General features: G+C 43.6%; 1 protein-coding gene across 3 annotated transcripts; it reads right to left on the reverse strand.

Annotated features, from left to right (window-relative positions):
- Window positions 1-8,171: 8,171 nt before the first annotated feature.
- USP3 (ubiquitin specific peptidase 3) lies at window positions 8,172-60,773 on the reverse strand. Of its 3 annotated transcripts, XR_005775562.1 has the most exons (16): window positions 60,626-60,773; window positions 57,529-57,589; window positions 54,830-54,967; window positions 51,166-51,249; window positions 49,878-49,959; window positions 38,705-38,787; window positions 36,063-36,176; window positions 35,638-35,751; window positions 34,898-35,044; window positions 34,440-34,546; window positions 32,845-32,922; window positions 29,291-29,409; window positions 15,236-15,349; window positions 13,892-13,959; window positions 10,536-11,578; window positions 8,172-8,185 (listed from the first exon to the last, which is right to left on the reverse strand). XR_005775562.1 is itself a non-coding variant. In XM_040413656.1 (15 exons), exons 1-15 carry the CDS (start codon window positions 60,714-60,716, stop codon window positions 11,413-11,415), a joined length of 1,566 nt encoding a protein of 521 aa, XP_040269590.1. In that variant the 5' UTR covers window positions 60,717-60,773; the 3' UTR covers window positions 10,266-11,412. The 3 variants fall into 3 exon arrangements, 2 of the variants coding, with proteins under 2 accessions (XP_040269590.1, XP_040269591.1); XM_040413656.1 differs by lacking the exon at window positions 8,172-8,185 and having other exon boundaries at window positions 10,266-11,578; XM_040413657.1 differs by lacking the exons at window positions 8,172-8,185; window positions 60,626-60,773 and adding an exon at window positions 57,911-58,107 and having other exon boundaries at window positions 10,266-11,578.
- Between the last annotated feature and the right edge of the window lie 83,406 nt (window positions 60,774-144,179).

The following is a 144,179-nucleotide window of genomic DNA, read 5'->3' on the forward strand; positions in this document are numbered from 1 at the left end:
TTGGTGTCTCATTATATATTTTTGTTTCTGTTGGGTCAAACAGTAACCTTTGTTTAAATTCCCTGGAGACTCCTAGTCTTTTTTCAGGATCACTCCATTCGTCTAAGATCATATCTCTAATGTTCTCGTCCACAGGGAAAACTTTAGATCTTTTTGCTCTGAGCCCCTCCGAACATTTCGTCCTGAACAGATTTAGGTTTCTGGACGTCCTCTATGCCCATAGTAGACCGTACAGCTGCCAAAAGGTCGTCAATTTCCGCGGATGAGAAGAAAAATTTTCTATCATCCTCAACAATTTCACCTTCCGACAGACTGTCATCACCATCAATTGGTCTAGGTTCGGAAGGGCCCAAGTCCATGTCCTCGACATCAGAGGAGGATGGAATTGAAATTTTTGGTTTTTTTGGGCGGAGGTACGGAAACAGATTTAAGAGAGGCTAGCGAAGATTTGATTTCACTTTGTATCATCGATTTAACCTCCGTTAGGATGGACGGCTGTTCCTCTTTCACTAGGGCATTAATACATGGCTGGCAGAGTTTTTTTTTGTATAACCTTCCTGCAGCCTTTTAGCACAAGTACCACATCTTGTGTTTCTGGCTTTGATCTTTGCTCCCTATAAAAGAGGAGCAGCTATACTTTAGCCCAATATTTGCATATAAAAGATAGGATACATTTGTTTCATGTCCCCCACAGGGTAACTCACAGTTGGAGTGGCCGAGGGGGGGTTCCGCCTGAACCATGGTGCTTGCTGGGGTGTCCGGTGTAGACATGTTCTCCAACAGGCAGGACTCACAGTGGAGGCCGCATAATTTTAAAGTGCCGCTTTCTATCAGGCCAAGCAGCGTCTGACGTAATCCATGCGCGCGCTCCACTGTCATCTAGCTCCGTCCCCACCCGGAAGTATCCAAGCGCACGGCCAGCAGCAATAGTGAAGCCGGCGTGCAGCGCTGGATTTGCGGTCAGCTTCCTCATATGGAAGAGAAGGAAGACCCCGGGTTCTCTGTGGAGTGAAAGCAGGCCTCCAAGCCGAGGACGAGTTCCCTCCCGTTGCTCCACCTCTGCCCAGCATTGGAATGAACCGCAGGAGGGCAGAGGGAGTTCAGGATGATTTCTTCAGGTGTATACAGGTACCCATAACCATCCTAACGATACCTCCTGATGGAGGTGCTCTGTGTAGGTGCTCCATAGGGACAGGAAAAACACTGGAGGGTGAGAGTGGGTGGTGGCCTTTTAAACTCTGTGTCCCTGCCCCTATAGAGGTCAAGGGTCATCTCTCCATGGTAGCCGTCGTGGTGGATAAGGAAATATGAAACACAGGACACGCAAGTATTTTTTGCCACTAGTGTTTTATTTTTATTTTGTGCTATTTTTTTGTCTTTTCCAAAGCGCAGCATGCTGGAGCCCTTGGCATTTTTTTCAGGCATTTTCACATCGCCTTCTCTATAGGGAAACACTCCATTAAAAAAATGCTAGTGGTAAGACATTATATGCAAAAACACCAGAACAACTGCCACAAAAAATGTGGCAAAACCACAGGTGGCCACAAAAAACAAACAAACAAACCCCAAGCAGTTATTCTGGTGTTTTTTAGATTATAAAAATGCCAGTGCTATATTCATGTGTGGGGACCGGCAGGGTGCTTTCAAATGTTGTTTTGAAGCAGTTTTTGAAGCCAACGTCAAGAGTGGATCACAAAGTGAGGGGAAGTTACTTTCTCTTTTTTTCCTCCATTATTGTTTTCAGCATCAAAGACTGCATCAGTAGAATATTTTATTGACCTGACAACCCAATTTTATATTAGGTGAAGAAAGTTTAAGTGAACACAACATTTGATAGTTACAGCCCAGTGTAACAACTTAAAGGGGTTGTCTCACTTCAGCATTTATCATGTAGACAAAGTTAATACAAGGCACTTACTAATGCATTGTTATTTCCTCCTTTGCTGGCTTGATTCATTTTTCCATTGCATTATATACTGCTTGTTTCCATGGTTACGACCACCCTGTCCAGCAGTGGTGGCCGTTCTTGCACACTATAGGAAAAAGCTCCTGTGCACACTCCCACGTTCACAGCCGCCAAACAGTCCAGAACTTTTTCCTATACTGTTTTTCTACATAATAAATGCCATTTGCTGAAGTGAAACAATCCCTTTAAGTTCACCTTCTGGTACTCCCTCTGTTCCAGTGCAACCACTCTTTCCTATTCCCTGGGCTGCCGCCAATCACTGTCCTCAGTGGTCGCATGCCATACACTGCTAAAACCAGTGATTGGCTGCACAATATACAAGAGGTCCATACTGCAGCCGGACTGAGAGGACAGAGTGGTGGTGCTGGATTGGAGGAGGCTCAGGAAGGAAAATTTAAATGGGTTGCCCTAATTTTGATAATGATGGCCTATCCTCAAGATAGGTCATCAACATCACATCGTTGCGGATCTGACTCGTGGCCACTCTGACCATCAGCTATTTAAAGAGACTGTAGTGCTCCACCCTCTTCCTAGGCCAGTGACGTCACATAACATAGGCGCAGCTCAGTTCTATTCAGGTGAATGGGCCTGGGCTGCAATACCAAATACAGCTGCTATCAGATGGATTTTGCTTTGTTTAGTAACCTGTGAGGAGGTGCCGTGGCCTCATCAAACAGTTGACCAGTGGGGGTGTCGGAGTCCACCGATCTGATATTGATGATTGATCATCAGCATAGGTTGTCAATATTAAAATCTCAGAAAACCCCTTTAAAGAGGACCTTTCATGGGTCCAGACATTATAAACTAAGTATCAGGCTACGTAGGGGATAGTGCAGGGATCTAACTGCACTTACTATTTTTCTGGGCTCCGCTCCGTTCGCCCGCTGTGGCCCTCATTGTATTCTCCCGCCTAGTATGCTAATTAATAGCATTGGGGCAATGGGGAGGAGACTGAGTCTTTCTCCGTAGGTATCTCCTTCTCCCTGGCTGTAGAGCTGTCCAATCGCAGCGGAGAGAGAGTCACAGCCAGGGAGAAGGTGAGCTTTTTTTTCTCCCTGGCTGTGACAGTCAGGGAGAAGGAGACACCCATAGAGAAAGACTGCCTCTCCTTCCCATTGCTCAGATGCTATTAATTAGCATACCAGACAGGAGAATACAATGGGGGCCAAAGTGGGCGAACGGAGCGGCACCCAGAAAAATAGTAAGTGCAGTTAGATCCTTGCACTCTTCTATGTAGCCGGATACTTCGTTTATAATGCCTGGACCCATGAAAGGTACTCTAAGTTGTTTTAGGAGCCTGCCTGCAGTTTACCTATAAAACCTTTCAACTCAGCCACCCCTTTTATTCATACCTGTAACATGCAGCAGGACTTTGTCTTGTAAAATGATGTACACCAATATATAGTGTGACATCAGCACTGCCATCATTTGTGTACAACTGTAATGATTAACAGTACACATGTACATAGAATGCTTCCAGTATGTATGGTATTAACAGACTTAAAAAATAAAATACCAACAAATCATCTAGACCAGTCATTGCTAACCTCCGGCACTCCAGCTGTGGTGAAACTACGACTCCCAGCATGCTCCATTCATTTTTATGGAGTTCTCAGAACAGCCAAACAAGGGGGCATCTTGGGAGTTGTAGTTTTACCACAGCTGGAGTGCCGGAGGTTAGCCATCACAGATCAAGACTGTAGAAGGGTGATAAATAGTTTGTAGTGGATAACCCCTTTAAAGGGTTTCTGTCATGAGAAATACTGTTATGTAGCTGGCTGACAGCGATGTGCTAATATCAGCCGTACATAACCGTATGCTTTATAACTCCCCGCCTGCCGCCGTTCTCTTAAAATAAAGACTTGTATAATATGCTAATGAGCTTCTAGACGCTAGTGGGGCGTTGCTTCAGCACATAGAGGCTTGGTGTACACACCCTTTGGCACGCCCAGGTCCAATTGATTGACTTTCGACTTCTCCTCAGTGTCCTGTAAATCCCGCGTCTGCGCCGTACCTTTTAGTATTCAGCACAGGCGCAGTGAGTGAAGGACGCGTTCCAGCTGCCGGATTCCTTCCTTCAGCGCAGTGAGGAAGCCGACAGCTACATAACGTTATTTCTGATGACAGAAACCCTTTAAATCTATATGGATACATTTTTCTCAGTTTAGGATACTTTCACACTTGCAGCAAGACGGATCCGACAGGCTGTTCACCATGTCGGATCCGTCCTTCCGCTATTTCGCCGTGCCGCCGCTCCATCCCCATTGACTATAATGGGGACGGGGGCGGAGCTCCGGCGCAGCACGGCGACAGCCGCCGGACTAAAAAGTCGGACATGCAGGACTTTTAGTCCGGCGGCCTTTCGCTGTGCACCGCCGTGCTGCGCCAGAGCTCCGCCCCCGTCCCCATTTTAGTCAATGGGGACGGAGCGGCGGCATGGCGAAATAGCGGAAGGACGGATCCGACATGGTGAACAGCCTGTCGGATCCGTCCTGCCACAAGTGTGAAAGTAGCCTAAATCTAAAATCAAGATCAATCATCTGATTCAAGCGAGATCTGAGCTGCAGTACACCAGCACGGCCACTACACAGTGGACAGAGCCTTCTTCCTGCTCCCTCCAGTGCTTGGTTTTTGGCGCCTGCTTAAAAATAAAAACGGATATTGATAACTGGTACTGATAGGCCATCAGTACTGAGAGACTGGAGAACCCTTTTAAAGCTACATGACTTGTGCATTTGTTAATGCAGGACCATTATTAGCTTGGGCAGATTAAAATTAGGGATGAGCGAATGGACTTCAGATGAAACATCCGAAGTTGATTCGCATAAAACTTTGTTTCAATACTGTACGGAGTAAGCGCTCCGTACAGTATTAGAATGTATTGGCTCCTATGAGCCGAAGTTATTACTTCGCAAAGTCTCGCGAGACTTCATAAATTGATTTCTACTGTAAAAAAAAACATTTCCCGAACTCTGGTTCGGTTGTAAGTGGTACCTAGGAGCCGAACCAGAGTTCGGGAAATGTTTTTTTACAGTAGAAATCAATTTATGAAATTACGCAAAGTCTCGCGAGACTTCGAAGTAATAACTTCGGCTCATAGGAGCCAATACATTCTTGAATCAAATCATTTTTATTAATCAAGTATAATAAACTTTCCTGACAGTACATTGTCTCTTCTATAATTATATTGAATGTAAAAAGATACATTATCAGAAGACAACATCAAATGACAAAGCAATCTTAGCAGTATACAATGTACGCAATCAAGAGCAGATACTACAAATTGTAGACACAAAACATATGCCTAACCCCCCCTCCCCCCCTATTAACAGGAGCACGAATACCTCTGTCCTATCCTATATCACAATATGGGTATGCGACAACCATTCATTCCACAATTTCTCAAATTTCTGAGGACAATCTCTCTTCACAAACACACTTCTTTCCATAGGTCAACATGTCATTCACTTTCCGCACGAATTCACCCACTGTTGGCGGACTCCCCTGGATCCACCGCTGTGCCACCAATTTCCTGGCCACATATAGCAGCCTTCCCACCGCCACCTTAACCATCTCACTCCCACCAATCTCTGACACATAGCCCAACACACATAACTTGGGGTCCTTTTGCAATCCCAACGCCAAGTTATTATTAATCAGGGTCAGCACTTCCTCCCAGTATCTACCTATCACCGGACAAGACCAAAGCATATGCAACAGGTCCGCTCCCTCCTCTAAACACTTGTCATCGTGTCTAACACCAACCCTCCGTAAGAATACCAGCGTTTTGTATACTCTGTGGATGATGAAGAGTTGTGACAATTTACCCTGCTCACTTAAGGACACTTTGGGAACTGCCTCCAATATATCCTCCCACTGTTCTTTAGAAATGGCCCCCAAATCGCCCTCCCATTTCATCATCCACGTCAGAGGGAACCCAGCTAAAAACTTGTCCAGTAACAGAGTATACACCTGCGATATCAATCCTCTCTTCCCCCCTTTCTGCAGAATAAGTTTATGTACCACATCCATCCTGGCTATGACACATCCTTTCCTCACCGTGACTTCATAGCCGTGCCTCAATTGTAGATACTGATAGAACTAAACCTTGGGGACCTTAAATTCTTGCTGCAGCCCCTGAAACGATTTGAACACGTCACCCTCCAGCAGTTGACCTATCCTCATCACCTCATGAGATTCCCAGTTCCGAAGTCCTGACAGGGACGTGAACTCTGGCAATAAGTTGTTGTTCCATATTGGGGACAGCTCTCCAACTCCACCCACACCTCTAAGCTGCTTAACTTTCGCCCATACCTTCTTCATAAGCTCAATAAGCAGGACCTTCTCCCTCCCCACATGCATGCCCGCTCCCTCCAGTATACACATAAGGTCCCGACTGCCCAACCAATGCTGCAGTATCCTACCGGTCATATCCGGCAACTGAAAATCTATCCAGCCCTTAAAGTGCTGACACAGAGAGGGCATCAAATACAGTCTTAATACTGTACGGAGCGTTCACTTCGAACAGTATTGAAACAAAGTTTTATGCAAAAAGACTTCGGACGTTGGGATAGACACAGAAATATCTGCAACTGGTGCAGCTAAATAGGAAGAGAGAAATAAGTTGCTTCCAGCCATTTATGTAGCTTCTAGCTACTTCTAGAAGTGCTCATCTCCTGGAGGTACCTTTAGGCCCCTTTCACACGGGCGAGTATTCCGCGCGGGTGCAATGTGGGAGGTGAACGCATTGCACCCGCACTGAATCTGGACCCATTCATTTCTATGGGGCTGTGCACATGAGCTGTGATTTTCACGCATCACTTATGCGTTGTGTGAAAATCGCAGCATGCTCTATATTGTGCGTTTATCACGCAACGCAGGCCCCATTGAAGTGAATGGGGCTGCGTGAAAATCGCAAGCATCCGCAAGCAAGTGCAGATGCGGTACAGATTGGATTGGCAGCTGATTCCAGATGTTCTAATGTACAGAGTAAAGTTTACTCAATGGGTGCTCCTGTACACAACAAGCAATGTAAATGTGTGTAATAACTAGAGATGAGCGAATTTCATGTTATGAAATTCGTTCACGCTTTGTTTGGTGGTAAAAGCAGAATTGCGTAATGGATTCCGTTACCACGGACCATAACGCAATTCTAGGACGGAATGCATAACAGAATGCCTTTAGAGGTATTCCGTTATTCATTCAGTCATAATAAAAGTCTAAGGGTTGCAAAACGGATCCGTTCCGTTTCTGTTATGCAGGGGAGTCCTCTCCTACATAACGGAAACTGGACGGATCCGTTATGGAGGCCATAGTCTTCTATTATGACGGAATGAATATACCTCTAAAGGCATTCTGTTATGCATTCCGTCCTAGAATTGCATTATGGTCCGTGGTAACAGAATCCATAACGCAATTCTGCTTTTACCACCAAACATGGTAACATAGTACAAAAGCGTGAACGAATTTCATAACATGAAATTCGCTCACTTCCAGTACTAACCTCTTTCTAGATACCATACAGCTCAGTTATGTGGGACACTCTTGAAAATTAGCTAATATAGTATATATGTAATAACCTATGCATGACTAGGATTTTCAGGTGCGGATAAACCACTATCACAAAAGGACGCAAAAAAAAAATAATAATAATAATATAGCAAAAGATAAGACCAGAGATAGAAATGTTGCTGTATGAAGTTTTATATCGACTGCTGAACAAAACAGCATGATTCTTCAATTAACAATCTACCATCTAGAATTGAAAAGCTCAATAACAGGAATGTGATGGTAGTTTTCAAATAGAATGAAATGGACGCCATTTTAAAGTAAAAAAATCATTCAAATGAATGTGAATAAAGACATTTACAGGGCAAGGTAAATGAAGATCAGACCTATGGTTCAGGCACCTTAAGGCTACATTTACACGAGTGAAAACAAAATGTGACTTTTTTTTTTGTAACAGACATCACAATGGTAGTCTATGGGGTCATTCTCACAGCAGTTTTTTTTTTGGATGGCCAGTGAATAACTGATGTAAAAAAAATAGAACACGTTCTATTGTGTCCGTTTCCAATGACCGACGGCCCTATACAATTGCAGGGGACTGTTTTAAAATGTCTGTTTCTCAGAAAGGCATCAGTGGAAAAAATGTCCATTAAAAACAGACTATTTCGCCTTTTTAACAGCAGTTTTTTTTCACGGTCGTGTGAATGTAGCCTAAAGGAAAGGCACCTCCGGAATCGTTAGTTAAACCCCTGATAAGCAGATAGACTAACCTAATCTGCAGCAGAAGCTGACAGATAGAATCATCATAAAAGTAGGTAGGACTGTGTTCTATACAACCAACTAGTAAGTTACAGATCTGAAGATCTGACGACCATCAAGGGAACACTGTATACGTAAAGTGTATAACCTTGGGTTGGTGAGGACGCCTACAAATCATGCTAGCTTAACATTATTACAATATTTTCTATTGCAGATTCCATTCTGTCCAACCTGAAATCAGTAATACACTTTCATTACTTTGAGCTTTTCTTTCCTGCAGTCTGATCTTCTACAGATTGTAATTGGTTGCTGTGGAGCAGTCAGGCTTTGTAGTTTGGACTGCCCCTCACAGTAGCCATTAGGATGCATACGGGTGAGGGGTCCAAACTACAAAGCCAGACTGCTCTTGATTATTTAAGGCTAAGTTCACACGGCAAAATCTGAGGCAGAAATATCAGTAACAGGTAATTTTTGCTGGCAGATACAGTCCTGATCAAAAGTTTAAGACCACTTGAAAAATGGCAAAAAATCATATTTAGCATAGCTGGATCTTAACAAGGTTCGAAGTAGAGCTTCAACATGCAACAAGAAGAAATGGGAGCGAGACAAAACATTTTTTGAGCATTCAATTTAATAAAAACAACGAATAAACTGAAAAATGCTGTTTTACAGCTGATCAAAAGTTTAGGACCACACCTCCAAAAAAACAAAACTAAACCCCCAAAACAGAAATCCAACTTCCAAACATGAACTCAGTAATGAGTAGCTCTGCCGTTATTGTTGATCACTTCAAAAATTAGTTTCGGCATGCTTGATGCAAGCGTTTCCATGAGGTGATTGGGAACATTTCTCCAAGTGGTAAAGACGGCCGCACGAAGGCCATCTACTGTCTGGAACTGTTGTCTATTTTTGTAAACTTCCCTTGCCATCTATCCCCAAAGGTTCTCAATTGGATTTAGATCAGGGGAACACGCAGGATGGGCCAAAAGAGTGATGTTATTCTCCTAGAAGAAGTCCCTTGTCCTGCGGGCATTGTGTACTGTAGCGTTGTCCTGTTGAAAAACCCAGTCATTACCACACAGACGAGGGCCCTCAGTCATGAGGAATGCTCTCTGCAACATCTGGACATAGCCAGCGGCCGTTTGACGCCCCTGCACTTCCTGAAGCTCCATTGTTCCACTGAAGGAAAAAGCACCCCAGACCATTATGGCACCCCCTCCACTGTGGCGGGTAGAAAACATCTCAGGTGGGATCTGCTTGTCATGCCAGTAACATTGGAAACCATCAGGACCATCAAGGTTAAATTTTTTCACATCAGAGAATAAAACTTTCTTCCACCTTTGAAAGTCCCATGTTTGGTGCTCTCTTGCAAAGTCCAAACGAGCAGTTCTGTGGCGTTCAAGGAGACGAGGTCTTTGAAGACGTTTTTTGTTTTTGAAGCCCTTTAGTCTCAGATGCCGTCTGATGGTTATGGGGCTGCAGTCAGCACCAGTAAGGGCCTTAATTTGGGTCGAGGATCGTCCAGTGTCTTGACGGACAGCCAATTGGATCCTCCGGCTTAGTGCTGGTGAAATTTTTTGGGGTCTTCCACTTGACTTTTTTGTTCCATAACCCTCAGGATCATTTAAGAAATTCCAAATGACTGTCTTACTGCGTCCCACCTCAGCAGCGATGGCGCGCTGTGAGAGACCCTGCTTATGCAGTTCAACAACCCGACCACGTTCAAAAAGGGAGAGTTTTTTTGCCTTTGCCATCGCAACGCGTGACTACCTGATAGAAAATGACAATGAATCCACATCTTTGCACAGATTTGGCCTTTTAAAAGGCATGTGGTCCTAAACTTTTGATCAGCTGAAAAACAGCCTGTTTCAGTTTAATCGTTGTTTTCATTAAATTGAATGCTCAAAAAATGTTTTGTCTCACTCTCATTTCTTCTTGTTGCATGTTGAAGCTCTACTTGGAACCTTGTTAAGATCCAACAATGTAAAATATGATTTTTTTGCCATTTTTCAAGTGGTCTTGACTGTATATAATTTGGTGGAGGTTTTAGAGGAGTTTTTACAGGAGTATTAGAAGAGTAATTGGTTGAGGTTTCCCTGCTTTCCCATTGACTTCTATGAAATTTTCCAAGCAGTAACATGTCGCTTCTCAAATCAGCTACTGAAAGATCCTCTACCATTTTACACTGTGCACAAGGTGGTGATTCTAACTTTAAAGTGAAAAGGAAAACTGTTGGTGAAGTTTTGGTTGTGGGTGTTTTCCACTGCTGAATCAGTGGCAGATTTTAGCCGTGTGAACATACCCTAAGAGTTCGAGTCAGCAGGAGAAAAGCTCACAAGCTAATCATATAGTACGTCGTATATACAAGTATTTATTTCAGTAAATACTTGTATATCTCATGAAAGAAGAAGTCTGGAGCACCTAATTCTTGTGCTGTTCCTATTATTCGTCGCAAATACATAAAAAATTGCCAGCTGGGTATTACAATTTCTCGTCAAAGGAGTGTGTCCCTGCACAATCTCACACTGTCAGCACGGATGGGACAATGTCAGACTGATAAAGACACCTCCAGATGGTAACACCTAGTTGTCAATTCAGTCATAAATTTCTAGAACGGCACAATAAAAAGTTCTTAGAAAAGATGCTTCAAATTTATATTTCATGGATATCCAATTATTACCTAAGACAGCCATATAGGAGAGGTGACAAGTCCTCTGTAAACTTTAAATGTAGGGTTACTAGCTATTTATTAAAAGTCATTTTAAAAAGTTTATGTATCTATGTAATTTTTTTCCCCAAAGAAGAAACTTCTGGGGCCTTGCTAAGGACCAGCAAGGACAGCTAAGATTTGGAACAAATTTACTACTCAAACATCTACAAGATTTTATGTGATTACAAAAGAACGTTTTTTTTTTTTACCTAACTGAAATGTCGGTGCATATAGTGATTGCATCTTACATCACTGTTTTTGAGGACATCTACATTGTAATGCGAGAACTGCAGGCCTCTTTGGCAGCATAGGGGGCGATCAAGTTCTGTCAGTACAACTTATTCCATCAATGACAGCCAGACAAAGAGCTGTGAAAGTGCATGAATGAAAACACATTTTTTTTTTTCCGAAATCAAGTATTAGTGGAGGGATGGGCATATGTGAAGTTTCAGGGAATGAAAAGAGGTATTCAAAGTTTTTCTGGAGAGGCCGGGACTGGACGCTCCACATAGAACAAAATGTAGGCTTTTGCTTTCATCACAGTCTCCTCTTCAGTTAGGATCACTGTACCGTCGTTGAAATGAAACCAGCGTCCTTCATGGGTTGCATAGGCTGTGTAGTGACCAGAGCCAACACTGCCCAAGAACAAAGAAAGACAAAATGGTGAATACATGTTCCTTTAAATTGTATTATTTAAAATACAAATAACACAACAGTCACAAAGATTCATCCAATATTTAGACAAAAGCAATATTACTTCAATTATTATTTTTTTTTTAAATAGCATAAAATCTAGAAGAAAAAGTAGCATAAGAATGTAAAGAAGAGTATATTGACAGAAAAGTGTAGTGCTTACTTCAAAATACAGTGTAAGAAGGTTAGATTAGTAAGCCCTAACATCATCATTTATAGTATAAAATTGGCATAATGCTATAAATACTTGAAAGCGTTATTAGTAAAGATGCTATGCCACTCGTAAGGTATGAAATGTATTAAGAGGTGCATATTGTGCTGTCCATGCACCTGAAACTGAAATGTATGCCAGCCTATAGCTAGTTTAGTAATGTGCCAGGCAGTGGAGGCCCTGCCCCCTTTTGCCAAGCCCCCCCCTCACATTTTCTTTAAAACAATAATCTAAAGTGTGACACTTCAGTGAATGCTTTGACCTGTCAAATTCCCAGTAGCAGTCATATTACAGGTCAATCAGCTGTCAGCATGTAGAGGCAGTTAATAAAGGATTTATATATTATAAGGGTACAGCCACACGGTCAGGTTTCTGCATGCAGTTTTAGAAGCCAAAACCAGTAGAAGCTGCATCTGTTCTTTTTACTTTCTCTCCTTTTATGAGCCACTCCTGATTTTGGCTTCCAAAACTGTGTGCAGAAACCTACTAAGCTATTACCTTCTGTTCAATAGACTTTGAATAGGAAAAAGGGTCCCCCATTATTGTGATCAGTAGGGGTCCCAATGGCCTTACTCTCACAGACCAGACACTTCTCCGCTATACAATGGATTGGTTATAAGTGTCAATCGTGGGAGAACCCTTTTTAGGGTACATCCTCATCTTCAGGTTTCTTGGTGCAGTTTTGAAAGCCAAAACCAGGAGTAAATTTTAAAAAAAAGAGAAGAAGTCCATTCTGTCATTTACACTCTCTCTCCTTTTGTGATTCGCTCCCAATTTTGACTTCCAAAACTACATCAGGAAACCTGACCATGTGGCTGTACCCTTAAGATGCACAAATGAAAGAAGTTTTCCATGCTCTTGATAGGTCATTAAAAAGTGGTTGTGCAGCCAGTACATATTGATGACCTATCAGTATCTGAATGGTGGAGGTCCAATTCCCTGCACCCCGGCCGTTCAGCTGTTTGAATGAGAGGCGGCGCTCGTGCTAGTGCCACATCCTCTTAAAGATTACACTGCGCGTCATCTCAGAGGTGAGGTGTTATTACAAGCGCTTGTTCCAATCACTTGAATGGGCCGAGCACTTGTAACGACACTCTGCCGCCGAGACTTCAGAGACGACGCGCAGTGTAATCTGGAAGAGGAAGCTGTACTTGCACGAGTGCCGCCTCCTCTTCAAACAGCTGATAGGTGGGGGTGCTGGGAGTTAGACCCACACCAATCAGATATTGATGACCTATTGTGAGGTCAGGTCATCAGTATATGCTGATTGCACAAGCCCTTTAATATCCAATTGATGGGGATCAGACACCCCTCAAACCCACCTATCCCTACACCCTCTGACACTGGCTCTTAAATGGAGCAGGAAGAACAGATCCATTCAAAGTTTAGTGGCCGTGCTGGTTTACTGCAGCTCAGCTCCCTCTGAAGTGAATGGGAGCTGAGCTGCAGTAACTTGGCACGGCCGCTAAACTTTGAATGGAACAGGAAGTACAGCTCTATTCAAACGGCTAATTCCAGCGCCAGAGGCTGTTGGGACAAGCTGATCAAAGGGGTACAACGTGTCAGACCGATTGGATATTAATGACCTACCCTAAAGACAGGTCATCAATATCAAGAGCCTGCAAAGTAATTTAAAATCATTCTAAAACAGACTAGTCAAAACTCAGAAATAAAGTATTTTGGAATCAAAGGCAGTCACAAAGACAATTGTTTAGGTCATCTTACATGCTACCTAATGACATGTATTAGTTGTGCTGAGAATAAAACAGCTGCCTGAATCTGTTCTGACTGGAGTCTCGTATTCCGTTACCACCTTCTGGTCCTTAGAGCCAGGGAAATGAAGAAACAACCAGAACACTTCATGTTCATGTGCTTGAATTTTTTAAAGCTATGAAATAGTACAATATACTGTAGAACAGAAGGCCTAAGACATGCTGGAAGAAACAGCTGTCAGACAACCTCAACGTAAACCCGAAACAACAAATGTGCTCTGTCTCTGCACTGACAACTGAAGACACAAGGACGAACAACTCAGTGTACTCACCCTGAACCATGATGAACAACAACAGCTGCTAGATCATAAAGGCAACTTTCTGGGCCCATATTTTCTGGCTGAGAAAAGACGACAAAAACATCTTTTAGGATGGTTACACACAGCGTCTGCAACTGGTGTTTTTATGGCAAAAATATGCTGCAGACCTTTGTCTGCTGCAAGTCAAAATAGTGTTGTTTTTTTTCAAAACACTGCATGCTTAAAGGGGCTGTCTCACTTCAGTAAGTGGCATTTATCATGTAGAGAAACTTAATACAAGCCACTTACTAATATATTATTATCCATATTGCCTCCTTTGCTGGCTGGATTCATTTTTCCATCACATTTTACACTGCTCGTTTCCATGGTTACAGACCACCCTGCAATCCATCAGTGGTGGCCGTGCTTGCACAATATAGGAAAAAAACACTAGCCTATGTGCGCTCCCATGGTCCCGGCCACCAGAGAGGCTGATGCTGTTTCCTATGGTGTGCAAGCACGGCCACCACTGATGGACTGAAGGGTGGCCTGTAACCTTGGAAATGAGCAGTGTATAATGTGATGGAAAAATGAATCCAGCCAGCAAAGGAAGCAATATGGATACTGAAGTGAAACAACCCCTTTAAGGTTTTTTTCAGAAGCCCAATAAAAGGTTTGAAGGAAGCCTTACATTGTAAACATGAGTGTTACAATGGCGGTTCATGGCCGCCACTGTCCCGTTTATGTGAATTAGCGCTATTGTTCAATGTATCTCTCCTCAGTTGCAGTACTGCAAGGGTTAACCTTCTCTTGCTCTGTGAGCTGCTGCCAGGCTGTTTCCAAGTGCTCATCAGCTGCTCCTATATATACTGGGCTGTTTCTTAGCAACAGATATCTATAGATCTTTCTAGGCCTCTCTAGCTTGCTGGAGCCTGTAATAGAGCTCTATTCCGTTTGTCTGTCTGTGTACCAACTTTTATCTGTTCCCTGGATCCTGACTCTCTGATGTCTGACCTTATTGTGTCTTCTTCACCGTACTGACCCCGAGTTGCCTGCCCTGCCCTCTGAACTGTTTCGTGGATTTGCATGTACTCTCGTTGCCCTGAACTATTTCCCGACGACGTGTATTGCCTGATCCCTCAGTAGGTCAGCAGCCAACCACACCAGGACTATTCCAAGAGGTATCAGCCTAGTGACTCCCCTGCAGTGAAGGCCAGAGGCCTGAATCCCTCAGGACTAGCCTAGTTGGTTGGGTCCACACTCACTGCCCATAACAATGACCCTCTGCATGTTTATCTACATTATCAGTTATTAATATAATTGTCTCATACGGATAGAAGGAGCCAGTAGGAGATGATTAAACATGACATGCATTACCTCCAATAAAAAGCACTTCATGTCCAATCCTTGTAGTGGAAACTCTACGTATGTGTCCACCTTGTTTCTAAGGTATGCAGTCCAATGAAATCTTTTCAAATGCAAGCAAAGCACCTGCAGATACAGGAAGCAACGTGAGTCACGTGGTCACAAACAATGTAAAGGGGTTGCCTAGTTATAAAAAGCTATTGTTAAATACCCTAGTAGAGCAATTGGTGTTAATCAAGGGGGGTTGTAGTTCGTGGCCATTTTCTTTGGCCAATTCATGAAGGTCTCAAAGAGCATTGTCTCTCTCTCTTTCTCTCAGGATCTGGCACATTCATGAATTACATAAAAGACTCATTGGTTTCAATGGCCATGTAATGCTCTGTTTCCCCTTTTGTGACATAGGGAAGACTGTCAATCAGTGATAGGACCGTCTCCTTGTATGAGCAGGAATTTAAATGAATGAAGTAAAAGTTTTACAGAATCTTTTCTTATAAAGTGCTAGATCAGTCTGCTCAGCAACATGCTGCCTGTAACTTGCATTGCTTTTCATGGTGACAGATTCCCTTTGACCCCTCTGCACTTCCGCCATGAATGTAAGGCAGAAGTCTGGTCTTTGACATGGTGCCGACTCATGAGCTGATCTGTGTCTGGGATCAGAGTCTGTCACCAGGAAATTCTTTTTAAATCAGTTTATTTTTTATTGAAATAAACATTATGACATGAATATCATCAAGGAGTCCGTAGTTTTTTTGTATAGTCGGTCATAAGTATATCAACTTACAAAAACATTGGTGTACGCAGACACCCATGACAATTTATGGTAAATCAAAATCTATATGAATATTGCAGCATTTAGGTAGTTGAACGTTGAACCTTGTATAAAATAACACAATAACATCAACTTGAGCAGAGAGACATCCGTACCAGTATGTGTAAGAGTAGTTATACAATTGGACGCCAAGACAGTTCCGTCCATCTACAATAGGCCAGCCTTTTGAACATTATACAGTAACTGTACGTTTCCCCTGGAGAGGGAGTGTAAGGAGGACATTTGTCCCTGTATACATTCTTGAACTAATGCCTGGAACGCTAGCTGTGCTGACTCAACCCACCCCTGCCATAACGATAGAAACTTATTTGGACATTTTTCGTTTAGGCCTCTTTCACACTTGCGCTGTCCGGATCCGGCGTGTACTCCACTTGCCGGAATTACACGCCGGATGCGGAAAAACGCAAGTGTACTGAAAGCATTTGAAGACGGATCCGTCTTCAAAATGCTTTCAGTGTTACTATGGCAGCCAGGACGCTATTAAAGTCCTGGTTGCCATAGTAGGAGCGGGGAGCGGTATACTTACAGTCCGTGCGGCTCCACGGGCGCTCCAGAATGACGTCAGAGCGCCCCATGCGCATGGATGACGTGTCCATGCGATCACGTGATCCATGCGCTTGGGGCGCCCTGACGTCACTCTGAAGCGCCCCGGGAGCCGCACGGACGGTAAGTATGCTGCTCCCCCGCTCCCCGCTACACTTTACCATGGCTGACAGGACTTTAGCGTCCCGGCAGCCATGGTAACCATTCAGAAAAAGCTAAACGTCGGATGCGGCAATGCGCCGAAACGACGTTTAGCTTAAGGCCGGATCCGGATCAATGCCTTTCAATGGGCATTAATTCCGGATCCGGCCTTGCGGCAAGTCTTCAGGATTTTTGGCCGGAGCAAAAAGCGCAGCATGCTGCGGTATTTTCTCCGGCCAAAAAACGTTCCGTTCCGGAACTGAAGACATCCTGATGCATCCTGAACGGATTTCACTCCATTCAGAATGCATTAGGATAAAACTGATCAGGATTCTTCTTGCATAGAGCCCCGACGACAGAACTCTATGCCGGAAGACAAGAACGCAGGTGTGAAAGAGCCCTTAGCGTATACTCCCTTTTCTAATCTCAAAATTATATTCATCCTATTAATGAACTCTTGTTTTGTGGGAGGGGTCTCTCGTATCCAGTGTTTAGCTATTAGTACCCTAGCTTGGAACAGGAGTGTATAAATACAAAGGGAGTTCCTGTCTCCCAGTCCTGGAGAGTCCAGTATCCCCAGTATACAAACCCTGGGGTCAATAGGTAGACGTATCTGAGTTGCCATTGTTATATGTCCAACATCCTCCCAGTAGGATCGCAATCGTGCACAGTCCCAAATCATATGGAGCAATGTCGCGTCCTCATCCCCACATCTGGGACATTTTGAGTCTGAACGCACTCCAATTCTGAAGAGAAATTGTGGAGTTCTATATACTCGATGTATGAGATATAATTGTGATAGTCGCTGAGATTCACTAACCGTCAGAGAGGGAGTGAGGGCCAAAATATCTGTCCATTGTTCCTGGGACAATGCACCAAGATCCCTCTCCCATTGGACCCTTGCCTTAATGGTAGTAGAAGAGGAGGAGAGATCTATAATATGCCTATATAGCTAAGATATAAGGCCCTTAGTAGTGTCACCAGGAAATTCACTGGTACACCAGGCTTGTAGAGCTAGCTCAGCTAAATGTAAGGATATCTTTCACTTATCGATCCATTACTTAAAACCCGTCATCAACTTTATGCTGACCTCATTGAGGGCAGCATAAAATAGTGACAGAAATGCTGATGTCAGCGGTGTGTCACTCATGAGCTAATAGTAAGTGGTTGCCGAGAACCAGCATCATAAACATTAGAGCTCAGGCCTTAAAAAAAAAAAAAAAAAAGAGTCAAATCTACCTGAGAAGAGTCATGGTTATTCCTAATCTCCTGCTCTCTCACCCGTCTGCTGATGATTGGCAGTTCTCTCCTAGAGAGAAAGGGAGAAAACTAGGTAGAAGCCTGTCAGTCATCAGCAGGTGGGCAGGAGAGCAGGAATTCATGGATAACCAGGACTCTTCTCAGGTAGATTGGACTCTTTTCAAGGCCTGAGCTGCAATGATTATGATGCTGGTTCTCAGCAACCACTTACTATTAGCTCATAAATGACACACCACTGACATCAGCATTTCTGTCACTATTTTATACTGCCCTCAGTGAGGTCAGCATAAAGTTGATGACAGGTTCCCTTTAAAGGGGTTGGCCACTCTGTTAGCACTTATTAAAACTGAACAGAAAGTAGGGAGATACTACACTTACTAATATCTTCTTAAGGGTACTTTCACACTGGCGTTTCTGGGTCCGCTTGTGAGATCCGTTTCAGGGCTCTCACAAGCGGCCCAAAACGGATCAGTTCAGCCCCAATGCATTATGAATGGATAAGGGTCCGTTCAGAATGTATCAGTTTGGCTGCGTTTGGTCTCCGTTCCGCTTTTGAGGCAGTCACCAAAACGCAGCTTGCAGCGTTTGGTGTCCGCCTGACGATGCGGAGCCAAACTGATCAGTCCTGACTTACAATGTAAGTCAATGGGGAAGGATCCGTTTTCACTGACACAATATGGTGCAATTAAAAACGGATTTGTCCCCCATTGACTTTCAATGTAAGTCAGGACAGATCCGTTTTGACTTAGACTTTTTTTTTTTTTAAAGAGTAATGCAAACGGATCAATTCTGAACAGATACAAGCGTTAGCATTATCGGTGTGGATCCGTCTGTGCAGATACAAGACTGATCCGCACTAAACATAGGTTCGAAAGTAGCCTTAAATGGGTTGTCCGGGTTCAGCTCTGAACATACCCTTATTTTCATCCAGGCAGCACCCCTGAGGCCATTATCGGAGCATCTCATGCAGGGCACGGGCTCTTTTGTTTATCATAACACACTGCTGGGCGGAAGCTTCCGCCCGGCAGTGTGTTCGGTGACGTCACCGGCTCTGATGGGCGGGCTTTAGCACTGCCCTAGCCGTTTTACTGGTTAGGGCATCGCTAAATGCCGCCCATCAGTGCCAGTGAAGTCACCGGGCTTCCTGGCAGCCCCATGGAGAGCCCCGGTACGTCACCAGATCTCCTAAAAATGCCTTTGCCCTGCGCAATTTAGCGCAGGGCAAAGGAGAGCATCGGAACATGAACTGCTCCGATGCTCAAGTCAGGGGGGCTGCCGGGGTAAAAATTGAGGTATGTCCGGGTTCAGCTCTGAACCCGGACAACTGCTTTAAGCAGATGTGCCTGGTTTTCCTGCTATTGGCAGCCACGACCCCTCCTGTACTGCGCTCACAGCTGCCTGGAGGAGCTACTTCGTCCATGCCTGAAGGAGTGTGCTGCTGTCTAGGTCCTAAAAGCACCCTGCTTGTATCAGAGGTGCTTTCTGCCTCTCCTGGCTCTGCAGAGCTAAAATAAAGGAAATCTGCAGGAGGAAGGGAGACTGAGGAGAAGCTGTGATGGCTGATCTGACTGCAGGCTCTGCCCCCTCCGTTTCCCCTGTACTGAGAGGATCCTGCTGTATGTAGGGATGTAGCAGAGCCAGGGAAGCGCCGTGGACCACAAACTGTGAGCAATCCCAGTGTCTGTCTGGTTTATGGCCCCTCTGCTCTGTGTTCTTATCACAGACAGCATACTGTATGAAAAGATGTGTGACCCCCTGTATACAGTGATATATGGAGACCCCTTATACTGTATACAGAGATGTGAGAATGCCTTAGGGTCCATTCACACGTCCGTAGTGTATTGCGAAACCGCAATACACCAGGCCGGCACCCCCCTATAGAAGTGCCTATTCTTGTCCAGACAAGAATAGAACATGTTCTATTTTTTTTCAGGAGCCGCGGACCAGAAATGCGGATGCAGACAGCACACTGTGTGACACCCCCCAATCACTGTATATAGAGATACATGACCCCCCTCCCCCCCATATACTGTATACAGAGATGTGAGACCCCCTTATACTGTATATAGCAGGGATGCTCAACCTGCGGCCCTCCAGCTGTTGCAAAACTACAACTCCCAGCATGCCCGGACTGCCTATAGCTATCAGCTTACAGCCGAGCATAATGGGAGTTGTAGTTTTAACAGCTGGAGGGCTGCAGGTTGAGCATCCCTGCTATATAGTGATGTGTGACCCCCTGTACATTGTATATAGCGATGTTTGACTACACTAGTTTCCACTTTTTTCCCATGGTGAAGGGTATTCATATATTCATAGATGCAGAGATGATTGATAGGCCGTCAGCTGGGAGTTAGTTATGTGATGATAGACAGGAGGTTCCTACCTATGTGAGCAGATCGATTAGTACAAATTTATTCATCAGAGTTCTTGTTCAACAAAGGTCTGTCCACCGCTCAACAGGCCCTCCCTCCTCCGACAATCCGTGCCCCAAACCTGGCAAAAATGAACATAAATTTGTTGGGGCGACTGGCCACGCCCCCTTCCTGCCATTGTCACGCGCCCCCCCCCCCTTTTTTTTTTAAGGGTGTAGTTAAAAAGGCACAAACACATAGTTTGAAGAAAAAGGTGCAAGATCCGGCTCCATATAACAAGTAGTCCTTTATTTCATGCGGTATAAAAATCCAAACAGATGCAAGGTAAACGGTCCACACGTTTCGGACCACGTTTTTCCAGTCCTTACTCATGTCATGAGTAAGGACCGGCATAACATGGTCCAAAACACGTAGAACGTTTACCTTGCATCCATTTGGATTTTTATACCACATGAAATAAAGGACTACTTGTTATATGGAGCCGGATCTTGCACCTTTTTCTTCAGTCTATCCACGGCCGTGTCCAGGCTATACCCGTGCTCCTAACAAGTGAAGCAGGTGAGAGCTGCCTTTCTTCTAAGCCTTTAAAGGCAGTCTCACCTCCATATGGCCATATACAGCGCTTACATTGCCCTACAGCACATCTATACATGAATGTTATGGTGTCTTTGTCTTTACACTTGCAGAAGCTGGAAAAACGAACTTTGATTGATATGCAAATGAGCACTCGCAAGTGCCCAGGGGCGGCGTTCACGGTGTTGGTGCCCAGGCTGCCCTGCCTTTTTTCATTGTTCCCCCGCCCCAGCCTCTGCATACGCCCGCCCTCCTATTCCCTTGCATCATCCTAAGGTCCGGCCGAGATCCCGCGCCTGCGCACTGCCTCGCCGGGCTGGAGCATGCGCACTGCGATGCCCATTGTTGGCACGGCATCGCTTTAACTACTGCGCATGCTCCGGCGAACGGGGCAAAACCATTACATTCATGTATAGGTGTGCTATAGGGCAATGTAAGCGCTGTATATGGCCATATGGAGGTGACAGACTCCCTTTAAACACATAGTTTGCAACTTTCTAATACCACTTTTCAGGAACAAGGGAAATGATAAATCTCCCTCTCTATTCATTCTGTTCATGGCTTCTATCCGGTGGCGCATCTAGAAATGACTGGGTCCCACAGCAAATTTATGAACAGGGTACCCCCTTCCCCCCAGCAACATATGTGTGATACATTAGTATCACATTCCTGTGTGTGTTGGGTAGTGACCTCTCTTTACTGCTTGGGACTGGGGCATTCTTTCTATTGCTATGTCTGTACAGCAGTTATTGATATTATCTGAGGGGCTCTTGTCTCTATGGAAACAGAGGTGGGCGAGGATGTCATGTGACTGCTCCTCTGAAGATGCTTGCTGCAATGCATGCTGGGATTTTTACTTTCACTTTGCACACAGCGGGTCTGAGGAGCTCCTCCAGGGAGGCATGTCATGGTGAACAGGTTAGAAGAATGATATATAGCCAGTACATGTCACATGATAGAAATACTTCATGGTTTTGGCTATTGTCTGGGGCACTTTGGATTTATGATACTTAGGGTGGCCAACCCCTTTAATTCTGGGGGGGGGGGGGGGGGGGGGGAGTACTGCTTATGCAAATAAGCAGTTACATGTACTGAGGGTGGGACCAAGCCATTCTGTGCACCATTGCTCCTCCTGCTTCCAAGCGTCTTTCTCTCCTTTTTGATTGAGGTGAGATGACAATATATAGCCCTGTCAATCAAGAATATATATTTGGAATCACTGTTAGCTTTGGTTCTTGGAAAGGCAAGTAGGAAAAAACAAAAAAATAAAAATTGTTTTTGACAACCAGCCCAGATCACATGTAGTTTTATAATTGGCGTCATTAAATATTTTGACTGCCTTGAGCCTATATTTGGCATGACAAATAAATGGGATTGCAGAGCACAGAATGGATTTAAAGAGCCTCTGTCAACATGATCAACCCTATTAAAATCAACCATACTGCCAGTTGGGTTCATCATGCTGATTAGAACAATGCCTTTCTTTTGTCTGTATGTTAAACAGCTGCAGAGATCTCTACATTTTTAATCACATGCTAATGAGCACATTGGAGCACCAGGGGGTAGGGATGAATCCTTAAAGCACTGCTTTTGTAACACGTGTTACAGAAGGAAAAGAAAAATCACCATGATCAACCCTACCAGGCTGTATGTTTGGTTTAATAGGGTTGATCCTGCCGACAGAGGCTCTTTACCCACTTCATTACCAGAGTGTTTATCCCCCTTCCTTACCAGGCCAGTTTTCAGTTGTAGCAATGGGTCGGTCTAACGGCAAATAATTGGTTCATTTCTGAGCCCGCCTACATGTATAGGATATTATTTTTCACGGGACACCTTAGACCTCTCTTTTGTGCCATTAGATGATGGATATAATATTTAAAAATATATATTTAAGGAAAAACACATGGAGTACTGTGTACAGGTCTGGGTTCCTGTGAACAAGGCAGACATAGCAGAGCTGGAGAGGGTTCAGAGGAGGGCAACTAAAGTAATAACTGGAATGGGGGACGGGACTACAGTACCCTGAAAGATAATCAACATTAGGGTTATTCTTTAGAAAAAAAGACAACTGAGGGGAGATCTAATTACTATGTATAAATATATCAGGGCTCAGTACAGAGATCTCTCCCATCATCTATTTATCCCCAGGACTGTGAATGTGACGAGGGGACATCCTCTGCGTCTGGAGGAAAGCAGGTTTGTACACAAACATAGAAGAGGATTCTTTACGGTAAGAGCAGTGAGACTATGGAACTCTCTGCCTGAGGAGGTGGTGATGGTGAATTCACAAAAAAAATAAGTTGAATAGGGGCCTGGATGTATTTCTGGAGTGTAATAATATTACAGATTATAGCTACTAGAGATGGGTCATTGATCCAGGGAGTTATTCTGATTGCCTGAATGGAGTCGGAAGCAATTTTTTCCCCCTTAACGACATAGGGCGTACAGGTACGCCCTTGTGCCCTGGTACTTAAGGACACAGGGCGTACATGTACGCCCTGCGTATTTCTGATCACTGCCGCCCGGCCGGCTGTGATCGGAACAAGGTGCCTGCTCAAATCATTGAGCAGGCACCTCGGCTACATGCCCGGGGGGGTCCCATGACCCCCCCATGTCGGCGATCGCAACAAACCGCAGGTCAATTCAGACCTGCGGTTTGCTGCGCTTTTTGCAGTTTCTGATCCCCGCGGTCCCTGAATGAGTGTGCCTAAACTAATATATGTTTCACCCCCCCTGCACCCCTGAATGATTTTATCCTGGTGGGAGGTGCAGGGGGGGGTGTTGCGGGCGGTGCGGCAGGCGGGATCGCGATCCCCCGCCCGCCTCCGCTTGAATAATAGTTGGCGTCTAGTTGGTATACCAGGGTGTCAGCACATTGCTGACACCCTGGTATAAACGGCTGACATCTGTGATACGATGTCAGCCGTTTAACCCTTTCCATACCGCGGTCCATACGGACAGCTGTATGGAAAAGGTTAACAGCTCAGGGAGCTCCCTCCCTCTCCCATCGGGGGGCTGCTGTGCCTTTGCAGCCCCCCGATGGAGAGGGAGAGAGCCCCCCTCCTTACCCTTCCCCGTCTGCGCAGTTCTGGCCACTACTGAGCAGACAGGGAAGGTTCCCATGGCAACAGGACGCCGTCTCAGGCATCCTGCTGTCCATGGTGCTGAACAGATCTGTGCTAAAGGCAGAGATCTGTTCAGACAAAGTGTAAAATACAGTACAAAACACTATATAGTGTACTGTACTGTATTATACAGACATCAGACCCACTGGATCTTCAAGAACCAAGTGGGTCTGGGTCAAAAAAAAAGTGAAAAAAAAAAGTTAAAAAAAAAACATTTTTTCACAGATTAAAAATGAAAAAATAAAATTCCCTACACATGTTTGGTATCGCTGCGTCCGCAACAACCGGATCTATAAAACGGTCATGTTACTTTACCCGAACGGTGAACGCTATAAAAATAAAGAAAAACTATGATGAAATTGAAATTTTGCCCACCTTACTTCCCAAAAAAGGTAATAAAAGTGATCAAAAAGGTTGCATGTAAGCCAAAATAGTGCCAAACAGTCATCTCATCCCGCAAAAATCATACCCTACCCAAGATAATCGCCAAAAACTGAAAAAACTATGGCTCTTAGACTATGGAAACACTAAAACATGTTTTTTTGGTTTCAAAAATTAAATCATTGTGTAAAACTTACATAAATAAAAAATAAGTATACATATTAGGTATCGCCGCGTCCGTATCGACTGGCTCTATAAAAATATCACATGATCAAACCCCTCAGGTGACCACCGTAAAAAATGCAATTTTTTGTCATCTTACGTCACAAAAAGTGTAATAGCAAGCGATCAAAAAGTCATATGCACCCCAAAATAGTGCCAATCAAACCATCATCTCATCCCGCAAAAAATGAGACCCTACTTAAGACAAAAACCGAAAAAACTATGGCTCTTAGACTATGGAGACAAACTTTTTTTGGTTTTTAAAATGGAATCATTGTGTAAAACTTACAGAAATAAAAAAAATTGTATACATATTAGGTATCGCCGCATCTGTGACAACCTGCTCTAAAAAATTACCACATGATCTAACCTGTCAGATGAATGTTGTAAATAACAAAAAAAAAAAAACGGTGCCAAAAAAGCTATTTCTTGTTGTCTTGCCTTACATAAAGTGTAATATAGAGCAACCAAAAATCATATGTACCCTAAACTAGTACCAACAAAACTGCCACCCTATCCCGTAGTTTCTAAAATGGGGTCACTTTTATGGAGTTTCTACTCTAGGGGTGCATCAGGGGGGCTTCAAATGGGACATGGTGTCAAAAAAAAAAACAGTCCAGCAAAATCTGCCTTCCAAAAACCGTATGGCATTCCTTTCCTTCTGCGCCCTGCCGTGTGCCCGTACAGCAGTTTACGACCACATATGGGGTGTTTCTGTAAACTACAGAATCAGGGCCATAAATAATGAGTTTTGTTTGGCTGTTAACCCTTGCTTTGTAACTGGAAAAAAAAAAAAATTAAAATGGAAAATCTGCCAAAAAAGTGAAATTTTGAAATTGTATCTCTATTTTCCATTAAATCCTGTGCAACACCTAAAGGGTTAACAAAGTTTGTAAAATCAGTTTTGAATACCTTGAGGGGTGTAGTTTCTTAGATGGGGTCATTTTTGGGTGGTTTCTATTATGTAAGCCTCGCAAAGTGACTTCAGACCTGAACTGGTCCCTAAAAATTGAGTTTTTGTAAATTTCTGAAAAATTTCAAGATTTGCTTCTAAACTTCTAAGCCTTATAACATCCCCAAAATAATTCAAACATGAAGTAGACATATGGGGAATGTAGAGTCATCACAATTTTTGGGGGTATTACTATGTATTACAGAAGTAGAGAAACTGAAACTTTGAAATCAGCAAATTTTTCTAAATTTTTGGTAAATTAGGTATTTTTTTGTGCAAAAAATATAATTTTTTTTACTTCATTTTACCAGTGTCATGAAGTACAATATGTGACGAAAAAAATAATCTCAGAATGGCCTGGATAAGTCAAAGCGTTTTAAAGTTATCAGCACTTAAAGGTGACACTGGTCAGATTTGCAAAAAATGGCCTGGTCCTAAGGTGAAATAAGGCTGTGTCCTTAAGGGGTTAAGTAGGGAAAATTGTCTTGTGCCTCAGTTTTTTTTTTTGCCTTCCTCTGGATCAACTTGCAGGATAACAGGCCGAACTGGATGGACAGATGTCTTTTATCAGTCTTATAAACTGTTACTGTGAAAATTAGGAAAGAAAATATATTTTATTAGCAATTTTTTTTTCTAACTATTACAAAAGGTTTATAAGGGGTATTCCAGTTACCATAAATATAACTTATGTTTTAGACTAATTCATCAATCATTACCTAATATAATGTAAATTTCACATATTTACCGTTCAGTAGTTTTTCTCCTCTGTTACCCACTGCGTTTTCTCATAAATTACCATGGTACCGACCTGTAGTTCTGAGCCTTTGTTAGGTCGGGCATGCTCAGTGTGTTGCTATCAATTCTATAGCTAAAGGTCTTGTGAAACAAAGGTCATGTTAGTGTGCTGGTGATTACTGAGTAGAGGGGGCGTGGCCGGACTGTATATCAGACAGCCAATCAGTAAACATCAACACTCACAGCAGGAAAGATAGCGATTGTGGGGATTGTAGTCTTTGTGAGGGAGGTTCAGGCGCCATGATACTCTAACCCTGGGTTCAGACCTGAGCGTTCGCGATGGAGTGCTCTGTATGCGCGTTTGTACCAGCGTTTACAATCGCACATACAGAGACAAGCGAACGCCCATTGTCGCGCGTTCCCGAAAGTCTATGTACGGGAACGCGCGACAAAACGCCCCAAAGAAGCTCAAGAACTTTTTTGAGCGTCGGGCGTTTTACAGCGCGATCGTACGCATAGTAAAACGCCCAGGTGAGAACCATTCCCATAGGGAAGCATTGGTTTCTCCTTGTTGAGCGTTTTACAGCGCATAGGAACGCAAAACGCGCAAGTGTGAACTTAGGGTTAGTGTATTACAGGCTCACACATGAGCTAGACAAATGGATTGTAAGGTAAATTGAAGCTCTGGTTATACTGTATGTATAGGTATGGTTCTGGTTGGGTCACAGCCTGCAGCCTTAATGCAGTTTTTCAAAAATGTAAATTTACTTTACCGGAATACCCCTTTAAAGTCAAAACACTTAAAAAATGATTCCTATACACTTGTACCCTGAAAATGGACGGTATTTATCTACTGGCTGGGCCCGCCGCGACTGGAGCGCATTTTGGCGGCATATTTTTCTATTGCTGGTTCTATGGCACCGTACTGCCAGAAAACTGTTATGCAGCGCCAAAATGTTACAAGCTCTTTCAAAGTGACTTTTTTTAATGTTATTCCCCTAAGGTATTCATCTTATACTACCGAAGGTTTTTTCGTTTTCATTTTCATCTTCCTTGAGACATAACTTTTTTATACTTCCGTTCACATAGCTGTTTGAGGGCTTATTTTTTGTGAGACAAGTTTTACTTTCTAATGCCACCATTAATTATGGCATACAATGTAGTGGGAAGCGGTAAAAAAATAAAAAATAAAAAATAAAAAAAATAAAGGGGCGAAATTGGGGGAAAAAAAAATTCAATTCCTCCACAGTTTTACGGGTTTTGTTACCACGGCGTTTTGGTTGCGACAAAACGTACCCATGACCATATTTTTGGGTCAGTACGATTACAACGATACCCCATATGTATAGGTTTTGTATGTCTAAATAGTGTAAAAATAAATGTAAACTTTGGAAAAAAGATTTTTTTACATCACCATATTCTGACCCCATAACTTTTTTATACTTCTGTCTACTGAGCTGTATAGGGGCTCTGTAGTTTTTTTGTTTGTTTTTTTATACCATTTTGGCGTGTGTGCGACTTTTTGATTACATTTTATTACAGTTTTTGGGTAAGAGAAGCAATGAAAATATGGCAAATCGGCCATTTTGACCCTTTTTTAAGTTATGGCATTTGCCGAATTGGAATTTTTTAAATTTATTTACATTTTTTGTAATGATTTTGAAGCCCATATATGAGCCTATAAATTCAGTTTTTTTATTTTGTACAAATCAGGGATTTTTAAAATGAGTTTATGACTGTCAATTACTAATTTCTCATGTTGGCCTGCCATCTGGTGGCCAAAATAAGAATTGCAGCATGAATATTATAAGCCTCATTAGCGAGGCTCATAGTATTCAGAGCAACTACAGACAGTTTGAAACAGCAGAGACCTGCCGGCCATGACGCCCACTGCACGTGCGAGTGGGCGCCATGTTTACATATCGCTCCAGCACCGAACATGTACGGCGCTAGTAGCAAAGGGGGTTAAGGTGTTTTTTTTTTTTGTTTTTTTTTGTATGCGTGTGTATTATACTTTTTTTAAGTGAATTAACCCCTTTCTGCCACAGTCAAGCCAGGAAGAGGTTAATTCCCAGTCTGCAGGCTGACATTTCATTTAAAGCCAGCAGGTGGCGCTCTTACATAAGAAAAAGCGCTCCCTGATGGCTTTCAGTTTCTTCAATGTAATACACGCTTGTAGCAGAGTGCTACAAGCGTGTATTACAACCAGACCGCTCCAGCTGGCCATGGCACATCTCCCTGAGACCGCAGCTGTCTAATGACAGCGCGGTCACAGCGATCTGCGGCGGCACGGGCCGCCGTCGGATCGCGATGTAACCCGACACTTTCATACGTCTGTTTACAGATAAGAGCCTACCGCCGCAACGTACAAAGTTGTGCGGTGGTAAGCAAGTGGTTAAATAGCAATGCAGTATGAATTAGTTCAGTTTCTATAAAATGTACCTGCAAGGTAGGGTTGGCACATCGCTAGTATGTGGAGCAGTCTTGTAAATATCGTAATGGTATATTCACATGTGGCAGATGTGTGTCAGTGTGCTGTGAATATACCCACCATTGATCCATCGTTCTAGGCAACAATAAAGGTCCTAGTTTACACCAATACTGCATCGGTATAATGGCAAAAATTACTAAATATAGCATGCTTTTCAAAATTGAACACCTCCATTTCATTGTGACAGTTTACCATTATCTTCACCCTTATTCCAAACCCCATGGCACCAGGAACAAGGCATGGTCTACACCAGATTTTACCTGTGTACACTGTTACACTTTCACTGGTGGACTTTCACTTTGTGGTTTTGCTACATTCTAATGGGATGGCATGAATTCAAACCCAGTTTGATTGCCTAGATCACATGTTTTGCTTGATTTAGCAGAACTTTAACATAGCAGTCAGTAATAGGTCTAACACCATACTAATGTCCACACTCTAACCTTTGGTAGTTTCTGGATCCAAAATTTTTTGGTGGATTTCTGTTTCTTTTTACATTTTAGGCACATGTAGAGCTCAGTCTCATCCAATTCTTCAAGGTCTGTGAAGCTGCGAAGGCAGTCTTAAATGAAAGAGATAGGATGATGTAAATATCTGCAAGCCAAAAATCAGCATGATGTACAAGTCACAAAAAAGTAAGGGTAGAGTCACACCTCCTGTGAATTAATCTGGCAGGCTGTTCTAGCAGAGGACAGCCTGCCAAAGTTTACTGGATCCAGCCAGATACTGCCATTCATCTCAGGACCCCATTGAGATCCAGCGGCTTTCTGGTATGCCTGTTTTCAGCAGGACAAAAACATTTTGTATGCAACGTTTCTTTTGTCCGGCAGAAAGTAGGCATTTTGCCGTTTAGCAGCCGGATCCCATTATTGTCAATGGGGTCCGGCAGTGAACATCGGTTTCTGGCTAGGCCACTCTGGCAGGTTGATCTCTGCCAGAACAGCCAGCTGAATTAGATAAAATGGAGGTGCGAACCTACCCTAAAATGTCACATTTCCCATTCCCAACAATTGTCCAAATGCAGCCAAAATAAAAAATTCTTTATCCTTGCAAAGAGTCTTTATTTTAAAACGCCTGTATATTGTCTCTACAGCTCATTCGCAGATCTATAGTACTATAAAAAACTTTTAGGCAGGTGTGGAGAGAATGGTGCAAGGTAAGAATGCTTTCAAAAATATAAATGTTTATAGTTTAAGTTTATTCTACAGCAGGACAACAAACCCAGACATAGAGCCAGTGTCATTAGGAACTATCTTCAGTGTAAGGCCTCATGCACACGACCGTATTTTTTTGCGGTCCGCAAACGGGGTTCCGTTTTTCCGTGATCCGTGACCGTTTTTTCGTCCGTGGGTCTTCCTTGATTTTTGGAGGATCCACGGACATGAAAAAAAAAGTCGTTTTGGTGTCCGCCTGGCCGTGCGGAGTCAAACGGATCCGTCCTGAATTACAATGCAAGTCAATGGGGACGGATCCGTTTGACGTTGACACAATATGGTGCAATTTCAAATGGATCCGTCCCCCATTGACTTTCAATGTAAAAAGTCAGGAGTTAATATACCATCGGATCGGAGTTTTCTCCAATTCGATGGTATATTTTAACTTGAAGCGTCCCCATCACCATGGGAACGCCTCTATGTTAGAATATACCGTCGGATTTGAGTTACATCGTGAAACTCAAATCCGACAGTACATTCTAACACAGAGGCGTTCCCATGGTGATGGAGACGCTTCAGGTTAGAATATACTAAAAGAACTGTGTACATGACTGCCCCCTGCTGCCTGGCAGGTGCTGCCAGGCAGCAGGGGGCAGCCCCCCCCACCCCTGTAGTTAACACATAGGTGGCCAGTGCGGCCGGCCCCCCCCTCCCCTGTAGTTAACTCGTTGGTGGCCAGTGGGCCTTCTCCCCTCCCTCCCCCTCCTAATTAAAATCTCCCCCCTATCATTGGTGGCAGCGGAGTGTACCGATCGGAGTCCCAGTTTAATCGCTGGGGCTCCGATCGGTAACCATGGCAACCAGGACGCTACTGCAGTCCCGGTTGCCATGGTTACTTAGCAATTTGTTGAACCATTATACTTACCTGTGAGCTGCGATGTCTGTGTCCGGTCGGGAGCTCCTCCTACTGGTAAGTGACAGGTCCGGCCGGGAGCTCCTCCTACTGGTAAGTGACAGGTCGCACTGGCCACCAATGAGTTAACTACAGGGGAGGGGGGGCCCACTGGCGACCAACGAGTTAACTACAGGGGAGGGGGGCCGGCCGCACTGGCCACCAATGTGTTAACTACAGGGGGGGGGGGGGCTGCCCCCTGCTGCCTGGCAGCACCTGCCAGGCAGCAGGGGGCAGTCATGTACACAGTTCTTTTAGTATATTCTAACCTGAAGCGTCCCCATCACCATGGGAACGCCTCTGTGTCAGAATATACTGTCGGTTCTGAGTTTTCACGAAGTGAAAACTCAGCTAAGAAAAAGCTTTTATGCAGACGGATCTTCGGATCAGTCTGTATAAAAACTAACCTACGGCCACGGATCACGGACACGGATGCCAAACTTGTGTGCATCCGTGTTCTTTCACGGACCCATTGACTTGAATGGGTCCGTGAACCGTTGTCCGTCAAAAAAATAGGACACGGATCACGGTCTCGGCTGCAAAACGGTGCATTTTCCGATTTTTCCACGGACCCATTGAAAGTCAATGGGTCCGCGAAAAAAAACGGAAAAACGGCACAACGGCCACGGATGCACACAACGGTCGTGTGCATGAGGCCTAAAGGAGAACAAGGAGTCCTGGAAGTGATGAGATGGCCCTCACAGAGCCATAGAGTCTGTCTGGGATTACAAGAACAGACAGAAGGATTTGAGCAAGCCTACATTCCAAGATCTGTGGTTAGTTCTCCAAGATGTTTCGACCAACCTCCCTGCTAAGTTCCTTCAAAAACTGTACCTAGAAGAACTGAAGCAAAGTGTGTCCATACCAAATATTGATTTGATTTCACTCACCTTATATTTTGTTAATTGATTATAATAAAACTATTAACACTTCTGTTTTTGAAACCATTCTTACTTTGTAACATTTTCTCCAAAGCTACCGTAGTACTGTATGAGCTCCCTTCCATCTGTCCCCTACTTTTTGCTACCATACATTTGGTAGGTTAGCACGAACTAGGGAAAAATTGGAAGATAGTATGGCCTCAAGATAAGACTTCACAGGGATGGTCTGTCTGTTACCATTAAGATGTATTGGAGCTGTAGAACCAGTAGAACTTTCTAAACTAAATAGCGACAACATGAAAAACAACAAAACATTTCTTCATTACTTCTACAGACTAAGGCCCTGATTTATCAAGACCGCCATGCTGATATCAAAGGGCCCTAATAAATGTGCCATGGCCGATGGCCCCACTCACACCATGTCCTCTTTTCGGAAACTGGCGAGGGCAATATAAAATGCCAGTTGGCACTAAATCTAGCCGCAATGGCATTTTAAAATTAGCGAAACTGGGTTTTGCAACTTTTTAATGCCAAAAGTAAGGCTTAGGGGGATGATAAATTTCCCCTTAGTGTCTGTTCTCACTGCCGTCATGGTTTCCATCAACACTGGACAGCGATGACTGACTAACCCCCCCTGAACTTATTACGGAATCCATGGGATTCCTGTGTGGTCGTGTTCACAGGGAGAATAGCACTACTTGCTGCACTATTCTTTCCATCAAATGTGGATGGAATCTGCGATGGAGGGTTTGACTAAAGTGTGAACACAGCTAAAATTAAGTATATGAGAGAGTTCCTTGAATAATACATAACACCAATGCTTGCAGGATTTTCAAACCTCTTTACAGTAAACGATGAAATCTTATAAATGTCATCCATGCAGCTCAACACACTAAATTCTGATTACATGCAAATGGCAAACAAACTAGTGGTCAGAAACGTGAAGAGAGCTAGTACTTGGTTTGCCACTAACAGCCTGGAACATTGATACAAATAATAGAAACGTATACCTTTGAGACTGCAGGTTGGTCCATTTTCTTGGTTCTTACGTTTGTTACGGAATTGACTGGGAATGTCTAAGGAGAGATCTGCAAAGGGACGTAGTAATCAGGAAGACGCATACTCTGTATACGAAGTGAAATGTTCTATACTATTAAACACAATGCCTGGGGTTTAGAGGGGGTGCCACTGTAATACAGATGGGAACGTTGTGTGGACATCTTGTTTAAAGATGACCGGTCACCCCTTCGCACATAGAAAGTAGATTTTTTTTACTAATTTATGGTATAAGAATTCTAGAGCATCTCCAGCTAGAGCTGTGCATTGCGCCAGCCCTCTTTAATTCATCCTAGAATAAATAAACTGACAACTGGGTGTTACAAGTTATCTTGTCAAACCGTTATGTGTCTACACAGTCTGGTTGTTCCATCACTGACTTAACGGTGTCAGAATATGTAGGGACACAGCCCCAACTAGTAGCACTCACTTGTCAATTTCTGCAAAACAGAAGAATGGCTCGGGATAAGAAAATAGGCACCAGAATAGATTTTTTTTTATAAAGAATACAATTCTTTAGTAAAACAGTCATGTCAGGAGTGGTGACAGGTCCTATATAATCTACATAATAAACAAATCTCAATGGCCAGGGTTGTGCACCTTTATTTTTTTACAAACCCCAGAGTGGCCGGACCCGCAGTGATGATCATACTTACCCGATTCCCGCTGCTGGGTTCTGGCTTCATCACTGCCCCACTGGCTCTCAAGGTCCTGGGCCTCCCCGCGTCAACATCTGGTTTGATGCGGGGTATATGACTGCTGTAGCCAATCACTGGCTGCAGTGGAGACGTGTCCCCCATGTTGCACATCACTAGGTCATGTGCCTCTTAGCACACTACCTGCTAGAGCTGACATTGTATACTATGTCCATGTATACCTACTCACAGCACTGAGCCCTAAAAGCCCCATTCTCCTCTCCTCCATGCTCTAAGTCAGTGTTTCCCAACCAATGTGCCTCCAGCTGTTGCAAAACTACAACTCCCAGCATGCCCGGACAGCCTTTGGCTGTGCGGGCATGCTGGGAGTTGTAGTTTTGCAACAGCTGGAGGCACACTGGTTGGGAAACACTGCTCTAAGTAACAGAAAAGCGAAAAATTAACAAGGTATATAGGGACATAGAACACAATGTCAGCAATAAGCTTTGGCAATCTCTCTGCACTTCATGATCGCATCGGAGAAAGGGGGTGAACAGGCAATGGGGTAAGAGATAGAGTTCCTGCACTCTCTTTAACCAGTTAAATGCCTCAGTCAGCATTAAAAGCAGCATCTAAGGGGTTCAACTGCCAGAATCGGTTTCAAAGCCAAGCCCAGCAGTAAAAGCCAGGTGCTAGATGTATAAAACATTTGGCACCCGAGACGGGCGGCGCGGGCAAAGCACTGTACTATTATGGAGTTGAGTATTAACTTGCTATTCGCAGCAACGTTAGTAGTAAAGTGTTGAGCATGAAGGGGTTAAAGATAATTTAACTAACACAACTTATAAACAGATATACAGTATGTCATTTAAATTGGGCCTTTCAAATTTATAGTATACAGGAAAGAACCGTACCTAGAAATGGGTCAAATTTCCTAGATTCTGTTCCACAAATTAGGCAGTTGACTTCATTCTGCAGAACGCCCCCAAATACAGAGGTTACCACTGTGTTTGCTCCATTGCTGCAATATACAATATAAAAACAAGGTAGCAACCTTCCCATAACAACCATAACTTAAAAAAATACATTTTCTAAAGGAATGCCATTACAGACAAGTAGGGCAACAAGTGACAAAAAAAAAAACAAGCATATTGCAGAAAACCTCTAGTTTGGAGGGTGGGCCAAAAGATCTGCTGAAATACAAGTCTCTAAAGTACTCAATACTCAAGGATGTACTCAGGGCCCAAGTACAAGGCCAAAACTATAGCCAAAAAACATGCAGAATAGGCACAATCTAAACTGGCTTTGCCATGCATCTACCAGGAAAACTTGGAAAAATGTGATGTTCTACAATTACGTGGAAGACACCTACATACAACACTTGCTGCTTGAGGATCGGTTGGAGGTTTCCTGTGACATGATTGATTGACTAGAGCCATCAGAGTCTCCCTGAAGTTCTAGATGCAAATGGTCCAATAAATACCGCATGAACTCATGGGCATCTTGCTGCTGGTAGCCCCTGAAAAAAAATTAAAAAAAAAATGTTACAGACGATGTTGCCTGGCTGCAAGAACAATAGTGACGCCCTCATTGCACCAAAGACCTAATTTGCATATTAAGAAAAAGTATCATAGCTCGGGGACGGAGCCTTGGATCAACAAAAGAAAAGCTGTGTTTGAATCAGGTGAACCACAGCTATGTGTCTATGCAGATTGACAGTTGGATACGGAGGTCTCTAGCATCATAATGGAGATATCAGGGGCACTATGGATAGTTGAAGGTTCGCTGATAGACACAATTGCCTATTTAGTGCTCAGAGGAGAAGGGGACAATCCACTTCTTTGTTATGCTCCTGGTTTGGAAGAAGCCTAGAACTGTTGATTATTGGCAAGAAACAGCTACCATGTTTTCTTACTTTGTTTATTTTTTTTCGCTCATGTTCCACCATTTTGTTTACCTGAATGTTAACTTTGAGTCAAGTCCATCCGTACCGTATGTATACTTATGTGAGCTGTACCATACTTGATATGTACGCACAATGCTTTATCTTTGATCAATCTCAATGAAATGTCATACCCAAAATGTTAATAAAAAAAATATATATAAAATTACCTGAAGCTTGGCATGATTTTCCATACTACATAGAATAAGGATTCTGGACTGAATGCTGTTTGAGTACCCAGCCACAATGCACACAAAGTCTTTCTAAACTCTTCAACCAATGACCTACAAAACAAATAGGTATTGTTTGTTATCATAAGACTCTAATATTTTCACTTTACACTGAAAACACCTAGGACATCAAGCAATCATATAGGAGTAAGTGTATGTGAACCATATAAAGGCCAAGGACTCCTACAACACGGGTATTTCTCTGTGTCCCCAATAACATGGAAACAGACATGTTATAGTAGGGGGGCTTGGCCATGAAATGCAGGGCAATTTTGTAATTTATTTAATTAAACCGCTATTCATCAAAGTGATTGGGAAGGCTCCCCAGCTTACTGATGATTTTATATTTTCAAAAAAGAACTCACACATTAACTTCCCCTTGACTCCTTGTGTGGTAAATCCGGCGACCAGCTGTTTTCCCGTTACGAAGTTCTACTGCTGGCAATTCTTTGAAATAGCAGCTAAACTGTTGAATGTTGCTGCACAAAGAGAAAGCATTCCACATATAAATCACATATACACAGGCAAAGAGATAAAGGGGAAAACAATGGAATGAAAGATAACAGAAGAAAAAAAAAAGGAAATTCCTTTAAATGGGTATTCTGGCTGGTTGACGTTATCCCTTATCCACAGGATAGGGGTAACCATCAAATCCGGGGCTCCATATTCCTTGCAGCCCCCCCTGAAATGACCAGAGTGGCCGGTTGCACATGCACGTGGCAGCTCCATTCATTTCTATGGACTTCATCATCTATAGATATGAATCGAGCGGCCGCACCCATGTGCGACCGGCAGCACCATTCATTTCAGGGGGGCTGCAAGGAATATGGGGCCTCCGTTCTCGTGATCGACCACCGATCTGTGGATAGGGGATAACTTCTAACAACCGAAATACCCCTTTAATGACTCAAATGGACTCCTCATGAAGACTACCCCTTTCTATATGCCCTATTAGGGTATATGGGCTTAAGGGGAATCTGTTTTGTGATGTCCTAACGACAACATAAACTAGTGACAGATCCCCTTAGCAAAAGTTAGTTTTGTTAAAATCTTGTACTGATGTGTCCTGATATTTATGAGCTCCCGTCCCCCACTTCCCGCTGCTGATATCAGTTGGAAAAAACTGTCAATCGGCAGCAAGAGGCAGGAAGAGTCAGGAGCTCATGAATATCATCAACATTCGCTGGTGAGTTTTATGCTTCTAGGTTCAAACACGTGACAGATTCCTTTTAAGGCCCTATTCCCACCACCATGCCCATGTTATGGACCACAAGCTGTGGGTCTTGAAAACACAGGCAATGGCCATGTGAACTCCGCATCGCGGTGCAGACCCACTAAAGGCATGTCCTATCTTTTACGGAGCGGAGCGGTTCCACAAAAGATAGAACATGTCCTAACTTTTGCTGTATCTTGCACCGTGATGCGGAGTTCACACGGCCGGTGCCATGGTTTGCGGTCCACAACACAGGCACAGTAGCACTACAGCCATGTGAATGGGGCCTTATAGAGGGGATCTATCTGGAAGTAAAACAAAAAATGGCTACTACTGTGACAGGCCTGGTTCACCCATGTATTACCTAGTCAGCAATTCAATTAACTGGCCAGCATGTAATACTACATCTTGGGAAAATGTATGGCCAACTACAGCTTCCTCCCTGCAATAACACATTGCATCCAGACTTTCACCCAGAGGCATCAGCTGATCACTGGGCTGCTTTCAATTTAACGCTTTCGCTACCAGCGCCGTACATGTATTGCGCTGGAGCGAAAGGCAAACATGGCGCCCGCTGGCAAGTGCAGCAGGCCTCAGGCATCAAAAGGGTAAAAAATGGCCTGTTACCGGCATCCTGTGGCCAATGAGGATGCCAGTAATTGATTTCAATGGTCTCAGCCTTGCTGAAGAGGCCGAGAGCATTGAAGCTGCGATTCTTAAGAAATGAGCAATAGTTAGTACAAAATGCATTTTAAAAACCCATGATTGTTAAAAAAAAAAAAAAATGCATTTTGTACGCTCATATACAAGCTTCAAAATCATTACAAAAAAATGAAATAAAACATTAAACATTTTTAAAATATATAAAAGTTTAAATCACCCCCCTTTCCATATAATAAATAAAAAAATATAAACATCATGGGTATCACAGCGACCGAAACTGCCCGTACTATTAAAATATAAAAATATTTTTCCAATACAGAGAATGGCGTAACAGAAAAAAAGGGTCAAAATGGCCGATTTGCCATTTTTTTCATTGCTTCTCTTACCCCAAAAAAATGCAATAAAAAAGGTCATCAAAATGTCACACACACTCCAAAATGGTATCAATAAAAACTACAGATTGTCCCGCAAAAAAATAAGTCCCAAACCAGCTCAGTAGATATAACTATAAAAACTTTTCTGGGGGAAGGGGGGGGGGGAGAATAAAAGAATATGTTGATGTAAACATTTTTTTCAAAGTTTAAATGTATTTTTACACTATTTAGACATAAAAAAAACTATACACATGAGGTATCGTTGTAATCAGTACGACCCAGAGAATGAAGGGCATGGATCAGTTTTGCCGCAAACAGAACGCTGTGGGAGCAAAACCCATAAAACTGTGGAGCAATTGCTTTTTTTCCCCACCAATTCCACCCTATTTGGAATTTACCGCTGTATGCCATAATTAATGGTGGCATTAGAAATTACAACTTGTCCCGCAAAAAATAAGCCATCATACAGCTATGTGAATGGAAATATAAAAAAAGTTATGGATCAAGGAAGATAGAGAAGAAAATTGAAAACGCAAAAACAAAAAAGCCTCCGGTATCCCAAGTGTTAAAAAAGGGGTTGTGGTGATGAAACCCCTTTAATGTAATTTAATGTCATTTAGTACAAAGGTTTGGGAGCCCAGATAAAATGACCTATGTGGATCCCATAAGGAGCACTTCGTCCAGTATTTATAGGACATGTAAATTATTTTGAGATAATCTTTAAAGCCCTAATCAGTTATCCAAAAAGTCTGCGTACCTGAGTGACTGAAGTATTGCATTCATGAAACAGGTATTCCCCAGATTTCGTAATCCAGTGGCACAAATTGCAGAGGTACTTCCCTTGTGAATAAAAGAAAATCATGTAGAAATTCAGACAGTTTACATACATACAGTGACATTTACATATGTGAATGTTGGCCCAGTAAACGCCTTCAATAGAAATCAAGTGGTTAAACCAAACCTGTTTGTAGTTTTACCCCACTGAACTGCAGCACTCGATTTTACTTCAGCCCTTCCGCTTTCTAAAGACGTCCAGTGGAGTAAAGCTGGGAATACTTGTACTGGTAATTCTCTTCTGACAGGCTGGCAGCTTCCAGCACATGTACAGTGCACATACTGGTGCAAGTACATTCAGTTTCACTGTGCATGCGCCAAAAGTAGAAGACGAGGCCCCCCTTCCCGCCAAGGGGAGTGAGCTTCACTCATCTGAAGCTGTCCAACCAGCATCACCTGAGACCAACCTTGTATTCTTTACGAAATTAAGCTTAGGGTCCATTCACACGTCTGTGCGTGTTTTGCGGCTCCACGGTTCCGTGGAGCCGCAAAAAACTGACATTGGCAATGTCCGTTCCACATTTTGCGGACCTCACATCGCCGGCATTCTCATAGAAAATGCCTTTTCTTGTCCGCAATTGCAATCAGTGCTAACATTGCCATAGTTTGTAAGGACACACCCCTTTGACAAGGTTAATGGTAACACCCTGTTGTCAATTTTTTCATAACTGTTTAGGAGGAATAATAGAGGAACACAATGGAGATGTACACAAAAGGGAAAACCTGTCTGCAATATATTTAAGGAAACAACATCTGTACTATGACGGTGTCCCCTTGTTTCCAAAATGCCATGGCAATATGATGTCATGGTGACATCACAAGCATGCAGTCAATTATTAGAGATGAGCAAATTTCATATTTTGAAATTAGTTTGCACTTCGCTTGGTGGTAAAAGCAGAATCGCGTTATGGATTCTGTTACCACGGACCATAACAATTCTACGACGGAATGCCTTTAGAGGTATTCTGTTATTCATTGTGTCATAATCAGGGTGGATTTGATTTAAATCAAAATGATTTAAATCACGATTTAAATCACTAGTCAGTAAGGCTCGATTTAAATCATAGTTTTCTACATAAAGACTAATTCTTGCTGGTATAACTTATAATATGCAAGTAGATGAAGATTTAAACTTTTCATATTAGTTTGATTAGGTTGATTCTGCATTCATAGGTTTGTAGAAGTTAGGATTAAGGTATTTTTGTCAACTCTGTTCATGTTATAACATTTTTGCTGTGAAGAAGAGGCATGTGATCTCTGCTGAGTCAAATTCAGTTTTGAGAACTGCAAAAGTAAACCAAGCATCTGTGATAATATCTTGTAGGCAGAGAAACTGCCCAATAATCTTACAAAAACCTCTGGAAGAGCATGACATTGTGAATGGATTAATGGAATTTATTTACCAAAAAAATTACACATATAGAAACATAGAATGTGTCGGCAGATAAGAACCATTTGGCCCATCTAGTCTGCCCAATATACTGAATACTATGGATAGCCCCTGGCCCTATCTTATATGAAGGATGGCCTTATGCCTATCCCATGCATGCTTAAACTCCTTCACTGTATTTGCAGCTACCACTTCTGCAGGAAGGCTATTCCATGCATCCACTACTCTCTCAGTAAAGTAATACTTCCTGATATTACTTTTAAACCTTTGCCCCTCTAATTTAAAACTATGTCCTCTTGTAGCAGTTTTTCTTCTTTTAAATATTCTCTCCTCTTACCTTGTCGATTCCCTTTATGTATTTAAAAGTTTCTATCATATCCCCTCTGTCTCGTCTTTCTTCCAAGCTATACATGTTAAGGTCCTTTAATCTTTCCAGGTAAGTTTTATCCTGCAATCCATGTACTAGTTTAGTAGCTCTTCTCTGAACTCTCTCCAAAGTATCAATATCCTTCTGAAGATATGGTCTCCAATACTGAGCACAATACTCCAAATGAGGTCTCACTAGTGCTCTGTAGTGCGGCATGAGCACCTCCCTCTTTCTACTGGTAATGCCTCTCCCTATACACCCAAGCATTCTGCTAGCATTTCCTGCTGCTCTATGACATTGTCTGCCTACCTTTAAGTCTTCTGAAATAATGACCCCTTAATCCCTTTCCTCAGATACTGAGGTTAGGACTGTATCACCGATTTTATATTCTGCTCTTGGGTTTTTACGTCCCAGGTGCATTATCTCGCACTTATCAACATTAAATTTTAGTTGCCAGATTTTTGACCATTCCTCTAGTTTTCCTAAATCCTTTTCCATTTGGTGTATCCCTCCAGGAACATCAACCCTGTTACAAATCTTTGTGTCATCAGAAAAAAGACACACCTTATCATCGAGGCCTTCTGCAATAAATATTAAACAATATGGGTCCCAGAACAGATCCCTGAGGTACCCCACTGGTAACAAGACCTTGGTCTGAATATACTCCATTGACTACAACCCTCTGTTGTCTGTCCCTCAGCCACTGCCTAATCTATTCAACAATATGGGAGTCTACGTACAGCCTTATTCTACATAATTAAAAAACTAATCTTTATTTCATGATGGAATAACCTTTGGATGGTAATATATTTTCCTCAAAAAGCATTTTATATAAAAAAAATTTTTTTTTTTTTTTAATCATTGATTTTTATCCACCCTGGTCATAATAGAAGTCTATGGGCTGCAAAACGGATCCGTTCCATTTCCGTTATGCAAGGGAGTCCTCTCCTGCATAATGCCTCTAAAGGCATTCCGTTATGCATTCCGTCATTCTGCTTTTACCACCAAACGAAGCGCAAACGAAATTTCATAACATGAAATTTGCTCATCCCTATCAATTATCACAGCGTAAGACAGTAAACACAACATCACCGCAATCACATGACATTCCCCTGTCACTATTACAATCTGTAAACAAAGTATCAGCTGATGGCGAGCAGTGGGCCACGGAAGCGAAGGGGGGCAATTTATTAATAGCATGAACTGTATATTTAGTATTTTATCTATTGCACAGTAAAGCGGTCTTCCCAGAATCATCTGTGCCTCAAAAGGCATGAATTATATTACTTGAGTTTAGGGATGTCCAGATACCATTTTTTTTTAAGACTGAGTACGAGTACCGATACTTTTATTTAAGTACTCACCGATACCAATTTTAACAATAAAATACACACACACACGTATTTTGTGACCACTGACCAACCAAAAGGCCCAAAAACAGAAGGGCAATTCCATTTGTGACGGAATCACTATTTAAGTATGTGCTTCCACATTTGATGGTAAATAAGTCTGCTACTAAAGTATATGCTATATGCATTTTGGCATTGTGTGACAAAGCATATATGAGACTGTACATTTAAGCAAAAAATACTTATATTTTTTGCTTCTGTTACATTGTGTAAATTGTCCATAACATGTTGTGACGGAATCACTTTTCATGGACACAAAGAGATGAGTTTGTTTCAAAAAGAATAAATCTCTGTGAATGTAAAAGAAAAAGATAATGTTTCTGTTATATGTTATACATTACTTAGTATATAGCCTAGTAGCAGATATCATTTTTCTCACTTTGTTATACAACATAGCTTACCATCGATTTCCGCACTGTGACGGAATCACCGTGACGGAATCACCAGTTGTCCTTCACAGTGTAATGAAAGATTTTATTCAACTTAAGTTTTCTTTAATGAATATTTAAAAGCTTATAATTTTCTTTTATACAAGCAGCACTCATTCTGCACTAACGGAGTTCGCAAATACATACACTCACCTAAAGAATTATTAGGAACACCATACTAATACGGTGTTGGACCCCCTTTTGCCTTCAGAACTGCCTTAATTCTACGTGGCATTGATTCAACAAGGTGCTGATAGCATTCTTTAGAAATGTTGGCCCATATTGATAGGATAGCATCTTGCAGTTGATGGAGATTTGAGGGATGCACATCCAGGGCACGAAGCTCCCGTTCCACCACATCCCAAAGATGCTCTATTGGGTTGAGATCTGGTGACTGTGGGGGCCATTTTAGTACAGTGAACTCATTGTCATGTTCAAGAAACCAATTTGAAATGATTCGAGCTTTGTGACATGGTGCATTATCCTGCTGGAAGTAGCCATCAGAGGATGGGTACATGGTGGTCATGAAGGGATGGACATGGTCAGAAACAATGCTCAGGTAGCCCATGGCATTTAAACAATGCCCAATTGGCACTAAGGGGCCTAAAGTGTGCCCTGAAAACATCCCCCACACCATTACACCACCACCACCAGCCTGCACAGTGGTAACAAGGCATGATGGATACATGTTCTCATTCTGTTTACGCCAAATTCGGACTCTACCTTTTGAATGTCTCAACAGAAATCGAGACTCATCAGACCAGGCAACATTTTTCCAGTCTTCAACAGTCCAATTTTGGTGAGCTCGTGCAAATTGTAGCCTCTTTTTCCTATTTGTAGTGGAGATGAGTGGTACCCGGTAGGGTCTTCTGCTGTTGTAGCCCATCCGCCTCAAGGTTGTGCGTGTTGTGGCTTCACAAATGCTTTGCTGCATACCTCGGTTGTAACGAGTGGTTATTTCAGTCAACGTTGCTCTTCTATCAGCTTGAATCAGTCGGCCCATTCTCCTCTGACCTCCAGCATCCACAAGCCATTTTTGCCCACAGGACTGCCGCATACTGGATGTTTTTCCCTTTTCACACCATTCTTTGTAAACCCTAGAAATGGTTGTGCGTGAAAATCCCAGTAACTGAGCAGATTGTGAAATACTCAGACCGGCCCGTCTGGCACCAACAACCATGCCACGCTCAAAATTGCTTAAATCACCTTTCTTTCCCATTCTGACATTCAGTTTGGAGTTCAGGAGATTGTCTTGACCAGGACCACCCCCCTAAATGCATTGAAGCAACTGCCATGTGATTGGTTGACTAGATAATTGCATTAATGAGAAATAGAACAGGTGTTCCTAATAATTCTTTAGGTGAGTGTATTTCATTCTGTCATAGGACAACTTTAAAGTTGGCTGCGGTATATGTATAACATCATGTTCATCAACCCAGCATTGATTTTCTTTTTCTGGGAACACAAAAATCTGGCCTGCTTCATCATTCTTTCTCAAGTTGAGAACTTCAAATTGGGAGTCTGCTGGTTGTCCAACGTATGATCGTTTTAATTTTTCCCATAGTAAGTACAGAGCACGAAACTACCAACATTTAACAATTATGTAGTCCTTTAAACCAGGTGACATCCAACTGATATCGCTGTTGTAGAACTCTTCCCCAACAGCATTGACCTGCTGATTACTTGCTCTGGGACTTAAAGATAGGGATGGAAAGGGAAACTGATCACTGAGGCATTGTACAACTTTTATGATTTTCTGTGGACTGTGCGGAAGACCTCTCTTGACCCGCTTAAAGGGGTTGTCCGGGTTCAGAGCTGAACCCGGACATACCTCCATTTGCCCCCCGGCAGCCCCCCTGACATGAGCATCGGAGCAGTTCATGCTCCGATGCTCTCCTTTGCCCTGCGCTAAATTGCGCAGGGCAAAGGCATTTTTTGGAGATCCGGTGACATACCGGGACTCTCCATGGGGCTGCCAGGCACTGATGGGCGGGATTTAGCTCTGCCCTAGCCAGTAAAACTGCTAGGGTAGAGCTAAAGCCCACCCCTCAGAGCCGGTGACGTTACCGATCTGCACGATTTAGCGCAGGGCAAGGGAGCGCATCGGAGCATGAGATGCTCCGATGCTAGCCTCAGGGGAGCTGTCTGGGTGAAAATAAGGGTATGTCCGGGTTCAGCTCTGAACCCGGACAACCCCTTTAAGTGCTTTCCAAAGACTTTGCCTACTATTGTACGGAAATGATGAAGGTAAAGCATATTCATGACTGCATGGAGTATCGGCAACTGCTGTAGATATAGAAGCTTTATCTTGTGAATGGTCTTCTGCTTGTCTCTGTATCTTCTATGAGCAATATTATGCTGTTTGTTGAATTTCTTAAGTGTCTTGGTGTCATTGCTGTCCGCTTGTCTTGCTTCCGATCCTTTGCTTTCATTGCTTCATGCAGGCCTGCATCTTTTTGTCTTTGTCGACTTTCACATCGTCTCTCAGCATCAGTTTTGCCCATCTTTCTCACAAGTTGCTACAAACTCAAAGACCTAAAATAAATTGGATGCTTCATAGACCTATACTACCACTCTAGTTAGCATGAAATAGCCTTATGGTCATTCAGGTGATTCCGTCACAGTGCCATAACTGTCCTAATAACATGTGAAAATTTGTGACTTTTTACAGTAATAATCCTGGTAAAGGTAGTGCTTTGCACAAAACTTTTTACTGACCTGTATAAAATACCGACCAGTATAGCAAGAAAAATCTCGGTTATCGTGACGGAATCACATGCTGATGCACACCATCTTTAAACAGCTAGTGGTTGACTTGTAAACATGGTGGAAAGTCTCTATCAATTAACCCCTTAAGGACACAGCCTTATTTCACCTTAAGGACCAGGCCATTTTTTGCAAATCTGACCAGTGTCACTTTAAGTGCTGATAACTTTAAAACGCTTTGACTTATCCAGGCCATTCTGAGATTGTTTTTTCGTCACATATTGTACTTTATGACACTTGTAAAATGAAGTAAAAAAAAAATTTTTTTTTGCATAACAAAAATACCTAATTTAACAAAAATTTTGAAAAATTTGCATTTTTCAAAGTTTCAGTTTCTCTACTTCTGTAATACCCCCAAAAATTGTGATGACTTTACATTCCCCATATGTCTACTTCATGTTTGAATTATTTTGGGAATATTTTATTTTTTGGGGATGTTGTTACAATGCTTAGAAGTTTAGAAGCAAATCTTGAAATTTTTCAGAAATCCAATTTTTAGGGACCACTACAGGTCTGAAGTCACTTTGCAAGGCTTACATAATAGAAACCACCCAAAAATGACCCCATTCTATAAACTACACCCCTCAAGGTATTTAAAACTGATTTTACAAACTTCGTTAACCCTTTAGGTGTTGCACAAGAGTTATTGGCAAATGGGGATGAAATTTGTGAATTTCATTTTTTTGCCTAATTTTCCATTTTAACCCATTTTTTCCACTAACAAAGCAAGGGTTAACAGCCAAACAAGACTAATCTTTATTGCCCTGACTCTGCCGTTTACAGAAACACCCCATATGTGGCCGTAAACTACTGTACGGGCACACAGTAGGGCGTAGAGGGAAAGGTGCGCCGTATGGTTTTTGGGAGCCAGATTTTGCTGGACTGGTTTTTTGACACCATGTCCCATTTGAAGCCCCCCTGATGCACCCCTAGAGTAGAAACTACATAAAAGTGACCCCATCTAAGAAACTACACCCCTCAAGGTATTCAAAACTGATTTTACAAACTTTGTTAACCCTTTAGGTGTTGCACAAGATTTAATGGCAAATAGAGATACAATTTCCAAATTTCACTTTTTTGGCAGATTTCCCATTTTAATATTTTTTTTCCAGTTACAAAGCAAGGGTTAACAGCCAAACAAAACTCATTATTTATGGCCCTAATTCTGTAGTTTACAGAAACACCCCATATGTGGTCGTAAACAGCTGTACGGTCACACGGCAGGGCGCAGAAGGAAAGGAATGCCATACGGTTTTTGGAAGGCAGATTTTGCTGGACTGTTTTTTTTGACACCATGTCCCATTTAAAGCCCCCCTGATGCACCCCTAGAGTAGAAACTCCAAAAAAGTGACCCCATTTTAGAAATTACGGGATAGGGTGGCAGTTTTGTTGGTACTAGTTTAGGGTACATATGATTTTTGGTTGCTCTATATTACACTTTTTGTGCGGCAAGGTAACAAGAAATATCTTTTTTTTTGGCACAGTTTTTTTTTTTTTGTTATTTACAACATTCATCTGACAGGTTAGATCATGTGGTAATTTTATAGAGCAGGTTGTCACGGACGCAGCGATACATAAATTTAAAAAATTGTATACATATTAGGTAAGTTTTACACAATGATTTCATTTTTAAAACAAAAAAAAGTTTTAGTGTCTCCATAGTCTAAGAGCCATAGTTTTTTCAGTTTTTGGGCGATTATCTTAAGTAGGGTCTCATTTTTTGCGGGAGAAGATGACGGTTTGATTGGCACTATTTTGGGGTGCATATGACTTTTTGATCGCTTGCTATTACACTTTTTGTGACTAAAGATGACAAAAAAATTGCTTTTTTTTACACCGTTTTTATTTTTTTACGGTGGTCATCTGAGGGGTTAGGTCATGTGATATTTTTATAGAGCCGGTCGATACGGACGCGGCGATACCTAATATGTATACTTTTTTAAAAAATTTATGTAAGTTTTACACAACGATTTCATTTTTGAAACAAACAAAAAAAATCATGTTTTAGTGTTTCCATCCCATTGCGGGATGAGCTGACTGTTTGATTGTTACAATTTTGGCGTACATGCGACTTTTTTGATCACTTATTACCTTTTTTTGGGAAGTAAGGTGGGCAAAATTTCAATTTTATCATAGTTTTTTATTTTTTATTTTTATGGCGTTCACCGTTCGGGTAAAGTAACATGACCGTTTTATAGATCAGGTTGTTACGGACGCGGCGATACCAAACATGTGTAGAAAATATTTTTTTCATTTTTAATCAGTGATAAATGTGTTTTTTTATTTTTTACATTTTTTTTTCATTTTTTTTTACTTTTTTTGACCCAGACCCACTTGGTTCTTGAAGATCCAGTGGGTCTGATGTCTGTATAATACAGTACAGTACACTATATAGGTTACTGCACTGTATTTTACTTACACTTTGTCTGAACAGATCTCTGCCTTTAGCACAGATCTGTTCAGCACCATGGACAGCAGGATGCCTGAGAAAGCATCCTGTTGCCATGGGAACCTTCCCCGTCTGCGAAGTTCAGACGGGGAAGGGTAAGGACGGGTCTGTCGGGGGGCTGTCTGGGGGCTCTCTCCCTCTCCATCGGGGGGGTGCAAAGGCACAGCAGCCCCCCGATGGGAGAGGGAGGGAGCTCCCTGCGCTGTTAACCTTTTCCATACAGCGGTCCGTACGGACCACGGTATGGAAAGGGTTAAACGGCTGACATCGCAGCACAGATGTCAGCTGTTTATACCAGGGTGCCAGCAATGTGCTGGCACCCTGGTATACCCACTAGCCACCAACGATTATTCAAGGGGAGGCGGGCGGGGAATCGCGATCCCGCCTGCCGCACCGCCCGCCTCCCGCACCGCCCGCAACCCTCCCCCTGCCCCTCCCACCGGGCTAAAATCATTCAGGGGTGCAGGGGGAGGTGAAATATATATATTTTGGGCATTATAAAGTTTCTGATCCCCGCGATCAGAAACTGCAAAGAGCGCATCAAACCGCAGGTCTGAATTGACCTGCGGTTTGTTGCGATCGCCGACATGGGGGGGGGGGGTCACGGGACCCCCCCCGTGCATTTAGCCTAGGCGCCTGCTCAATGATTTGAGCAGGCACCTTGTTCCGTTCATCGCCGGCCGGGCGGCAGTGATCGGAACAACACATGACGTACCGGTACGTCATGTGTCCTTAAGGGGTTAATATCAAATCTCTAATGCATGCTACAAGTGACTGCACTTACCAAACAAATGTCAAAAAGTCCTGGCTTACTTGATGGTATCCAAAACTTGACAAAGAATGCACCATCTGTGCAAGCAAATAGGCCATCTTGGTTTACATGTTGCTACATCAAGGCGCCTTTTTTTTAAAAGTTACAAAACAATATTTCCTTGAACTTTAGATTGTGTACATTAATATTACACACATATTGTGTTTTTAAATACAATTTCATTTTTGTGTGATGGGGTTGACATTTCCATGGAATTGCCCAGAACTATAACATTGTTTAAGTACAAGAGGCAGTGTATCAGATGTCTGTGGGCAAAGTCATGGGCAACATGAATTAAAAAAAACACTTGAGGTTCCAAGAAGAGTTAGGAGCAGTTACACTGTATGGGGGCAGCCACAAGGAGCCGTTACACTGTATGGGGGCAGCCACAAGGAGCCGTTACACTGTATGGGGGCAGCCACAAGGAGCCGTTACACTGTATGGGGGCAGCCACAAGGAGCCGTTACACTGTATGGGGGCAGCCACAAGGAGCCGTTACACTGTATGGGGGCAGCCACAAGGAGCCGTTATGCGGTATGGGGGCAGCCACAAGGAGACTGTATGGGGGCCACAAGGAGACATACTGTAAGGAGTCAGGACAACAATTTTTGAAGCCCCTCCCTCCTCAGTATAATAGTCTTGTGGCCATCATACAGTAATGTATATATTTCTTCTTGCCCTAATGCCTGCTTTTAGAGATCAATGTGCAGCTTGCAGGCAGGAAGGGAAGGACCAGGGCCATAGAAGACAGACACAACACCTTTATTTCTTCTAACTGGTTATAATCTTCTAAGCTTTATACACTTACTAGGGTCGGTTCCTATAACTTAAAACTACTGGCAGGCGAACTCTGTTTGAGGAGGCCGGAGGTCAGATGTCTGTGGGTGGAGTCATCGGGAACATGGGGGGAGATGCCGGGGACGGTGGCGGCCGCTGCGGAAAGTGTGAATCAGAGCAGCCGCGGGAAAAGTCTCTTTCCAGACACCACATGCAGAACTGGTCACGTCGGATGGCTGTTTGCGGAGTCTTAAACATGCGAGGAGCCGGGGACAGCGGAGGCCGCTGGTAATCAGGGCGAGGGGCGGAGACTGGGAGCAAGAAGAAGCTGTTTTTGCTGTGCGAGATGCAGGGGCCGCGGACGGACACAGACACATTTAGAAGCGGCGCACAGGTATCGGCAGTGGTATCAGGGACATTTGCACGAGTACAAGTACTCATGCAAATGTCCGGTATCGGTCCCGATACCGATACTGGTATCTGGACATCCCTACTTGAGTTACATTACTGGATCTTCCTGGTTACAGGACAAACTCTAAATGTTACAACCCTGTATTCACTTTCTCATCATGGGGGATTTAGTGCAGAATGATGGGGAAAACTTGATTTTTATTTTAGTAAAAGGCCAACATAAAATCTGAAAAAAAAAGAGACAGGATCTGAAGACTCTCTGAATGCACTGTACTGTAAAATACTTACATTTATTTTCAGCACTTTCTTATTCAGTGAAGTGTTATCTGAGAACTTCCTCTTTCTGTGTCTTTCTACTGTAAAAGCAGAGCTAACAAAAGATGCAATTAATGATGGGTCACGGATATAAACCTTCAAAAGAAACACTTTTACTTCTGCTACAATACAGATCTTATGGGATTCAGACATCACCACTCTCCTTGGGGCCAAGGAACAGCAGTACCAAACATTGGCACCATTTTCAAGTGCTTGTTAAGTATGTTTTTTTTATGCTTAGATATTTTATTGTATGATGTGTGATACAGCTGAAAGTTGTAGCATTTCCCATTGACTACAAACCAGTAAGAAGGATATGATCGGTGAGCTGTGGCAGCCTATGGATATGGGCAAGAAGCGGAATAACTGGTCGATAAAAACCTTTATTAGTACATGCACTTTATGTTGTGATATGCTACCCTAGCTGGGGAGGTCTCTGGACATTATATTGGCACTTTATAAAGGGATTAAGGTTCTTGTAAGGAGATTAGGCTGAGTTCACACTTCAGTTATTTCCCTCAGTGATTGCGAGCAAAAACCAGGTGAAGATCTTTCCATTATCCCATATCTCTGTAGCCTCCACTCCTGGTTTTCTCACAATCACTGATGGAAATAAGTACAGTGTGAACTTGGCTTTATTGGACTTTATTGCAATTTGCTATTAACTGTTTGGATACAATATGATTGTTATGCTCTCATTACCTTTGTAATTTTGGATACCACTGATTAAAGCCTTGTGTGTAAGTACTTTGAGGGGGTATTAAAGCATGCTGTTTCATAGTGAAATCTATGGTGATCGTGTGTTCCTCCATTGGAAGAGGAGGGGTGGATGAAATATCTGCATTATGTATCCAGCACGGTTCAGGCATTTGTCCTGTGAAATTGAGTATAGTAAAGATGGAAGAAGGGTTGAAAAGAGAACCATAGGGTTGCCTGTCCCATACCTATGAATGAGGCTATACCCCAGCATGTGCGTGACTTTTACAAGCCCTATTCAGCTATATATAACAAATTTTCTGCAGCAAATCTGCCTTGTGCGATTTTGCTTTCTGTCTGGTTCACTTCTTTACCTAGGCCAGCCCCTTCTGCATCAGTCACGACTGAAAAATGGCTGGATCAGCAAATGTACTGAACCAGGCAGCAAGCCCCTTCATCACGTAACCAACACATAGGAAGTGAGGAAGCCCCCTGCCACCTGAAGCTCTGTCGGAGCGTCACATTACCAGAGACAAGATGAAAACTTTGCATTTTTTATACTCACTTTTCCAAATTTTGCAAGTGTTCCCGAACTTTCTGCACCAAACATAACTTGGTGTCGTTAACTACGAAGTCATCACAGCGATAACTGCAGGCAAGAAAACAGACACAGACTTTAATGGAATGCATCACCAGAAAAAAACTTTTTTTGCACTATGCAACCGTCTGACAAGGCAGTGTGGCTTTACATGGGAACGGGCACAGCTTAAAGGGTCCCCATATGCCCGGGCCCCTCACAATGAATATACTAACCTGGCTCCCCCACTCCCTGCACCGCCGCTGCTGCTTCTCCTCGTGCGCGGATGAAAACATCCGGTGTCGGGGAGGGGCAACTTATGGCAGACGGGGACGAGCCTTCCTAGCATCGCGGGTGACGCTAGGGAGGCTCGTCCCCGTCCCCGCCATTGTCTGCTTCGCACCCAACACCCCCACCCTGACAGCGGATGTTTTCATACGCACACAGGTAAAATTTGCAGCAGCGGTGCGGGGACCAGGAGCGGCACGGGGAGCGAGGTAAGTATATTCAGTGTGAGGGGCATTTAATAGTCTTGGATAACTCCTTTAAGATTAACCAATGTGTGCAAAATCCTGGCGTAAAGTAAAGTCTCCTTTACACAGGAAAATCTAAGCGTTCCTTCCTGTGTAGAGTCTAGTCGTCAGTGAAGGAAACTGCTACATTTACATGTAGTGATCTCCTCCACAGCATGCCATCGCTCTTCCCCATTCAGCAGCAGAGCATGACTAGACCGCACAATCTGCTTCCGGCAAAAGACAATTCAGGTGACCGCATAAATGATGCGATTATCCAATGAAGCATTGGCCGCTGTGATAAATCTGGTAAATCTTTTAGGCCTCTTTTAGACGGGAGTTGCGGGAAAAGGTGTGGGTGCGTTACGGGAACACCCGCGATTTTTCCACGCGAGTGCAAAACATTGTAATGCGTTTTGCACTCGCGTGAGAAAAATCGCGCATGTTTGGTACCCAAACCCGAACTTCTTCACAGAAGTTCGGGTTTGGGATCGGGGTTCTGTAGATTGTATTATTTCCCCTTATAACATGGTTATAAGGGAAAATAATAGAATTCTGAATACAGAATGCATAGTAAAATAGCGCAGGAGGGGTTTAAAAAAAAATAAATAAAAAAATAATGTAACTCACCTTAGTCCACTTGATCGCGCAGCACGGCATCTCCTTCTGTCTCCTTTCTTTAGGACCTGGGTAAAGGACCTGTGGTGACGTCACTCCGGTCGTCACATGATTCATCACCATGGTAAAAGATCATGTGATGGATCATGTGACGACCGGAGTGACGTCACCACAGGTCCTTTACCCAGGTCCTGAAGAAAGGAGACAGAAGGAGATGCCGGGCATCGCGAACAAGTGGACTAAGGTGAGTTAAATTATTTATTTATTTATTTTAACCCCTCCAGCGCTATTGTACTATGCATTCTGTATTCAGGGGAAATAATAATGATCGGGTCTCCATCCCGATCGTCTCCTAGCAACCATGCGTGAAAATCGCACCGCATCCGCACTTGCTTGCGGATGCTTGCGATTTTAACGCAACCCCATTCACTTCTATGGGGCCTGCGTTGCGTGAAAATCACAGCTCATGTGAATGGCCCCATAGAAATGAATGGGTCGGTATCCAGTGCGGGTGCAATGCGTTCAACTCACGCATCGCATCCGCGCGGAATAATCGCCCGTGTGAAAGGGGCCTTAGACTGTCTATGTTTACCTGTTAGATGGGTTTAGCAAATCTTATTATTTATTTTCTACAGACTTTGGCTGCTTTCACAGTAAGGCTACATGCACACGACCGTATGTGTTTTGCGGTTCGCAAATTGCAGATCCGACAAAAAAAAAAAAAAAACTGATGACATCTGTATGCCATCTGTTGTTTTTTGCGGATCCATTGTAACAATGCCTAAAACAGACAAGAATAGGACATGTTCTATTTTTTTTGCGAGGCTACGGAACGGACATACGGACCCATTGAAATTAATGGGTCTGCATCCTCTCCGCAAAAAACCCCGGAAAGGACAAGGAAACAAAATACGTTTGTGTGCATGAGGCCTAAGTGTTGAATCAGTGATTTCCATCAGTGATTGTGAGCGAAAACCAAGAGCGGCACCTACACAGTGATAAGGTATAATGGAAAGATCTGCTTGTGTTCTGTGTTCTTTTTAGACCCAATCACTGATGGGAAGCGACCCTCCAGTCCAAACCTAGAGTTTCACTATACATAACAAGTGTATAGTCAGTATCTCCCATGCTGGCTTCTTTCCTCTATTTTAGACCCCCATCAGATTTTTTTCAAGATGGCCATCATCTCAGGTGGAATCCGATGGTGAACCAAAATAGTGGCAGCAAGGGAGGAACGCAGGACACCCAGTATGCTGACTACATATGTCACGTATAGTCAAATTTTAATCTTGGACTAGAAAGTTGCTTTAAAGGCTATGGCCATATTTGCACTCATTTATTTTATAGTACCTTTTGCTTATTAAATGGGAAATTAAGCAACTTTTTAAATGGTCATTAAAACTTTCATAACATCTTACTGCTGTAAAGCCTGTGCAATTCTTGCACACAGTTGGCTGTGCTGCTACTTGACATAAATTCAACAGCACACTGAATTGGGCTGCAGTCAGCCCCCTCTAGTCCCCCTCCCATACCAGCAGGGTAGGGGTAGACAGTACAGTAAATCACACAGCTTGTACGCTATCAGCCTGTGTATACTATCTAGTATGGAGCGCACACACAAGGCAGTCTTAAAGAGGACCTTTCACCGAATCTTACCCTATGAACTAAGTATTCATACATGTGGAGCGGCGCCCGGGGATCTCTCTGCACTTACTATTATCCCCGGGCGCCGCTCCGTTCTCCTGCTATGCCCTCCGGTATCTCCGTTCCCTAAGTTATGGTAGGCGGAGTCTGCCCTAGCGCTGGCCAATCGCATTGCAGATCTCACAGCCTGGGAGAAAATAACCTCCCAGGCTGTGAGCTCTGCGCTGCGATTGGCCAGCGCTAGGGCAGACTCCGCCTACCATAACTTAGGGACTGGTATCTCCGCCTACTATAACTTAGTGAGCGGAGATACCGGAGGGCATAGCAGGAGAACGGAGCGGCGCCCGGGGATAATAGTAAGTGCAGTGAGATCCCCGGGCGCCTCTCTACATATCTGTATAGTTAGTTCATAGGGTAAGAATCGGTGAAAGGTCCTCTTTAAGGAGGCGAGAATAAAAAAAGCTGGGTACCAGTGTACAGAGAAAGGAGACAAACCACAGCAGATTCTGCAGGAGGAGGGGGGGGGGGAAACAAAATCACATACTCCTCTGTCAAAAGGAGATCACAGTATCTATACACTTAAGAGCGAGTGAAGGCAACAGCACCCTGGACACACAGGCCTCACAACCAGCACATGAATGTGACACCTTACATGAGAAACTTCTGAAATTAGGAGCAGGTTAAAATGGTGTACCAAGAGGTTTGAAAATGAATGAAGATTGCAGACTGAAACTTAGTACAGGTTTTTTTTTCACTCATGGTAACCACTTACATGTGTAAAAATCATTTTTCATGTCAAAGCTTTCCAAAGGCTTTGTATCAAATAGATGAGACATTTCCTTTAAGAAGAGTGAATAAAGGGTAATACTGAGCCTCACCAATATGTGCTGTAGCTGCTGCAGTCCATACACACGGTGTGCTGGGTTTTCTCTTTCTCCACCTTCTCGTGTTGCTTGTGGTTGAGGAGTGGTGTTTGCGCTTCCTCGTAATGTTTCTTTGCATGGCCATTGACATATCTGCTCATCACATGAAAACAATCACAAAGAACAAGTTCTTCTCATCAGTGACATTTCACCTCCTTCTGCTACAGCCTTATCACTTAAAAGCTATTCAAATACACATACAATTATTAACATCCAGTCTTTGGACAAAAGGTTCAGCAACCAGGTCCTGTATGAACACTCAGCAACAGAATGCAATGATTTTTAGCTGCAGAAAATTCTGCAACATATCTGCCTTGTGTGAACATACCCAAAATGAAACAGCCATGATTTTAGACCCAGAGGTCACAATGCACATTGGTACCAATGACAAAATTAGAGGCAAGTGAAAAAAGTCTGCTATTACGTTACAGAGTATTGGTTCTTAATGCTCTGTGCAGCAACAGTTCGCCAAGGTCCAGGCTCAGGAGCTGGGCCCGCGTCATAACTTGCGGATGCTGGCTGTAGTATATGGCATCCGACTCTCAATGTTGGGACCGAGGATACTGTAACTCCAATCCCAGCATTTTAACCTCTCAGATGCCACGGTCAATAGCAACAGCACCATCTAAGCGGTTAGATAAAGGGGTGCTGAATACTTGGCATGGCAGCCAGAGCCTGAGTATTAGAGTGGACAGTACAAGCAATCAATAGATCACAGGTTTAAAGAGAACCTGTCACCGCTCCTGACATGGCTGTTTTATTAGCTACTTGCATTCCCCACGTACTAACAATTCTGAAACATCTATTCTTATGGCTCTATGCTGTGCCACTCCTTTATTATTTTTTTTAAAAAGTAGTAAAAAATAGTCTAACTAAATTTGTCTTTTGTTACTTTAATAATCATACTGACCCATCCAATAAAGTTAAAATGTCATTGTTAGGGTACTTTCACACTAGCGGTATTCTTTTCCGGTATTGAGTTGCATCACAGCAGCTCAATTTCGGGAAAAAACTGATCAGTTCTATCCTAATGCATTCTGAATGGAGAGCAATCCGTTCAGGATGCATCAGTTCAGTCCCTCTTACGTTTTTTGGATGGAGAAAATACTGCAGAATGCTGCAGTTTTATCTCTGGCCAAAAATACTGATCACTTGCCGGAATGTCGGATCATGCATTAATTTACATTGAAGTGTATTAGTGTCGGATTCGGCATTAAGTGTTCCGGCAAAACGGATACGGCTTTCCGGTCTGCGCTTGAGCAGACCTTTAAAAATGCAAAAAATATATATTTATACCGGATCCGTTTCTCTGGATGACACCGCAGAGACGGATCCGGTATTTCAATTTCTGACAAATGCCATCAGTTTGCGTCTGGAAACGGAACTGCCTGCTGGAATCCCCTGCCGCATGTGTGAAAGTACTCTTACCAAGCAGTGAACGTCATAAAAACAACCTTAAAAACAATGGCAGCACTGAATTTTTTTCACCCCAGATTTTTTGCCCTGAATAAAACAAGCCCTCATACGACTATGTCCACTAAAAAATATAAAAAAAGTTATGGCTTTTAAAAAATAAAATTGCAGAACCCATGTACCAAACTAGACTGCATCCTTAAAGGTGGTCTCCAGGATTTTGATACTGATGGCCTCTTCCTAGGCCAGTGACGTCACATTTATCAATCACATTCAAGTGAGCCGCGATATCAAGCCTAGTTGCTATCAAATGGATGGCACTGCGCCTTGTATGCTGCGAGGAAGTTGCGGTGATCATCAAACAGCTGATCAGCAGAGGTGTTGGGAGTTGGATCCCTGCTGATCTCATACTGATGACCTATTCTGAGGATAGGCCATTAATATAAAAATACCAGAGAATCCCTTTAAAGGGAATCAGTCACCTCAATCCTTCATGCAAAACCATCTCACATGGCAGATTTGCACTTGTCAGCACATTCCAATCCTCTTGCTTGCATCTTTATCCGTTCGGAAAAATAAGACTTTTAATAGTATACAAATTAGGGCAACGAGGGCATTTCCATTGCAACTTGTACTCAGAAGCTCTGCTCATTCTCTTCCAGACTGAGCCCCCGTGCTTTGACCGACATTGTCACACCTGGCCCTGAAGTCTCGTGGTAGTGTGCTTGCCACACGCGCTGTACATGGCTGGAGATCATTATAAGCTCATTACGAGCAGAGGTTTAAATATATAAAATACAAGTTAGGCTACATGCACACGACCGGATGACATCCGTATGCCATCCGTTTTTTTTTTTTTTTGCGGATCCATTGTAACAATGCCTAAAACGGACAAGAATAGGACATGTTCTATTTTTTTTGCAGGGTTACGGAACGACATACTGATGCGGACAGCACACGGTGTGTTGTCTGCATTGTTTGCTGACCCATTGAAATGAATGGGTCCGCATCCTATCCGCAAAAAAAAAAAAAAAAACGGAACGGACACGGAAACAAAATATGTTCGTGTGCATGTAGCCTTATACTGAATCTTTTCGCATAAAACCATACATCAATCTGCTCGGCCCCTCCTGCTCTGTGACATGGTGACAGACCCTTACTCTCCTGCATGTTAGATAATACATATTCTACAAGTTTAACAACACGGCACCCGTTGGATAAATACAATTTTCTCTACTTACCGTCCACAGTGGACACTGGAGCAGGTCAGACAGACCCATGGGCTTTTATTAGAGCGGCAAACTAAAACAAACACAAGAATATACTGTTAGATGGCGTAAAAGGGAATGGGTGATAAGATCTCTACCCTGCTCCTAAATAAGTCGGACAACGCTAGACCCTCCTGCGCACGCTGTCAGTTAAGAGGCAGTAGATCTGGCAGCCATGGTCCCCGTCTTGCTGAGAGAATAACATATTGTCATCTGCAAAACTGTGTAGCTTTTCTGCTGTTAGGTCCTCTGCAGTACTGGGACTTGTAGTTCCACAACCCTAGCAAAGAGTTGTAAACCTGCAGACATGGCATGCCAGCTTGGCAGTAGTAGTGGAGTGTTACACATGACTCACCCTGTGCGTCACACTGTTGATGCTAGTCATGCACAGTACAATCAGGCAGGGCTCCACACGTGGGCAGTGCAGGACACCACAAAGGTGAGGCCGTCTTCATATGCCGGGGCTGAAACTGCACTGAAATGCAATGGCAGCTCGAAGCTAGTACCCACAACACTGTGCACCCCGATTTTTAAAATGGCACTAACTTGCGTGTTGGTGTAGTGTCAGATGCATCGTGGATGCAACCTGTGAACGTAGCCCGAAGGCTATTCTGCATGAAGTAACAAATGGCAATTTGTATCTCATAAGGAAAAGGAGGAGAGCCTACTTCTCACAAGTGACTGCACAACCTGGACCTTAGCTCCAAGGGAAACAAAAGGAATGGACAAGAAGACTCCATCCCGTCAGATCCTTGTCACCCCTGATGGCAGCTGTAAAACGAGGGGTCCCCCCCCCCCCAAACATTAGGGTCCATTCACACGTCTGTAGTGTATTGCGGATCTGCAATACACCCTGCAGGCACTCCCATAGAACTGCCTATTACATGTACTATTTTTTTCCAGAGCCGCGGACCGGAAGATCAGGAGCACGCTCCAGAAATGCGGATGCAGACAGCACACTGTGCTGTCCGCGTCCATTCCTGCCCCATAGAGAATGAATCCGCACCAGTTCCGCAATTTACGGAACGGATGCGGACCCATTCGACGGACGTGTGAATGGACGAAATGAATGGGTCCGCACTTCCGTTCCGCAAAATGTGTGAATGGGGCCTTAGACTGATTTCATTTCCTTCTTGTCCACTGACTATATGCCTTTAACAAATAGTCCCAGGTTGCCCCTTCTAATATGACAAGCTGTACACTATCTAATACATTATCATAGTGGCTTGTGTGAGGTGGGGCAAGTTACAAGCAAGAGAAGGTGAGGAACACAGGAGAACGGGTACCAGAGTATAGTGCAATCCAGCTACGAGCAGCCTCGCCCAAGGAAATCAGGATTCAGGAACCACAGGCACTGCAGAGCAGGCCTCACAATAGCCAGACCCCCACCTAGGGATTTCCTTCCACTAGCCAAAGAGGAGAACAAAGAGCGCTGCACAATGAGGTCTGATAGGAGACCCATGTGCTCGCAGTCTGAAGAGAGGGCACCGACTAGTCATGGAAAGACTGCTCCGCACATACAAGGAACTCATCCCATAGTATTCATGTCACATCTAGAATCTAGAGAGCACTGGAAGATGGAGCACAGTATTTATTTGTTTTATTTTACGCACTTATATAGCGCTACTATATTCCGCAGCATTTTACAGACATTAGCAGCACGCTGTCCCCAATGGGGCTCACAATCTAAGGTCCCTATTATTATGTCTTTGGAGTGTGGGAGGAAACCGGAGGATAAATCGTACAAACACGGGGAGAACATACAAACTCTGTGCAGATGTTGTCCTTGGTCAGATTTGAACCTAGGACCCCAGCGCTGCAAGGCAACAGCGTGAGCCACTGAGCCACGGTATCAAAAGATCTGGACATTTCCATAAGGAGGTGTCACCGGTAACTGAACAGGGTCCATACACTAGCTTAATGCCTGACGGGTTCATACGGTAATGTAACGCCACGCAGGTGGGTCCATACGGTAATGTAACGCCACGCAGGTGGGTCCATACGGTAATGTAACGCCACGCAGGTGGGTCCATACGGTAATGTAACGCCACGCAGGTGGGTCCATACGGTGTCCAAGAGGTCTACACGTGGCTCCAATGTATGGACACGTATTTACGGTTAGTAACATCGCGGGCTGTACTATTCCTTTCCTCCTGAAATGGCTGTGCAGCACCTTCCTGAATTTACGTGTGTGACGTGCAGACTGGAATCCCTGGTGGTAGAGCATCAATAACATGATGGGGTCCAACTCCATACCGTAATGTAACGCCACACAGGTGGGTCCATACAGTAATGTAACGCCATATAGGTGGGTCCATACCGTAATGTAACGCCACACAGGTGGGTCCATAGCGTAATGTAACGCCACACAGGTGGGTCCATAGCGTAATGTAACGCCACACAGGTGGGTCCATACCGTAATGTAACGCCACACAGGTGGGTCCATACCGTAATGTAACGCCACACAGGTGGGTCCATACCGTAATGTAACGCCATATAGGTGGGTCCATACAGTAATGTAACGCCATATAGGTGGGTCCATACAGTAATGTAACGCCATATAGGTGGGTCCATACCGTAATGTAAAACCATATAGGTGGGTCCATACCGTAATGTAACGCCATATAGGTGGGTTCATACCGTAATGTAAAACCATATAGGTGGGTCCATACCGTAATGTAACGCCATATAGGTGGGTCCATACCGTAATGGTCCACATAACAGGCTGCCTCAGGTTACTGATGTTCTACCCACAGGGCTTCCAATCTTCACGAAGATATTGCACAGCCCACCATGTCACAAACAATAGACACGTGGACTGGTATCGTATGTCACAACTATCGTGATAACACCGTTATTCTTCCCCTCCACACACGCACGTGTCGCCCTCTCCTAACTGGATGGAGGGTTAGAGGCAGCGCCGATCATCCTGGTCTTTCCCGCACCGCGGCTCTGCTCTGTACACAATAACACTAGGCCGGCCATGGAGCCGGGGACTTTCCTGAAAGCTACAGCCAGGCGGCGCTGCGACACCAGCGGGTGGAGCACGGGGAGGTGTAAGAAAACTCACCACTGCAGCACCACGAGGAGGGGCAGCCGCTAGGGAAAGCAGCCGAGTCCGGTACAATGCACACACTTGCGGTAAGGTGCGGGCACTCCATGGCGATGCGGAGGGACACAAGAAGTTAAGACACAGCACAGTAAACCGGGTCTTTTTCCATCATAGCAACATGAAGGCGTGGCTTCCTGAGGCAAGTTGATATCACTGCCCGTACTGCGTCCAGTCAGATGGTTTCTATAGAAACTGTGCGCTGTGTCTGACGAGGAGCGGGGGCTGGTTCCTGTCATGCATCTCTCAGGATGCTGTGGAGGAGTCACATTTCCTCCTTTTTTACAAGCTTAGAAAAGGCCTGTTCACACTACACAATTTTACCTTTAAAATTTTGGTAAATACACCGTGAAAAAATTCAAGCTGTAGCAGCATGGTGTATGCCTCCCATTGTTTTCAGTAGGAGGTAAAGGCTCATGGGCCCTGGTGCAAGAGTTCAGCTTGGCCCCCCTTCTCTCAGTGCTTTGTGGCCAGGGGCAGGGTAGCACATAGCCTTTGTGCTGCCTGAGGCAAAAATTGAAATGGCATTCCCCCCATGGCAAATTCTTGACCTAACCCCTTACCTCCAGCCAGAGGTGTAACTTGAATAGCATGCACTTTCCATAATACCAGTGTCTTGACATGCGGCACAAGGGTCTTTGGGGGCCATCAGGCTCCTGGGCCCGGTAGCGACTGCTACCTCTGCACTAGGGTTGTTGCGGTTATCGAAATTTCGATACCCAATCGATACTTTTGTCCCGGTATCGATACGATACCGGGATTTCTATTTTTTCGATACTGGGCTGCGCAGTCTAGTATCTCTGAACATGAGCGCGCTGCTGTCGGTCGGCGCGCTCATGTTCCCTCAGCAGCACAGGGGAGAAGGAAGCAGTGTCTCCCTCCCCCTGTGCTGCTGCCGCTGCCACCAATGAGAAGAGAGGGGCGGGCGCACTGCGCCACCAATGATAGGACTTTTCCTACACAGAGCGGCGCCCAGCGATGTCCCAGCACTCACCATTATTCCTGGGTGTCGCTCCATTCGCCCGCTGTGCCCCCATTACTGTCTCCTCTCCTGCTCCGTATGCCAATTACTATCGGAGCGATGGGGAGGAGACATCAGCTTCACTAGTGGGCGTTCCTTCTCCCTGCGCTGCGATTGGACAGCGCTACAGCCAGGGAGAAGGAACGTCCACTAGAGAAGCTGATGTCTCCTCCCCATCGCTCCGATAGTAATTCAGCATGTGGAGCAGGAGAGGAGACAGTAATTGGGCACAGCGGGCGAACGGAGCGGCGCCCAGGAATAATAGTAAGTGCTGGGACATCGCTGGGCGCCGCTCTGTGTAGCCCAATACTGAAACTCTGGACCCAGGAAAAGTAGTCTTTAACACATAATACAGGAGGCGGGTGCCGGTAGCAGAATCGCATTGCCGGCACCCTGCCCCTGACAAGGGAGCTGCGATCAGCGGCAGTTAACCCCTCAGGTGCACCACCTGAGGGGTTAACTGCCGCTGATCTGCCAGTACCCACCTCCTGTATTAAGGGGTAATTATCATTGGTGTTGCAGTGTGCCCCCTCTCAACCCCCCCCCAGTATTAAAATCATTGGTGGCAGTGGCCACAGGGTCCCCTCTCCTCCCCCTCATTGGTGGTGCAGTGACAGCTTCTGATCGGAGCCCCAGCAATGTAATCCTGGGGCTCCGATCGGTTACCATGGCAGCCTGGATGCTACTGAAGCCCTGGCTGCCATGGTAACATCCCTGATGCTGTGTGCACAGAGCACAGAGCAGCAGGGAGAGTGTGAAGTCCTATTCACCCTGATAGAGCTCTATCAGGGTGAATAGGACAAGGGATGAAAAAAATCCCAGGTTCTAGCCCCCTAAGGGGGGAAATACTTATTAAATAAAAAGTGTAAAAAAGTAAAAAAAAAAAAACACACCAAAATATGAAGTATAAATCACACCCTTTTCCCAATTTCACATATAAAATGTATAAATAATAAACATATTACATATCGCCACGTCAGAAAAGTCCAAACTATTAAAATATAAAAAAAATCTATGCGGTGAATGCCGGAACAGAAAAAATAAATAAAAACTGCGTGATTCGCCATTTTTAAAAATACAGAATGCACATGGCTTTTTTGGTTTATTTTTTTCGCATGGTATCAAGTATCGCAATACTTTTTCATGGTATCGAAACCGAATCAAAAATTTGGTATCGCAACAACTCTACTCTGCACCCCCTATAGCTACGCCCCTGATGTGCCCCCTTGGTGTGTGTGCAGACAGATGGTGCTTGGAGCCACAGCGTATGTTCACACCTGGTTTAGTTCCATAAGCCGCCAGCGGGTCTGCAGCATCCACCGTGATATCTGCTGGGGTATATGCAGTGTCCACAATGTGAACATACCGTAACGTTTATAAGCACCATAAAGGCGTCTACATGGGTTTACACGCATATATATATATATATATATATATATATATATATATATAAATATAAATAGCAAAAGAGGGCAGCACTCCAAAAAGTAAAAATGAAAAAATCTTTATTTACCCATATGGGACAAGCGACGTTTCGGCTCAGTATGTGAGCCTTTCTCAAGCAGTGAGTACAGACAAAATACTGAGTTTATATACCAGTAGAGTGAATCCAATCAATATGCAATACAGGTGTGTTCAATTCATAACAAATAAAATAATTAAATAGAAAATACAATACAAATGCCAAATTTACAGTGTATTTCTTGATGATCATTAGTGCATAATCGTACAATAAATATTCAATTATAAAAATGTGTATATTATTCTGTGGACTATACATATATAAATAAAAATTTCATGATTTTCCTATTTCATGACGTAAAGTCATGATTTTATTAAAGACACGGAGGCGAGTATTGCTATAACTTCCTTTACTGTTACCATAGCAGCAAAGAAATGAACATGTCAATCACAAAAGAAACACCATAGTAACTGACTCCTCCCCATCATTCCAGTATATATGGACTCCACCTCCTGGGATCATCCTCTTTCTTTGAACAGCCACTCCAACTGCAGCCTTTTCTTGAAACTGGACATTCCTGAACGAAACAACAGTCCTGAACCTTAGGACTAACTCGTCAACCCACTCGGCAACCGAACTTTACCGGCATTGAAAACATCCATCGCGTGTGCTTAAACCACAAACGCTGAGGAGGAAATCTTTCAACCTGCAGGATGAGAAACAAAAGTACGAGGTAGGACCACAAAATACTTTATGAAAGAAAAACAAATCCATACAATGTACTCAAAATACCAAAACATCAAATAATGCATAAATAAAAGCAACTTGTAATAGAAACCCTCAAAAGCAAAATCCCAAAAGGGTGGGAAAGGGAGGGCAATACTCCGTGTCTTTAATAAAAAAAAGGGGGGGGGAGACATAAGACAGTGATACAGAGGGGGGAGTTGATGGACAAAGGATTCAAAGGAAATGGGTGGGAGGGTAGGGTGGGAGTAACTGAAGTGTATATGCGGGACCACACGAGACTATCATGCCAGTAGATTCCTATATTCCAGGGTATCCTGAAAGGAAAACCAAGGGGACCACATAGCCACGAACACTCTGTTACCACCTTTCAAAGATGCCGTGAGTTCCTCCATTCTCCGCATCTCTTCAACTTTCTGAATCCACATTCCCACAGAGGGAGGAGAGCCAGACTTCCACCTCGCAGGGACACAAGCTCTAGCTGCTATAACCAGATAACGTAGACAAGATCGTCAAAGTAATATCAACGGCAAGTCCGAAAGAAAGAGTAAGAAAAACTCTGGTGTATTAGGGAAAATCATGAAATTTTATCACAAGACACGGAGGCTCCTATTGCAAGTTTAAAGCTGAGAGATGACAGAATTAAAAGCATGAGACTCCGGGCGAAAGTAAAATTCACGGAAAGTAGAAACCCTAGACCAATCCGCTAAGTGCATAACATCCTCCAGACGGGCCCCAGAGACCGACATAGAGGTAGCGGAAGCACTGCGGACGGAGTGAGCCGTAAAGATGTTGGTATCAATACCGGCCTGACTCAAAATCTCCTTAACCCAGCGAGAAAGTGTCACACTGGCAACCGGAGCATAGGGTCTCCTAAAAGAAATAAACAGATTAGGAAAGGTAGAGACACGTAGAGAAGCAGTACGGGATTCGTACTCTTGAAGGCATGCAACCAGACACAGTTGTGGGGACTGTCGAAAAGCAGGGTAAGAAACTGAACGGATGTTCGTCTTAGTGCGTCTGGAAATGTTAAATAAAACCCCCTCAGGCGTAAATGATCGCGCATCGTAGTCCAGAGCCCGGACATCAGACACCCGCTTGCAAGAAATGAGGCATAACAGCACAACTAACTTAGCTGATAACTGGCGTAAAGATAACTGGTCATTAGTAGACCAAGAAACCAGAAAATTCAAAACCAACCCCACATCCCAAGTCGCAGAGAAACAAGGTCTGGGGGGACGAGACAGGCGAGAGCCCTTCAGCAAGCGACACACCAAAGGGTGTTGACCCGCAGGAGTACCCTCAAAACCCTCATGTCGGGAAGATATGGCCGATCTGTAAACGTTAATAGTACGATAGGCCTTCCCTGAATCATATAAGGAGGACAAAAAGGACAAAACTGACATTACAGGAGCTCGAATGGGATCCAGATCCCTTTCTCCGCACCAGCAAGCCCAAGAGTCCCAGGCGGAGCGATAAGCCCGTCTAGTTCTGGAGCCCATGCGTTCTCCAATAGGAAAAGAGTCGTGTCCGAAAGTCCAGACAGCGAGACAGAACACCCGAGATCCTGCAAGCGAGGAGACGAAGCATGCCTGTTCGAATGAGGGGATGCTGCTCCCCCAATGGGTCTCGCAAAAGGCAGGGAAGATCTGGGAGGAGGACTGGGAAATCCACCAACAAGTCCAGAAGTAGTGGGAACCACAGAGGGATGACTAAGATCAGATCCGCTAGTTGTTGCTGAACCTGAAGGAGAACTCGGGGAATCAAAGCAAATGGAGGGAACGCGTACATCAGCGTTCCCCCCCACCGTTGCAGAAATGCATCCACCGCTTCCGCTAGCGGATCCAGTCGCCAGCTGAAGAATCTGGAAGTCTGGGCGTTCAAACGGTTCGCGAATAAGTCCACCGATGGAGGACCCCAACGAGATGATAAAGCTAGGAATACCTCCTCGTCTAACTTCCAATCGCTGGAATCCGAAAAATAACGTGAATTCCAGTCTGCTACCACATTGCGGAGACCAGGAAGGTGCTCCGCTATCACTACGATACCTTTGGTGAGGCAGAACTCCCAGAAGTCCTGTGCCAGATATGTCAGAACCGACGAACGTGTACCGCCCATCCCGTTTACGTATCGGACCGCGGAAACATTGTCCATCCGCAGTCTGATACAGGTCGTGACTGTGCCGTTGGCGAAACTGCGAATCGCCAAAGACCCTGCCAGTAATTCCAGGCCATTGATATGGAGGCGGGACTCCTCGGGGGACCAAGGACCTCCGGTGGATATCCCATTGCAATGTGCTCCCCACCCGTGTAAGCTGGCGTTGGATTCTATAATCAAGTCCGGTATGGGACCGAACAAGGCTTTGCCATTCCAGACTGATAGATTCTGGATCCACCCTTGTAATTCGTCTCTCGTCTCTGAGTCGAGTGTGACCATGTCTGAGTATGTGGCTCCGGTCCGGAGGTGTGCAATTTTGAGCCTCTGGAGAGCTCGGTAGTGTAAGGGGGCCGGGAAAATGGCCTGGATGGACGACGCCAGAAGACCAATTAGGCGTGCCAAGTGTCGTAGAGATAGTTGGGGTCGAAGAAGTGCATGTCGCAGTTCTTTGCGAATGGCGCGGACCTTGGATAAAGGAAGGTGAAGGGTCAGGGAAGAGGAATCTATCCTGAAACCCAGGAACTCCATAGAAGTTGCCGGAGTGAGGCATGACTTCTCCTGGTTTATGATAAAACCCAACCTGGAGAGGAGACTGGTGGTCATGGACAGATGTAAGTGAAGAAGGGACGGACTCCTTGCAATGATAAGAATATCGTCTAGATAAATTATCATGCGTACCCCTCTGCTGCGGAGCCAAGATACTACGGGCTTCATAACCTTGGTGAAGCACCAAGGAGCGGACGAGAGACCGAACGGCAGGCAAGTGAAGCGCCAAAGCTGGTCTCCCCAAAGGAAGCAAAGCAGGTCTCTAGAGGCTGGAGCTACTGGAACAGTGAGATAGGCATCCTTGAGGTCCAGTTTGACCAACCAATCGCCTGGAAGGAGCATGTCCCTCCATCTTGAAATGACGATACTGGACTATTGAATTGAGGGATTTTAAGTTGATAACTGGGCGCATCTGGCCACCCTTTTTCTGCACTAGAAACATACTGCTGATTACCGCAGCGGAATGAGGTGGAGTGCGTTCTATCGCCTGTTTGAGGACTAATTCCTTCAGTTCTCTGTGTAATTGTTGTTGCAGGGACCCGGACAATAGGATGGGACGGGGGGTTGGTAACAGATTTGGAGGGGCTACCAAATCTATTGTGAAACCTCTGATGGTGTCTAGCACCCACCGGTCTGAGGTGATCTCGGACCAGGCATTGAAAAAGAGACGGAGTCTGCCCCCGACACAACCTGTTGAAGAAAACAACGGTAGAACGGGGTGGGCACTCACCAACTGGTCTTCGATAGGAGGGAGCTCCACGGAAACCTCTGGAACGTCCTGATACGCCTCTGGAGGGGAAAAAGGAAGGTTGGTGTCTGGTATCCTGGAGGGAGGATCTATAGTTGAAGGAGCCTCTTCCCGTTCCTCGGGAATGGAAGTCGGACCGGCCGGACAGACGGCCCCTAGAACTGCCGGCCCTGTTGGAAAAACGGGTGTTAAAGACCCCTTTTCATTGACGTCTGAGCTTTGTCTAAAGCCGTAAAGGCCCCGACATATCTGCCCAGCTCTTTAATAAATGAGTCTCCGAATAGAAGGCCTTGAGCATTTTTGCCCGCTTCGGACAAAGCAAGGTTGGAGAGCTTAGGCTCCACCTTCATCAAGATGGCTTTACGCCGTTCGATGGCTAAGGAGGTGTTTACATTGCCCGCAATGCAAATGGCCCTCTGGACCCATCCTCCTAACTCCACGGGATCCACAAGTCTATCCTCTGGCTTAGCGGACTCGGCCATGTCGAAAATTCTAGTAAGAGGGCCCGTGATGTCCAGGAGCTTATCCTGAACTGCTCGTAAAGCTGAATCAAGCCCTTTTTTAGGGTTGAACCTCGTCTTGGTGAGGAATTGAACCATCTTAGGGTCAACTGTCGGTGTTTCACACACCTTATTGGGAATCAACGGGCGGGGACATTCCGCTCGCAACTTACTGCAGGACTCCTTACTTAAGGGAGCACAGATTTTTTCTTCTAAATATTGAGCTACATGGGTGGCGGGAAGCCATTCTGCTGAGCGGGGATGATGGAGCTCATCAGGATTGAAAAGAGGGACGCCTAGGGGATCAACCAGGAGGTTGTCTGACAGAGGATGGCCCTCTTGTATGGCAACCGTAGGCGTGGGTGGAACAGGAGCAGGTAATAAATCTAGAGGATCAACCTTTACGTCCTCAAGCTCCTCTCCTGAGTCGTAGTGCGACTCGTTCTGAGCCTCCTCAAGTGATTCTCTGTCAGAATCGGATAGTGGCTCAGGAAGGGTCCTGGCCGTTTTCCATGCACGAGAGCGTTCTGCCTGTCGTGCGCAGGCTCTTTTCCGCGGGACAACCGCGTGGTCATGTGATGGATCACCATCGGTTCTAATTGTTCTGAAGGCTGATGGCCTTTCAATGTCCATTATTGGGTCTTGAGTGGCCCTAGGAGGCTGAGCACATAAGGCCTGGGAGATAGATTGTGATAAAGCTGAGGACATGGAGCCCATAGCTACCATGATTGCCTCAGAAATAGACTGCTGCAGCGCAGCGTTATGCCTCTCCTGTGAGGGGTCATCAATACGGCTGAGAGCATTAGCGGGGCTAAGGGGGGTAGTGGTAGGATCCTGCCTAGTGGAAGAGGAAGTACTGCGGCGTGACATATTGAGATGTGGAAGGAGTTAGTCACCCCAGACCACCAGAAGGACGAAAGACCTAAAGGAAAAGAAGAGAAAAGGCTAATGAGGGCCTGTGACATAGATAAGGGTAACCTAAGGCGCAGGGGTACACACTCACCTAAAAAATGTCGGCACAGGACAAGAGCGGGAACTGCAGGAGCGAGGAGCGTTGAAAGGGCGCGAAGATCCTGTGAAGAAGCCGAGATCTCGCGAGATCTCAGACGGACGTAGGGAGGGATAGAAGCGCTGACCCTGGAGCGTACTGGTGACCGAAATCCCGCAAATCGCGAGACTTCGGCCGGCGCGTCAAATGCAATGAAGGACCCAGGAGGAGAGGGAAATCTCGTGTGTCGCGAGACTACGGCTGGGATGAATCCGAGCGGGTAAATAAGAACCGGAGAAGGTAAGGTTGACAAGGGAGAAAGTACTGAACCGGGTGAACCACGCCTGAAAGGTTACTGAGGCGATCGGACCCAAGAAGGAGAGAAGTAGGGCAAACTAACGGAGCATATTAAAGTGATAACAGTGGTAATGGGGAAGAAAGAACCCCACAGGGGACCTAGAAATGGCGCAACGGTTAGGCAAAATGCTTAAAAAAGCAAACAATTCGTAAGCTAGATTTTTCAACAAAGAGGATACTTATCTGCCATGGCAGCAGCAAAGAAAGAGGATGATCCCAGGAGGTGGAGTCCATATATACTGGAATGATGGGGAGGAGTCAGTTACTATGGTGTTTCTTTTGTGATTGACATGTTCATTTCTTTGCTGCTATGGTAACAGTAAAGGAAGTTATAGCAATAGGAGCCTCCGTGTTTTGTGATAAAATTCATAATTATCAATCATATCGTGAACAGTGTCAGCTGTATGTGCTGATAAAGTGCTTAGTGCTTACTGCGTAGGTCAAGCAGACGGAGGGTGAAGTAGGAGGTGAAGCATAGAAGGCTGCCATAATTCATGCGGTCCAGCGTGCCTGTAGCACAACAGCGCATGTCTTACTGACGTATATGACGTACTTCCGGGTTTCGGTGTGCTTGCAGTGCCACAACTGCGTGTTAGCATTCTGATGTCACTTTGGCCATCTTAATTCAGGGCATCCTGCCTTTATTGCCAGAAACTTCTAATGGCAACAACCGATGTATAACACAGCAAGGTAATGGCACATATTAGTGCTCTATGGCCTATACAGGTGGCTGGGTGAGTTCAGATACGGGCCGCAACAGCATCAGAGTTGTAGCCCCCATCCGTGGCCCCAGATCAGTTGCGCACCAACACGCTAGTGTAGGGTCGCACTGTATCTGTGATCAAAGCCCACCCATTGCCAACCTATAGGGGGGGATCTCCTCATAAATACCTGCTATGTGAACACCGGACTGCGATTGCAGAAGTTCCAGATACAGACAAAAGTAAAAAATACAATAAAAAAGAGACAATCCTTATATACGCATGCCGTCCATAATTGCAGCCTCATACTTCCTCACTCCATACTCCGTGGCCCACCTACTGCAGAAAAACAGAAAAAAAGAAAAAAAGAAAAAGTAAATTTGTTGTAGTAAAAATGAAAATTTATAAAGAACATATAATTTTTGTCCTGTACAAAAAATCACACAATATACATGGATGCGGTCGACATCACAATATGCGGTCAAGAGGCAAACCCCAATCCTAACCCACCCCGATTTTGTAGTCCACATTTAGACCATATGGTTTAAGGGAATTAAGTGTGTGAATCCACTTCAACTCCCGTTTTTTTAAGAGATTGGCTCTATTGCCACCTCTCCTGGGCAGGGCCGCTGATAGGCCAGTACAGCTGGCCCAGTTGTACCGGGCCCGGCTGGCAGGGGGGCCCGGGCTGCCGACTCCCGTGCCAGTAACAGCAGGCAGTGTGGGGGCGGCGCTCACTCACTGACGTCACACGCCTGCTCCTCCCACTAGGCGGCGCAGGCGCGTGACGTCAGTGAGTGAGCGCTGCCGCCCGCACTTGTTACTGGAGGCTGGAGGGTGGAGGGAGGAGGCAGGAGCTGAATGTAAGGTAGTATTTTAGTAAAGAGATGAGCGCTGTGCCTGTGCTAAAATTAAAGTTACTGTCTGCAGCCTGCACGGCTGCACCGATTTATTAATGTATACTACTGTGAGTGGCGGGGGGGGATCTATATGGATGACGTCATGACGGCACTGTTATAGGGAGGGCGGGGGATCCGTGGATGGCACTGTTATGGGGGGGGGGGTCTGTCATGTGGATGACACTTATGGGGGAGGGCCGGGGGGTCTGTGGATGACACTTATGGGGGGGATCTGTGGATGGCACCATTATGGAGGGGGATCTGTGGATGACACTGTTATGGGGGGGATCTGTGGATGACACTGTTATGGGGGGATCTGTGGGTGACTGTTATGGGGGGGATCTGTGGATGGCACTGTTATGGAGGGTATCTGTGAATGGCACTGTTATGGAGGGGTATCTGTGGATGACACATAGCATAAGATGCTATATACGGTATGTGTCATCCACAGATCCCCCTCTATAACAGTGCCATCCACAGATCCCCCCATAACAGTGCCATCCACAGATCCCCCCATAACAGTGCCATCCACAGATCCCCTCCATAACAGTGCCATCCACAGATCCTCTCCATAACAGTGCCATCCACAGATCCCCTCCATAACAGTGCCATCCACAGATCCCCTCCATAACAGTGCCATCCACAGATCCCCTCCATAACAGTGCCATCCACAGATCCCCTCCATAACAGTGCCATCCACAGATCCCCTCCATAACAGTGCCATCCACAGATCCCCTCCATAAAAGTGCCATTCACAGATCCCCTCCATAACAGTGCCATTCACAGATCCCCTCCATAACAGCGCCATTCACAGACGACCCCCCAGCGCCATAAATATCACTTGTAGACAAATCTGCATGTTGTTTCAAGGCGGCGTCTGGGGAGGGGCCAAGGGGGGGGCCAGGGGTGTGGCTGAAGGAGGGATCAGGGGGTGGAGCTGAAGGGGGCCCCGTCATGTATGCTGTACGGGGCCCCATGATTTCTATCAGCGGCCCTGCTCCTGGGCATTGGTCTAAAATCGATAATGCAACATCTGAGGTCCCTTTCTGTGTGTTTGAGGTCCGCAAAGTGTTTAGACACTGGCAAATCAAGCCGTTTTTTTCTTATACTCAGACGGTGATTATTGAGTCGTGACTTAAAGTCGGTAGTTGTCTCACCCACGTAAATTAAATTACATGGACATGTGAGTGCATAGATGATATAGCTAGAATCACAGGTTAAGTAATATCGTATCTGATGTGCCACTCCAGTTTGTGGATGCACAAAATTTCTGCCTTTTAGAATATATTTGCAATTTACGCACGATAGGCACGGGAAGCACCCTGTACTGCTTGTTGTCAATGTTGTCTGTCTTGATTTTTTTAGTGTACCTACATCAGCCTTGACTAATTGGTCTTTGATGCTTTTGGACCTACGGTAGGACATTAAGGGTGGGGAATGAAATTCCCTAACGGCACTATGACATCCGCCCAGTATATTCCAATGACGTCGGATGATGTTCCCTATCGCTATACTCTGTTCAGAGTGCATGGAGATGAAAGGAATCCTGGCCGGTTTTGTTTGTTGTACTTTTCTTTTGAGAGTGTCATTCCTATTTAGTTTCCTGACCAGTTATTTTTTGTCATGAAGTAGTTTAGAGGGATACCCCCGTTTCTTGAACTTATTAATCAGTGAATCCAGTGTGTCATCAAACACATCTGGATCTGAAACTACACGTCTTGCCCTTAAAAACTGAGAATAGGGCAAGGATCTAATCATGGTTTTAGGATGATTGCTACTGTAGGTCAATAGTGTGTTCCTGTCGGTCGGTTTCATGTAAAGTGCAGTATGCAATTCACCGTCCACCAGGATCACACATGTGTCAAAAAACTGCATTTCAGTGTGGGAATGCACTAAGGTGAATTGAAGTGCATTGTCAATCCCATTGATATATAATATTAGGGATGCAGCAGGCCACAAAGTATTAATATTTTATGATACTTTTATGCTCAGTTCGATACTGATATTGTTTTTCGATGCTAAATGCCGTAGCAGTTCTGATTAGGGAACATGCGCATTTCAAGAGGTTATTTCTTTTAATGTTGATGATTATGGCTTACAGCTAATGAAAACCCAAAAGTCGCTATCACAGAACTAGATTATTATATAAGACCAATTAAAAAAATAGTTAAAGGGGTTGTCTGGGCTTTTACTATTGATGACCTGTCTTTAGGATAAGTCATTAATATCAGCTGTATGAGGAGACGACGAGCGCAATGCTCACGTGCTGTCTCCAGGGCCGGACTGGGGATAAAAACCAGCCCTGGAAAAAGTTGCATACCAGCCCCACAGCATTGCGTCATTATTTACTTGTTTATAATAGGAGAAAGCATTCATTTTAAAACACGCGTGTAAACACGAATATGAACTTTGCCGCACGATAGCTCTTTTGTAGAACCCCCATTGTTCATATTATCATAGTAGACCAGCTTTTCCCAACCAGGATGCCTCCAAATGTTGCAAAACTACAAATCTCAGCATGCCCAGACAGCGTTTGGCTGTCAGGGCATGCTGGGAGATGTAGTTTTGCAACAGCTGGAGGCATCCTGGTAGGGAAACACTACAGTAGACCATTATCCCATCCAATTGGGTCCGAACTAAGAATAATCAAAGAACTTTACTTTAAAGAATGGAAGACACAGTTTCAAACTCTTACTTTATATTAGTTACTCAACACACACAAAACCTTTTGAGGTAAAAAGTGCAAAATGTTATACTAAACAATATATATTTTAATCGTTCCAATAACGTTTTTGACAAAAAAAGTCCAAATAAACCTTTTGAGGTAAAAAGTGTAAAATGTTATACTAAACAATAATTATGTATTTTAACCGTTCCAATAAAGTTTTTGACAAAAAAAGTGCAAATATGTTGCTGTTAATTCTTTAACAGTACAAAATGTACAAAAAACTTCCTATAGAAGTCATAATAACGTCCCCATTTTAGAAAAGAACAAAACTTTTTTAAGATGTACCAGTATCATGGTAAGCAACCCAACACTTTTTAGAAAGAAACATATAAACATTACTCAAAAAACCAATCGCACTTCTATCACGATCAGCCTCAGACACCCTATACATGCTGGAATCGCTTAGATTTCCGCATGTACTGGCTGCCCGGGCATGATATAAAGTGTTAGTGCTTTAAGCAATCACTTCTATCATGCCCAGGCAGACAGTACATGCGGAAATCTAAGCGATTCCAGCATGTAGAGGGTTTTTACTAAATCTCGCAGTAAATAAGCATTTAGTATAAGCCCTGTATGCGCTCGAATCACTCAGATTCCAGCATCTAGAGATCAGTATTGCCAAGTATCTGGAAACTCGGTCATTAAAAACTGCCATTGGTACATCCCTATTAACTAGTCCATTGACATGCTTGTAGTGTTATGTAAGCAACATCCCTTGAAGCAAGCTACTTTTTGAAGCCAAAACATCAATGATGGTGTCATTGTTTAGTCCAACCAAGGCATCTTTTTCCACGGACATCAGCATAAAGGCCTCCAAATGTGGCTGGGAGAAAGAATTTCGAAGCCTGTTTAAGATAAACTTAAGTTTTGAAAACGACCTTTCACATGCTACTTGGGAAGAGGAAAGTGTCAGGGTCAATTTGTATGCATTAAAAAGTGAACAATACGCTAGACTGTATAAGTTGAAATGCAGTAACACATTGTAGCAGCAGGCTATACAGCTCTTACAAGTCTTGCACTTTCCACTTTTCTCACCAACATTTGAGTATAGTTGTTCCTCAGTTTCAGAGATAAGATGAGAATGGATGGCGTCTTCATCTTGACCTTCATTGTTCGCATCTGTATACTCTTCATCAAGAGACATTTTTAATCGGTGCCACTTTGATGCAAAATCAAGAAGCTCACTTTGCAGTTTCTCTTTAGTTGCCATAGAGTCAAATCTAATTACAAGGCTGCTCAGTCGTTCGAGTGCATTGTTGGGAAGGTGTGCTACAATGTCCTCAACATGCTTGGGATCCAAACATGCCAAATCTGCAAACAGCTGACCATGTGTAGTAAATCGGCTCTGCAAACTATTAATAATCTTGTCTATGGTCACATTGTACACCTCCACCCTGAACTCATCAACAAGATTGGTTCATCTACTGCAAGCTCACCAGCCATTCTTTTCTTCCATTGTATCCTTCGCAGTGGTGGAAAGTCTTCCACAATCTCAACTTTGCAGTCAGTTGTATCCAACCTTCTTTGCAGAATCTTTAATCATTTTGAAATCACGATCATGTTCTTTTAACATATCTACGGTTTCTGTCACCATCCGGTATGCTTGCAGTACATCCATACCCTGTGTCTGCAGGTACAGGAATAGTGGAGTGGTATTCTTGAAAATGAATAAGTACAGCTGTGCTGTTAAACTATGTTGAATTTCTTAAGGGAGTCCAAGTAAGTTCCAGCCTTGTATCTTATGTCAGCATTAAACCGATCAGAATGTGATATCTCTGTCATGGTCTGGATCAAATCAACATACAAGGATTGACTTGGATCATTAAATGAACTAAACACTTTTTAACCCCTTAAGGACTTACTTTCTCGAGTCCTTAAGGACTCAGGGCATACCGGTACGTCCTAACTTTAAATCGCAATTGCGGCGCGGCGGGGGTTAATCGCATCCTCTCACAACGCCGGGGGGGGGGGGGGGTCCCGTAACCTGCGGTTTGCGGCTTTTACCTTATTCGGCGGGCGGCGATGCCATCGGGTCCCCATGCGGCTGTCGGGGGGACCCGATGGCATGGAAGGCTGCGCGATGTCTAAGGAAGGCATCGCGCTGCCTTCCGGTGATAAGCCTGTGAGATCCAGCCGCCTGGACCTCACAGGCCGGAAGCTGTATGAGTAATACACACAGTATTACTCATACAGCCAATGCATTCCAATACAGAAGTATTGGAATGCATTGTAAAAGGGATTAGACCCCCAAAAGTTGAAGTCCCAAAATGGGACAAAAAATAAAGTAAAAAAAAGTTGAAAAAATAAGGTTTTCCACCCCAAAAAATTAAAAGTTTCAAGTAAAAATAAACAAAAACATCATTTTCCCCAAATAAAGTAAAAAAAAATTGGGAAAAAATAGGGGAAAAAAAAGAAGTATACATATTAGGTATCGCTGCGTCCGTATCGACTGGCTCCTTAAACATATCACATGACCTAACCCCTCAGATGAACACCGTAAAAAATAAAAAATAAAAACTGTTCTAAATAAACAATTTTTTTGTCACCTTACATCACAAAAAGTACAACAGCAAGCGATCAAAAAGGCGTTTGCCCACCAAAATAGTACCAAACTAACCGACACCTCATCCCTCAAAAAATGAGCCCCTACCTGAGACAATCGTCCAAAAAATAAAAAAACTATGGCTCAGAAAATGGAGACACTAAAACATCATTTTTTTTGTTTCAAAAATAATATTATTGTGTAAAACTTACATAAATAAAAAAAGTATACATATTACATATCGCCGCGTCCGTATCGACTGGCTTTATAAAAATATCACATGACCTAACCCCTCAGATAAATACCGTAAAAAATAAAAAATAAAACTGTGCTAAATAAACAATTTTTTGTCACCTTACATCACAAAAAGTGTAATAGCAAGCGATCAAAAAGTCATATGCACCCCAAAATAGTGCCAATCAAACCGTCATCTCATCCCGCAACAAATAAGACCCTACCCAAAGTAATCGCCCAAAAACTGAAAAAATTATGGCTCTCAGACTATGGAAACACTAAATCATGATTTTTTTTTGCTTCAAAACTTACATAAATAAAAAAAAAAGTATACATATTAGGGATCGCCGCATCCGGGACAACCTGGTCTATAAAAGTATCACATGATCTAACCTGTCAGATGAATGTTGTAAATAACAAAAAATAAAAACGGTGCCAAAACAGCTATTTCTTGTTACCTTGCCTCACAAAAAGTGTAATATAGAGCAACCAAAAATCATATGTACCCTAAACTAGTACCAACAAAACTGCCACCCTATCCCGTAGATGGGGTCACTTTTATGGAGTTTCTACTCTAGGGGTGCATCAGGGGGGCTTCAAATGGGACATGGTGTCCAAAAAACCAGTCCAGCAAAATCTGCCTTCCAAAAAAAAAATTATTAAAATGGAAAATCTGCCAAAAAAGTGAAATTTTTAAATTGTATCTCTATTTTCCATTAATTCTTGTGGAACACCTAAAGGGTTAACGACATTTGTAAAATCAGTTTTGAATACCTTGAGGGGTGTAGTTTCTAGAATGGGGTCATTTTTGGGTGGTTTCTATTATGTAAGCCTCGCAAAGTGACTTCAGACCTGAACTTGTCCAGAAAAATTGGGTTTTTGAAAATTTCTGAAAAATTTCAAGATTTGCTTCTAAACTTCTAAGCCTTGTAACATCCCCAAAAAATTAAATATCATTCCCAAAATGATCCAAACATGAAGTAGACATATGGGGAATGTAAAGTAATAACTATTTTTGTTGGTTCTAGTATGTATTATAGAAGTAGAGAAATTGAAACTTGGAAATTTGCAATTTCTTACAAATTTTGGGTAAATTTGGTATTTTTTTATAAATAAAAAAGATTTTTTTTAATTTCATTTTACCAGTGTCATGAAGTACAATATGTGACGAAAAAACTATCTCAGAATGGCCTGCATAAGTCAAAGCGTTTTAAAGTTATCACCACTTAAAGTGACACTGGTCAGATTTGCAATGAAATCAGTGAAATAAGGCTGTATCTATCCTTAACCACCTCAGCCCCCCTAGCTTAAACCCCCTTAATGACCAGACCACTTTTTACAATTCTGCACTACACTACTTTCACGGTTTATTGCTCGGTCATACAACTTACCACCCAAATGAATTTTACCTCCTTTTCTTCTCACAAATACAGCTTTCTTTTGGTGGTATTTGATTGCTGCTAAGATTTTTGTTTTTCCGATATTAATCAAAGTAGGCTGCAATTTTCTCAAAAAAAGTGTATTTTTAACTTTCTCTGGTTAAATTGTTCAAATATAATTACATTTCTATACAAGTTTGTGTCAGAATTTATTGTGCTACATGTCTTTGATCCAATAAGTGTATATTTATTGGTTTGCGCAAAAGTTATAGCATTTACAAACTATGGTACAAAAATGTGAATTTCCGCATTTTGAAGCAGCTCTGACTTTCTGAGCACCTGTCATGACTCTTGAGGTGCTAGAATGCCAGGATAGTATAAATACCCCCCAAATGACACCATTTTAGAAAGAAGACACCCAAAGTATTTGCGGAGGGGCATGGTGAGTTCATGTATGATTTAATTTTTTTTCACAAATTAGCGGAAAATGACACTTTCTGAGAATTTTTTTTTTATAAAGTTTCCATATCTGCTAACTTCTGGCAAAAAAAATTAAAAATCTCCCACGGACTCACTATGCCCCTCAGTGAATACCTTGGGGTGTCTACTTTCCGAAATGGGGTCATTTGTGGGGTGTGTTTACTGTTCTGGCATTTTGGGCGGGGCTAAATTGTGAGCAACCCTGTAAAGCCTAAAGGTACTCGTTGGACTTTCGGCCCCTTTACGCACCTAGGCTGCAAAAAAGTGTCACACATGTGGTATCGCCGTACTCAGGAGAAGTAGGGCAATGTGTTTTGGTGTGTATTTTTACATATACCCATGCTGGGTGAGAGAAATATCTCTGTAAATTGACAACTTTGTATAATTTTTTTTTTTAAGTTTTCATTTACAGAGATATTTCTCACACACAGTATGGGTATATGTAAAAATACACCCCAAAACACATTGCCCTACTTCTCCTGAGTACGGCGATACCACATGTGTGACACTTTTTTGCAGCCTAGGTGCACAAAGGGGCCCAAATTCCAATGAGTACCTTTAGGATTTCACAGGGCATTTTTTACGCATTTGGATTCCAAACTACTTCTCATTCTTTAGGGCCCCTAAAATATCAGGGCAGTATAAATACCCCACAAGTGACCCCATTTTGGAAAGAAGACACCCCAAGGTATTCGGTGAGGGCATGGCGAGTTCCTAGAATATATATTTTTTTGGCACAAGTTAGCGGAAAATGATTTTTATTTTTTTATTTTCTCTTACAAAGTCTCATATTCCACTAACTTCTGACAAAAAATTTAATTTTACATGAACTCGCCATGCCCCTCATGAAATACCTTGGGGTGTCTTCTTTCCAAAATGGGGTCACTTGTGGGGTATTTATACTGCCCTGGTATTTTAGGGGCCCTAAAGAGTGAGAAGTAGTTTGGAATCGAAATGCGTAAAAAATGCCCTGTGAAATCCTAAAAGTACTCATTGGAATTTGGGCCCCTTTGCGCACTTAGGCTGCAAAAAAGTGTCACACATGTGGTATCGCCGTACTCAGAAGAAGTAGGGCAATGTGTTTTGGGGTGTATTTTTACATATACCCATGCTGGGTGAGAGAAATATCTCTGTAAATGACAACTTTTCCCATTCTTTTATACAAAGTTGTCAATTTACATAGATATTTCTCTCACCCAGCATGGGTATATGTAAAAAGACACCCCAAAACACATTGCCCTACTTCTCCTGAGTACGGCGATACCACGTGTGCGACACTTTTTTGCAGCCAAGATGCGCAAAGGGGCCGAAAGTCCAACGAGTACCTTTTTAGGAGGGCATTTTTAGGCATTTGGATTCCAGACTTCTTCTCACACTTTAGGGCCCCTAAAATGCCATGGCAGTATAAATACCCCACATGTGACCCCATTTTGCAAAGAAGACACCCCAAGGTATTCCGTGAGGGGCATGGCGAGTTCATAGAAGATTTTTTTTTTGGCACAAGTTAGCGGAAATTTATATTTTTTTTTTCTCACAAAGTCTCCCTTTCCGCTAACTTGTGACAAAAAGTTCAATCTTTCATGGACTCAATATGCCCCTCAGCGAATACCTTGGGGTGTCTTCTTTCCAAAATGGGGTCATTTGTGGGGTGTTTGTACTGCCCTGGCATTTGAGGGTCTCCGCAATCATTACATGTATGGCCAGCATTAGGAGTTTCTGCTATTCTCCTTAGGCCTCATGCACACGACTGTTGTTTGGGTCCGCATCCGAGCCGCCGTTTTGGCGGCTCGGATGCGGACCCATTCATTTCAATGGGGCCGCAAAAGATGCGGACAGCACTCCGTGTGCTGTCCGCATCCGTGGCTCCGTTCCGCGGCCCCGCAAAAAAAAAATAACATGTCCTATTCTTGTCCGCGCTTTGCGGACAAGAATAGGCATTTATATTGCCGGCGCCCGTTCCGTTCCGCAAATTGCGGAAGTCAACACGGGCGCCTTCCGTTTTTTGCGCATCCGTGGTTTGCGGACCGCAAAAAACAGCACGGTCGTGTGCATGAGGCCTTATATTGAGCATACGGGTAATGAGATTTTTTTTTTTTCGTTCAGCCTCTGGGCTGAAAGAAAAAATGAACCGCACAGATTTCTTCATTCGCATCGATCAATGTGGATGAAAAAATCTCTGACAAAAAATGTGCAAAAAAAAAAAAAGCTGCGATTGCTAATAAAGATCCAAAAAGCTCAAAAGTGATCTTTATAGCGCCGCAGCGATTTTACGGTGTTTTTGCAGTGATCAGAAAAAAAACATTTCTGTCACTGCGGTGGGGCGGACTGAACGCAAGTGTGCGCACAAGATCAGGCCTGATCAGGCGAACACTGCGTTTTTTGTAGAGCCTAAGGTGACCCTAATGTACTGATATAGATCTGATTGCGATCAGTCTTGATCACTTACAGATACTATATAGTACTAGTGCTGATTAGCGACAGCGATGACGCTAATCAGCGACTAATCAGTGACTGCGTTGCGGTGGGCGCTAACTACCTAACAAGTGGGTAACTAACTGGCGGTGATAAGGGACCCTTAGGCCCCATTCACACGTCCGCAATTCTGTTCCGCATTTTGCGGAACGTAATTGCGGACCAATTCATTTCTATGGGGACAGACTTTGTCCCGCTCGGATCCGGAATTGCGGATCTGCACTTCCGGGTCCGCACTTCCGTTCCGCAAAAATATAGAACATGTCCTATTCTTGTCCGCAATTGCGGAAAAGAAAAGGCATTTTCTATATAGTTCTGGCAATGTGCGGATCCGCAAAATGCGGAAAGCACATTGCCGGTGTCCGTGTTTTGCGGATCCACGATCCGTGGATCCTCAAAACACATACGGACCTCTGAATGGAGCCTTACAGGGGGGTGATCAATGACAGGGGGGTGATCAGGTAGTCTATATGGGGTGATCAGGGGTTAATAAGGGGTTAATAAGTGACAAGGGGGGGTGTAGTGTAGTGTGGTGCTTGGTTCTACTTACAGAGCTGCCTGTGTCCTCTGGTGGTTGATCCAAGCAAAATGGACCACCAGAGGACCAGGTAGCAGGTATATTAGACGCTGTTAACAAAACAGCGTCTAATATACCTTTTTGGGGTTAAAAAAATCGCATCTACAGCCTGCCAGCGAATGATTGCCGCTGGCAGGCTGTAGATCAACTTGCTTACCTCGCGATCCTGTGAACGCGCTTTCACAGGAAATCTCGCGTCTCGCGAGATGACGCGTAGATGCGTCGACGAGGAATAACCCAGCCGCCCGCAGGACGCATCCCTGCATTAGGCGGTCGGGAGGTGGTTAAGGAGTTAAGGGGTTAAAAAAAACACTTTTTTTTATTATTTTTTTTATTTTTTTTATTTTACACTTTGCGTCCCCCATAAGGTCATACAAGACCTCTGGGGGACATTTAACTTCACTTTTTTTTTTTACTATTGATTTCTCCTGTAACTGGGGCTGACATAGTAGCCCCAGTTACAGGGGAAATACACCCCCCAGAGAGGCTGTACAGCACTATACAATGCTGTAAAGCCTCAGTGCAGGGTGGATCGAGCTCCTGCACTCTCCTGGCCCCGGCGGTCACATGACCGCCAGGCCAGCACAGGAATTCCATAGCGCTTCCTGATCTGTATATACAGCGATCTAGAAGGCAGGGACACCTGGGAACTGTCCCTGCCTTCTCTCTGGGTTGTCCTGCTGTCACTGACAGCGGGCAACCCGCTCTGCAGCTGCACGATTAGCGTGTAGCTGCCATCTCTAATCAGACATTCAGAAATGTCCATTCAGAGATAGAGATCCACCTCCCGGACATTTATAGTCAACGGGCAGATGCGAGGTGGTTAATACAGAGACGTTGGCCTACTGAAAAGTATGCACATTATATGCACTCAATACTTGGTCAGGGCTCCTTTTGCATGAATTACAGCACCAATGCGGCGTGGCATGGAGGCAATCAGCCTTTGGCACTACTGAGGTGTTATGGAAGCCTAGGTTGCTTTGATAGCTGCCTTCAGCTGGTCTGCATCATGGGTCCAGAGGGCATCGCTTCACCTCTAACTAACTTGTTTAACTAGTCTCTCCTTACAGGTGATGTTCCTGAATATTGGAGAATGGCCATTGTTGTACCTAAGGGTAGCAGAGAGGAAGCTGGAAATCACAGAATAGTGAGCTTAACATCAGTAGTAGTAAAATATAATGGAAGCCCTCCTAAAAAATAAGATAATTGACTACCTAAAAACCAACAACTTATTGGACCTAAAACAGCTTGTCTTCACAGAGGGTCAATCATGTCCCTGTATTCACTCATATAGCCTGTATAAGTGGAGCATCAGAGCTCCCCCTTGCCCTGCACTGCATAGAACATCTGCGGATTTCAGTGCAGATTGTCCACACATAAATACTGAATGTGTGCATTTAGCCTTAAGCTGGGTTTACACATAGTATTTAAAAAGCTTTTGGAGTTCATTTTTACTGATGATCTATTCTCTGGATAGATCATCTGTTTGAGAAGGCAGCGGTACTCCAGGAGAGCGCGGCCTCCTCTCCGTTTCCCTCAGGCCCACTGACGTCACAACTAGTATCGCTGGACTGGGCACGGCTAAGATCCATTCCAGTGAACGTAGCGTAGCAGCGCCCAGGCCAGTGATACTAGTTATGGGCCTGCGGTAAACAGTGATAAGGCCACGGCGCTCCTGGAGCATTTCCTTGCTTCGATGCTCCCCTTTGTCATGCTGCATTGCACTGCGCTAGCCTGTGTGTGTTTGAGCTGGTGATGCACTGATATTCACATCACTATGCTAGTCGGAGACTTCCTTCCTCCAAAACAGCCTAGCGCAGTGCTATAGACTACCCATTTGTGCTGGTGATGTCACCAGGTTCACTGCTAGGTGGAAGTCTCTGCCTAGCATAGTGATGTGAAGCCAGGTATGTCACCGGCTCAAAACAAACACAGGTTTGCAAATGCTCCGATGCTCCTCTAATATATATAGTAAAAGAATAAAAAAAGCTTATATCTGGGTTCAGCTCTGAACCTGGAGAACCCATTTAACACACAGTGAGAAACCATAATAGCACAAGTGCCATATAACATCATTCCCCAGAAAGCAAGAAATTTTTATTGCATTTAATAATGCATTGTAAACTATTATCTTAAAAAATTACAAAAAAATAAACGTTGCTAAAAATCATACCCAAAAACCATCAAACTAAATATATATTTTTTTTCTTTTTTTTTTTGCCTGATGCAATAAACACCACCATTGTTGTAGTAATGTACAAATGACATGCAGTTTGTTAAATCACAGTCCTATAGTTGCTTGAATATTGAATTTGAAAAAAAATAATTTTAAACAGACTTTGAAACCATGGATAGAAAATTAGATGTGTTATCGAAATACGATGAATAAAAAAAGGAACTGAAAGAAGGTATGTATTGCTTTTGTTATGTAGGGAGACATCTAACAACGTAAAATAGCTAGAAAACTGTGCAGGAACGTTGTCTTGAAGAGTTGTACAAATTGACTTCATTAAGGCTACTTTCACACTTGCGTTCAGAGCGAATCCATCTGCTGTCTGCACAGACGAATTCGCTCCTATAATGCAGATGTTTGGATCCGTTCAGAACGGATCCGTCTGCATTATATTGTAGAAAAAATTCTAAGTGTGAAAGTAGTTCAGACGGATCCGTCCAGACTTTACATTGAAAGTCAATGGGGACGGATCTGTTTGAAAATTGAGCCATATTGTGTCATCTTCAAACGGATCCGTCCCCATTGACTTACATTGTAAGTCTGGACGGATCCGTTTGCCTCCGCACGGCCAGGCGAACACCCGAACGCTGCAAGCAGCGTTCAGGTGTCCGCCTGCTGAGCGGAGAAGAGGCTGAATGCTGCCAGACTGATGCATTCTGAGTGGATCCGCATCCACTCAGAATGCATTAGGGCAGTACGGATGCGTTCGGGGCCGCTTGTGAGCCCCTTCAAATGGAGCTCACAAGCGGAGCCCCGAACGCTAGTGTGAAAGTAGCCTTACATGTACAGATCATTCTGCTGATTATTTAGAAGAAACTAAACGTTTCCGATAACTGCATGATCATCAGCGGAGATGAAGGCAGTATTTACATTCATGAATTGTTTCTTCTATATGGGGATGTCACAGTTCGGTTCGCTGTGACAGTTGTGGCCGTGTAGGCTGGCTGCCTTCTCTCTCGCATACTGGCTGTGGGCTGATTCCTGTGTATGCTGGTTTATTGGGGCTGTGGTCCTCTGTTTATACACTGTTGCCTGTGTTTGTGTCCTTGAGCCTTGCTAGGCTGCTGGCCCAGGGTTTTTTGCCAACATTGATGTCGCTTGTTAAAGTATTGATGTTTTCTTGCTTTCATGTCTGTCTGCTCTGTTTTACCATGTGTTGCCTGCATCCTTTTTTATGTCAGCCTCGCAGTGCTTAACTGCTTCTGATTCTGTCCTGTTTATGTTTTACCGTCTGTAAGAGGGTGTAGCACGTTTTTTGCCTGCCTTGTCTTGTAGCCTGGTCATGTTGGTTCTCCAGAGGGAGGACATTTTAGTCCATGTGTGCAGCTCTGACTAGGACCGCTATGTAACAGTGTCTTCATAGGGTCTAGTTATCTGTCAGTTCTGTGTCTTGTTTTGCAGCTCTGTCTGTTCGCCCATGGACTAACTCTGCATAGAGAACAGGCATTTGCTTGTCTGGTTCTGTTTCTTGTCTGGTTCCTGTTCTGTCTTTTGTCTCTGTCTTTCTGAGCTATAGCTTCAGACAGCAACTTGAAGGATTTTCTTCATCTATGTGATTGAGCATATTAAAAGTACAATTAATCTAAAAGTCATTGCGACGCTGACTAGTGAGAAGAGTCAGACATCAGGGTAACACATTGTTATGCTTTTTCATAAGTGTATAAAACATTTATCTAAATATCCTAGTTATAGTGGATTTGATTAAATATATCTATAAGAGGCCATATTGTTATATTCACCATTTTGTATGTATTTTAAAGATGGCCTAGAGAGAGTTCATGGGAAGGGCACTGTTCAGATAATTTCTTCTCATGAATGTACCAGTCTGAAAAGAGGCCTTCTTGTCTCCATATAAATTTATGGCTGAGATAAGAGTTAGCTCTAGAAGCAGCTGGTGCTAATTAACTCTACAGTTTGGTATCTATTAATGAGGCAGAAAATCTGTGGTACCTATATACACTTATAATCAACCTTAGTTTTGTATAAGAAAATCAATAAGACATATGTATTGTTTTATATTGTTACGTCTTATTAAGGACATTTATGTATTTGCTATTGTATATACACTCACCTAAAGAATTATTAGGAACACCTGTTCTATTTCTCATTAATGCAATTATCTAGTCAACCAATCACATGGCAGTTGCTTCAATGCATTTAGGGGGGTGCTCCTGGTCAAGACAATCTCCTGAACTCCAAACTGAATGTCAGAATGGGAAAGAAAGGTGATTTAAGCAGTTTTGAGCGTGACATGGTTGTTGGTGCCAGACGGGCCGGTCTGAGTATTTCACAATCTGCTCAGTTACTGGGATTTTCACGCACAACCATTTCTAGGATTTACAAAGAATGGTGTGAAAAGGGAAAAACATCCAGTATGCGGCAGTCCTGTGGGCAAAAATGCCTTGTGGATGCTAGAGGTCAGAGGAGAATGGGCCGACTGATTCAAGCTGATAGAAGAGCAACGTTGACTGAAATAACCATTCGTTACAACCGAGGTATGCAGCAAAGCATTTGTGAAGCCACAACACGCACAACCTTGAGGCGGATGGGCTACAACAGCAGAAGACCCCACCGGGTACCACTCATCTCCACTACAAATAGGAAAAAGAGGCTACAATTTGCACGACCTCACCAAAATTGGACTGTTGAAGACTGGAAAAATGTTGCCTGGTCTGATGAGTCTCGATTTCTGTTGAGACATTCAAATGGTAGAGTCCGAATTTGGCGTAAACAGAATGAGAACATGTATCCATCCTCTGATGGCTACTTCCAGCAGGATAATGCACCATGTCACAAAGCTCAAATCATTTCAAATTGGTTTCTTGAACATGACAATGAGTTCACTGTACTAAAATGGCCCCCACAGTCACCAGATCTCAACCCAATAGAGCATCTTTGGGATGTGGTGGAACGGGAGCTTCGTGCCCTGGATGTGCATCCCTCAAATCTCCATCAACTGCAAGATGATATCCTATCAATATGGGCCAACATTTCTAAAGAATGCTATCAGCACCTTGTTGAATCAATGCCACGTAGAATTAAGGCAGTTCTGAAGGCAAAAGGGGGTCCAACACCGTATTAGTACGGTGTTCCTAATAATTCTTTAGGTGAGTGTATATTCTTAGGAACGCATATATCCCTATTATATGATGAAGACAGTTTGGGTATGGACTTTGTTAATGAGTATATGTAAAGATGTGGTGTTTTTACTCACAATCAATTAACCATTGGTAGCATAGGAGGCACAGATATCTCTGTGAGAAAACAAGCTTATCATTTTATTATCTATAACATAAATTTAGGAGTGTGAGAAACCTTCAAAGGGGTGCCTAAAAGTCTGTCCTTAATTGGTAAGAAGTGTCAGAATTAATCTCTCTAGCTTTGATTTAGGTTCTAGATGTCAAATGTATAGAATGCAAGATGAAGTCAGACTTACATAGTTAACGCTTTATACTATGATGCTAATAGCTTATACAACAGTGCCACCTAAGTATGAGTAGGTGACATTACAACAGGATCAGAAGTGCATTCTGATTGATCTAGTGACATTACCACCCTTATCACATGTACACGCCTATCCGACAGTGATTGGAAAGCTCCAAACTAGGAAGGTGTGTCTAACTGATAAGTTTGTGATCATAAACCACACACACACATGAGAGAATGGGACCACCAACAAGAAAGAAAGGAGAGACCCCAGGAGAAAAATCCTGATGACCAGAACGCACCTTAGAGCTGACCTCCCTTAGTCTCTGCACATCATCTGCATTCTTGGTAATGTATAACTGTCACGACGGACGGGGAACTCAGACACACAGATAAACCAACAACCAGGCTCTAGGCGAGAAGCAGGGGAAGGGTCACCTCCTAGCTAAACCCTGACCTCTTTCCCTGCACTGCTCAGCCCACATTCAGACCTTGAAGGTAGGAATGATGTGTCCTCGTGCCTGGGCTAAAACACCCTAGATTCCCTTAGATGGTGAAAAGGGGAAAAGGAGCAGCCTGCTCGCACAGAACCTGGATGGGAAAGATGACACAAACACAACCTAGACAGCAATCAACAAAAACTGAAACCACACTTATCTTTTCTGAGCTGGAACAGACAACCTTCCTTCCTTGCTTCCAAGGCCAGACTGATTTCTATAACCCGCTCAGAACACTGGACTAGAGTGATATTTAAACCAATGACCCCACCCAGTGCACCTGATGGGAGGCGGGTCCAGCACGACTCCAAAACAAAAACTAAACACGTGCTGCTATTCTGGCCGACCTCCGCACATAGTCAGAGCAGGGCATGACAGTACCCCCCCCTTCTACGGGTGACCTCCGGACACCCCGGACCAACCTTATCCGGATGGGATCTATGAAAAGCCCTTACCAATCGGCTGGCATCCAGCGCCGGAACCCACGTCCTCTCCTCAGGGCCGTATCCCCTCCAGTGTACCAGGTACTGAAGGGAACCCCCGAAGAACTCTAGAGTCGAGAACCCTGGAGATCTCGAACTCCAAATTTCCATTGACCAGAACGGGAGGAGGAGGCAATGGCGATGGTTCCACCGGTTTCACGTATTTTTTTAGTAAAGACCTGTGGAACACATCATGGATCCTCCAAGTCTGCGGAAGATCCAGCCGAAACGCTACTGGATTGATCACCGCAGATATTTTGTACGGACCGATAAATCTTGGACCCAGTTTCCAAGATGGCACTCTCAATTTAATATTTTTAGTAGACAACCACACCAGATCACCCACACACAGGTCCGGACGAGTCACACGTCTCTTGTCAGCCATTCGCTTATACCTCTCACCCTTCTTCTCCAAATTCCCTTGGATCCTCCGCCAGATAGAGGACAAGGCAGAAGAAAATCTCTCCTCCTCTGGCATTCCAGAGGAACCAGTCCCAGAAAAGGTACCAAACTGAGGATGAAAACCGTATGCACCAAAAAATGGCGACTTACCCGTGGACTCCTGCCTATGGTTATTCAAAGCAAATTCTGCTAGGGACAAGAATGAGGACCAGTCCTCCTGATTCTCAGCCATAAAGCACCTCAAGTAGGTTTCCAGGCTTTGATTAGTATGCTCTGTCTGTCCATTCGACTGCGGATGAAAAGTCGAAGAGAACGAAAGTTGAATGCCCAGCCGAGAATAGAACGCCCTCCAAAACCTGGAGACAAACTGCGTGCCCCTATCAGAGACCACATCCAAATGAATGCCATGCAATTTCACAATATTATCCACAAAAATCTGCGCAAGAGTCTTGGCGTTAGGCAGACTAGTTAAAGATATAAAGTGAGCCATTTTACTGAAATGGTCAACTACCACCAAAATTACTGTTCTCCTGGAGGAACTCGGCAGATCCGTAATAAAGTCCATAGACAAGTGCGTCCAAGGACGAGACGGAATTGACAATGGAAGAAGTGAACCAGCCGGTCGAGTATGAGCAACCTTTGACCGAGCACAGGTCTCACAAGCTGCCACGTAATCTTCAATGCTCTTACGTAACCCTGGCCACCAGAACCTCCGAGACACCAGATCACAGGTGGACTTACCACCAGGATGTCCAGCAAGGACAGTATTGTGATGTTCCTTGAATACCTTGTATCGCAGGCCTTCAGGAACAAACAACCTGCCTGGGGGACAAGAGAACCAGGAGCCCCCTCCTGAGCTCCCAACACCTCCATCTCCAATTCGGGGTACAGAGCGGAGACCACCACCCCATCAGCCAAAATTGGAGCGGGATCCTCTGAATCACCTCCCCCAGGAAAGCTGCGAGACAAGGCATCCGCCTTGACGTTCTCAACCCCTGGGCGAAAGGTAACCACAAAATTGAACCTGGTAAAAAACAGTGACCATCTGGCCTGTCTAGGGTTCAGACACTTGGCAGATTGCAAGTAAGCCAAATTCTTATGGTCTGTATATACCGTAGTGGGGTGAGACGCCCCCTCCAACCAGTGACGCCATTCCTCAAAGGCCAACTTGATAGCCAGCAACTCTCTATCTCCAACATCATAATTTCTCTCGGCGGCCAAGAGCTTCTTGGAGAAAAAAGCACACGGGACCCATTTGCCAGGAGATGGACCCTGCGACAGCACCGCTCCAACCCCCACTTCAGATGCATCAACCTCCACTACAAATGGCTGAAACACATCGGGCTGCACCAGAATGGGAGCAGACGCAAAACGCTCCTTAATAGCCGAAAAGGCCTGCAATGCCTCATCCGACCAGACAGAGACGTCGGCGCCCTTCTTAGTCATATCAGTGAGAGGTCTTACAACGGTAGAATAGTTTGAAATAAATTTTCTATAATAATTAGTAAACCCCAGGAACCTCATCAAAGCTTTCTGATTCTCTGGTCGGTCCCACTCCAGAACCGCCCGGACCTTTTCGGGGTCCATACGAAAACCAGAGTCAGAAAGCAGATATCCCAAGAACGGAAGCTTTTGCACCGAAAACAAACATTTCTCCAATTTGGCATATAATTTATTTTCCCGAAGGATCGTCAAGACCTGTCTCACATGATCCTGATGGGTCTTCAGATCAGGAGAGTAAATTAAAATGTCATCCAAATAAACCACCACGAATCTCCCCACCAAATGATGAAAAATGTCATTGACGAATCGCTGAATTACTGCTGGCGCGTTCGTCAACCCAAAAGGCATAACCAGATTCTCAAAATGACCCTCGTGCGTATTGAAGGCCGTTTTCCACTCATCCCCCTCCTTGATTCTGATCAGATTGTAGGCCCCTCTCAAATCCAACTTGGAGAACACCTTGGCTCCAACAATCTGATCAAAAAGGTCAGAGATCAAAGGCAGGGGATATGGATCCCGGACCGTAATACGGTTCAATTCCCGGAAATCCAAACACTGTCTCAGCGATCCATCCTTTTTTTTTTACAAAACACAAGCCTACTGCCACCGGAGACTTAGATGGCCTAATATGACCTTTTGCCAAACTCTCGGCGATATACAGTACAGACCAGAAGTTTGGACACACCTTCTCATTCAAAGAGTTTTCTTTATTTTCATGACTATGAAAATTGTAGATTCACACTGAAGGCATCAAGACTATGAATTAACACATGTGGAATTATATACATAACAAACAAAGTGTGAAACAACTGAAAATATGTCATATCATAGGTTCTTCAAAGTAGCCACCTTTTGCTTTGATTACTGCTTTGCACACTCTTGGCATTCTCTTGATGAGCTTCAAGAGGTAGTCCCCTGAAATGGTTTTCACTTCACATGTGTGCCCTGTCAGGTTTAATAAGTGGGATTTCTTGCCTTATAAATGGGGTTGGGACCATCAGTTGCGTTGAGGAGAAGTCAGGTGGATACACAGCTGATAGTCCTACTGAATAGACTGTTAGAATTTGTATTATGGCAAGAAAAAAGCAGCTAAGTAAAGAAAAACGAGTGGCGATCATTACTTTAAGAAATGAAGGTCAGTCAGCCGAAAATTTGGGAAAACTTTGAAAGTAAGGGTTATTTGACCATGAAGGAGAGTGATGGGGTGCTGCGCCAGATGACCTGGCCTCCACAGTCACCGGACCTGAACCCAATCGAGATGGTTTGGGGTGAGCTGGACCGCAGAGTGAAGGCAAAAGGGCCAACAAGTGCTAAGCATCTCTGGGAACTCCTTCAAGACTGTTGGAAGACCATTTCAGGGGAATACCTCTTGAAGCTCATCAAGAGAATGTCAAGAGTGTGCAAAGCAGTAATCAAAGCAAAAGGTGGCTACTTTGAAGAACCTAGAATATGACATATTTTCAGTTGTTTCACACTTGTTTGTTATGTATATAATTCCACATGTGTTAATTCATAGTTTTGATGCCTTCATAGTCATGAAAATAAAGAAAACTCTTTGAATGAGAAGGTGTGTCCAAACTTTTGGTCTGTACTGTACTTTCGCATGACCTCTCTTTCGGGTTGAGAAAGGTTGTAAAGCCGAGACTTTGGCAACTTAGCCCCTGGGATGAGATTAACTGGAAAATCATAGTCACGATGAGGGGGCAATTCCTGAGCCCCACCCTCCGAAAAGACATCCGCAAAATCTGAGAGATACTGAGGTAAAGCCGTAGTGGACACGCCAGCGATAGATATGCCAAGACAATTATCCGAACAAAACTCACCCCAACCAATGATTTGTCTCGCTTGCCAATCTATAATTGGGTTATGTTTAGTCAACCATGGTAACCCCAAAACTATAGGAGCTGGCAAATCCTTCATGACAAAACAAGACATAATCTCAACATGTGAATCACCCAACCTTAAGTGAATACCATGAACAATGTGAGTAAGACTCCTTTTAGAAAGAGGGGAAGAATCAATTGCAAAAACCCGAATCTCTTTTTCTAAAGTGCAAGTACTTAGACCCAGATTTTGAAGAAAAAGAGAGTCAATTAGGTTTACCCCAGCACCACAGTCAAGGAATTCTTCAACAAAAATCTTTCTTGACTCTAGCGCCACCACAGCTGGAAGGAGAAAACGGGAACTGCAGGGAGCTTGCATACCTGCCTGCTCCACCATACCATTCACGCCACAAAGAGTCAGGAAAGTTTTTTGTTTTTTTTTCTCTTCCACCTGCGGTTTAACAAAAGGACAAGCAAAAATAAAATGACCACTTTTCCCACAGTATTAACACCGTTTGTGCAATTTCCTAAAGTCTCTACTATCAGAATGGCAAGAAACCTGACCCAGCTGCATGGGTTCCTCCGCTACCCCAGAGCTTCCTGTAACATCACCCTGGGAAGCAGTAGAGACGAAACCACTCACAGAAGGGATCCCTAGCGCGGAGGAAGCCCTACACCTTTCTCTAATACGTCTATCTAACCGTACTGCTAAAGACATTGCATTCTCCAAAGAATCTGGGTACTCATGAAAAGCAAGGGCATCTTTCAATCTCTCAGATAACCCCTGACAAAACTGATTACGTAACGCGGGATCATTCCACTCTGATTCGGTAGCCCATCTCCTAAACTCAACACAGTAAGCCTCTGCAGTATGTTCACCCTGAAATAAATTACGTAATCTCGATTCCGCCATCGAGACCCGATCTGGGTCATCGTAGATTAATCCCAGGGCCTTAAAAAATTCCTCCACCGACCGGAGGGCCCGAGAACCGGACGGCAGAGAAAAGGCCCAGGATTGCGCATCCCCTTTAAGCAGAGAAATGATTATACCTATCCTCTGACTCTCATCACCTGACGACGATGGACGCAGCCGAAAATACAATTTGCAAGACTCTCTAAAACGGATAAAGTCCTCTGTACCCCCTGCAAATCGATCAGAAAGAGCCACTTGTGGCTCCACATAAGTTTGACCTGCACCTGATGCCAGAGCATTCTGACACCGTGTGACCGAACTACGCAGATCCGCAACCTCTATGGATAATCCCTGCATGCGGTCAACCAGTGCATCAATTGACGCCATCACAAAACCGCTGAGTAATGGCAGTCACAGTATGGCGGGTTATAATGTCACGACGGACGGGGAACTCAGACACACAGATAAACCAACAACCAGGCTCTAGGCGAGAAGCAGGGGAAGGGTCACCTCCTAGCTAAACCCTGACCTCTTTCCCTGCACTGCTCAGCCCACATTCAGACCTTGAAGGTAGGAATGATGTGTCCTCGTGCCTGGGCTAAAACACCCTATATTCCCTGAGATGGTGAAAAGGGGAAAAGGAGCAGCCTGCTCGCACAGAACCTGGATGGGAAAGATGACACAAACACAATCTAGACAGCAATCAACAAAAACTGAAACCACACTTATCTTTTCTGAGCTGGAACAGACAACCTTCCTTCCTTGCTTCCAAGGCCAGACTGATTTCTATAACCCGCTCAGAACACTGGACTAGAGTGATATTTAAACCAATGACCCCACCCAGTGCACCTGATGGGAGGCGGGTCCAGCACGACTCCAAAACAAAACAAAAACTAAACACGTGCTGCTATTCTGGCCGACCTCCGCACATAGTCAGAGCAGGGCATGACAATAACTTTATTTTATGTAGTATTGACATAAATCAATCAGCCTGATATTTAGCAAACTCCCCGCTATTGCCAGATGTATAGTTGTTAAAAGGCGCTACATCAATATTATAACTATTCAGTAACAATGCATATTATTGAATCAAAGATCTAATATTGATTTTCAGAAGAAACTCTCTGATTGGAATAATTTCATTCCATAGTCAATACCATGCTTGATAATTTATATTGCTACCCATTATCCGAGATTTGTCATAGTTGTGTGCAGAGCAAGGGTTTGTATCTTTTATTACTGTTACTGAGTTTTTATATCTAAGGGCTCTTTCACACTTGCGTTGTCCGGATCCGTCGTGTACTCCATTTGCCGGAGGTGCCCGCCGGATCCGTAACAGCCCCGACGACGGAACTCTATGCCGGAACAGAACAACACAAGTGTGAAAGAGCCCTAAAATTGTGGTCAAGACGGATTGTATTATATTCTTATGTCTGAGAGGTACTGTGTATACGCTGATATTTGTGTTGGTGCCATCTTGTGGCGGATTTTGGGTACTACATTTTACTAACTATCATTGGTTTTATTTTCATTGTTATTGATTGTATATTAAATATTGTATAATAAATCATTTATATTTTTGCATAGATGCTTGTAACTTGTTTTACTGATTGCACAATATAATTAACTCCTTAAGGACCGGGCTCATTTTCACCTTAAGCTCAGGCCATTTTTTGCAAATCTGACCAGTGTCACTTTATGTGGTTATTACTTTAAAATGCTTTGAATTATCCAGGCCATTCTGAGATTGTTTTTTCGTCACATATTGTACTTCATGACACTGGTAAAATGGAGTAAAAAAAATGTATTTTTATTTATAAAAAAAATACCAAATTTACCAAAAATGTTGAAAAATTAGCAAATTTCCAAGTTTCAATTTCTCTACTTCTATAATACATAGTAGAACCAACAAAAATAGTTATTACTTTACATTCCCCATATGTCTACTTCATGTTTTGATCATTTTGGGAATGACATTTTATTTTTTGGGGACGTTACAAGGCTTAGAAGTTTAGAAGCAAAAACCCACCTTTTAAGGACCAGTTCAGGTCTGAAGTTATTTTGTGAGGCTTACATAATAGAAACCACCCAAAAATGACCCCATTCGAGAAACTACACCCCTTAAGGTATTCAAAACTGATTTTAGAAACGTCATCAACCCTTTAGGTGTTCCACAAGAGTTAATGGCAAATGGAGATAAAATTTCAGAATTTCGATTTTTTGGGGGGGGAAATTTTCCATTTTAATCCATTTTTTCCAGTAACAAAGCAAGGGTTAACAGCCAAACAAAACTCAATATTTATTGCCCTGGTTCTGTAGTTTGCAGAAGCACCCCATATGTGGTCGTAAACTACTGTACGGGCACACGGTAGGGCATAGAGGGAAAGGAGCGCCGTGTGGTTTTTGGAAGGCAGATTTTGCTGGACTGGTTTATTTACACCATGTCCCATTTGAAGCCCCCCTGATACACCCCTAGAGTAGAAACTCCATAAAAGTGACCCCATTTTGGAAACTACGGGATAAGGTGGCAGTTTTGTTGGGACTATTTTTAGGGTACATATGATTTTTGGTTGCTCTATATTACATTTTTGTGAGGCAAGGTTAACAAAAATAGAAATTCTGAAATTTAATTTCCATTTGCCATAAACTGTTGAGGAACACCTAAGGGGTTAATAAAGTATGTAAAATAAATTTTTAATACCTTTAGAGGTGTAGTTTCTTAGATAGGGTCACTTTTATGGAGTTTCTACTCTAGGGGTGCATCAGGGGTTCTTCAAATGGGACATGGTGCCCCAAAAAAGGGGGCGTTCCTTTCCTTCTGCGCCCTGCCGTTTGGTCATACAGCAGTTTTTACAACCACATATGGGGTGTTTCTGTATACTGCATAATCAGGGTAAATATTAAGTTTTTGCCGGTGACTTACACATCTGCGTTATCAAGATGACATACTCGTCAGATAAATTGACACAGTGTCTTACTCAGCTAACTTTATTATTAACATGCTTTGTTAAGACTATTTGTATTTACATAATCAACATGCTTGCATAGATCTGTTGTATGCACATTTATTCTTTTATGACTTATGAAAAAGTTCAATAAAAATAGTTTAAACATAAATATAAAGTTTTGTTTGGCTGTTAACCCTTGCTTTGTTACTGGAAACAATGGATTAAAATGGAAAATTTGCCCAAAAAATAGCTGTTTTGGCATCGTTTTTTATTTTCTTTTTTACCGTGTTCATCTGAGGGGTTAGTTCATGGGGTATTTTTATAGAGCAGATTCTTACGGATGCAGCGATACCTAATATGTCTACCTTTTTAAAATTTATTTAGGTTTTTACACTATATTATCCTTTTATAAACAAAAAAAAAAAACATTTTAGTATCTCCATAGTCTAAGAGTCATTATTTTTTTAGTTTTTAGCCGACTATCTAGCTCATTTTCTGCAGGATGAGAGGACGGTTTTATTGGCTCTATATTGGGGGGCATATGACTTTTTTTTGATCGCTTGCTATTACACTTTATGTGATGTAAGGTGACAAAAAAATACCTTTTTTTGCACAGTTTTTATTTTATTTTTTGGACCGTGTTTATCTGAGAGGTTAGGTCATGGGGTATTTTTATAGAGCAGATTCTTATGGACGCGGCAATACCTAATATTTCACCTTTTTAATTTATTTTAGTTTTACAAAATAATATTTTAGAATTTTTTTTTGTTTGTTTTAGTGTCTCAAGTCTGAGAACCATAGTTTTTTTTCGAATGTCAGTGGCTAAATGGAATTAAAATTGGGGAAGGGGATTATAAATTTAGTACTCCATGGAAGTGTGGTACTCCCTGTAGCAACCGTCAATGCAGAGGCCCGGATGATCGGGGCACGTGTCACACTGAGTTGGGATGTCCTTCCGTATCCCCCTCCTGTGACACACTCCACTATTTTTGGGACCTTCCCTTCTTTCCAGCATGGGGGACCACACCTGGAAAGTGTTGGCCAGGGACGATCCAGGTGCCTCCAGTTCCTGAGGTACTCCTGCCTGCTCTTTCCCAGTCAGAAAAGATAAGGGCCTTGAGGACTGCCTCATAGAACTGGAGGAATTTTCCTGTGTTGCCAGCGCTCCGGGACAGCACAAAAGAGTTGTACAAGGCAACCTGTACCAAGTAGACCGCAACTTTTTTGTACCATGCCCGGGTTTTGCGCATGGCATTATATGGCTTGAGGACTTGATCAGAGAGATCAACTCCTCCCATATACCGATTGTAGTCGACGATACAATCGGGCTTGAGGACCGTTGCCGCGGTACCTCGCACAGGGACAGGGGTGATGCTGTTACCATGAATTGTGGACAGTACAAGGACATCCCTCTTGTCCTGATATCTGACCAGCAACAGGTTTCCACTGGTAAGGGCACAGGTCTCACCCCTGGGGATAGGTACCTGGAGGGGGTGGGTAGGGAGGCCTCGTTGATTTTTCCGCACAGTCCCACAAGCGAACGTGGATCTGGCGGCGAGGGACTGGAACAAGGGGATACTAGTATAAAAGTTACCCGTGTACAGGTGGTAACCTTTATCTAGCAGTGGGTGCATAAGGTCCCACACAAGTTTCCCGCTAACACCCAGAGTGGGGGGACATTCTGGGGGTTGAATACGGGAATCTCGCCCTTTGTACACACGAAACTTTTAAGTGTACCCTGAGGTACTCTTACAAAGTTTGTACAGCTTCACGCCATACCTCGCCCGCTTAGAGGGAACATACTGGCGGAAAATTACTCCCCTTGAAAGCAATGAGAGACTCATCAACCGCAACCACCCTTCCAGGTACATAGGCCTCCAAAACTTTGGCCCCAAAGTGATCGATGACCGGCCTGATTTTGTACAGGTGGTCATAGGCAGGATCACCTTGGGGGGGACATGCTGCATTATCTGCATAATGTAGGCATTTCCGGATGGCCTCAAACCGGGTACGTGTCATAGCCGTACTGTAAAGTGGGGTCTGGTAGAGGATGTCCCCACTCCAGTAATGCCTGACACATTTTTTTTTTGGACTAGGCCCATGTGCAGCACAAGGCCCCAAAACATCCTCATCTCGGCTGCACTGACCGGAGTCAAGCCACCAGCCAAAAAGGAGCCCGGGTGTTGAGCAATGAACTGTTGGGTGTACCGGTTTGTTTGCTCCACCATCAGATTTCACAAAGTGATCACTGAAAATAAGACTAAAATAGTCATATTCAGTAAAGCCCACTGTGGGAATCTGGATTCCTGCTTGGCTAACAAAATCAGGAATCACAGGCTCAAAATGCTCTGGGGTACACCAGACAAATTCACCGGTAGGGGGCTCAGGAGGACTTATCTGGTGGGCTGGAAAACTAGTACGAGCCCCAGAGCTGCTCGTACTAGTGTGGGCCACAGGGTCCCTGGCATGGCGTTCCCCTTGCTCCGCCGCCTTGGCGGCTCATCGCTAGATGATGAGGAGGACGCGGATGACAAGAGGAAAGTGGGGTCATCCTCATCCTCACTGGGACTCTCGGATTCGGAGGCAAGCAGGGCGTATGCCTCCTTGGCCGTAAACGTCTGGCGGGCCATAGGGGATTGTGTGTGTGTGTGTGTGTGCGTGCGTGGAAAACTTTATTCAGTGTGCGTGGGGGACGGGTGTTCGCGTACTTTGCCCTACACGTAACAGAAAAAAAATGAAATAAAATTTTTTTTTAAAATCCCAAGCCTTGTGTCCTTAAGTACCAGGACATCAGGGCGTATCTCTACACCCTGTGTCCGTAACAGGTTAAATAACCGATCAATCTCTTTTTGAGGTGTTATATATGTCCACCTCGAGGATCAAAATCATTTGAAATTTTTCTTTGATCTTTTTTTTTTTTATAAAGCTTTTTGCTTTAGATCCCCGACATAAGATAGAGGCACCGCTGAGATCGTGTTAATTTATTAATTGTTTGCGCAAATAGTAAAACGTTCCATCATTTTCTTGGCTGACCAGACTGTTGATATATCTGTGTATTGATTATTGGTAGAGAAAATGAGCGCAGTCGGTAGTGAAGCGGATTCTGGTGAAGCTATAGGAGGTAGTCCATCTAGCCCAGAACAGTTAATCCTTAACATTGTTGAATATGTAAATTCACGGTTGAGTTTGGATCAGGATATAACTGCATGGTTAAGTGAGTTGCAGCCAGAAGCCAAGAGAGAATGTGTGGATGTATGGACATCACTTGGTACAATCAGAAGACATCTGAACCTATTTTGATATGCTTAAAAGTACTGCCAGTAAAGACCAACACCTGTTAAGTATGTTGCCACCAGTTCTATGTGCAATATTAGAAACCAGTACCCTCTTAAAGACTAGAAATGTGCACCTAGTAGATATGCAGGCCTATATACCCTATATAGAAGCAGAGTTAGAATCTGCAAAAGAATTGATCAAGAACTTAAAGCTTGAGCTCGATTTCAGCCATGCTGCGTATCAGCGATTAAAAGGGGAGACAGATGAGCTGAACCTCCATTATGGCAGATTTCAGCAAACAGTCGGACCGAGCCAGACTATAGTCAATGTTGAAAGTGATCTGTCTGATAATGACAGATTTTTGGATCCTCCAGCTCTCACACCCCAAAATATAGACATGTTATCATCATGTGCTCTTAAAGCGGAATCCATCCAAGACCCTAAGCCACCCGAGGGTGATGGCATGAGTACACGGGATGCCTTAACCCAATTAAATCAGGCGTTTCCAGCCTTACTAGGCGCTAGCGACGCCAAAGGCCACAGAAGTGTCCCCCCACACTTTCCCCTAGAGAGGGATGACCGGAGTATGAGTGATTATGACAGTGATGTGGAAAAGCGTGTGGTTTATTCCTTACCGTGCAGGTATGAGTTTGCCCAAAAGGGGGATGAGAGTTTTAGGCGATCGTCATATGATAAAGTGGTCTCTGGAAAGAAAAAAGTTCAGTGTGCAGAAAAGGATCAGAGTTCCTCAAGTATCATTAAATTTCTAAATGCCATGGTACGTAAATTCTCTAAGAAAGGTTCTCCTGAAATTGCTGATCATTTTACCAGTCCACCATGGATGCTTTAAAATTGTATTCTGATGTGGATAGGATCAGATTCCTACCATGGGCATTTGAAAATAAGTATCACCATTACTTTATTTCCTTCAAGGACAGGGGGATCCGGGATTGGCAGTATGTTTTGCACGAGGTAAAATTAGAAATTGGCCTTTACCGTACTATTACTGCTGCAAAACTTGATATTTAGAAACTCACATGTAGATTCAATCAAAGTCCCCGGGAATTCCTCTCTATCCTTAAAATGCCTATGGGTTAGCATATAGGTCCCCAAATTAGGAGTCTGGGGAATTCAAACAACAGTTTTATGATGCAAATTAAACTTAGCCTAGCGAGAGATCTTGATCTCAAAGCTCCATTGGACAGATTGGTGACAGCTGCAACTTTCCTGTATAACATCAGTGAGTGCCATGCTACGGGTAAGAGGAGATACAAAAGATCCCCAGAACAAAATGTAGCAGAAGTTAAAATAAACCCCAAGCTAGGATTTGAAAAGCAGCCACGCAGGTACCCTCCGTCTACAGGGCCTTCCCAACAAACCCAGCGACAACAGGTAGGAGCCAAGCAAACAAAGCCTCATAGCCCCAACGGGTCAGAGGGGGATAATAATGGAGACAAAAGGTCTAACTACCATCCCCAATATTACAATAGGGGTCCCCCTGGATACAGGCGCTGGAATAACAGGCCCAGACAACAGAAGGAAGGTAGGCCTGAACCCTCTACTTCACCTAGAAGCCGGTCTCCCACTTCTAGTAAGGGTACACCACAAAACCAAACTGTGCGCAAATCAAATGATCGGTTTGAGCAGTTGGCAGATCAAGTGGCTAAATTAACTGAAATAGTTAATGAGATGTCCCAGGTGTCCATGGAAAAACATCCTGAGCCTTTTTTAGGGGCGGCTGCAGGGCCCAGCTCAGCCCTATAAAGCAGGCAGGGCAGGGTCAGAACCCAGGCCAGTGCAAGGCTACCGAGCTGATTATAGAATAATCTAATGTGATTTCTAATCCTATATTGCCTTGCAGCCTTCCTGACCCTAAAATTGAGGCCAAAGAGGAGGTGTCTAACGTGTTGTCTATCTTGCAGTCTAACCATGTTGATTCATGCACTAATGTGTCTTCTCCAGTGAGTGATCCCATCATCTCAGCGTCAATCTGTGAGCTGCCGTCTGTGAGCTGTGATATAATCCAGTTTTCCCCAAAGGTGGGGGCTGCTGCCGCGTACAGTAAGGATGTCCGGATTTCTCCAGAAGTCGCATTGCTGCAGAAGGATCAAATCCTCAAAAAGCGTCAGATGAGTGAATTTCTTATGTGATTTGTTTAAGGTTGAAGGCCGATATTTTGTTGATTCTTATCTCCAAGATGAACTTATCGGGCCAATTAGGGGTTTACTTGACACGGGATCACAAGCCACTATATTGTCATATAGTTATTTCCAACAGGTTATGGATGTGACAGCAAAGAGGCCGAAGTTTAGATTCAAACAAATTTTATTGTACATATTTGTCTCATAAGTACAGAAATATTGTAAAAATCTTTCAGAAGTCAGTGAAAGTGATAATGACATCTTATACATTATAAGACAGCTTTTCCTCTTGATTTACAAACCAGAGATAAAGAGTTAAACACAGCATTAGAGTGTAGCACAAATTAAATATGAATAAAGGGAGGGGGGGAGGAGGGATAAAGGGAAGAAAAAGGGAGGGAGGGGAATTGGATGTTGCAGCACACGTTTCAGTCCTCTCACATAAACAGAACTCAGACCTCTTCAGCTCTATGGTCAGAAGGTGATAAGAGTATTACTTTACAGAGATTGGAAGCCCCTGTATGTTACCCATGGACTTCACACTTTTTGGAATACAAGAGTGGATCTGTTTTCCCATCCTGCTATTTGCTCCATTCTATATATATCGTCACATTTAATTTCCCAAGTACTCAATGAGGGAGGGGAGATATTTCGCCATTTTACAGCAACTAAGACTCGTGCAGCAGCGAGCAGGTGGGAAATGAGACGTTTGGTCGACCCACAACACTTTAATTTGTCCAGTAAATTCAATAAGCAAACCTGTGGAGATGGTAGGACCAAGCATTTACTTATCTTTGTGATTGTTGAGCAGATTTGAATCCAGTAATCCCCAATCACCTCGCATTTCCACCATATGTGAAAAAAGGTTCCAATCCCTTTATTACATCTCCAGCAACTTTCACTAACATCTGGATACATTTTATGTAAGATTTCTGGTGTATAACACCATCTGGTGAGTATTTTAAAATAATTTTCTTGTAATCTCACACACGTTGAGATCTTTGGGGTCATAGATAGACACCTGAGAAGTGATTTATCTTCCTTATCTAAACTTAAATCTCGTTCCCATTTTGCTAAATAAGGGTTAGTCTTTGCGCTTGAAAAGGTAAGTATCATAGAATACAGTATAGAGATTTTTTTAATAGGTTCCTGTTTTTGGAGAGCTATTTTCTCAAATCCTGTGGGATCTATTTTATGTAATGGGGTCAATGGTTTCAGATAGTTTCTTATATGCATTTTATGCAAAAATGATAAAGGAGAGATATTGGCCTCTTCATCCCAATCTTCTCTTAATGCACCCCAAGCATCTAACAGATCTACAGCTGATGTGGTCAAAGTTTTTGCTTTTTCAGGTAGAGTTTGAATAAATTGTGGAGATGCATCTTGTAGGATATCTCTCAATTGTATCAGAGGGGAAATTGTGGCAGTAAGAAAGTGAGAACACAATTTTTGTTTCCAAAGCCGTATCGTATTTTTAGTAGTGGGGTTTTCAATATCTGTTTCAGTGGTATAGTTACTAAGTAAAAGTAACTGTCGGATAGCAGAGTGGCTTATGGCAAACTCAGATTGTATATCAAGTCTATCACCTTTATAACGCAGCCATTCTAAGCATCTCATTCCATGAACAGCTAAATAATAGCCATGGAAGTCCGGTACTCCCATACCTCCTTGTTTGATAGGTAAATAAGTGTATTGTTTTGTAAGTCTAGGTCTTTTTTTATTCCACAAAAATGTGGAGAGGATTGATTCCAGTTTTGCGAAAAAGGATCGAGGGAGGAGAATGGGGAGTGTTTGAAGGAAGTATAAAACTTTTGGTAATATAATAGTTTTGATTAAGGAGCGTCTGCCGAACCATGAGGTAAATGGGATTTCCCATGAATCTAACGTACTGTATGTTTGATTTCATCAGATAAACATATGTAGTTCTCAGCATATAATCGAGCAGGATCCGATGTAAGTTTAATGCCTAAGAACTTAATACTAGTATTTGACCATTGATACGGTGTGTGGAGTTCCAAATCATTCTGAGTCTGGGTATCTAATGTCACATTCAGGACTTGAGACTTTGTGGGATTAATCAAAAAGTTGGATAAATCCCCAAAGAGTTCGAATAATGACTGTATAGCTAAGAACGCTTCATTCGGGTTTGTGATTATTACCAAAAGGTCATCAGCGAACGCCGCTAATTGGTGAGGAACTCCTTGTAACTCGACACCCCGTATTCTATCATCCTGTCTTATAGCCTGGAATAAACACTCGACTGTTAAAACAAATAACAAGGGCGAAAAAGGACAGCCCTGTCTTGTCCCATTTGAAATTCGTAGAGGGGGAGAGAGTGTATCATTGACCACCACCCTAGCTGACGGCTTAGAATACATAGCCATGATAGCATTGACAAAGTCTATAGGAATTTTAAACCTTATCAAGGCTTTCTGCATAAACAACCAATCTATGCGGTCAAACGCTTTTTCGGCGTCTGTCCCCAATAATAATAATGGAACAGAGCGGCTACATGCGTAGTGAATAATGTTGAGAAGACGAGTAGTGTTCATCCTACCCTCTCTCCCCGCTACAAATCCAACTTGTTCGCTATTGACAAGGTTTGGCAATAACGGTTTTAGCCTAAGTGCTAAAATTTTTGCAAACATCTTTAAATCGTTATTTAATAAAGATATGGGTCTATAACTCGCGCAGTTCGTTACATCTTTACCCTCTTTAGGGATGATGGTGATGTGAGCCATCAACATCTGTTCTGGTAATGGTATTCCTCTAAATGTATCATTACACAATTTAAAAAATTGTGGGAGAAGAGCTTTCTGAAATTTACGGTAATAGATCATTGGAAGGCCATCAGGACCCGGACTTTTATGCATCGGGAATGATTTAACCACCTCTATTAGTTCCTGCATTGTAATAGGTCTGACTAGAGAAGTTATTTGTTGGTTTTCCAGAGTAGGAAGTTTTAGAGAAGCTAACCAATCGTCAATCTTTTTTGATCTAAGATCTCTATCCTGAAGTGTATCATTAGTACGGAGATTATATAATGTCTCATAAAATTCCTTGAACCTTTTAGCTATATCTGCTGTATTCCTAGCCAATGAGGATGTGGTTGTGCGTATTTTTTGTATATATGATTTAGCTTTCCTCTTTTTAATCTGTGCAATCAAAAACTTTGAAGCTTTGTCCCCATGCGCATAATACTTAAATCGCGCAGAGAGAAAAAGCTTTGCCGTTTTCTGGTTCAGGATATTCTTGAGGGATGAACGTACTAAATTCAACTCATTAAGGTCCTCTTCAGATCTAGTTCTTTTATGAGAAGTTTCTAGAGTTTGTATTTTCTTTGCCAGAGACAACAACTGTTCTTCTCTTTTCTTTTTAAGGAAGGAGCCCAAACTTATAAAGTGACCTCCTATTACAGCCTTGTGGGCCTCCCATATCATTCCTTGCGCTATATCTGGGGTCGTATTTAGTTGGAAATATTCCTCTAATTTTTCTGTGGCTTTTTGGACATGTTCCGATGAATCTAATAACGTCTCATTGAGCCTCCAATTAGACATAGGTCTAGGTAGAGCAAAGAGGCCGAAGTTTAAATCGTTTGATGGCTCTTTAATAAGTGTGGAGACGCTTTGCAGGTAAGAGGTAGCAGGTAATTAGACATCCCATACTCATTGTGGATCTTCCTTATGATCGGCTGATCATAGGAATCGACCTCCTGAAAAGAGTTCAATAGTAGACTTCATCAATGAAGCAATCCAGACTCAGGTAAAGGCACCTATTGCCTATGAGTATTCTTGAAATGCACAACCCCAAAGTAGTTGTCATGTTATTGAAGAAAGGCTTAACTCTGTTGAAGTTTGTTTTAGGAACGACCGGAAGCCGGATGTCACGATCCTGAAAAATGTTAAGCCTGGGGAAGATGTCAATGGTACCGCTCATACCATAACCATCCAGAAGGATAGAATTGAAAAGGTAACCTTGGATGGGGATGTCTTAACTATTTCTCTTATAGGGGGGAATTACAAAGTTGCGGACCTGACTGAGCATACTCAATCCATGGTACGGATTGAGAAGGTTAATAATAATTTATTGATTCCCATTGATTCCCATTCAGGTGAACAATATAGCCCGGGTGAAATATGGCAAGTTGGATCTAAAATCCGAAGCCAGTTATATAAGCCTAGATCTCTTAAAAGAGGTCGCCAACCCTAAAGTGATTAAAGGTCCCTCTCCACAGGACCAATAGATTAATGATCTGGATGGAGATTCTCAGAGTCATAATGTGATTGCAAGATGTCTATTGTCTATTTCCATAAGAGATAAGACTACAGAACATTTATTCATCGTGTTGAATGAACCACGGTACCAGATGTACATACAGTACAGACCAAAAGTTTGGACACACCTTCTCATTCAAAGGGTTTTCTTTATTTTCATGACTATGAAGGCATCAAAACTATGAATTAACACATGTGGAATTATATACATAACAAACAAGTGAAACAACTGAAAATATGTCATATTCTAGGTTCTTCAAAGTAGCCACCTTTTGCTTTGATTACTGCTTTGCACACTCTTGGCATTCTCTTGATGAGCTTCAAGAGGTAGTCCCCTGAAATGGTCTTCCAACAGTCTTGAAGGAGTTCCCAGAGATGCTTAGCACTTGTTGGCCCCTTTTGCCTTCACTCTGCAGTCCAGCTCACCCCAAACCATCTCGATTGGGTTCAGGTCCGGTGACTGTGGAGGCCAGGTCATCTGGCGCAGCACCCCATCACTCTCCTTCATGGTCAAATAGCCCTCACTTTCAAAGTTTTCCCAATTTTTCGGCTGACTGACTGACCTTCATTTCTTAAAGTAATGATTGCCACTCGTTTTTCTTTACTTAGCTGCTTTTTTCTTGCCATAATACAAATTCTAACAGTCTATTCAGTAGGACTATCAGCTGTGTATCCACCTGACTTCTCCTCAACGCAACTGATGGTCCCAACCCCATTTATAAGGCAAGAAATCCCACTTATTAAACCTGACAGGGCACACCTGTGAAGTGAAAACCATTTCAGGGGACTACCTCTTGAAGCTCATCAAGAGAATGCCAAGAGTGTGCAAAGCAGTAATCAAAGCAAAAGGTAGCTACTTTGAAGAACCTAGAATATGACATATTTTCAGTTGTTTCACACTTGTTTGTTATGTATATAATTCCACATGTGTTAATTCATAGTTTTGATGCCTTCAGTGTGAATCTACAATTTTCATAGTCATGAAAATAAAGAAACCTCTTTGAATGAGAAGGTGTGTCCAAACTTTTGGTCTGTACTGTAGGTAATGACCTTCTACACTGATTTGCCATGCAAATTGATCTGGTCAACAATACTCTATGGTCCAGATTACCTGGAAACCCGGAGGGGTTCCAGGATGAAGAGCAAGCCTTGAGGTGGGGACAACAGATGCCCTATGCCGTGAGTATCATGGTTGCTGAAGAGGTTAAAATCTCTGAAGGGTGCAAGCCATTTATTCTTCCCATTCAAGTAAAGAAGGGGCAAAAATTGAAGAATGCAGATGCTTTGATCTGTTTGTCTAACCGGATACAGCAACTCGGCCTGAAGGTAAAGCCAACTCCTATGGTAAACATCCATCAGGATCCATTGCATATTGTAATTCATAATATGGCTCCCCATAGCATATCCTTACAAAAAGGTACCATCATTGGCCTAGGTATGGATTCGGAATATTACACTTTTGGATTCGAGAATGACGTCATTGGACTTATTCCCGATGAATACTTGACAGAAGAGCAAGTAGTGGAACAACATTTTTCCTCAACACCTGAGGGACTATTTAATATCCACTCTGTTTATCCTTTCAGTTCTGAAGAAGTTACATGCCACACTGAAGAATCATCTTTGGTTTTCAACCAAGAGATCGATGAAAAGGAGTATGAGTCATGCCAACAAGGAAAAGATAAGGTACGCGATACTCAAAATGATTTAACCAATGAGCTTGAAGAAGCTTATGAGTTAAGTCAACATGAAATCTTCCCAGAATTTCAGGGTTGAAGAGCAAATCTCTATAGTTGACGCATGCTCCGATGAATCAGAGCGTCAATAGCTAAAGGGGCTCTTCACAGAATTACAGGACATGTTTGCTAAGGACTCTTATGACTGTGGGGAAACTGAACTGCACGTTGCAAGAATCCAGACAGATCCCAATGCACCCCCTGTATATGTCAAACAGTACCGACTTCCGCTGGCAGCTTACGAGTCGCTATCGGAAATCGTCAAGAACTTGGAGAAGCGGGGAATCATCCGTAAGGTGCATAGCTCGTTCAACTATCCCGTACTTGAGATTCTCAAACCAAATGGTAAATTTTGCCTCTGCTCGGACCTGAGTGTCATGCCCTGTTCAGGTTATGTGCGGAGGTCTGCCAGGCTAGCAGCAGATGTGTAGTTTGTTTTGTTTTGGGTTTGGATTTGAGCTGTATCCGCCTCCTTCCAGGTGCACTGGGTGGGGTCGTTTGTATGAATTTAAATTACTCCCTTTCCCAGTGTCCTGTGCGGGTTATAGCTTCTATATTGCTCTGAGGAAGGAAGGAAGGAATTGCTGTTTCTGCTCAGCTACAGATAAGTTGGTTTTGTTTCTCTCTTGTGTTCTGTCTTGGCTGTTAGGGAGACACCTGCTCTCTCCTTGATTGAGGAAGCAGGCTGTCTCTTTTCCCTTTTTCCACTATCTTAGGGATCTTAGGGTTTCTTCAGTCTTAGGCACGGGGGCACGTTTATTCCCACCTTCAGGGTCTGAAAGTGGGCACAGAAGTCCAGGGAGAGTTGGTAGGGATTTGCTAGGAGGTGACCTTTATCCACAGCTTCTGGCCTAGACACTTGTTTCATGGTTTTCTGTGTTTCTATTGTATCTTGTATCCTACCCAGCGTGACACTTTGACGGGGTATATATGTCTGGATGGCCCGTGCCTTATATTGACCAGTGTTTAGCACAAATACAAGGGTCCAAAATTTTTACTGCTCTTGACTGTGCACAAGGATATTGGACGATTAAGGTGGATGAGAAGGATCAATACAAATTGGCATTCACATTTGGGAAGCAGCCTTTCGGGTACATTAATGCAGGCCATGAGTTTACTGTGTTCATGCATAAGGCGATGCCTGATGCCACTGAACGAGGTACCTTATCCTATGTGGATGATGTCCTGATCAAAAGCACGACTTTTGAGAAACACATTGCGGAACTGAGGCATGTACTAACCCAACTGAGGAAAGCTGGTGTGAAATTTTCTTTGCAGAAGGCTCAATGGTGTCGTGCCAAAGTCAATTTCCTAGATTTCCACGAAATCACTGCTGATGGAATCAACCCACAGAAAAGGAAGGTGGAAGCAGTGACCAATACGAAGTCACCTACAAATCTCAAGGAGTTGAGATCCTTCCTGGGTATGATGAACTATTCAAGTAAGTTCATAGACAACTATGCGGAGATTACGAAACCTCTTTTGTAGCTGCTGAAGAAAGGAGTGAAATGGGAATGTAGTGAACGCCATGAGCAAGCTGTAAATGAGCTCAAAGCCAGACTCACCCAAGCTCCATGACTTGCTTACCCAGAAGGTGGGAAACCTTTCTTCGTTGAAACAGGTTTCACCGACAAAAGTGTGAGCGCAGTCCTCTTCCAGAAACAGGGAAACCTGAATAAGATCATAACCTATGCCAGCAAGTTCTTATCACCGATTGAGGTAAAATTCAATGACTGTAAAAAAGCATTACTGTCAACAGTGTGGGCTTTGCAATATTTCAGGAGTTTTTCCAAGGCAAAAAGATCATTGTGGAAACTGCACACCAACCACTGCAATATTTGCAAAGTGATCGAATCAAGGATGGAAATCTGTCAAACAGCAGGATAACCACCTGGACGATGTCCTTAATGGGATGGCCATTGGAAATCAGGTACAAACAAAATAATAAGAATCCAGTTGCTCAAGGATTAGTCGAACTTTACGATTGTACCAATGCAGGACATAAAGATGAATCAACCGGAAATGATTTCTTGGAAGAATAATCTTTATCTATACAAGTCTAGTGTACAACAAGCCTGTCAAGTATGGTAAAATGTTTTGTAGGATCGACGAGATGGGTACCACCCATGGTATCACCATTTACTGGAAAAAGGTAAAAGGCCCCTCAAAATATCTAGGTGTGGATAAAGAAGGGAATGATTTGGCAAATTCCCTTGCCAAACAAGGATCCATTAATAGGGAAGTCCTGAACGTTGATGACCTTATGGGAACTGTTCAAGTGGAGGCAACGACAAGAAGACAGGCCCAAAAGGAGGCTGAAGCCAATGTGGTGCAATGGAGCCAAGATTCCTTATCGCGAGTCAAAAGGGGGATCCAGTCATTGGTATCTTTTACAAACACATTGAAGATCCACAGAATTGTCCCATAACTGTGGAAGACTGTGTAGGCAAAGAAGAGTTATTGATTTTGATGAAGGCTAAGTGCCAATTCTCGTTACAGGATGGATTGCTGGTAAGAACCTCAAAGAATGGTATTTTACAATGGGTGGTAACCTTGGCATTCCGAGGTTTGATGTTACAGCACGCCTATGACACCCCAACGGCCGGTCATCGAGGTGAGAAGTTAACATATGAATTATTACGGGATTATGCTTATTGGCCTCATACGGATGTAGCAGGGTTAACACACATGCTTTATGAGACATGTTATCTAAACTAAATGCAACTAAATGTGTTAAGCAATTGCTTTTCAATGGCTTTTGTTTCAAGGTAACGTGATGAGTTAAGAAATTTGAGTTAAGAGTGTGTGTGGTACCCCTGCTACATCTGTATGTTGCAAGACGTTTGCACGTATTGTCAAGGATCTTTAATACGTCCTCAATTCCAGCCACAAGCACCCACTCATCGGGCACCGCTGATGAAAAGGGGGATGTCCATGCCATGGTCAGACATCCAAATTGACTTTATTGGACGAGTAACAACTTCATCAAAAGGCAACAGATATATGTTAACCGTGACTTGTTTATTCACAAAATGGGTGGAATGTTTGCCTTGCAGAACATGCAATTCAATTGTAACGGAGGGGTAGCACGATCCACAAGGTCTCCGCTGGTAGACAGGAAAAGCAGGCAATGATCCAAATAGGCCGGTACAGCATACAATCCTTCCCTCCCAAGAACTGTAACGGAACGCCTAGCACCCCGACCGGGTACCTCCGTCGATAGATGCTCCTAGTGCTTCCAGAGGACTCCAAGCACTCCACTTGACACCGTCAGCACTGCAGACCCCACGAACCGCCGAAGCTTGGTGGAGGTCTCGCCGTCTCCTACCCACCCTGGACCTATGACAAGGCTCCAGGCTCCAGTGGGTGAACCTCTCCTAAATCCAGAGACAGGAACCAGGAGCAAGCTCTTACAAGAGCTTATACTCAGGGGAGTATTGTAATATAGCAATCCCCAAGAGTGTAGTTATTCCATCCCCCAAACATGAGCCAAGACTTCATGAAGGTATGAAAACAGGAACACTTTATTGAGGGCTACCCGCCCGTATTTATGCAGGTCCCCATCTGGTGGACACGCCCCTAGTGGACCAGAAGGAAGACTGCGACACAGGACAGATATGCAGCAACTCAGGATACACAGACACAACACATCCCCACAATGCATCATGGTTTCCTCCTCTCTGCCCTGGAGACACCCGAGGAGTAATCCAATTATCTCTCAAGACAAAGGGAAATCGCCAATACACATGTGGGGACAACCGGACAGAAATCACCACCCAAACACACAATGTCACACCCCCACAGCAAACACAGACATTTAACATATTCCCAGATAGCTCAAGTCTGAGTGCATATCATTAGGTGAATGGCACTCAGAATACACAAATACAATACAATTAGCTATCTGGGTACCCTCACATAACAAAATACAATTGCATGAATGCTGGCGGTTTTCATGCCACCAGCATAGGAACGTTACAGCCCACCTGAACCATATTACACAAAACATATATACGCTTGGTTCTTTAAAGTGGTATACACATATGCAATAACATCGTACATACAGGAATGACAATATACAGTGGCTGGGTTTGCCACATCAATTGTGTGCGCGTCTCTACTTATTAACCAAGTATTTTCCAGGTTTGGTCTTCCTCAAAGTATCGAGTCCGATTGTGGAAGTAATTTCGCTAGTGAGGTGATGACAAAAATGTGGGAGATACTGGGAGTAAAGAGAAAGCTACGTATAGCTTATCGGCCAGCCTCTAGTGGTGGGGTAGAATGCTACAACCAAACTATTGTCAACATTCTAAAGAAATTTGTCAATGAATCCAGTAAAGACTGGGATGTGAAGTTGCCTCTGGTTCTCATGGCCATCAGAGCCACCCCAAGCGCGGCAACCAAACTTTCTCCTTTTGAAATGATCACAGGCAGGAAGATGGTGTTACCCCAGCATTTACTCTACCGTACAACAGACCACAATTTGATAAATGCTACAACAGCTCATCAATACATGGAGAATCTACTCAAGCACCTTCAGCATGCTTTTGCGTTTGCCCAGAAGAATTTAGAGAAAGCAGCCGTAAGCGCCAAAACCTACTATGATCTAAAGACTACTCAAAAGGAGTACCAGATTTCTGATCAGGTTTATCTCTATAACTTTGCCCGGGATCAGGTGAAGGAAAGAAAGTTCCTGCCTTCCTGGAAGGCAGAGGCGTAGCTAAAAGCTCATGGGCCCTGGTGCAAGAGTTCAGCTTGGGCCCCTGTCCCTCAGTGCTTGTTGGCAAGGGGCAGGGGAGCACATATCCTTCCTGCTGCCTGAGGCAAACATTGAAAGGGCACCCCTCATGCCAAATTCTTAACCGAACCCCTTCCCTCCAGCCAGAGGTGTAAATTGACCAGTATGCACTTTCTATAATGCCAGTGTCTTATGAGGCACAAGGGTCTTTGGGCCCCCTCAGGCTCCTGGGCCCGGTAGCGACTGCTACCTCTGCACCCCCTATAGCTACGCCCCTGCTGGAAGGGACCCTATGTCATTGACAAATTGTCACCTGTGGTCTACAAGATCAAAATTCCTAAGAGGGATGAATCGGGAAGGAGTTCCACGCTGAACCGATCGCTGTACCAGGCCCTTCATCTGGGATCATGCTGCAGAATACCACGGGATTCATCTTGAGGAATAAGAGGATTCTATCCCAGAAGATCTACGTTAGTTTGGATCCACGCATCGCCGTTGAAAGACAGTTCAACCTATTCGAGATTCAGTCTCCAGAGATAAAGATGTAGTATCAAATGCGCGTCGGTTATTCCCGAGAACGGATTACACAGATCCTGGAACAGACAAGAAAGACCCTGACCAGGAAACAGTTTTCCACGATTGCAGCCGCCATAATCTTTGGCGTAGTAGGCGCTGTCGTTGCCACCGGTTTATTAGTAGCTATTTCCATCTCTATTAAGACATTGAAATTTGAGATCGGTTTGCTAAAAAGAACCTCATGACATTCATGCAGAGATGGAAAATCAGAAGCAACATTTATCGGACATATATTACGTTGTGGAGGACACTATCGTCACCACCAACTTACATTTAAAGTTATTGACACACTCAATAAATCTTCATAAGAGTAACAAACAATTTAAACAAAAATATTTATTCCTAAAGGAGTGTATTGACCCTAACCATCCAAGCGATGTGTTGGATGCAAGTTTTCAAAAAGACTTTAGCAAAGCTCTGAATGGAACGTTACAAGCCGAGTACAAACACCCCATCTCTTGAGGAACCCATATGAAAAACCTTTTTGACATTCCAATATAACCCAATTTTATTCCAATGGATTATATTGTAATGAAGGGGGATTTGTTGTGCTTTTTCATAAGTGTATAAAACATTTATCTAAATATCCTAGTTATAGTGGATTTGATTATATATATCTATAAGAGGCCATATTGTTATATTCCCCATTTTGTATGTATTTTAAAGATGGCCTAGAGAGAGTTCATGGGAAGGGCACTGTTCAGATAATTTCTTCTCATGAGTGTACCAGTCTGAAAAGAGGCCTTCTTGTCTCCATATAAATTTATGGCTAAGATAAGAGTAAGTTCTAGAAGCAGCTGGTGCTAATTAACTCTATAGTTTGGTATCTATTAATGAGGCAGAAAATCTGTGGTACCTATATACACTTATAATCAACCTTAGTTTTGTATAAGAAAATCAATAAGACATATGTATTGTTTTATATTGTTACGTCTTATTAAGGACATTTATGTATTTGCTATCGTATATATATTCTTAGGAACGCATATATTCCTATTATATGATGAAGACAGTTTGGGTATGGACTTTGTTAATGAGTATATGTAAAGATGTAGTGTTTTTACTCACAATCAATTAACCGTTGGTATAGCAGAGAAGGCACCGATATCTCTGTGAGAAAACAAGGTCATCATTTTATTATCTATAACATAAATTTAGGAGTGTGAGAAACCTTCAAAGGGGCGCCTAAAAGTATGTCCTTAATTGGTAAGAAGTGTCAGAATTAATCCCTCTAGCTTTGATTTAGGTTCTAGATGTCAAATGTATAGAATGCAAGATGAAGTCATACTTACGTAGTTAACTCTTTATAGTATGATGCTAATAGCTTATACAACAGTGCCACCTAGGTATGAGTAGGTGACATTACAACAGGGGCAGAAGTGCATTCTGGGTGATGTAGTGACATCACCACCCTTATCACATGTACACACCTATCCGACAGTGATTGGAAAGCTCCAAACTAGGAAGGTGTGTCTAACTGATAAGTTTGTGATCATAAACCACACACACATGAGGGAAAGGGACCACCAACAAGAAAGAAAGGAGAGACCCCAGGAGAAAAATCCTGATGACCAGAACGCACCTTAGAGCTGACTTCCCTTAGTCTCTGCATATCATCTGCATTCTCTGTAATGTATAACTTTATTTTGTGTAGTATTGACATAAATTAATCAGCCTAATATTTAGCAAACTCCCCGCTGTTGGCGGATGTGTAGTTGTTAAAAGGCGCTACATCAATATTATAACTATTCAGTAATGCATATTACTGAATCAAAGATCTAATATTGATTTTCAGAAGAAACTCTCTGATAGGAATAATTTCATTCCATAGTCAATACCAGGCTTGATAATTTATATTGCTACCCATTATCCGAGATTTGTCATAGTTGAGTGCAGAGCAAGGGTTCGTATCTTTTATTAACGTTATTGAGTTTTAACGAAAAGCAAAATCCAGCTCCGTCTCGCAGAGGTAAAGTCAATACTTTATTGACGCGGGATAAAAATACATCCAGGAAAAACAATCTTAGTCTACATGTTTCGGGCTACTTAGAATGTGAGCCCTTACTCACAAATGAATGCATTTGACTTTAGCGTCCTGGCAGCCATGGTAACCATTCAGAAAAAGCTAAACGTCGGATCCGGTAATGCGCCGAAACGACGTTTAGCTTAAGGCTGGATCCGGATTAATGCCTGTCAATGGGCATTAATTCCGGATCCGGCCTTGCGGCAAGTGTTCAGGATTTTTGGCCGGAGCAAAAAGCGCAGCATGCTGCGGTATTTTCTCCGGCCAATAAACGTTCCGTCCCGGAACTGAAGACATCCTGATGCATCCTGAACGGATTTCTCTCCATTCAGAATGCATGGGGATAATCCTGATCAGGATTCTTCCGGCATAGAGCCCCGACGACGGATCTCTATGCCGGAACACAACAACGCAAGTGTGAAAGAGCCCTAAGATTGTTTTTCCTGGATGTATTTTTATAGCGCGTCAATAAAGTATCGATTTTACCTCTCCGAGACTGAGCTGGATTTTGTTTTTTGTTTGGACTTCAAGTTACCCGCATCCAGGTGCGTTTTTTTTTTTCCCGTGCTCACAGCAGAGAAGGAGCAGGTGAGAGCAGCTTTTTTTCTCAATTGTTATGTGGTTATTGAGTTTTTATATCTAAAATTGTGGTCAAGACGGATTGTATTATATTCTTATGTCTGAGAGGTACTGTGTATACGCTGATATTTGTGTACTACATTTTACTAACTATTATTGGTTTTATATTCATTGTTATTGATTGTATATAAATTATTGTATAATAAATCATTTATATTTTTGCATAGATGCTTGTACCTTGTTTTACTGATTGCACAATATAATAAAAAGAAAAGATCGAACTCCTTTTGAGGTGTTATAAATGTCCACCTCGAGGACCAAAATCATTAGAAATTTTTCTTTAATACTTTTTTTTATATAAAGCCTTTTGCTTTATATTCCCGACAACATTACTTGAATTTGTCTCTTTTCTAGGGCTCAATAAAATGTAAATTTTTTTTACAGACTGATAGGGGTTTTGAACCCAATAACACTGCATGTGAGGCAAACATCTAAACCACTGAGCTATAGCTTCAGACAGCAACCTGAAGGATTTTCTTCATCTATGTGATTGAGCTTATTAAAAGGACAATGAACCTAAAAGTAATTGTGATGCTGACTAGTGAGAAGAGAAGAGTCAGACATTAGGGTCACACATCACTTGAATTTGTCTTTTTTCTAGGGCTCAATAAAATGTACATTTTTTTTAAAGACTGATAGGGGTTTTAAACCCAAGAACACTGCATAAGAGACAAGCATCTAAACCACTGAGCTATAGCTGCAGTGATATGTGATATGTCAGCTTATAGCAGTTCAGACAGAGAGCTATAAGCTCAGCTATACACTTTCTTTGGTTGTGTGATTTAGCATACAAATACACAGTATATCTATAATTCATTCTCACTTTGACCCTGACCTATGAAGACGATAAGTCAAACTCAGATGTCAGAGTCAAATATCAAAGTCAGAGTCAGGTGTCAGGGTCAGGTATCAGAGTCAGGGTCAGGTGTTAGAATCAGGTGTCACACTGGTATTATTCTGATACTTGACTATGATATCTGACCATGTCCTAAAATGAACACTGTACACATGCTCAACCAGCACTACATTCATCTCCTCCCAGCAGTGTATCGCCCAACAATCAGACATTTATCGCCTATCCTGTGCATTATGAATTTGAATTATAGCAAAATCCTTTGAAATCTCTGTTTACATTTGTGTTTTAGCTTTCATTTGTAATGGAAACCGCAGCGCGTTGCTGGATCTGTAACAGGACAGATACTGCCTATACCCAGCAGACTGCTTTGACTTTTTGTGAGGTTTGTTGTAGTTTCGATAATTCTGCACGCAGAATAGCACTGCACACAGCACTATCCTTCCTGTTATATCTGACTGAATCTGCAGATTGCAGAGGCTCTAACATAGCTTAAGAGATGTGCACCACTTACTAACCTTTTCTCATCAGCTACTCTTTCCAATCTAATGTGTGCTGAAAACATCATTATTAACGTGGGACATGATATAAAGAGACCAGAATGGAACCAATGACTATGTCAGGCACATGTACACAGGTGCATCATGTACTTTTTTTTAAATATAATTGTCTGTTTATTAAAGTATTTGTAAAGAAAAAAATGGAACATACAAGAGTAATGCCATTTCTGTACAGTATCCAAAAATATTAGACATATGTACTATGAGAGAAAACAGTAAATCACCCAAACACTGATGATCTCCAAAGTAGTATTTATACGGGTTCAAGTGAACATGCAAAAAATTTATTGTAGATCAATAACAGCTTTAACAAATCGACGTCTAGTATATGGCTAGCATCAACCCACTGAATGTGGTGAAAACAACCAGCAGATATGCATAAAACAAAAAAGAGGGAAACGGACTAAGACAGGACAAGACACAGAAGGGGAAAGATGCCAAAGAAGCAATGGTTAAATACTACGTAAGTGTGTCAATATACACATCCCAAGGCTTCCAAATACTATCGAATCGTCCAACTTGATTTGTCATAAGGGCAGGTATATATTCCATTCGCCTAACATCCATAATACTGTAAGTAAGGTCAGAGCGAGTAGGTCGGTCCTGTCGCTTCCAAAAACTAGCTATAAGGCGTCTGGTCGTTGTCAGTATATGAAGTGTGAGTAATAGGGTATGCTTTTTTAAGGTTGTAGGAGGCATATTCAACAAATACAGGTAAGGATCTAAGGGAAAGTTAATATCAGTCAGCTGTAAGAGAAGTCCCTGCGTTTCTTTCCAAAACGGCAATATGAGGGAGCACTCCCAAAAAACATGAAAGAAAGATCCCAACCTGGACCTACACCTCCAACATCTGTCTGTTAAGGTAGGGTTTAAATGTCTTAGCAGTTGAGGAGTGTGGTACCAAAACATTAGAATTTTATAGGAGTTCTCCTTGTGTGTGGCACAAGTAGAAGTCAGCGCTGTCCTTTTCCATATTAGCTTCCATTCTTCCGAAGAGATATCTCTCCCTAACCACGTCTCCCATTTGGATATGTATGGGTGTCTAAGTATTGTGGAGGGGACTGGAGAAGAAATAATAATGTAAATCTCAGAAATAAGACCCTTAGTTGAGTCCGAGAGTTTACATAATCTTTCGAACATCATCGGCGTAGATACCTGATTAGCATTGAATAGTGTTGTGAATAAGTGCTGTATTTGCATATGCTGGTATCTGGGAGAGCTCTGACAGATTGTATGTGGCTTTAAGGGTGTAAAAATGTATGATCCTAAAAGTTCTATAGTCTACGATGTCTACAAACAAGAACAGCTTATTGGAGAACCAAAGCTTGAAAAAGGAGGGAACAATGGATTAAATATAAAGGGTATCATGGAAGACTTATCAGAGACCAAGGTTAATCTTTGTCTGCAAGTCTGCCATATATTAGATGTAAGGGACATAGGTCCCAATAATTGTGGTATTTGATTAGTTGGTAGTTGATACCATAGTAACACATTTGGGTATACTGGTGCAATCCATAGTTTTTCTATCTCCATCCATCTGGAATAGGCAAAGAGGTTTTCCAGGCAGGAATACGCTTTAAATGTGTCGCCCAATAGTATCTAGTAACATCAGGTACCCCAAGCCCTCCTTGTGTTTTAAGGACCGTGAGGATGCTACACGATATTCTATGTCTCTTGCCATTCCAGATGAACCTAAGGATTGATGATTGAAGCGCTCTCAGATCTTTCCCTGGTATAGGGACCGGAAGAGTTTCCAGTATGCACACTGCTCAAAAAAATAAAGGGAACACAAAAATAAACATCCTAGATCTGAGTTAATTAAAAATTCTTCTGAAATACTTTGTTCTTTACATAGTTGAATGTGCTGATAACAAAATCACACAAAAATAAAAAAATGGAAATCAAATTTTTAACTCATGGAGGTCTGGATTTGGAGTCACACTCAAAATAAAAGTGGAAAAACACACTACAGGCTGATCCAACTTTGATGTAATGCCCTTAAAACAAGTCAAAATGAGGCTCAGTAGTGTGTGTGGCCTCCACCTCCCTGTATGACCTCCCTACAACGCCTGTGCATGCACCTGATGAGGTGGCGGACGGTCTCCTGAGGGATCTCCTCCCAGACCTGGACTAAAGCATCTGCCAACTCCTGGACAGTCTGTGGTGCAACGTGACATTGGTGGATAGAGCGAGACATGATGTCCCAGATGTGCTCAATTGGATTCAGGTCTGGGGAACGGGTGGGCCAGTCCATAGCATCAATGCCTTCGTCTTGCAGGAACTGCTGACACACTCCAGCCACATGAGGTCTAGCATTGTCTTGCATTAGGAGGAACCCAGGGCCAACCGCACCAGCATATGGTCTCACAAGGGGTCTGAGGATCTCATCTCGGTACCTAATGGCAGTCAGGCTACCTCTGGCGAGCACATGGAGGGCTGTGCGGCCCTCCAAAGAAATGCCACCCCACACCATTACTGACCCAATGCCAAACCGGTCATGCTGGAGGATGTTGCAGGCAGCAGAACGTTCTCCACGGCGTCTCCAGACTCTGTCACATCTGTCACATGTGCTCAGTGTGAACCTGCTATTATCTGTGAAGAGCACAGGGCGCCAGTGGCGAATTTGCCAATCTTGGTGTTCTCTGGCAAATGGCAAACGTCCTGCACGGTGTTGGGCTGTAAGCACAACCCCCACCTGTGGAAGTCGGGCCCTCATTTCACCCTCATGGAGTCTGTTTCTGACCATTTGAGCAGACATATGCACATTTGTGGCCTGCTGGAGGTCATTTTGCAGGGCTCTTGCAGTGCTCCTCCTGTTCCTCCTTGCACAAAGGCGGAGGTAGCGGTCCTGCTGCTGGGTTGTTGCCCTCCTACGGCCTCCTCCACGTCTCCTGATGTACTGGCCTGTCTCCTGGTAGCGCCTCGATGCTCTGGACACTACGCTGACAGACACAGCAAACATTCTTGCCACAGCTCGCATTGATGTGCCACCCTGGATAAGCTGCACTATCTGAGCCACTTGTGTGGGTTGTAGACTCCGTATAATGCTACCACTAGAGTGAAAGCACCGCTAGCATTCAAAAGTGACCAAAACATCAGCCAGGAAGCATAGGAACTGAGAAGTGGTCTGTGGTAACCACCGGCAGAACCACTCCTTTATTGGGGGTGTCTTGCTAATTGCCTATAATTTCCACCTGTTGTCTATCCCATTTGCACAACAGCATGTGAAATTGATTGTCACTCAGTGTTGCTTCCTAAGTGGACAGTTTGATTTCACAGAAGTGTGATTGACTTGGAGTTACATTGTGTTGTTTAAGTGTTCCCTTTATTTTTTTGAGCAGTGTATAATAGCTTAGGCAGTATGAACATTTTTATTACTGCTATACGGCCAAATAAAGAGAGAGGCAAGGGCATCCATTTATTCATGAGGGTTTTAAGCTCTAAAAAGAGGGGCGGGAGGTTGTGAGTATACAGTGAAGCATAGGACTTAGTTAAGTTTACTCCCAAATATTTTAAAGTTGTGTCCTTCAACTTAAAACGGAAGTTATCTCGTAGATTAGTTAACTTATCCGGTGGGACATTCAATGGTAGGGCTTCTGTTTTTGTTGTATTAACTTTGTAACCCGATAGTTTGCCATAGATCTCCAGCAATTTAAATAAGTTCAGCAGGGTGACTTGTAAATTTGTCAATGTGAGGAGGATATCATCTACGAAAAGTGACAATTTAAAGTCTACTTGGTTAACTGTCACTCCCTGGATATCCGGGCACGACCTGATAGCAGCAGCTAGGGGTTCAATACAGAGTATAAAAAGGAGGGGGGGAAGTGGACACCCCTGTCTTGTGCCGTTATAAATATGTATCATTCCAGAATGAGCATGGGTCGTTTTAATAACTGCGGTGGGCTGAGTATAGAGTGTATGGAGAGCAGTAACAAAAGGACCCTCGATGCCAAAACCCCGCAAGGCAGAGAACATGAAAGGCCAACTTAAGCGGTCAAAGGCCTTCTCTGCCTCAAGACTTAACAACAAAGCCTGTTGTTCTGTTTTGTTAATAATGTCTATCAAATCTATAGTCCTCCTCGTGTTGTCCCCACCCTGTCTATTTAGTACAAAGCCCACTTGGTCTATGTGGACCAAGTGAGGGAGCCAGTAAGAGAGTCGGTTCGCAAGAATTTTAGTAAATGTTTTTAAATCCGAGTTGAGGAGGGCTATAGGGCGATAATTGGAACATTCCAAGTGGTCTCTGCCAGGCTATGGGATGAGGGTAATGTAAGATTGCAACATTGAAGCAGATTTTGGTGAGCCCTGTAAAAAGGAATTAAATAGCATAACCATATGCGGGAGGAGGATAGCAGAAAATGTCTTATAATAAAGATATGGTAGACCATCCAGGCCAGGGAATTTATTATTGGGGAGTCTTGTTATCACCTCCTGGATCTCTTTCACAGTGATCTGAGCATTGAGGGAAGTTAGGGCATCTTTCGACAACTTGGGTAGGTTACACTGACGTAAAAAAGAGGATAACAGCTTTTGATGTTCTATTGGATCAGTGGGTATATGCTGCGGGAGGGAGCAGAGGGCTTCATAGTATTTCTGAAAAAGGCCTGTGATAACATTAGGGTCACACGTTATAGTACCATCCGGTTGCCTTAAAGCGGTCGGAGTCCCAGTAACAGTAGAATCGCGCAGCTGACGAGCCAAGACAGTATGTGGTTTGTTGCCCCATGCATAGAAGTGTTTGCGGGAAATCTGCCAAATCTCACAGTTTAGCACGAAGAATGACAATGCGCCGTAATAAATGCTGCGAGCTGCGCATCTCTAATTGGCTCTCCAGGTTCTTCAACTGACCCTTAATGGAAGCGCTTTGTAAGTTACGGTCTTTATTCAGTTTGGAACTAAGTGCTATACAGTTACCCCTAAAAACAGCATTATGTGCTTCCGATAATGTGGATGTAGAAGAAACCGAGGGTTGGTTAATGGTGAAGTATTCGGAGAGAGTGTCATGGAGTTCCTGTCTGGGAACGGGTCGAGGAGGGTACCGTTCATACGCCAATGGCAGACTTTAGTATGTGTTCCATTGGTTTTAAGACAAATGGAGATCGGTGCATGGTCGGACCATGTGATAGATCCTATAGCTGCTTCTGCTAATAACCGAAGGTTGGGAACATTGCCAAAAAAATAATCAATGCGAGAATGTGTGTTATGGTGATGAAAATAAAAAGTTTCCGAGTCAAACGTCTGAAAAGACGCAAGAGTCTACATTGTGCCTGAGATACCACTTTGCCTTTCAAGGGCAAGCAGTCTAGATTTTCAGAGAAAGAGACATTAAAGTCCCCTCCTACTATCAATGCCGCCAGGAGATAGCGAGATAGTTTGATAGAGTATGACATATCTACCATGTGGGTCAGAAACGCAGGATTCCACCTCAAGGGGGCAATCAGCAGCTAAAAGAATAGCCACTCCTGCCACCTTCCTACCAGAGGATGCAGAGTATACGCGAGGAAATCTTCTGGCAGCAAACTTAAACGTACCACTACCATCAAAATGCGTCTCCTGTAAGAAAACCACATCCGCTCTCTGTGAGCGACATTCTGCCAAGGCCAATCTCTGCTTAGCATTGGAATTTAGGCCTTTAACATTCAATGACATGCATTTAATCATTTTGGCAGTGGTAAGGTATCACCATACTTGCTGTTGGACGTGTGTGAAATATTTCTCCAGGAGAGCCAGGACCAGAAGAGCCGACATAGGGTCTGCAGGAACAGGCTTTTGCCATGCAGTATCTATATCTATAGGCAAAAGACGGGGAAGGGAGAAACATAAGGGAGAAAGGGGACACAAAAAAACACAAATACACAGTAATGAGGGTAGGAGTAATCCAATCCTTAGACACCAGTGTCCAGGTGGGGGTTAACAAATAGTACCCAACAGTATTCACCGGACCCTGTCTCAACTCCCTCTTCTCAAGGGGAATAAGGGAGAGGAAGAGGGTGAGAGAGAAAACCCCCATTGTGGAAGTGTAACTGGACATTCTCCGCAAGGGAGTGCAGATAGAGATACTTGTAAGGAAGGATAAGGTGTACAAAAGCACAGTAACAATAAACCAGACTATGCAAGCTCTAGAGAAAATAAAACTGTTGCAAACTGGATGAGTAATGAAACAGTTCTCTGAGGCTAAGGAACTAATAAAAAATAAATAAAAAAAGCAAACACTGCCATCTAGAGTAACGAATCATTTCAGGAGACGACCATTGAGAGTCTTCTCAAAAGTAGATAATTCAGGTGGGCGCATCTCGTATCCCAGGGCTCGATCCATCTTGAAGAGGGGAGCGGTGCCTTTTGTGTCGTACTGTATTCCAAATCGAGGGAGGAGCAGACGGAGGGTCAGGGATCTCCCAATCTTCCACTGGTGGGAGAGGAATGTCCAAGGCAGAGCAAAAAGAGGACTAATCCGCATGCGATCTCAAAGTGTTGGTTCTGCCGATCTTAGAGACCACTAGGGCGAAAGGGTATCCCCAACGATAAGGTATTTTTCTCTCCCTCAGAACAGTCAGAAGGGGATGTAATCCTTCTTCCCTCCACGCAGTGTGACATGTTTGAATGAAGCATACCTGATCCCCAACTCTATGTTCTGGCTCCAAATTCCACCACTATTTTCCGACATGGATGGGGTTTAATTGCTCCACTGCAGCCAATGACTGGCCGCAGCAGTGATGTGTCCCCCATGCAGCACATCACTGCAGTGACGAAGCGTCAGGTAAGTATGCTTCCCTCGACAGGTCTCCAGGAACAACCGTTGAATGAAAATCACTGTGCAGTCTCTATTCAGTTCCATATGTGATGACCACAAATTTTTTGCGTTACTTCATAGTCTCTTATAAGCCTTAGGCACTGTCATAGGCAACTGTATATTCATATGTTGGCATCCATCGGCCAGAATACAATTGTAAAAACCATATACTGCACAAGATAGAATTTTTCTGTACCCCCTCTGCATAGGGGGCAGCAGTAGACTACAATAGTAGTAGACTGCTCTCCGGGGCCCAGGGCTGTTCCTCAAGCTTGGGCCTCTCAAGAAAAAACAGTGTACTGCATAGTATACCCCTGCCCCCCAGCCATAGTGATAATGACATATTAGGCTAGTTTCACATAGTGGCAGGGGACTCCGGCAGGCTGTTCAGGTGGGTGAACAGCCTGTCGGATCCGTTCTGCAGCTAGTTAATGTGTGCCCCCGCACTGCCGCTCTGTCCCCATTGACTACAATAGGGATGGCAGTGGTGTGCCCATGGGGGAGTGGGGGGGGGAGGCGGTCCGCCCCAGGTGCCGGCTCTCACGAGGGTGCCAGGCCCAGAAGCAATGAGCGCTTCCATCAATACAGATGGAAGCGCTCATTGCTAGAGCGCTGACGCCCACATACTGCAGCAGGGCACAGGAACGCATAGTTCCCTGCCTGCCCCGTCACCGATCACCGCCATAGGCTTTAGGCCTAGTAGGCCTGTCTCCTATGCGGTAGTGAAATCCTGATGCAGGCGTGCGCGCCTGTACCGGGATGCAGCAGCACCGTGAAGTGTGCGTGCTTTCCTCTGCGAGCAAGCGCCTGGACATAGGTGAGTATTTAGCTTTTAGTTTTAGTTTATTTTTTTATTTTATGTGCCAGTTTTGGGGGACACAGGAGAACATGTGGGGGAAAAATATTATGGTGGGATACTGTGTGGGGGAAAATTATTATGGGAGGGATTACTATGTGGGGGCAAATTACTATATGGGGCAATGTGGGGGAAACTACTGTGTGGGGCAAATTACTATATGGGTGTAGTGGGGGACAGTGTGGGGGAAATTACTGTGTGGGGGACACTACTGTATGGGGGCAGTATGGGGGAAATTACTGTGGTGGGGAATTGAGGGGGACACTACTGTATGGGAGCAGTGTGGGGGACACTACTGTATGGGGGCAGTGTGGGGGACACTACTGTATGGGGGCAGTGTGGGGAAATTACTGTATGGAGGCAGTGTGGGGGAAATTACTGTATGGGGGCAGTGTGGGGAAAATTACTATATGGGGGACACTACTGTATGGCGGCAGTGTGGGGGAAATTACTGTATGGGGACACTACTGTATGGCGGCAGTGTAAGGGAAATTACTGTGTGGGGGACACTACTGTATGGGGCAGTGTGGCGGACTTACTGTGTAGGGACACTATACAGGAATTATTTCCTGGAGCACAATATAGGGTGTTATTATTACTGGGGGCACTCTAGGGACCATTATAACTGCTGCGGACACTATAGGGACATTTGGGGTAATTTATCAAACTGGTGTAAAGTAGAACTGGCTTAGTTGCCCATAGCAGCCAATCAGATTCCACCTTTCATATTTGACAGCTCTTTTGGAAATCCAGTTCTACTTGACACCAGTTTGATAAATGACCCCAATTATGTCTCCTGGGGTCACTATTTTTTCAGAAGTATAGTACCTGGGGCATTGGGGGGCACAACGGGAACAGTATTGGTTATGTGGTTATGTGACTGTGCAACCGCCGCCTCCCCCTAGGGCCCTTTATATATACGACGCGTGCCAGGTGTCTGAATGCCAAGTGGTATAGTGCAGCCTAAAATGACTTTTATGTGTGTCATGGTGCTCCTACCTGGATACGGCTGGACCCCAGGCTTTGGCTCCGAAGCAATAAATAGGGGGAATAATTTAGGGATTTGAAAGAAAGATTGAGTCCAGACCTTGTATGTAGTTGAACAGCAGCTTTACTTTGCATAAACGTTCTCCAAAATGGTTTACAGACTTTGTCTTGGTCCCAGCAGGCTTTATCATTAAAACTGGCAGGCAAACTTGACTCTGCTACATTTGATTCTCTCTGTCTCTGCTGTACTGACAGGCTGACTGTATGACTTTGCTTCTTCTTGTATGCTGCACTTCTCCTTGTATGGTCTGTCTCTAGATTAGGCCAGGGAACTTTCCTCCTGCCACCTGAGTCTCTAAGCTTTGGTCTCCATGGCCAACAGAGCTTAGGGTGCTCTGGCTGGCTTGGGCACGTCCAGCAGAGATGTGCCCCTGCACACCTTCCCCAAGCGGGGGGTAAGCTAGACTTACTAAAAGTGGTCTCCACCCTTCCTGCAGGAAATGGGACTCGCCCACTTCTCCACAGAGGGGGGGTTAGAATGGAATAGAAGGTTCCATTCTATCTAACTGCAGCTCTGCCATGTTTTCTGCCACCTGCTGGTGAACCAGGCACATTACATGTGAACAGTTGCAAACATTAGAAATGCACAGTGTGGAGGACCTGGAATAAATGCATAAGATGACATTATATTAGACCAATAAAGACACTCTGGGGTGTTACAACTCTAGAGACACACATGGCAGATTAGCATTAAAAATGTCCCTCCCAGCCACAGGGTTAACTCCCTGCCCCACATTGCCCCTAGCACAGCTCACACTTCAAGCTGCAAGCTGATGACCTGCAGGTTTGCAGCAGCACTTTGTCAGGGCAGTGCCTGACTGCTGACCGGCCTCTACATAACTTTGGCGTATACACCGCCGGTCTAAATGTAAGACAGCTGCCTTGCTGTCTTACATTTAGACAATTTTCTATGCCTAAAACAGGCACAAAAAATAATAAATGAGACAGGCCTTCCGGCCCGTCCCCTTCCCCACCCACACAACGCCCACTTTTTTAGACCTAGCGTGAACAGAGCAAAGCCGCAGATTGCGGAGCAAATAATCTTTATAGGCTAATATAGGCATATTTCTGATAGTAGATGACCCCCTATGTACGTAAGGGCCTATGGACATGTATAGCAAGTGCTCTTGGGGTGTTATTGCCGGACATGCCAAATGTGTGCAAAAAATTTGACTGAACTGAGCCTTTCTATGTTCACTGTCTGCCCTTTAACCCACATCTTGTAATGGTCTTGAACTCTTTATTACCATGCTTTCCTTGAAAAAGGACAAGCAGCATGAGAGTTCTGACTAAGTTTACTCCTTATCTCTCCTTATCAGTGAACCTGTAATGAAACACAAAACAGGTTTAGTTTGGGAAAAAAACATGCAGCATGTAGCCAAAATACCCTTGAAGTCATAATAGTGTCTCAAGGTGATCTGCAGCTATGTTTTTTACAATACACTATGTAACAGTTTGACAAATATGGGTAACAGAGAGGAATTCATAGGACATCCCTCTTAACCCTTTGTTTAAGGCCTCTTGCACACGACTGTATGGCTTTTTCAGTATTTTGCGGTCCACAAAAAACGGATCCGCAAAAAATACGGATGACGTCCGTGTGCATTCCGTTTTTTGCGGAACGGAACAGCTGGCCCCTGATAGAACAGTACTATCCTTGTCCGTTATGCCGGACAATAATAGGACATGTTCTATCTTTGAATGGAACAGAAAAACGGAAATAAGGATCAATTGAAATTAATGGGTCTATATACGGAAAGCAAAAAATGGAATGTAAACGGGAAAAAAAAAAACGTTTGTGTACAAGAGGCCTAACTGTTTTATTTGCACCAAGCTTAATTTTGACATTCTGTTAAAACATGGCCTAACTATACAATCTAATGAAATAGATCATAAAAAAATTCAAGGGTTAAATGCTTTCTATTGGCATCATGGTTAGAAAGAGTGATGGAGAAATGTCTATTGTGTAGAAAGTGCAGTATTAGGCCAGTATTAGGTCTGTTTTGCGGAAACAAATACTCCATGTTGCATCCCAGTTTTGCATCCCCAAAGGCCCGAATTCAGGATGTGTCTCGGTGCTTTTTCACTGTGGTTAATTCTTTTTTTTTTGTGCGCCGGTGTTCCGTTAGATTTCCCTACCTCGAGAGATTTCCCTACCCTCGTCACTTCCGGCCGCACCGGACATGACGTAAGGAGGTATGGCGGAGGTGTGCCGCGCCGCGCAGGTGCACAACGACGGGGTAGGGAAATTTCACAGCAGAGTTAGCTGGACACCGGCCGACACTGCGCATGCACTGGGAGCCTCACCAGCAGTTAGATAGGGAAAAAGCACTGGCCCGTAATTTTTCCCTTCCCTAACCGCTGGTGAGGCTCCCAGCGCATGCGCAATGTCGGCCGGTGTCCAGCTGAGAACATCTATCCGCGCCTGCGCACTGGCCCGTAATATTTCCCTACCCTAACCGTTGGTGAGGCTCCCGGCGCATGCGCAGTGTTGGCCGGTGTCCAGCTAACTCTACTGTGAAATTTCCCTACTGCGTCGTTGTGCGCCTGCGCGGCACGGCACACCTCCTCACGTCATTTCCGGTGCGGCTGGAAGTGACGAGGGTAGGGAAATCTCACAAGGCAGGGAAATCTAATGGAACACCTGCAGAACACCTTTCTGCATTTTGATAAATTTTCTGTGTAATGGATCAATGAAAAACGTTTCATGGAAATAAGGATTTGCAATAAACAATTTCAGTTATCTGGGATTTCCAGAGCATCTCCTACCAATGGTCAGTGAAAACCATTCGTGTTCTATCAGTTGTTTTCACGGACCAATAGATTTTAATGGGTGGGTTTGGTCCACATCAAAATTATGCACGCTTCTATTGTGTTTCCACTAACTCGTGCTTCATGTTTGGCGTACAAGGTTCGGGTTATCTAATAATTTCGTTATGGATTCCGCTACCACAGACCATAACATATATATACAGTACAGACCAAAAGTTTGGACACACCTTCTCATTCAAAGAGTTTTCTTTATTTTCATGACTATGAAAATTGTAGATTCACACTGAAGGCATCAAAACTATGAATTAACACATGTGGAATTATATACATAACAAACAAGTGTGAAACAACTGAAAATATGTCATAGTCTAGGTTCTTCAAAGTAGCCACCTTTTGCTTTGATTACTGCTTTGCACACTCTTGGCTTTCTCTTGATGAGCTTCAAGAGGTAGAGGATCTGGCACTATGGGGGGGATTTGGCACTATGGGGGGGGATCTGGCACTTTGGGGGAGCTAGCACTATGGGGGGGCACTATAGGGGGAGCTGGCACTATAGGGGGATCTGGCACTATGGGGGGGATCTGGCACTATGGGGGGGATCTGGCACTATAGGGGGGCTTGCACTATAGGGGGGGCTGGCACTATGGGGGGGGGGGATCTGGCACTATGGGGGAATTTGGCACTATGGGGGGGATCTGGCACTTTGGGGGAGCTAGCACTATGGGGGAGCACTATAGGGGAAGCTGGCACTATAGGGGGGCTGGAACTATGGGGGAGCTGGCACTATGGGGGGGCTGGCACTATGGGGGCTGGCACTATAGGGGGAGCTGGCACTATGGGGGGCTGGCACTATGGGGGAGGAGCTGGCACTATGGGGGGGCTTGCACTATAGGGGGAGCTGGCACTATAGGGGGGGCGGGCACTATGGGGGGGCTGGCACTATGGGGAAGCTGGCACTATAAGGGGGCTGGCACTATGGGGGAACTGGCACTATAAGGGGGATGGCACTATAAGGGGGATGGCACTATGGGGGGGATGGCACTATGGGGGGGGAGCTGGCACTATGAGGGGAGCTGGCACTATGGGGGAATTTCTTGCTGGCACATTATGGGGGGGCACCATGGGGGAGAGGAGCACTATGGGGGTATCTGGGGGCTCTAAAGGGGCTTTTTTTAAATTATTGGCACATTCTGGGGGGCACTATAGGGGAGAGCAGCACTATGGGGCATCTGGTGTTACTATAGGGGCATTATTTGGGGGCACTATGGGGAAGTGGGGGCTCTAAAGGGGCCTTTTGTATTGGAACATTATGGGGGGCACTATGGCATTTGGTAGCACTAAGGGGGCATTTTTTACTGGCACATTATGGCAGGCACTATAGGGGAGAGCGGCACTATGGGGCATTATTTGGGGGCACTATGGGGGAGTGGAGCACTATTGGGGCATATGGTGGCACTAAGAAGGGGAATTTTTTTACTGGCACATTGTGGGGGAGAGGAGCACTATAGGGGCATCTGCTGGGGGTACTAAGGAGCATTTTTTTACTGGCATATTATGGGGGACACTATGGGAAAGGGGGAGAGGAGCAGTATGAGTGCATTTACTGGGGCACTATATAGGGGTATTTTATACTGGCATACATTATGGGGACATTAGCTCAGCTGCGGGCACTAAGCGGGGGTATTTCATGTACTGTCATATTATAGGGAAAATTAGTACTACTAGGGGGTATTATGGGGAGCTTTACTACTACTGGGGGGCTATGAGGAACATGATTACTAGGGCACTATAGGGGCATTATTACTACTAAGTGTGCTCTGGCAGAGAATTATTTCTATTGGTGGGATTTTGGGGGGCACTGTTACTTTGGGGGCACCCTGGCATAGTATCAGCTTAGCACAATTATTTTTGGGGGACATTATCTTTATACTATTAGTGTCTGAGCGCAGTTATTTTTTAGAGCACTATGTGCCAATAATTGTTTAAGGGGGCACTATCTGTGTGGTAGCAGTATTCCCAGGGGTACTGTTTCTGCAGTATAGTATTGGGGGCACTATCTGTGTGGTAGTAGTATTTCCAGGGGGACTGTTTCTGCAGTATAGTATTGGGGGTGGCAGGAAACTAATGTCTGTTTCTCAATCTCTGCAGAGACGGGAGATGGCAGAAAAATCATCATGGCGGTCTGGTCTGAATGGAGAAGATGAGGAAAGAGAACGTCTACATCAAAGGTGACATCACTGGATGTAAGAGGTATGTGGTGCTATGTAGGAGAGGAGATGCTCCGGCTCCTCCCCCTGCCATTTGCAGAAGGAGGATTCAGAGCTGGGTGAGGATGACGAAAGGGGGCAGCAGGCCACGGGCGGGTGGCAGATGGTGGGGGGGGGGAACCACAAGCCTTGAGCAGGATCAGGGGAGGGAGGAGAGCGGAGGAGCTTCCTGGCTGTAGCTTGTTATATAAGCAGGCAGTGCAGCCAGGACAGGCCTCCCCTCTCCGTATGATGTGTAGACAGGCCTCAACTATAGAATGTCAGCTGTACAGTGTGTGTTGGGAGTGGCCTATTAAATGTAGGAGGGGCTTTTAATAATGGGCGGGCCTAAAAATGGGCCACTTGACTGGATTTGCCCCCCAGGACTAAGGCTGCCAGCCCTCCCCTGTCCACAAGGCATTTTTGCCCACAGGACTGCCGCATACTGGATGTTTTTCCCTTTTGACACCATTCTTTGTAAACCCTAGAAATGGTTGTGCGGGAAAATCCCAGTAACTGAGCAGATTGTGAAATACTCAGACCGGCCCATCTGGCACCAACAACCATGCCACGTTAAAAATTGCTTAAATCACCTTTCTTTCCCATTCTGACATTCAGTTTGGAGTTCAGGAGATTGTCTTGACCGGGACCACACCCCTAAATGCATTGAAGCAACTGCCATGTGATTGGTTGACTAGATACTTGCATTAATGAGAAATAGAACAGGTGTTCCTAATAATTCTTTATGTGAGTGTGTATATATATAGTTGAAACCAGAAGTTTACATACACTATATAAAAAGACACACATGCATGTTTTTCTCAATATTTCACATGAAATCTGAATAAACCTTTCCTGTTTTTGGTCAATTAGGATTACCATAGTAATTATTATTATTTGCCAAATGGCAGAATAATGAGAGAGAGAGAATGTTTTAAGGCATTTTTATTACTTTCTGCAATGTCAAAAGTTTACATACACTAAGACTACTATGCCTTTAATCAATTTTGGACTGCCCATATGATGATGTCATGAACCCGCCTCAAGACAAGGGGGGACAGACGTTTCTCAGTATTAGCCCCCAAGATCTGGAACTCCCTCCCAGAACATATTAGAACTCTACCAGATTACCTGGAATTCAGGAAGCTGGTTAAGACCTGGCTATTTGTGTAGGATGACGTAGGGGCCCACCAATACAGCCGTCCACAAGCGCTTCGATCGGATTGAGTTCCTCTAGAGCGCTATATAAGGACTTAGTAACATAACATAACATAACATAACATGTGTTTGGAAGCTTCTGTTAGGTTTGTTGGCAACATCTAAGTTAATTAGAGACAAACCTGTGTACAATGTTCATTTTAGGACATGGTCAGATATCATAGTCAAGTATCAAAATAATGCCAATGTGACACCTGACCCCTGACACCTGACCCTGTCACATTGGCATTATTTTGATACTTGACTATGATATCTGACCATGTCCTAAAATGAACACTGTACCTGTGGATGTATTTAAATGCACACCTGAAACACACTGCTTTTTTGTGTAGTATCATGGAAAAGTCTAAAGAAATCACCCAAGATATCAGGAAGAGAATTGTGGACTTGCACAAATCTGGATCAACCTTGGGTGCAATTTCAAGATACCTAAAGGTACAAACAATTATACTCAAGTACAAACAAGATGGGAATGTCTAGCCATCATACCGCTCAGGAAGAAGACGGGTTCTGTGTCCCAGAGATGAACGTGATTTGGTCCAACATGTGTATATCAACCCAATAACAAAAGCAAAAGACCTTGTGAGGATGATGTCGTAAGCTGTATCAATATGGGCTGAAAGGCCACTCTGCCAGGAAGAATCCATTACTCCAAAAGAAACATAAAAAAGCCAGATTCATGTTTGCAAATGCACCCAGGAAGAAAGACCTACATTTTTGGAGACTTGTCCTGTTGTCTGGCGAAACTAAAATTAACCATTTTGGCCATAATGACCATCATTACATTTGGAGGAAAAAGGTAGAAGCTTTGAAGCCTAAAAACACCATCCTAACTGTGAAACACAGGGGGGCCAGCATCATGTTGTGGGGTTGTTTTTCTGCAGGAGGGACTGGTGCACTTCACAAAATAGATGGCATCATGAGGAAAGAAGATTATGTGGAAATATTGTAGCAACATCTCAAGACATCAGCCAGGAAGTTAAAGCTTGGGCGGTAATGGGTCTTCCAAATGGACAATGACCCGAAGCATACTGCCAAACTGGTTACAAAGTGGCTTAAGGATAACAAAGTCAATGTTTTGGAGTGGCTATGAGAAAGCTCTGATCTCAATCCTATTGAAAATTTATGGGCAAAGCTGAAAAGGCAGGTGCGAGCAAGGCGACCAGCAAACATGGCTCAGTTACACCAGTTTTTGTCAGGAGGAATGGGCCCAAATTCCGACCAACTATTGTGAGAAGCTTTTGGAAGGATATCCAAAACGTTTGACCCAAGTCATACAGTTTAAGGGCAATGGTACCAAATATTAATGAACTGTATTTAAACTTTTGACTTTGCAGAAAGTAATAAAAATGCCTTAAAATATTCTCTCTCTCATTATTCTGGCATTTGGCAAATAATAATAATTATGGTAATCCTAATTGACCAAAACCAGGAAAGGTTTATTCTGATTTCATGTCAGATATTGAGAAAAACATGCATATGTGTATTTTTATATAGTGTAGTAAACTTCTGGTTTCAACTGTATATATGTGTGAGTATATACAGTACAGACCAAAAGTTTGGACACACCTTCTCATTCAAAGAGTTTTCTTTATTTTCATGACTATGAAGGCATCAAAACTATGAATTAACACATGTGGAATTATATAATTAACAAACAAGTGTGAAACAACTGAAAATATGTCATATTCTAGGTTCTTCAAAGTAGCCACCTTTTGCTTTGATTACTCCTTTGCACACTCTTGGCATTCTCTTGATGAGCTTCAAGAGGTAGTCCCCTGAAATGATCTTCCAACAGTCTTGAAGGAGTTCCCAGAGATGCTTAGCACTTGTTGGCCCTTTTGCCTTCACTCTGCAGTCCAGCTCACCCCAAACCATCTCGATTGGGTTCAGGTCCGGTGACTGTGGAGGCCAGGTCATCTGGCGCAGCACCCCATCACTCTCCTTCATGGTCAAATAGCCCTTACTTTCAAAGTTTCCCCAATTTTTCGGCTGACTGACTGACCTTCATTTCTTAAAGTAATGATGGCCACTCGTTTTTCTTTACTTAGCTGCTTTTTTCTTGCCATAATACAAATTCTAACAGTCTATTCAGTAGGACTATCAGCTGTGTATCCACCTGACTTATCCTCAATGCAACTGATGATCCCAACCCCATTTATAAGGCAAGAAATCCCACTTATTAAACCTGACAGGGCACACCTGTGAAGTGAAAACCATATCAGGAGACTACCTCTTGAAGCTCATCAAGAGAATGCCAAGAGTGTGCAAAGCAGTAATCAAAGCAAAAGGTGGCTACTTTGAAGAACCTAGAATATGACATATTTTCAGTTGTTTCACACTTGTTTTTTATGTTTATAATTCCACATGTGTTAATTCATAGTTTTGATGCCTTCAATGTGAATCTACAATTTTCATAGTCATGAAAATAAAGAAAACTTTTTGAATGAGAAGGTGTGTCCAAACTTTTGGTCTGTACTGTATATATATATATATATATATATATATATACATATATACTGTATATATCTTACATTAAAGGCATTGGAGAAAGGCAATATTGAAAATGAAATCAATGGATTATAAATATAAATAAAAATTTCTAATCAATAACGGGCGATGGTGTATAGATGAAATGAGTGCTACTGTCTTGATGGCCACAAAAGAAGAATTAACCAAGCATTTCAACAAGGTAAATCGATATTATATCCTTTATATTTACTCATCATTAATAGAAACTTGCTCCTAAGAACAATCATGGAGGAGTGGCTCAGAGCCCTGGAGCAAAGTGAATGTGAAGGAACCATCAAACAGGTATAGAAGTAGACATTTTTGCTTTATTGGGCCTAGGAACAACATTTTGGCCCATTGTGGAGACAGTCAGGCAAAATATATTGCTTTTAGGCTTGGATGTGAAGATTACATTTACACTATTATTTACAAGGTCTTAATTTATCCATATATGAAGAAAGCATGAAATGTACAGTACTTTAGGTCTTCCAAAGTGTCACCTGTCTTCAGGATTTTAATTAAAGTAAATCAGCAAGAATTACACATTTCTAAAATGTGATCTCTGTTTCTGCTCATAAAACAAAATCATATATTAACCCCTTCCATCTGTATGCATTTTTGGGCTTAGTGACCAAGCAACTTTTTTCTTTTTTTGATAGTTGCCTTCCAAGAGCTATAACTATGTTTCTGTGCTCTATCAGGGCTTGTTTTTTAGTGGGACAAGTTATCGTTTTTAATGGCACAATTTTTGTGTACACGTAACTTGAAGGGGTTGTCAGAGTTATTTTTTTGTTCTTTGTATGTTTCTAACTAATCAAATGTAAGGGCTTTACCATGTACTTAATAACAATAACTTTTACTAAGATAGGTGCACTCTGCGGTCTTACTAAACCCTCATACTGATGTAAAATTGAGAGATTAACAAACATATCCTACTATGGAGGACATGTCTGAGCCCGAGCAACGTGCCAAGGTTTCTCAAGTAGCTCGGGACCGAACGCTAAACCTACCTGTGCCGTATGGGCAATACCAGGAGCCAGTGGGCAAATTACAGGAGCGCAAGGTCTGACTCACAGCAAACTCCCAGTTACCTCCAGCATGCAGCCATGCTTACAATGGGAGGAGGGAGAGCGCTCTGAGCCCCACCCAAGACTGGCTGATATAACCATGCCTCACATGTGCACCAGAATGTTGCCTCCACAGTAGGATATGTTGGCTAATCTCTCAATTATAATTTTTTTTTAAACAAGTTTTATTATAGGAAGTGCAAGTACAAAGGTTTTTACAGACCAATTACAAAAATCTATAATTAACATAGATATTACTCTACTTGTACAATGTCTCGTGAAATAGGTTTACAGATTTTTTGCACTTGTAAGTTTAAAATAAATCATCCATGTTACCAGTTTCCCCCTCCCTTCCCTTGTTAAAACATTTTAACTAAAACATAACCTGCTCCATGGATGCCATTTTTATTACTCCAACCCTAACCCCAGAATCTTAATTTTACATCAGTATGAGGGTTTAGTAAGACCGCAGAGTGCACCTGTCTTTGTAAAAGTTATTGTTATTTTGTTTTATTGTTTATCACATCCACAAATTTGCTATCCTGTGTAGGATGTCTATTGTGATACTTGTGGTCCGCTGCGGGCATCCTCCATTGTATGCATTTTTGCTTGGGATTGTCATTAGCAGCGGACCACAAGTGCAGGATCTGCCCCCCCCCCCCCACAGTATAGATGCACCACTGCATATGGGGTTGAGCACTTCCTGCTTTTCATTACCACGCCAATTTGTACTTTACCATGTACTTCGTTTATCTGCAGTGGCTGATTTCTCAGATTTCACTGAGGGTCACATGACCTGTGATGTCAGCTTTTCTCCCTGCTCTGGTGTTGTTTCAGGCAAGCCTGAGAAAGCAGTTCTGTGTCTGTGCACGAGACGTCACTGTGCTGGCCACGCCCCCCTGCGCTGTCTGCTGCTGCTGCTGTCGGCTCTCTCCCTGGATTCTTCAGGAAAAACTTTAACCCATTCAGCAGCACAGACTCAGGGCTGAAGGCTTTACTGAGTAGCTGCAGGCAGTGAGGAGACAAATGCTGACAGACTGGGGGAGTTCTGCAGAGCATTGCACAAGAACAGGTAGGGGGAAGATCCTGTATGTATCAGCAGTGTCATTGTGCAGCTGGGACTTGTAGTCCTACACATACAACATGCTTCTGAGTCTCCCAGCAGGCAGACATGTCACTCAGGGCAAACTTATTCACTCCCTTAGCAGAGCAGGCGGAGGGGCAGAGATTGTTGTTATTGCAGGTAAACAAAAGGCCAGAAGAGAACCAGGGAAATTAAGAAATCTGTTTTTTTTTTGTTTTGTTTTTTGTTTGCCTAAAACCTGCTTAGCTTAGTTATATATTGCTGCCCATCAGATTTACAGTGTTATATATTTTTTTCATATATCGGACAACCCCTTTAACCACCTCAGCCCCCCTAGCTTAAACCCCCTTAATGACCAGACCACTTTTTACAATTCTGCACTACACTACTTTCACGGTTTATTGCTCGGTCATACAACTTACCACCCAAATGAATTTCACCTCCTTTTCTTCTCACAAATACAGCTTTCTTTTGGTGGTATTTGATTGCTGCTAAGATATTTTTATTTTTCCAATATTAATCAAAATAGGCCGCAATTTTCTCAAAAAAAGTGTATTTTTAACTTTCTCTGGTTAAATTTTTCAAATATAATTACATTTCTATACAAGTTTGTGTCAGAATTTATTGTGCTACATGTCTTTGATCCAATAAGTGTATATTTATTGGTTTGCGCAAAAGTTATAGCATTTACAAACTATGGTACAAAAATGTGAATTTCCGCATTTTGAAGCAGCTCTGACTTTCTGAGCACCTGTCATGTTTCTTGAGGTGCTAGAATGCCAGGATAGTATAAATACCCCCCAAATTACCCCATTTTAGAAAGAAGACACCCTAAAGTATTCACGGAGGGGCATGGTGAGTTCATATATGATTTAATTTTTTTTCACAAGTTAGCGGAAAATGACACTTTCTGAGAAAAATAAATAAATAATAAAAAGTTTCCATTTCTGCTAACTTCTGGTAAAAAAAAATAAAAATCTCCCACGGACTCACAATGCCCCTCAGTGAATACCTTGGGGTGTCTACTTTCCGAAATGGGGTCATTTGTGGGGTGTGTTTACTGTTCTGGCATTTTGGGCGGGGTTAAATTGTGAGCAACCCTGTAAAGCCTAAAGGTACTCGTTGGACTTTTGGCCCCTTTACGCACCTAGGCTGAAAAAAAGTGTTACAGATGTGGTATCGCTGTACTCAGGAGTAGTAGGGCAATGTGTTTTGGGGTGTATTTTTACATATACCCATGCTGGGTGAGAGAAATATCTCTGTAAATTGACAACTTTGTATAAAAAAAATTAAAAAGTTGTCATTTACAGAGATATTTCTCACACACAGTATGGGTATATGTAAAAATACACCCCAAAACACATTGCCCTACTTCTCCTGAGTACGGCGATACCACATGTGTGACACTTTTTTGCAGCCTAGGTGCACAAAGGGGCCCAAATTCCAATGAGTACCTTTAGGATTTAACAGGGCATTTTTTACGCATTTGGATTCCAAACTACTTCTCACGCTTTAGGGCCCCTAAAATACCAGGGCAGTATAAATACCCCACAAGTGACCCCATTTTGGAAAGAAGACACCCCAAGGTATTCCGTGAGGGGCATTGCGACTTCCTAGAATATTTTTTTTTTGGCACAAGTTAGCGGAAATTTTTTTTTTTTTTTTCTCTTACGTCTCATATTCCACTAACTTGTGACAAAAAATAAAATTTTACATGAACTCACCATACCCCTCACGAAATACCTTGGGGTGTCTTCTTTCCAAAATTGGGTCACTTGTAGGGTATTTATACTGCCCTGGTATTTTAGGGGCCCTAAAGGGTGAGAAGTAGTTTGGAATCCAAATGCGTAAAAAATGCCCTGTGAAATCCTAAAAGTACTCATTGGAATTTGGGCCCCTTTGCGCGCCTAGGCTGCAAAAAAGTGTCACACGTGGTATCGCCGTACTCAGGAGAAGTAGGGCAATGTGTTTTGGGGTGTATTTTTACATATACCCATGCTGGGTGAGAGAAATATCTCTGTAAATGACAACTTTTCCCATTTTTTTATACAAAGTTGTCAATTTACAGAGATATTTCTCTCACTCAGCATGGGTATATGTAAAAATACACCCCAAAACACATTGCGCTACTTCTCCTGAGTACGGCGATACCACATGTGTGACACATTTTTTTGCAGCCAAGATGCGCAAAGGGGCTGAAAGTCCAACGAGTACCTTTTAGGAGGGCATTTTTAGGCATTTGGATTCCAGACTTCTTCTCACGCTTTAGGGCCCCTAAAATGCCAGGGCAGTATAAATACCTTACATGTGACCCCATTTTGGAAATAAGACACCCCAAGGTATTCCGTGAGGGGCATGGCGAGTTCATAGAAGATTTTTTTTTTTGGGCACAAGTTAGAAGAAATTGATTTTTTTTTTGTTTTTTTCTCACAAAGTCTCCCTTTCCGCTAACTTGTGACAAAAAGTTCAATCTTTCATGGACTCAATATGCCCCTCAGCGAATACCTTGGGGTGTCTTCTTTCCAAAATGGGGTCATTTGTGGGGTGTTTGTACTGCCCTGGCATTTGAGGGTCTCTGCAATCATTACATGCATGGCCAGCATTAGGAGTTTCTGCTATTCTCCTTAGGCCTCATGCACACGACCGTCGTTTTGGCGGCTCGGATGCGGACCCATTCATTTCAATGGGCCGCAAAAGATGCGGACAGCGCGCTTTGCGGACAAGAATAGGCATTTATATTGCCGGCGCCCGTTCCGTTCCGCAAATTGCGGAAGTCAACACGGGCGCCTTCCGTTTTTTGCGCATCTGCGGTTTGCGGACCGCAAAAAACGGCACAGTCGTGTGCATGAGGCCTTATATTGAGCAGGTAATGAGATTTTCTTTTTCCGTTCAGCCTCTGGGCTGAAAGAAAAAATGAACGGCACAGATTTCTTAATTCGCATCGATCAATGTGGATGAAAAAATCTCTGACCAAAAATGTGCAAAAAAAAAAAAGCTGAGATCGTTAACAAAGATCCAAAAAGTGATCTTTTATAGCGCCGCAGCGATTTTACGGTGTTTTTGCAGTGATCAGAAAAAAAACATTTCTGTCACTGCGGTGGGGCGGACTGAACGCAAGTGTGCGCACAAGATCAGGCCTGATCGGGCGAACACTGCTATTTTTGTAGAGCCTAAGGTGACCCTAATGTACTGATTTAGATCTGATTGCGATCAGTCTTGATCACTTACAGATACTATATAGTACTAGTGCTGATTAGCGACAGCGATGACGCTAATCAGCGACTAATCAGTGACTGCGGTGCGGTGGGCTGGGCGCTAACTACCTAACAAGTGGCTAACTAACTGGCGGTGATAAGGGACCCTTAGGCCCAATTCACACGTCCGCAATTCTGTTCCGCATTTTGCGGAATGGAATTTCGGACTCATTCATTTCTATGGGGACAGACTTTGTCCCGCTCGGATCCGGAATTGCGGATCTGCACTTCCGGGTCCACACTTCCGTTCCGCAAAAATATAGAACATGTCCTATTCTTGTCCGCAATTGCGGACAAGAAAAGGCATTTTCTATATAGTTCTGGCAATGTGCGGAAAGCACATTGCCGGTGTCCATGTTTTGCGGATCTGCAAAACACATACGGACGTCTGAATGGAGCCTTACAGGGGGGTGATCAATGACAGGGGGGTGATCAGGGAGTTTATATGGGGTGATCAGGGGTTAATAAGGGGTTAATAAGTGACAGGGGGGGGTGTAGTGTAGTATGGTGCTTAGTGCTACTTACAGAGCTGCCTGTATCTTCTGGTGGTCGATCCTAGCAAAAGGGACCACCAGAGGACTAGGTAGCAGGTATATCAGACCCTGTTAACAAAACAGCGTCTAATATACCTTTCTGATGTTAAAAAAAAATGATCGCCGCTGGCAGGCTGTAGATCAACTTGTTTACCTCGCGATCCTGTGAGATGACGCGTATATGCGTCTAGGAGGAATAACCCGGCCGCCCGCAGGACGCATCCCTGCGTTAGGCAGTCGGGAAGTGGTTAAGGACATCTGTACCTATGAAACTGGCTAACCTGTTAAATCGAAGATTGAGAAAAAAACAGCACCGCCGTGTTCCAAATTGGTCACTTTATTTGTAGAAAAAAGTAAACAATATCACCTTCTTGATGTGTTTCGGGCACCCAGGCCCTTTGTCAAAAGAATGGTATAATAATGAACATACAAAAAATAAAATACACGTCTAGAAAATGGATCCACCTATCAGGAGAAAAGTCTCATTAAAAAATGGCAGGCAACCTAATGTTAAATCAGCCTCAGGGTAACAACCACCTGTGAATGGAACATGCTTCAGTAAGGCCCCTTGCAGACGAGTGTGTCCGGATTAGGTCCGGATGCGTCCTGGGTGCATTGCGGCAAACCCGCGCAAGTAGGTACGCAATTGCAGTCAGTTTTGACTGCGATTGCGTTCCGTTGTTCAGGTTTTATCGTGCGGGTGCAATGAGTTTTGCACGCGCGTGATAAAAAACTGAATGTGGTACCCAGACCCGAACTTCTTCACTGAAGTTCAGGTTTGGGTTCGGTGTTGTGTAGATGTAATTATTTTCCCTTATAACATGGTTATAAGGGAAAATAATAGCATTCTTTAATACAGAATGCTTAGTACAAGGTCAATTGAGGGTTAAAAAAATAAAAATTAAATTAACTCACCTCCTCCAATAGATCGCGTAGCTGCCGGTCTCCTGTTCTTTCTTCAGGACCTGTCAAAGGACCTGTGGTGACGTCACTGAGCTCATCACATGGTCCAATCACATGGACCAATCACATGGTCCATCACCACAGTGATGGACCATGTGATTGGACCATGTGATGTGACATCACCACAGGTCCTTTAGCCGGCAGCCCATGATTAAAGAAGTAAGAAAAGATCGGCAACTACGCGATCAAGAGGAGGAGGTGAGTTAAAAAAATAAATTTTATCCCTTAATTGACCTTCTACTAAGCATTCTGTATCAAAGAATGCTCTTATTTTCCCTTATAACCATGTTATAAGGGAAAATAGTACAGTTAATTGACTGTCATCTTAGCAACCATGTGTGAAAATCGCAAGCATCCGCATGGGGCCTGCTTTGCGTGGAAAACGCACAATATAGAGCTTGCTGCGATTTTCACGCAACGCACAAGTGATGCGTGAAAATCACCGCTCATGTGCATAGCCCCATAGAAATTAATGGGTCCAGATTCAGTGCGGGTGCAATGCGTTCACCTCACGCATTGCACCTGCATGGAAAACTCGCCCATGTGAAAGGGTCTAAGTCTTCAAAGCAATCATATAGAGCACTGTTCAGACACACTCAAGGTGCTTTTGCAATACAATCGAAAAAACATAATAAAAACAAAGGCAATAGATTAATATACATAAAATCCCTGATGTTAATAGTGATATATAACATCCTGTCTCCTATTTAAACCTGTTGGGAATCTGTTTTCAAGCATAAAAATCCAGAAAGTTTCCCTTTCTAGTAGTTTTTTCTTGTGATCGCCCCCTCTGTATGGTTTAAATACCCTTTCAATTCCACAGAAGGTGAAGTAAGATAAATCACCCCTGTGAACATTACGAAAGTGTCTAGAAACTGCAGAGGCGTTCAGTGCATTCTCATTATTCGCATCGGATAAATGTTTGCGGATCCTTGTTTTTAAAGTATTAATAGTGCATCCCACGTACTGCAATTTACAAGAAGTGCAGCAAATGAGATACACAACATACTTAGTGTTGCAATGAATATAGGATGACATTTTAAAGGAAATATTAGTTTAATATGATGTTTTTGTTGTTTTATAAGGCAAGAAATCCCACTTATTAAACCTGACAGGGCACACCTGTGAAGTGAAAACCATTTCAGGGGACTACCTCTTGAAGCTCATCAAGAGAATGCCAAGAGTGTGCAAAGCAGTAATCAAAGCAAAAGGTGGCTACTTTGAAGAACCTAGAATATGACATATTTTCAGTTGTTTCACACTTGTTTGTTATGTATATAATTCCACATGTGTTAATTCATAGTTTTGATGCCTTCAGTGTGAATCTACAATTTTCATAGTCATGAAAATAAAGAAAACTCTTTAGATGAGAAGGTGTGTCCAAACTTTTGGTCTGTACTGTATATATATATACTATCTTAGAAGTTTATTGTATTATATCATTCCATGACACACAAACGTTTGTAATTCTTTATTGTTAAAATGACACAATAAAAAAGAGATTGAACCATAAAGGGTTTCTGTCACCCTGTCTGCCGTGTAAATCTCGCCCCTGAAGCCGACTCTCACTGCGCCTGCGCCGAATACTGAACGGGACGGCGCAGGCGCGAGATTTACACGGCAGACGAGGCCAGCAGGAGAACCAACGCTGGCCTGGCCAGCCCTGTCAAGACAGAAGGGCGTGGAAATGAGGTGGGTGAACTGAGCCTCTAGGAGCAGGTGCAATGCCCCCCTGCTCCTAGAGGCTCATTTGCATATAATAAAAGTTAAAATAAAGAAAACTCTTTGAATGAGAAGGTGTGTCCAAGCTTTTGGTCTGTACTGTATATATATACTATCTTAGAAGTTTATTGTATTATATCATTCCATGACACACAAACGTTTGTAATGCTTTATTGTTAAAATGATACAATAAAAAAGAGATTGAACCATAAAGGGTTCCTGTCACCCCGTCTGCCGTGTAAATCTCGCGCCTGAAGCCGGCTCTCACTGCGCCTGCGCCGAATACTGAACGGGACGGCGCAGGCGCGAGATTTACACGGCAGCATGGGTGTAGGAACCCCCAAAAATCTGGAGGGGACAGCATTTTTGCTCGCCGGGTATAAACTTACAGTTCTGAAGACTCAGGGGTGCTGGCTTGGCCGGGCAGAAGGAGTGTGGGAGACTGTGAGGCCTTTTTCTCCAAGCTGCTCCGGATCAGTGCTCTGGGCTCCGGGCTGGAAGTGGGCACAATACACTGCGTGCAGAATTATTAGGCAAATGAGTATTTTGACCACATCATCCTCTTTATGCATGTTGTCTTACTCCAAGCTGTATAGGCTCGAAAGCCTACTACCAATTAAGCATATTAGGTGATGTGCATCTCTGTAATGAGAAGGGGTGTGGTCTAATGACATCAACACCCTATATTAGGTGTGCATAATTATTAGGCAACTTCCTTTCCTTTGGCAAAATGGGTCAAAAGAAGGACTTGACAGGCTCAGAAAAGTCAAAAATAGTGAGATATCTTGCAGAGGGATGCAGCACTCTTAAAATTGCAAAGCTTCTGAAGCGTGATCATTGAACAATCAAGCGTTTCATTCAAAATAGTCAACAGGGTCGCAAGAAGCGTGTGGAAAAACCAAGGCGCAAAATAACTGCCCATGAACTGAGAAAAGTCAAGCGTGCAGCTGCCAAGATGCCACTTGCCACCAGTTTGGCCATATTTCAGAGCTGCAACATCACTGGAGTGCCCAAAAGCACAAGGTGTGCAATACTCAGAGACATGGCCAAGGTAAGAAAGGCTGAAAGACGACCACCACTGAACAAGACACACAAGCTGAAACGTCAAGACTGGGCCAAGAAATATCTCAAGACTGATTTTTCTAAGGTTTATGGACTGATGAAATGAGAGTGAGTCTTGATGGGCCAGATGGATGGGCCCGTGGCTGGATTGGTAAAGGGCAGAGAGCTCCAGTCCGACTCAGACGCCAGCAAGGTGGAGGTGGAGTACTGGTTTGGGCTGGTATCATCAAAGATGAGCTTGTGGGCCCTTTTCGGGTTGAGGATGGAGTCAAGCTCAACTCCCAGTTCTACTGCCAGTTTCTGGAAGACACCTTCTTCAAGCAGTGGTACAGGAAGAAGTCTGCATCCTTCAAGAAAAACATGATTTTCATGCAGGACAATGCTCCATCACACGCGTCCAAGTACTCGACAGCGTGGCTGGCAAGAAAGGGTATAAAAGAAGAAAATCTAATGACATGGCCTCCTTGTTCACCTGATCTGAACCCCATTGAGAACCTGTGGTCCATCATCAAATGTGAGATTTACAAGGAGGGAAAACAGTACACCTCTCTGAACAGTGTCTGGGAGGCTGTGGTTGCTGCTGCACGCAATGTTGATGGTGAACAGATCAAAACACTGACAGAATCCATGGATGGCAGGCTTTTGAGTGTCCTTGCAAAGAAAGGTGGCTATATTGGTCATTGATTTGTTTTTGTTTTGTTTTTGAATGTCAGAAATGTATATTTGTGAATGTTGAGATGTTATATTGGTTTCACTGGTAAAAATAAATAATTGAAATGGGTATATATTGGTTTTTTGTTAAGTTGCCTAAT

Source organism: Bufo bufo, chromosome 1 (genome assembly GCF_905171765.1).
Source record: "Bufo bufo chromosome 1, aBufBuf1.1, whole genome shotgun sequence".
NCBI lineage: Eukaryota > Metazoa > Chordata > Amphibia > Anura > Bufonidae > Bufo > Bufo bufo.

Bases quoted from the DNA above. Each gene is read 5' to 3' on its own strand.
- USP3 (XM_040413656.1), bottom strand. From the start codon at position 60,716: ATGGAGTGCCCGCACCTTACCGCAAGTGTGTGCATTGTACCGGACTCG. The intron at 13,960-15,235 runs GTAATGCATGTC...GTCTTTTCTCAG, and splicing joins TGAAGTGCTTTTTATTGGAG to CCAGAAAATATGGGCCCAGA. The intron at 11,579-13,891 runs GTGAGTACACTG...GTTCTTGGGCAG, and splicing joins GTTGTTCATCATGGTTCAGG to TGTTGGCTCTGGTCACTACA.